At 48.0% G+C, this 144,179-nt stretch overlaps 1 protein-coding gene across 1 annotated transcript; it reads right to left on the bottom strand.

The window, feature by feature from the left end:
- Window positions 1–33,444: 33,444 nt before the first annotated feature.
- Window positions 33,445–93,040, bottom strand: LOC129842514 (calpain-3-like). Its single transcript, XM_055911093.1, has 21 exons — window positions 92,789–93,040; window positions 90,401–90,470; window positions 84,982–85,100; window positions 84,486–84,619; window positions 81,167–81,335; window positions 76,736–76,819; window positions 73,566–73,660; window positions 71,801–71,878; window positions 65,613–65,773; window positions 64,066–64,235; window positions 63,655–63,666; window positions 63,243–63,451; window positions 58,021–58,057; window positions 56,074–56,151; window positions 54,578–54,635; window positions 52,230–52,294; window positions 45,085–45,153; window positions 44,870–44,948; window positions 44,326–44,442; window positions 43,757–43,815; window positions 33,445–34,761 (listed from the first exon to the last, which is right to left on the bottom strand). Exons 1-21 carry the CDS (start codon window positions 93,038–93,040, stop codon window positions 34,735–34,737), a joined length of 2,142 nt encoding a protein of 713 aa, XP_055767068.1. The 3' UTR covers window positions 33,445–34,734.
- Window positions 93,041–144,179: the final 51,139 nt, after the last annotated feature.

Below are 144,179 nucleotides of genomic sequence, written 5' to 3'. Positions count from 1 at the left end.
TGGGTGTTCCAGTCTGAGGAGAGACAGACAAACCTCCACCTCCTCTGGGTGCTCCAGTCTGAGGAGAGACAGACAAACCTCCACCTCTTCTGGGTGTTCCAGTCTGAGGAGAGACGGACAAACCTCCACCTCCTCTGGGTGTTCCAGTCTGAGGATAGACGGACAAACCTCCACCTCCTCTGGGTGTTCCAGTCTGAGGAGAGACGGACAAACCTCCACCTCCTCTGGGTGTTCCAGTCTGAGGAGAGACGGACAAACCTCCACCTCCTCTGGGTGTTCCAGTCTGAGGAGAGACGGACAAACCTCCACCTCCTCTGGGTGTTCCAGTCTGAGGAGAGACGGACAAACCTCCACCTCCTCTGGGTGTTCCAGTCTGAGGAGAGACAGACAAACCTCCACCTCCTCTGGGTGTTCCAGTCTGAGGAGAGACGGACAAACCTCCACCTCCTCTGGGTGTTCCAGTCTGAGGAGAGACGGACAAACCTCCACCTCCTCTGGGTGTTCCAGTCTGAGGAGAGACAGACAAACCTCCACCTCCTCTGGGTGTTCCAGTCTGAGGAGAGACAGACAAACCTCAATCTCCTCTGGGTGTTCCAGTCTGAGGAGAGACGGACAAACCTCCACCTCCTCTGGGTGTTCAAGTCTGAGGAGAGACGGACAAACCTCCACCTCCTCTGGGTGTTCCAGTCTGAGGAGAGACAGACAAACCTCCACCTCCTCTGGGTGTTCCACGAGAGACGGACAAACCTCCACCTCCTCTGGGTGTTCCAGTCTGAGGAGAGACGGACAAACCTCCACCTCCTCTGGGTGTTCCAGTCTGAGGAGAGACAGACAAACCTCCACCTCCTCTGGGTGTTCCACGAGAGACGGACAAACCTCCACCTCCTCTGGGTGTTCCAGTCTGAGGAGAGACGGGCAAACCTCCACCTCCTCTGGGTGTTCCAGTCTGAGGAGAGACGGACAAACCTCCACCTCCTCTGGGTGTTCCAGCTTGAGGAGAGACGGACAAACCTCCACCTCCTCTGGGTGCTCCAGTCTGAGGAGAGACAGACAAACCTCCACCTCCTCTGGGTGCTCCAGTCTGAGGAGAGACGGACAAACCTCCACCTCCTCTGGGTGTTCCAGTCTGAGGAGAGACAGACAAACCTCCACCTCCTCTGGGTGTTCCAGTCTGAGGAGAGACAGACAAACCTCCACCTCCTCTGGGTGTTCCAGTATGAGGATAGACGGACAAACCTCCACCTCCTCTGGGTGTTCCAGTCTGAGGAGAGACGGACAAACCTCCACCTCCTCTGGGTGTTCCAGTCTGAGGAGAGACGGACAAACCTCCACCTCCTCTGGGTGTTCCAGTCTGAGGAGAGACAGACAAACCTCCACCTCCTCTGGGTGTTCCAGTCTGAGGAGAGACGGACAAACCTCCACCTCCTCTGGGTGTTCCAGTCTGAGGAGAGACGGACAAACCTCCACCTCCTCTGGGTGTTCCAGTCTGAGGAGAGACAGACAAACCTCCACCTCCTCTGGGTGTTCCAGTCTGAGGAGAGACAGACAAACCTCCATCTCCTCTGGGTGTTCCAGTCTGAGGATAGACGGACAAACCTCCACCTCCTCTGGGTGTTCCAGTCTGAGGAGAGACGGACAAACCTCCACCTCCTCTGGGTGTTCCAGTCTGAGGAGAGACGGACAAACCTCCACCTCCTCTGGGTGTTCCAGTCTGAGGAGAGACGGACAAACCTCCACCTCCTCTGGGTGTTCCAGTCTGAGGAGAGACGGACAAACCTCCACCTCCTCTGGGTGTTCCAGTCTGAGGAGAGACGGACAAACCTCCACCTCCTCTGGGTGTTCCAGTCTGAGGAGAGACGGACAAACCTCCACCTCCTCTGGGTGTTCCAGTCTGAGGAGAGACGGACAAACCTCCACCTCCTCTGGGTGTTCCAGTCTGAGGAGAGACAGACAAACCTCCACCTCCTCTGGGTGTTCCAGTCTGAGGAGAGACAGACAAACCTCAATCTCCTCTGGGTGTTCCAGTCTGAGGAGAGACGGACAAACCTCCACCTCCTCTGGGTGTTCAAGTCTGAGGAGAGACGGACAAACCTCCACCTCCTCTGGGTGTTCCAGTCTGAGGAGAGACAGACAAACCTCCACCTCCTCTGGGTGTTCCACGAGAGACGGACAAACCTCCACCTCCTCTGGGTGTTCCAGTCTGAGGAGAGACGGACAAACCTCCACCTCCTCTGGGTGTTCCAGTCTGAGGAGAGACAGACAAACCTCCACCTCCTCTGGGTGTTCCACGAGAGACGGACAAACCTCCACCTCCTCTGGGTGTTCCAGTCTGAGGAGAGACGGGCAAACCTCCACCTCCTCTGGGTGTTCCAGTCTGAGGAGAGACGGACAAACCTCCACCTCCTCTGGGTGTTCCAGCTTGAGGAGAGACGGACAAACCTCCACCTCCTCTGGGTGCTCCAGTCTGAGGAGAGACAGACAAACCTCCACCTCCTCTGGGTGCTCCAGTCTGAGGAGAGACGGACAAACCTCCACCTCCTCTGGGTGTTCCAGTCTGAGGAGAGACAGACAAACCTCCACCTCCTCTGGGTGTTCCAGTCTGAGGAGAGACAGACAAACCTCCACCTCCTCTGGGTGTTCCAGTATGAGGATAGACGGACAAACCTCCACCTCCTCTGGGTGTTCCAGTCTGAGGAGAGACGGACAAACCTCCACCTCCTCTGGGTGTTCCAGTCTGAGGAGAGACGGACAAACCTCCACCTCCTCTGGGTGTTCCAGTCTGAGGAGAGACAGACAAACCTCCACCTCCTCTGGGTGTTCCAGTCTGAGGAGAGACGGACAAACCTCCACCTCCTCTGGGTGTTCCAGTCTGAGGAGAGACGGACAAACCTCCACCTCCTCTGGGTGTTCCAGTCTGAGGAGAGACAGACAAACCTCCACCTCCTCTGGGTGTTCCAGTCTGAGGAGAGACGGACAAACCTCCACCTCCTCTGGGTGTTCCAGTCTGAGGAGAGACGGACAAACCTCCACCTCCTCTGGGTGTTCCAGTCTGAGGAGAGACAGACAAACCTCCACCTCCTCTGGGTGTTCCACGAGAGACGGACAAACCTCCACCTCCTCTGGGTGTTCCAGTCTGAGGAGAGACGGACAAACCTCCACCTCCTCTGGGTGTTCCAGTCTGAGGAGAGACAGACAAACCTCCACCTCCTCTGGGTGTTCCACGAGAGACGGACAAACCTCCACCTCCTCTGGGTGTTCCAGTCTGAGGAGAGACGGGCAAACCTCCACCTCCTCTGGGTGTTCCAGTCTGAGGAGAGACGGACAAACCTCCACCTCCTCTGGGTGTTCCAGTCTGAGGAGAGACAGACAAACCTCCACCTCCTCTGGGTGTTCCAGTATGAGGATAGACGGACAAACCTCCACCTCCTCTGGGTGTTCCAGTCTGAGGAGAGACGGACAAACCTCCACCTCCTCTGGGTGTTCCAGTCTGAGGAGAGACGGACAAACCTCCACCTCCTCTGGGTGTTCCAGTCTGAGGAGAGACAGACAAACCTCCACCTCCTCTGGGTGTTCCAGTCTGAGGAGAGACGGACAAACCTCCACCTCCTCTGGGTGTTCCAGTCTGAGGAGAGACGGACAAACCTCCACCTCCTCTGGGTGTTCCAGTCTGAGGAGAGACAGACAAACCTCCACCTCCTCTGGGTGTTCCAGTCTGAGGAGAGACAGACAAACCTCCATCTCCTCTGGGTGTTCCAGTCTGAGGATAGACGGACAAACCTCCACCTCCTCTGGGTGTTCCAGTCTGAGGAGAGACGGACAAACCTCCACCTCCTCTGGGTGTTCCAGTCTGAGGAGAGACGGACAAACCTCCACCTCCTCTGGGTGTTCCAGTCTGAGGAGAGACGGACAAACCTCCACCTCCTCTGGGTGTTCCAGTCTGAGGAGAGACGGACAAACCTCCACCTCCTCTGGGTGTTCCAGTCTGAGGAGAGACGGACAAACCTCCACCTCCTCTGGGTGTTCCAGTCTGAGGAGAGACGGACAAACCTCCACCTCCTCTGGGTGTTCCAGTCTGAGGAGAGACGGACAAACCTCCACCTCCTCTGGGTGTTCCAGTCTGAGGAGAGACAGACAAACCTCCACCTCCTCTGGGTGTTCCAGTCTGAGGAGAGACAGACAAACCTCAATCTCCTCTGGGTGTTCCAGTCTGAGGAGAGACGGACAAACCTCCACCTCCTCTGGGTGTTCAAGTCTGAGGAGAGACGGACAAACCTCCACCTCCTCTGGGTGTTCCAGTCTGAGGAGAGACAGACAAACCTCCACCTCCTCTGGGTGTTCCACGAGAGACGGACAAACCTCCACCTCCTCTGGGTGTTCCAGTCTGAGGAGAGACGGACAAACCTCCACCTCCTCTGGGTGTTCCAGTCTGAGGAGAGACAGACAAACCTCCACCTCCTCTGGGTGTTCCACGAGAGACGGACAAACCTCCACCTCCTCTGGGTGTTCCAGTCTGAGGAGAGACGGGCAAACCTCCACCTCCTCTGGGTGTTCCAGTCTGAGGAGAGACGGACAAACCTCCACCTCCTCTGGGTGTTCCAGCTTGAGGAGAGACGGACAAACCTCCACCTCCTCTGGGTGCTCCAGTCTGAGGAGAGACAGACAAACCTCCACCTCCTCTGGGTGCTCCAGTCTGAGGAGAGACGGACAAACCTCCACCTCCTCTGGGTGTTCCAGTCTGAGGAGAGACAGACAAACCTCCACCTCCTCTGGGTGTTCCAGTCTGAGGAGAGACAGACAAACCTCCACCTCCTCTGGGTGTTCCAGTATGAGGATAGACGGACAAACCTCCACCTCCTCTGGGTGTTCCAGTCTGAGGAGAGACGGACAAACCTCCACCTCCTCTGGGTGTTCCAGTCTGAGGAGAGACGGACAAACCTCCACCTCCTCTGGGTGTTCCAGTCTGAGGAGAGACAGACAAACCTCCACCTCCTCTGGGTGTTCCAGTCTGAGGAGAGACGGACAAACCTCCACCTCCTCTGGGTGTTCCAGTCTGAGGAGAGACGGACAAACCTCCACCTCCTCTGGGTGTTCCAGTCTGAGGAGAGACAGACAAACCTCCACCTCCTCTGGGTGTTCCAGTCTGAGGAGAGACGGACAAACCTCCACCTCCTCTGGGTGTTCCAGTCTGAGGAGAGACGGACAAACCTCCACCTCCTCTGGGTGTTCCAGTCTGAGGAGAGACAGACAAACCTCCACCTCCTCTGGGTGTTCCACGAGAGACGGACAAACCTCCACCTCCTCTGGGTGTTCCAGTCTGAGGAGAGACGGACAAACCTCCACCTCCTCTGGGTGTTCCAGTCTGAGGAGAGACAGACAAACCTCCACCTCCTCTGGGTGTTCCACGAGAGACGGACAAACCTCCACCTCCTCTGGGTGTTCCAGTCTGAGGAGAGACGGGCAAACCTCCACCTCCTCTGGGTGTTCCAGTCTGAGGAGAGACGGACAAACCTCCACCTCCTCTGGGTGTTCCAGCTTGAGGAGAGACGGACAAACCTCCACCTCCTCTGGGTGCTCCAGTCTGAGGAGAGACAGACAAATCTCCACCTCCTCTGGGTGCTCCAGTCTGAGGAGAGACGGACAAACCTCCACCTCCTCTGGGTGTTCCAGTCTGAGGAGAGACAGACAAACCTCCACCTCCTCTGGGTGTTCCACGAGAGACGGACAAACCTCCACCTCCTCTGGGTGTTCCAGTCTGAGGAGAGACAGACAAACCTCCACCTCCTCTGGGTGCTCCAGTCTGAGGAGAGACAGACAAACCTCCACCTCCTCTGGGTGTTCCATTCTGAGGAGAGACGGACAAACCTCCACCTCCTCTGGGTGTTCCAGTCTGAGGAGAGACGGACAAACCTCCACCTCCTCTGGGTGTTCCAGTCTGAGGAGAGACGGACAAACCTCCACCTCCTCTGGGTGTTCCAGTCTGAGGATAGACGGACAAACCTCCACCTCCTCTGGGTGTTCCAGTCTGAGGAGAGACGGACAAACCTCCACCTCCTCTGGGTGTTCCAGTCTGAGGAGAGACGGACAAACCTCCACCTCCTCTGGGTGTTCCAGTCTGAGGAGAGAGAGACAAACCTCCACCTCCTCTGGGTGTTCCAGTCTGAGGAGAGACGGACAAACCTCCACCTCCTCTGGGTGTTCCAGTCTGAGGAGAGACGGACAAACCTCCACCTCCTCTGGGTGTTCCAGTCTGAGGAGAGACAGACAAACCTCCACCTCCTCTGGGTGTTCCAGTCTGAGGAGAGACGGACAAACCTCGATCTCCTCTGGGTGTTCCAGTCTGAGGAGAGACGGACAAACCTCCACCTCCTCTGGGTGTTCCAGTCTGAGGAGAGACGGACAAACCTCCACCTCCTCTGGGTGTTCCAGTCTGAGGAGAGACAGACAAACCTCCACCTCCTCTGGGTGTTCCACGAGAGACGGACAAACCTCCACCTCCTCTGGGTGTTCCAGTCTGAGGAGAGACGGACAAACCTCCACCTCCTCTGGGTGTTCCAGTCTGAGGAGAGACAGACAAACCTCCACCTCCTCTGGGTGTTCCACGAGAGACGGACAAACCTCCACCTCCTCTGGGTGTTCCAGTCTGAGGAGAGACGGGCAAACCTCCACCTCCTCTGGGTGTTCCAGTCTGAGGAGAGACGGACAAACCTCCACCTCCTCTGGGTGTTCCAGCTTGAGGAGAGACGGACAAACCTCCACCTCCTCTGGGTGCTCCAGTCTGAGGAGAGACAGACAAATCTCCACCTCCTCTGGGTGCTCCAGTCTGAGGAGAGACGGACAAACCTCCACCTCCTCTGGGTGTTCCAGTCTGAGGAGAGACAGACAAACCTCCACCTCCTCTGGGTGTTCCAGTCTGAGGAGAGACAGACAAACCTCCACCTCCTCTGGGTGTTCCAGTCTGAGGAGAGACAGACAAACCTCCACCTCCTCTGGGTGTTCCAGTCTGAGGAGATACAGACAAACCTCCACCTCCTCTGGGTGTTCCAGTCTGAGGAGAGACGGACAAACCTCCACCTCCTCTGGGTGTTCCAGTCTGAGGAGAGACGGACAAACCTCCACCTCCTCTGGGTGTTCCAGTATGAGGAGAGACGGACAAACCTCCACCTCCTCTGGGTGTTCCAGTCTGGGGAGAGACGGACAAACCTCCACCTCCTCTGGGTGTTCCAGTCTGAGGAGAGACGGACAAACCTCCACCTCCCCTGGGTGTTCCAGACTGAGGAGAGACGGACAAACCTCCACCTCCTCTGGGTGTTCCAGTCTGAGGAGAGACGGACAAACCTCCACCTCCTCTGGGTGTTCCAGTCTGAGGATAGACGGACAAACCTCCACCTCCTCTGGGTGTTCCAGTCTGAGGAGAGACGGACAAACCTCCACCTCCTCTGGGTGTTCCAGTCTGAGGAGAGACGGACAAACCTCCACCTCCTCTGGGTGTTCCAGTCTGAGGATAGACGGACAAACCTCCACCTCCTCTGGGTGTTCCAGTCTGAGGAGAGACGGACAAACCTCCACCTCCTCTGGGTGTTCCAGTCTGAGGAGAGACGGACAAACCTCCACCTCCTTTGGGTGTTCCAGTCTGAGGAGAGACGGACAAACCTCCACCTCCTCTGGGTGTTCCAGTCTGAGGAGAGACAGACAAACCTCCACCTCCTCTGGGTTTTCCAGTCTGAAGAGAGACCGACAAACCTCCACCTCCTCTGGGTGTTCCAGTCTGAGGAGAGACGGACAAACCTCTACCTCTTCTGGGTCTTCCAGTCTGAGGAGAGACAGACAAACCTCCACCTCCTCTGGGTGTTCCAGTCTGAGGAGAGACGGACAAACCTCCACCTCCTCTGGGTGTTCCAGTCTGAGGAGAGACGGACAAACCTCCACCTCCTCTGGGTGTTCCAGTCTGAGGAGAGACGGACAAACCTCCACCTCCTCTGGGTGTTCCAGTCTGAGGAGATACGGACAAACCTCCACCTCCTCTGGGTGTTCCAGTCTGAGGAGAGACAGACAAACCTCCACCTCCTCTGGGTGTTCCAGTCTGAGGAGAGACATACTAACCTCCACCTCCTCTGGGTGTTCCAGTCTGAGGAGAGACGGACAAACCTCCATCACCTCTGGGTGTTCCAGTCTGAGGAGAGACGGACAAACCTCCAACTCCTCTGGGTGTTCCAGTCTGAGGAGAGACGGACAAACCTCCACCTCCTCTGGGTGTTCCAGTCTGAGGAGAGACAGACAAACCTCCACCTCCTCTGGGTGTTCCACGAGAGACGGACAAACCTCCACCTCCTCTGGTTGTTCCAGTCTGAGGAGAGACGGACAAACCTCCACCTCCTCTGGTTGTTCCAGTCTGAGGAGAGACAGACAAACCTCCACCTCCTCTGGGTGTTCCACGAGAGACGGACAAACCTCCACCTCCTCTGGGTGTTCCAGTCTGAGGAGAGACAGACAAACCTCCACCTCCTCTGGGTGCTCCAGTCTGAGGAGAGACAGACAAACCTCCACCTCCTCTGGGTGTTCCATTCTGAGGAGAGACGGACAAACCTCCACCTCCTCTGGGTGTTCCAGTCTGAGGAGAGACGGACAAACCTCCACCTCCTCTGGGTGTTCCAGTCTGAGGAGAGACGGACAAACCTCCACCTCCTCTGGGTGTTCCAGTCTGAGGATAGACGGACAAACCTCCACCTCCTCTGGGTGTTCCAGTCTGAGGAGAGACGGACAAACCTCCACCTCCTCTGGGTGTTCCAGTCTGAGGAGAGACGGACAAACCTCCACCTCCTCTGGGTGTTCCAGTCTGAGGAGAGAGAGACAAACCTCCACCTCCTCTGGGTGTTCCAGTCTGAGGAGAGACGGACAAACCTCCACCTCCTCTGGGTGTTCCAGTCTGAGGAGAGACGGACAAACCTCCACCTCCTCTGGGTGTTCCAGTCTGAGGAGAGACAGACAAACCTCCACCTCCTCTGGGTGTTCCAGTCTGAGGAGAGACGGACAAACCTCGATCTCCTCTGGGTGTTCCAGTCTGAGGAGAGACGGACAAACCTCCACCTCCTCTGGGTGTTCCAGTCTGAGGAGAGACGGACAAACCTCCACCTCCTCTGGGTGTTCCAGTCTGAGGAGAGACAGACAAACCTCCACCTCCTCTGGGTGTTCCACGAGAGACGGACAAACCTCCACCTCCTCTGGGTGTTCCAGTCTGAGGAGAGACGGACAAACCTCCACCTCCTCTGGGTGTTCCAGTCTGAGGAGAGACAGACAAACCTCCACCTCCTCTGGGTGTTCCACGAGAGACGGACAAACCTCCACCTCCTCTGGGTGTTCCAGTCTGAGGAGAGACGGGCAAACCTCCACCTCCTCTGGGTGTTCCAGTCTGAGGAGAGACGGACAAACCTCCACCTCCTCTGGGTGTTCCAGCTTGACGAGAGACGGACAAACCTCCACCTCCTCTGGGTGCTCCAGTCTGAGGAGAGACGGACAAACCTCCACCTCCTCTGGGTGTTCCAGTCTGAGGAGAGACAGACAAACCTCCACCTCCTCTGGGTGTTCCACGAGAGACGGACAAACCTCCACCTCCTCTGGGTGTTCCAGTCTGAGGAGAGACAGACAAACCTCCACCTCCTCTGGGTGCTCCAGTCTGAGGAGAGACAGACAAACCTCCACCTCCTCTGGGTGTTCCATTCTGAGGAGAGACGGACAAACCTCCACCTCCTCTGGGTGTTCCAGTCTGAGGAGAGACGGACAAACCTCCACCTCCTCTGGGTGTTCCAGTCTGAGGAGAGACAGACAAACCTCCACCTTCTCTGGGTGTTCCAGTCTGAGGAGAGACAGACAAACCTCCACCTCCTCTGGGTGTTCCAGTCTGAGGAGATACAGACAAACCTCCACCTCCTCTGGGTGTTCCAGTCTGAGGAGAGACGGACAAACCTCCACCTCCTCTGGGTGTTCCAGTCTGAGGAGAGACAGACAAACCTCCACCTCCTCTGGGTGTTCCAGTCTGAGGAGAGACGGACAAACCTCGATCTCCTCTGGGTGTTCCAGTCTGAGGAGAGACGGACAAACCTCCACCTCCTCTGGGTGTTCCAGTCTGAGGAGAGACGGACAAACCTCCACCTCCTCTGGGTGTTCCAGTCTGAGGAGAGACAGACAAACCTCCACCTCCTCTGGGTGTTCCACGAGAGACGGACAAACCTCCACCTCCTCTGGGTGTTCCAGTCTGAGGAGAGACGGACAAACCTCCACCTCCTCTGGGTGTTCCAGTCTGAGGAGAGACAGACAAACCTCCACCTCCTCTGGGTGTTCCACGAGAGACGGACAAACCTCCACCTCCTCTGGGTGTTCCAGTCTGAGGAGAGACGGGCAAACCTCCACCTCCTCTGGGTGTTCCAGTCTGAGGAGAGACGGACAAACCTCCACCTCCTCTGGGTGTTCCAGCTTGAGGAGAGACGGACAAACCTCCACCTCCTCTGGGTGCTCCAGTCTGAGGAGAGACAGACAAATCTCCACCTCCTCTGGGTGCTCCAGTCTGAGGAGAGACGGACAAACCTCCACCTCCTCTGGGTGTTCCAGTCTGAGGAGAGACAGACAAACCTCCACCTCCTCTGGGTGTTCCAGTCTGAGGAGAGACAGACAAACCTCCACCTCCTCTGGGTGTTCCAGTCTGAGGAGAGACAGACAAACCTCCACCTCCTCTGGGTGTTCCAGTCTGAGGAGATACAGACAAACCTCCACCTCCTCTGGGTGTTCCAGTCTGAGGAGAGACGGACAAACCTCCACCTCCTCTGGGTGTTCCAGTCTGAGGAGAGACGGACAAACCTCCACCTCCTCTGGGTGTTCCAGTATGAGGAGAGACGGACAAACCTCCACCTCCTCTGGGTGTTCCAGTCTGGGGAGAGACGGACAAACCTCCACCTCCTCTGGGTGTTCCAGTCTGAGGAGAGACGGACAAACCTCCACCTCCCCTGGGTGTTCCAGACTGAGGAGAGACGGACAAACCTCCACCTCCTCTGGGTGTTCCAGTCTGAGGAGAGACGGACAAACCTCCACCTCCTCTGGGTGTTCCAGTCTGAGGATAGACGGACAAACCTCCACCTCCTCTGGGTGTTCCAGTCTGAGGAGAGACGGACAAACCTCCACCTCCTCTGGGTGTTCCAGTCTGAGGAGAGACGGACAAACCTCCACCTCCTCTGGGTGTTCCAGTCTGAGGATAGACGGACAAACCTCCACCTCCTCTGGGTGTTCCAGTCTGAGGAGAGACGGACAAACCTCCACCTCCTCTGGGTGTTCCAGTCTGAGGAGAGACGGACAAACCTCCACCTCCTTTGGGTGTTCCAGTCTGAGGAGAGACGGACAAACCTCCACCTCCTCTGGGTGTTCCAGTCTGAGGAGAGACAGACAAACCTCCACCTCCTCTGGGTTTTCCAGTCTGAAGAGAGACCGACAAACCTCCACCTCCTCTGGGTGTTCCAGTCTGAGGAGAGACGGACAAACCTCTACCTCTTCTGGGTCTTCCAGTCTGAGGAGAGACAGACAAACCTCCACCTCCTCTGGGTGTTCCAGTCTGAGGAGAGACGGACAAACCTCCACCTCCTCTGGGTGTTCCAGTCTGAGGAGAGACGGACAAACCTCCACCTCCTCTGGGTGTTCCAGTCTGAGGAGAGACGGACAAACCTCCAACTCCTCTGGGTGTTCCAGTCTGAGGAGAGACGGACAAACCTCCACCTCCTCTGGGTGTTCCAGTCTGAGGAGAGACGGACAAACCTCCATCACCTCTGGGTGTTCCAGTCTGAGGAGAGACGGACAAACCTCCAACTCCTCTGGGTGTTCCAGTCTGAGGAGAGACGGACAAACCTCCACCTCCTCTGGGTGTTCCAGTCTGAGGAGAGACAGACAAACCTCCACCTCCTCTGGGTGTTCCACGAGAGACGGACAAACCTCCACCTCCTCTGGTTGTTCCAGTCTGAGGAGAGACGGACAAACCTCCACCTCCTCTGGTTGTTCCAGTCTGAGGAGAGACAGACAAACCTCCACCTCCTCTGGGTGTTCCACGAGAGACGGACAAACCTCCACCTCCTCTGGGTGTTCCAGTCTGAGGAGAGACAGACAAACCTCCACCTCCTCTGGGTGCTCCAGTCTGAGGAGAGACAGACAAACCTCCACCTCCTCTGGGTGTTCCATTCTGAGGAGAGACGGACAAACCTCCACCTCCTCTGGGTGTTCCAGTCTGAGGAGAGACGGACAAACCTCCACCTCCTCTGGGTGTTCCAGTCTGAGGAGAGACGGACAAACCTCCACCTCCTCTGGGTGTTCCAGTCTGAGGATAGACGGACAAACCTCCACCTCCTCTGGGTGTTCCAGTCTGAGGAGAGACGGACAAACCTCCACCTCCTCTGGGTGTTCCAGTCTGAGGAGAGACGGACAAACCTCCACCTCCTCTGGGTGTTCCAGTCTGAGGAGAGAGAGACAAACCTCCACCTCCTCTGGGTGTTCCAGTCTGAGGAGAGACGGACAAACCTCCACCTCCTCTGGGTGTTCCAGTCTGAGGAGAGACGGACAAACCTCCACCTCCTCTGGGTGTTCCAGTCTGAGGAGAGACAGACAAACCTCCACCTCCTCTGGGTGTTCCAGTCTGAGGAGAGACGGACAAACCTCGATCTCCTCTGGGTGTTCCAGTCTGAGGAGAGACGGACAAACCTCCACCTCCTCTGGGTGTTCCAGTCTGAGGAGAGACGGACAAACCTCCACCTCCTCTGGGTGTTCCAGTCTGAGGAGAGACAGACAAACCTCCACCTCCTCTGGGTGTTCCACGAGAGACGGACAAACCTCCACCTCCTCTGGGTGTTCCAGTCTGAGGAGAGACGGACAAACCTCCACCTCCTCTGGGTGTTCCAGTCTGAGGAGAGACAGACAAACCTCCACCTCCTCTGGGTGTTCCACGAGAGACGGACAAACCTCCACCTCCTCTGGGTGTTCCAGTCTGAGGAGAGACGGGCAAACCTCCACCTCCTCTGGGTGTTCCAGTCTGAGGAGAGACGGACAAACCTCCACCTCCTCTGGGTGTTCCAGCTTGAGGAGAGACGGACAAACCTCCACCTCCTCTGGGTGCTCCAGTCTGAGGAGAGACAGACAAATCTCCACCTCCTCTGGGTGCTCCAGTCTGAGGAGAGACGGACAAACCTCCACCTCCTCTGGGTGTTCCAGTCTGAGGAGAGACAGACAAACCTCCACCTCCTCTGGGTGTTCCACGAGAGACGGACAAACCTCCACCTCCTCTGGGTGTTCCAGTCTGAGGAGAAACAGACAAACCTCCACCTCCTCTGGGTGCTCCAGTCTGAGGAGAGACAGACAAACCTCCACCTCCTCTGGGTGTTCCATTCTGAGGAGAGACGGACAAACCTCCACCTCCTCTGGGTGTTCCAGTCTGAGGAGAGACGGACAAACCTCCACCTCCTCTGGGTGTTCCAGTCTGAGGAGAGACGGACAAACCTCCACCTCCTCTGGGTGTTCCAGTCTGAGGATAGACGGACAAACCTCCACCTCCTCTGGGTGTTCCAGTCTGAGGAGAGACGGACAAACCTCCACCTCCTCTGGGTGTTCCAGTCTGAGGAGAGACGGACAAACCTCCACCTCCTCTGGGTGTTCCAGTCTGAGGAGAGAGAGACAAACCTCCACCTCCTCTGGGTGTTCCAGTCTGAGGAGAGACGGACAAACCTCCACCTCCTCTGGGTGTTCCAGTCTGAGGAGAGACGGACAAACCTCCACCTCCTCTGGGTGTTCCAGTCTGAGGAGAGACAGACAAACCTCCACCTCCTCTGGGTGTTCCAGTCTGAGGAGAGACGGACAAACCTCGATCTCCTCTGGGTGTTCCAGTCTGAGGAGAGACGGACAAACCTCCACCTCCTCTGGGTGTTCCAGTCTGAGGAGAGACGGACAAACCTCCACCTCCTCTGGGTGTTCCAGTCTGAGGAGAGACAGACAAACCTCCACCTCCTCTGGGTGTTCCACGAGAGACGGACAAACCTCCACCTCCTCTGGGTGTTCCAGTCTGAGGAGAGACGGACAAACCTCCACCTCCTCTGGGTGTTCCAGTCTGAGGAGAGACAGACAAACCTCCACCTCCTCTGGGTGTTCCACGAGAGACGGACAAACCTCCACCTCCTCTGGGTGTTCCAGTCTGAGGAGAGACGGGCAAACCTCCACCTCCTCTGGGTGTTCCAGTCTGAGGAGAGACGGACAAACCTCCACCTCCTCTGGGTGTTCCAGCTTGAGGAGAGACGGACAAACCTCCACCTCCTCTGGGTGCTCCAGTCTGAGGAGAGACAGACAAATCTCCACCTCCTCTGGGTGCTCCAGTCTGAGGAGAGACGGACAAACCTCCACCTCCTCTGGGTGTTCCAGTCTGAGGAGAGACAGACAAACCTCCACCTCCTCTGGGTGTTCCAGTCTGAGGAGAGACAGACAAACCTCCACCTCCTCTGGGTGTTCCAGTCTGAGGAGAGACAGACAAACCTCCACCTCCTCTGGGTGTTCCAGTCTGAGGAGATACAGACAAACCTCCACCTCCTCTGGGTGTTCCAGTCTGAGGAGAGACGGACAAACCTCCACCTCCTCTGGGTGTTCCAGTCTGAGGAGAGACGGACAAACCTCCACCTCCTCTGGGTGTTCCAGTATGAGGAGAGACGGACAAACCTCCACCTCCTCTGGGTGTTCCAGTCTGGGGAGAGACGGACAAACCTCCACCTCCTCTGGGTGTTCCAGTCTGAGGAGAGACGGACAAACCTCCACCTCCCCTGGGTGTTCCAGACTGAGGAGAGACGGACAAACCTCCACCTCCTCTGGGTGTTCCAGTCTGAGGAGAGACAGACAAACCTCCACCTCCTCTGGGTGTTCCAGACTGAGGAGAGACGGACAAACCTCCACCTCCTCTGGGTGTTCCAGTCTGAGGAGAGACAGACAAACCTCCACCTCCTCTGGGTGTTCCAGTCTGAGGAGAGACGGACAAACCTCCACCTCCTCTGGGTGTTCCAGTCTGAGGAGAGACGGACAAACCTCCACCTCCTCTGGGTGTTCCAGTCTGAGGAGAGACAGACAAACCTCCACCTCCTCTGGGTGTTCCAGTCTGAGGAGAGACGGACAAACCTCCACCTCCTCTGGGTGTTCCAGTCTGAGGAGAGACAGACAAACCTCCACCTCCTCTGGGTGTTCCAGTCTGAGGAGAGACATGCTAACCTCCACCTCCTCTGGGTGTTCCAGTCTGAGGAGAGACGGACAAACCTAAATCTCCTCTGGGTGTTCCAGTCTGAGGAGAGACGGACAAACCTCCACCTCCTCTGGGTGTTCCAGTCTGAGGAGAGACAGACAAACCTCCACCTCCTCTGGGTGTTCCAGTCTGAGGAGAGACGGACAAACCTCCACCTCCTCTGGGTGTTCCAGTCTGAGGAGAGACGGACAAACCTCCACCTCCCCTGGGTGTTCCAGTCTGAGGAGAGACGGACAAACCCTCCACCTCCTCTGGGTGTTCCAGTCTGAGGAGAGACGAACAAACCTCCACCTCCTCTGGGTGTTCCAGTCTGAGGAGAGACAGACAAACCTCCACCTCCTCTGGGTGTTCCAGTCTGAGGAGAGACATACTAACCTCCACCTCCTCTGGGTGTTCCAGTCTGAGGAGAGACGGACAAACCTCCATCTCCTCTGGGTGTTCCAGTCTGAGGAGAGACGGACAAACCTCCAACTCCTCTGGGTGTTCCAGTCTGAGGAGAGACGGACAAACCTCCACCTCCTCTGGGTGTTCCAGTCTGAGGAGAGACGGACAAACCTCCACCTCCTCTGGGTGTTCCAGTCTGAGGATAGACGGACAAACCTCCACCTCCTCTGGGTGTTCCAGTCTGAGGAGAGACGGACAAACCTCCACCTCCTCTGGGTGTTCCAGTCTGAGGAGAGACGGACAAACCTCCACCTCCTCTGGGTGTTCCAGTCTGAGGAGAGACAGACAAACCTCCACCTCCTCTGGGTGTTCCAGTCTGAGGAGAGACGGACAAACCTCCACCTCGTCTGGGTGTTCCAGTCTGAGGAGAGACGGACAAACCTCCACCTCCTCTGGGTGTTCCAGTCTGAGGAGAGACAGACAAACCTCCACCTCCTCTGGGTGTTCCAGTTTGAGGAGAGACAGACAAACCTCGATCTCCTCTGGGTGTTCCAGTCTGAGGAGAGACGGACAAACCTCCACCTCCTCTGGTTGTTCCAGTCTGAGGAGAGACGGACAAACCTCCACCTCCTCTGGGTGTTCCAGTCTGAGGAGAGACAGACAAACCTCCACCTCCTCTGGGTGTTCCACGAGAGACGGACAAACCTCCACCTCCTCTGGGTGTTCCAGTCTGAGGAGAGACGGACAAACCTCCACCTCCTCTGGGTGTTCCAGTCTGAGGAGAGACAGACAAACCTCCACCTCCTCTGGGTGTTCCACGAGAGACGGACAAACCTCCACCTCCTCTGGGTGTTCCAGTCTGAGGAGAGACGGGCAAACCTCCACCTCCTCTGGGTGTTCCAGTCTGAGGAGAGACGGACAAACCTCCACCTCCTCTGGGTGTTCCAGCTTGAGGAGAGACGGACAAACCTCCACCTCCTCTGGGTGCTCCAGTCTGAGGAGAGACAGACAAACCTCCACCTCCTCTGGGTGCTCCAGTCTGAGGAGAGACGGACAAACCTCCACCTCCTCTGGGTGTTCCAGTCTGAGGAGAGACAGACAAACCTCCACCTCCTCTGGGTGTTCCAGTCTGAGGAGAGACAGACAAACCTCCACCTTCTCTGGGTGTTCCAGTCTGAGGAGAGACAGACAAACCTCCACCTCCTCTGGGTGTTCCAGTCTGAGGAGATACAGACAAACCTCCACCTCCTCTGGGTGTTCCAGTCTGAGGAGAGACGGACAAACCTCCACCTCCTCTGGGTGTTCCAGTCTGAGGAGAGACGGACAAACCTCCACCTCCTCTGGGTGTTCCAGTCTGAGGAGAGACGGACAAACCTCCACCTCCTCTGGGTGTTCCAGTCTGGGGAGAGACGTACAAACCTCCACCTCCTCTGGGTGTTCCAGTCTGAGGAGAGACGGACAAACCTCCACCTCCTCTGGGTGTTCCAGACTGAGGAGAGACGGACAAACCTCCACCTCCTCTGGGTGTTCCAGTCTGAGGAGAGACAGACAAACCTCCACCTCCTCTGGGTGTTCCAGACTGAGGAGAGACGGACAAACCTCCACCTCCTCTGGGTGTTCCAGTCTGAGGAGAGACAGACAAACCTCCACCTCCTCTGGGTGTTCCAGTCTGAGGAGAGACGGACAAACCTCCACCTCCTCTGGGTGTTCCAGTCTGAGGAGAGACGGACAAACCTCCACCTCCTCTGGGTGTTCCAGTCTGAGGAGAGACAGACAAACCTCCACCTCCTCTGGGTGTTCCAGTCTGAGGAGAGACGGACAAACCTCCACCTCCTCTGGGTGTTCCAGTCTGAGGAGAGACAGACAAACCTCCACCTCCTCTGGGTGTTCCAGTCTGAGGAGAGACATACTAACCTCCACCTCCTCTGGGTGTTCCAGTCTGAGGAGAGACGGACAAACCTCCATCTCCTCTGGGTGTTCCAGTCTGAGGAGAGACGGACAAACCTCCACCTCCTCTGGGTGTTCCAGTCTGAGGAGAGACAGACAAACCTCCACCTCCTCTGGGTGTTCCAGTCTGAGGAGAGACGGACAAACCTCCACCTCCTCTGGGTGTTCCAGTCTGAGGAGAGACGGACAAACCTCCACCTCCTCTGGGTGTTCCAGTCTGAGGAGAGACGGACAAACCTCCACCTCCTCTGGGTGTTCCAGTCTGAGGAGAGACGGACAAACCTCCACCTCCTCTGGGTGTTCCAGTCTGAGGAGAGACGAACAAACCTCCACCTCCTCTGGGTGTTCCAGTCTGAGGAGAGACAGACAAACCTCCACCTCCTCTGGGTGTTCCAGTCTGAGGAGAGACAGACAAACCTCCACCTCCTCTGGGTGTTCCAGTCTGAGGAGAGACGGACAAACCTCCACCTCCTCTGGGTGTTCCAGTCTGAGGAGAGACAGACAAACCTCCACCTCCTCTGGGTGTTCCAGTCTGAGGAGAGACATGCTAACCTCCACCTCCTCTGGGTGTTCCAGTCTGAGGAGAGACGGACAAACCTAAATCTCCTCTGGGTGTTCCAGTCTGAGGAGAGACAGACAAACCTCCACCTCCTCTGGGTGTTCCAGTCTGAGGAGAGACAGACAAACCTCCACCTCCTCTGGGTGTTCCAGTCTGAGGAGAGACGGACAAACCTCCACCTCCTCTGGGTGTTCCAGTCTGAGGAGAGACGGACAAACCTCCACCTCCCCTGGGTGTTCCAGTCTGAGGAGAGACGGACAAACCTCCACCTCCTCTGGGTGTTCCAGTCTGAGGAGAGACGAACAAACCTCCACCTCCTCTGGGTGTTCCAGTCTGAGGAGAGACATACAAACCTCCACCTCCTCTGGGTGTTCCAGTCTGAGGAGAGACATACTAACCTCCACCTCCTCTGGGTGTTCCAGTCTGAGGAGAGACGGACAAACCTCCATCTCCTCTGGGTGTTCCAGTCTGAGGAGAGACGGACAAACCTCCAACTCCTCTGGGTGTTCCAGTCTGAGGAGAGACGGACAAACCTCCACCTCCTCTGGGTGTTCCAGTCTGAGGAGAGACGGACAAACCTCCACCTCCTCTGGGTGTTCCAGTCTGAGGATAGACGGACAAACCTCCACCTCCTCTGGGTGTTCCAGTCTGAGGAGAGACGGACAAACCTCCACCTCCTCTGGGTGTTCCAGTCTGAGGAGAGACGGACAAACCTGCAACTCCTCTGGGTGTTCCAGTCTGAGGAGAGACAGACAAACCTCCACCTCCTCTGGGTGTTCCAGTCTGAGGAGAGACGGACAAACCTCCACCTCCTCTGGGTGTTCCAGTCTGAGGAGAGACGGACAAACCTCCACCTCCTCTGGGTGTTCCAGTCTGAGGAGAGACAGACAAACCTCCACCTCCTCTGGGTGTTCCAGTTTGAGGAGAGACAGACAAACCTCGATCTCCTCTGGGTGTTCCAGTCTGAGGAGAGACGGACAAACCTCCACCTCCTCTGGTTGTTCCAGTCTGAGGAGAGACGGACAAACCTCCACCTCCTCTGGGTGTTCCAGTCTGAGGAGAGACAGACAAACCTCCACCTCCTCTGGGTGTTCCACGAGAGACGGACAAACCTCCACCTCCTCTGGGTGTTCCAGTCTGAGGAGAGACGGACAAACCTCCACCTCCTCTGGGTGTTCCAGTCTGAGGAGAGACAGACAAACCTCCACCTCCTCTGGGTGTTCCACGAGAGACGGACAAACCTCCACCTCCTCTGGGTGTTCCAGTCTGAGGAGAGACGGGCAAACCTCCACCTCCTCTGGGTGTTCCAGTCTGAGGAGAGACGGACAAACCTCCACCTCCTCTGGGTGTTCCAGCTTGAGGAGAGACGGACAAACCTCCACCTCCTCTGGGTGCTCCAGTCTGAGGAGAGACAGACAAACCTCCACCTCCTCTGGGTGCTCCAGTCTGAGGAGAGACGGACAAACCTCCACCTCCTCTGGGTGTTCCAGTCTGAGGAGAGACAGACAAACCTCCACCTCCTCTGGGTGTTCCAGTCTGAGGAGAGACAGACAAACCTCCACCTCCTCTGGGTGTTCCAGTCTGAGGAGAGACAGACAAACCTCCACCTCCTCTGGGTGTTCCAGTCTGAGGAGATACAGACAAACCTCCACCTCCTCTGGGTGTTCCAGTCTGAGGAGAGACGGACAAACCTCCACCTCCTCTGGGTGTTCCAGTCTGAGGAGAGACGGACAAACCTCCACCTCCTCTGGGTGTTCCAGTCTGAGGAGAGACGGACAAACCTCCACCTCCTCTGGGTGTTCCAGTCTGGGGAGAGACGGACAAACCTCCACCTCCTCTGGGTGTTCCAGTCTGAGGAGAGACGGACAAACCTCCACCTCCTCTGGGTGTTCCAGACTGAGGAGAGACGGACAAACCTCCACCTCCTCTGGGTGTTCCAGTCTGAGGAGAGACAGACAAACCTCCACCTCCTCTGGGTGTTCCAGACTGAGGAGAGACGGACAAACCTCCACCTCCTCTGGGTGTTCCAGTCTGAGGAGAGACAGACAAACCTCCACCTCCTCTGGGTGTTCCAGTCTGAGGAGAGACGGACAAACCTCCACCTCCTCTGGGTGTTCCAGTCTGAGGAGAGACGGACAAACCTCCACCTCCTCTGGGTGTTCCAGTCTGAGGAGAGACAGACAAACCTCCACCTCCTCTGGGTGTTCCAGTCTGAGGAGAGACGGACAAACCTCCACCTCCTCTGGGTGTTCCAGTCTGAGGAGAGACAGACAAACCTCCACCTCCTCTGGGTGTTCCAGTCTGAGGAGAGACATACTAACCTCCACCTCCTCTGGGTGTTCCAGTCTGAGGAGAGACGGACAAACCTCCATCTCCTCTGGGTGTTCCAGTCTGAGGAGAGACGGACAAACCTCCACCTCCTCTGGGTGTTCCAGTCTGAGGAGAGACAGACAAACCTCCACCTCCTCTGGGTGTTCCAGTCTGAGGAGAGACGGACAAACCTCCACCTCCTCTGGGTGTTCCAGTCTGAGGAGAGACGGACAAACCTCCACCTCCTCTGGGTGTTCCAGTCTGAGGAGAGACGGACAAACCTCCACCTCCTCTGGGTGTTCCAGTCTGAGGAGAGACGGACAAACCTCCACCTCCTCTGGGTGTTCCAGTCTGAGGAGAGACGAACAAACCTCCACCTCCTCTGGGTGTTCCAGTCTGAGGAGAGACAGACAAACCTCCACCTCCTCTGGGTGTTCCAGTCTGAGGAGAGACATACTAACCTCCACCTCCTCTGGGTGTTCCAGTCTGAGGAGAGACGGACAAACCTCCATCTCCTCTGGGTGTTCCAGTCTGAGGAGAGACGGACAAACCTCCAACTCCTCTGGGTGTTCCAGTCTGAGGAGAGACGGACAAACCTCCACCTCCTCTGGGTGTTCCAGTCTGAGGAGAGACAGACAAACCTCCACCTCCTCTGGGTGTTCCACGAGAGACGGACAAACCTCCACCTCCTCTGGGTGTTCCAGTCTGAGGAGAGACGGACAAACCTCCACCTCCTCTGGGTGTTCCAGTCTGAGGAGAGACAGACAAACCTCCACCTCCTCTGGGTGTTCCACGAGAGACGGACAAACCTCCACCTCCTCTGGGTGTTCCACGAGAGACGGACAAACCTCCACCTCCTCTGGGTGTTCCAGTCTGAGGAGAGACGGACATACCTCCACCTCCTCTGGGTGTTCCAGTCTGAGGAGAGACGGACAAACCTCCACCTCCTCTGGGTGTTCCAGTCTGAGGATAGACGGACAAACCTCCACCTCCTCTGGGTGTTCCAGTCTGAGGAGAGACGGACAAACCTCCACCTCCTCTGGGTGTTCCAGTCTGAGGAGAGACGGACAAACCTCCACCTCCTCTGGGTGTTCCAGTCTGAGGAGAGACAGACAAACCTCCACCTCCTCTGGGTGTTCCAGTCTGAGGAGAGACGGACAAACCTCCACCTCCTCTGGGTGTTCCAGTCTGAGGAGAGACGGACAAACCTCCACCTCCTCTGGGTGTTCCAGTCTGAGGAGAGACAGACAAACCTCCACCTCCTCTGGGTGTTCCAGTCTGAGGAGAGACAGACAAACCTCCACCTCCTCTGGGTGTTCCAGTCTGAGGAGAGACGGACAAACCTCCACCTCCTCTGGGTGTTCCAGTCTGAGGAGAGACGGACAAACCTCCACCTCCTCTGGGTGTTCCAGTCTGAGGAGAGACGGACAAACCTCCACCTCCTCTGGGTGTTCCAGTCTGAGGAGAGACGAACAAACCTCCACCTCCTCTGGGTGTTCCAGTCTGAGGAGAGACAGACAAACCTCCACCTCCTCTGGGTGTTCCACGAGAGACGGACAAACCACCTCCTCTGGGTGTTCCAGTCTGAGGAGAGACGGACAAACCTCCACCTCCTCTGGGTGTTCCAGTCTGAGGAGAGACAGACAAACCTCCACCTCCTCTGGGTGTTCCACGAGAGACGGACAAACCTCCACCTCCTCTGGGTGTTCCAGACTGAGGAGAGACGGACAAACCTCCACCTCCTCTGGGTGTTCCAGTCTGAGGAGAGACGGACAAACCTCCACCTCCTCTGGGTGTTCCAGTCTGAGGAGAGACGGACAAACCTCCACCTCCTCTGGGTGTTCCAGTCTGAGGAGAGACGGACAAACCTCCACCTCCTCTGGGTGTTCCAGTCTGAGGAGAGACAGACAAACCTCCACCTCCTCTGGTTGTTCCAGTCTGAGGAGAGACGGACAAACCTCCACCTCCTCTGGGTGTTCCAGTCTGAGGAGAGACAGACAAACTTCCACCTCCTCTGGGTGTTCCAGTCTGAGGAGAGACATACTAACCTCCACCTCCTCTGGGTGTTCCAGTCTGAGGAGAGACGGACAAACCTCCATCTCCTCTGGGTGTTCCAGTCTGAGGAGAGACGGACAAACCTCCACCTCCTCTGGGTGTTCCAGTCTGAGGAGAGACAGACAAACCTCCACCTCCTCTGGGTGTTCCAGTCTGAGGAGAGACGGACAAACCTCCACCTCCTCTGGGTGTTCCAGTCTGAGGAGAGACGGACAAACCTCCACCTCCTCTGGGTGTTCCAGTCTGAGGAGAGACGGACAAACCTCCACCTCCTCTGGGTGTTCCAGTCTGAGGAGAGACGAACAAACCTCCACCTCCTCTGGGTGTTCCAGTCTGAGGAGAGACAGACAAACCTCCACCTCCTCTGGGTGTTCCAGTCTGAGGAGAGACATACTAACCTCCACCTCCTCTGGGTGTTCCTGTCTGAGGAGAGACGGACAAACCTCCATCTCCTCTGGGTGTTCCAGTCTGAGGAGAGACGGACAAACCTCCAACTCCTCTGGGTGTTCCAGTCTGAGGAGAGACGGACAAACCTCCACCTCCTCTGGGTGTTCCAGTCTGAGGAGAGACAGACAAACCTCCACCTCCTCTGGGTGTTCCACGAGAGACGGACAAACCTCCACCTCCTCTGGGTGTTCCAGTCTGAGGAGAGACGGACAAACCTCCACCTCCTCTGGGTGTTCCAGTCTGAGGAGAGACAGACAAACCTCCACCTCCTCTGGGTGTTCCACGAGAGACGGACAAACCTCCACCTCCTCTGGGTGTTCCAGTCTGAGGAGAGACGGACAAACCTCCACCTCCTCTGAGTGCTCCAGTCTGAGGAGAGACAGACAAACCTCCACCTCCTCTGGGTGCTCCAGTCTGAGGAGAGACGGACAAACCTCCACCTCCTCTGGGTGTTCCAGTCTGAGGAGAGACAGACAAACCTCCACCTCCTCTGGGTGTTCCAGTCTGAGGAGAGACAGACAAACCTCCACCTCCTCTGGGTGTTCCAGTCTGATGAGAGACGGACAAACCTCCACCTCCTCTGGGTGTTCCAGTCTGAGGAGAGACGGACAAACCTCCACCTCCTCTGGGTGTTCCACGAGAGACGGACAAACCTCCACCTCCTCTGGGTGTTCCACGAGAGACGGACAAACCTCCACCTCCTCTGGGTGTTCCAGTCTGAGGAGAGACGGACAAACCTCCACCTCCTCTGGGTGTTCCAGTCTGAGGAGAGACGGACAAACCTCCACCTCCTCTGGATGTTCCAGTCTGAGGAGAGACGGACGAACCTCCACCTCCTCTGGGTGTTCCAGTCTGAGGAGAGAACACAACCCTGCTTTCCCATTATAAGTCTGGAACACCCTGGAACACCCAGTCTGGTTCAGCCTGACCTGAGGCTTAACGTGTTACTGGGCAGCCTGACCTGATGTATAACATGTTACTGGACAGCCTGACCTGATGTATAACATGTTACTGGACAGCCCGACCTGATGTATAACATGTTACTGGACAGCCTGACCTGATGTATAACATGTTACTGGACAGCCTGACCTGATGTATAACATGTTACTGGACAGCCTGACCTGATGTATAACATGTTACTGGACAGCCTGACCTGATGTATAGCATGTTACTGGACAGCCTGACCTGATGTATAACATGTTACTGGACAGCCTGACCTGATGTATAGCATGTTACTGGCCAGCCTGACCTGAGGTATAACATGTTACTGTACAGCCACAATGTTCCAATTCAGGCTCATATTAAATGGCATTTTTTTATCAGTGAAAAAGCATTTGTAGGACGATCGGAAACATCAGGTTTTGACAACATTTGTGTAATTCAACTTTTTTAAGTGATTATATATATTTTTTAAGTATAAGTAGAACAAATGAAAATGTAAGCAACTTAAGTTAACCGTCTGTTATAAAGTTAAAATGTTTCATCGGAGGTAATAATAATCATTAAAGCTGCAAGCAGCAATGCCGGGGTTCAAGCTCTGGGCCAACTGTGCCACCATCAGGACAAATTGGACAGATTGCTTGTACTTCTGTACTGTTTACCACGCTTGCCAAATATCAGAACTCAACATCAAAAAGATACATCAGAACTCAAAATCAAACTGATCGTGCAATATAATATGCTTTTGATGTGTTTTGGATCCTTTTTAATGATGTTGACTACTGTTACGGCTATCCTGTGTGTGTATCATGAGCTGTTCCGGGTCTCGTTTCCATCCCCCCTAGACTGCAGGGCCAAAGAGATTCGTAACAACTACTTTAAACATATTTTGTCACATGCTTACTGACAGGCCCTTCACCAACGATGCAGTTAAGAAAAATGAGATAAGAATAACAAATAATTAAAGAGCAGCAGTAAATAAAAATAGCGGGGCTATATACAGGGTGTTACGGTACAGAGTCAATGTGGAGACTATATACAGGGGGTACCGGTACAGAGTCGATGTGGAGGCTATATACAGGGTGTTACGGTACAGAGTCAATGTGGAGGCTATATACAGGGTGTTACGGTACAGAGTCAATGTGGAGGCTATATACAGGGTGTTACGGTACAGAGTCAATGTGGAGGCTATATACAGGGTGTTACGGTACAGAGTCAATGTGGAGGCTATATACAGGTGGTACCGGTACAGAGTCAGTGTGGAGGCTATATACAGGGGGTACCGGTACAGAGTCAATGTGGAGGCTATATACAGGGGGTACCGGTACAGAGTCAATGTGGAGGCTATATACAGGGGGTACCTTTACAGAGTCAATGTGGAGGCTATATACAGGGGGTACCGGTACAGAGTCAATGTGGAGGCTATATACAGGGGGTACCGGTACAGAGTCAATGTGGAGGCTATATACAGGGTGTTACGGTACAGAGTCAATGTGGAGGCTATATACAGGTGGTACCGGTACAGAGTCAGTGTGGAGGCTATATACAGGGGGTACCGGTACAGAGTCAATGTGGAGGCTATATACAGGGTATTACGGTACAGAGTCAATGTGGAGGCTATATACTGGGGGTACCAGTACAGAGCCAATGTGGAGGCTATATACTGGGGGTACCAGTATAGAGTCAATGTGGAGGCTATATACAGGGGGTACCAGTACAGAGTCAATGTGGAGGCTATATACAGGGTGTTACGGTACAGAGTCAATGTGGAGGCTATATACAGGGGGTACCAGTACAGAGTCAATGTGGAGGCTATATACAGGGGGTACCGGTACAGAGTCAATGTGGAGGCTATATACAGGGGGTACCTTTACAGAGTCAATGTGGAGGCTATATACAGGGGGTACCGGTACAGAGTCAATGTGGAGGCTATATACAGGGGGTACCGGTACAGAGTCAATGTGGAGGCTATATACAGGGTGTTACGGTACTGAGTCAATGTGGAGGCTATATACAGGGTGTTACGGTACAGAGTCAATGTGGAGGCTATATACAGGGTGTTACGGTACAGAGTCAATGTGGAGGCTATATACAGGGGGTACCAGTACAGAGTCAATGTGGAGGCTATATACAGGGGGTACCGGTACAGAGTCAATGTGGAGGCTATATACAGGGGGTACCTTTACAGAGTCAATGTGGAGGCTATATACAGGGGGTACCGGTACAGAGTCAATGTGGAGGCTATATACAGGGGGTACCTTTACAGAGTCAATGTGGAGGCTATATACAGGGGGTACCGGTACAGAGTCAATGTGGAGGCTATATACAGGGGGTACCGGTACAGAGTCAATGTGGAGGCTATATACAGGGTGTTACGGTACTGAGTCAATGTGGAGGCTATATACAGGTGGTACCGGTACAGAGTCAGTGTGGAGGCTATATACAGGGTGTTACGGTACAGAGTCAATGTGGAGGCTATATACAGGGGGTACCAGTACAGAGTCAATGTGGAGGCTATATACAGGGGGTACCGGTACAGAGTCAATGTGGAGGCTATATACAGGGGGTACCTTTACAGAGTCAATGTGGAGGCTATATACAGGGGGTACCGGTACAGAGTCAATGTGGAGGCTATATACAGGGGGTACCGGTACAGGGTCAATGTGGAGGCTATATACAGTGGGTACCGGTACAGAGTCAATGTGGAGGCTATATACAGGGGGTACCGGTACAGAGTCAGTGTGGAGGCTATATACAGGGGGTACCGGTACAGAGTCAATGTGGAGGCTATATACAGGGGGTACCGGTACAGAGTCAATGTGGAGGCTATATGAAGCTTCTGAAGCTAAGCAGGGTTGGTCCTGGTCAGTCCCTGGATGGGAGACCAGATGCTGCTGGAAGTGGTGTTGGAGGGCCAGTAGGAGGCACTCTTTCCTCTGGTCTAAAAAATATCCCAATGCCCCAGGGCAGTGATTGGGGACACTGCCCTGTGTAGGGTGCCGTCTTTCGGATGGGACGTTAAACGGGTGTCCTGACTCTCTGAGGTCATTAAAGATCCCATGGCACTTATCGTAAGAGTAGGGGTGTTAACCCCGGTGTCCTGGCTAAATTCCCAATCTGGCCCTCAAACCATCATGGTCACCTAATAATCCCCAGTTTACAATTGGCTCATTCATCCCCCTCCTCTCCCCTGTAACTACTCCCCAGGTCGTTGCTGCAAATGAGAATGTGTTCTCAGTCAACTTACCTGGTAAAATAACGGAAAAATAAAATAAATAAAAAATATACAGGGGGTACTGGTACAGAGTCAATGTGGAGGCTATATACAGGGGGTACCGGTACAGTCAATGTATGGCTATCCCCGGTTTTAATGAACACGATGGGAGACAGAGAGCTGGTTTCAAGCACAGGGCACAGCAGGTGTTTATTGTAAAGGACCACAGGAGGAGGCAGGTAGCTGGGTCCAGGGACAGGAAGAAGGTCATATACAGGAGGAGGCAGGTAGCTGGGTCCAGGGACAGGAAGACGGTCATATACAGGAGGAGGCAGGTAGCTGGGTCCAGGGACAGGAAGAAGGTCATATACAGGAGGAGGCAGGTAGCTGGGTCCAGTTTTTGTCATGTAACCTCTTGGTTTCTTCTAGTCATGTAACCTCTTGGTTTCGTCTTGTCATGTAACCTCTTGGTTTCTTCTTGTCATGTAACCTCTTGGTTTCTTCTTGTCATGTAACCTCTTGGTTTCAACCGTGATTCGCTCATTCACCAGACTAGGCTAGACAGTCAGAGTAGCTAAATTAAGATTTGAAACCTCTCAAAGGTGTCAAGGCATGGTCCATTTTTCTGGGACATATTTCAGTACAATGGAGTGTAATTACTTGTGTTTTAAGGAGTTTTTAATTTTAAGAGTATTTCCACGTCAGTTTTTGTGATAAGAGACCTAACGGTGTGTGTTCTAGAATATGTTCTAGTGACGGTTCTAGAATGTGTTCTACTGGCGGTTCTAGAATGTGTTCCACTGACCATTCTAAAATCTGTTCTCGGTACGGTTCTAGAATGTGTTCTACTGACGGTTCTAGAATGTGTTCCACTGACCATTCTAAAATCTGTTCTCGGTACGGTTCTAGAATGTGTTCTACTGACGGTTCTAGAATGTGTTCTAGTGACGGTTCTAGAATGTGTTCTTCTGACGGTTCTAGAATGTGTTCTACTGACGGTTCTAGAATGTGTTCTACTGACGGTTCTAGAATGTGTTCTAGTGATGGTTCTAGAATGTGTTCTACTGACGATTCTAGAATGTGTTCTAGTGACGGTTCTAGAATGTGTTCTACTGACGGTTCTAGAATGTGTTCTACTGACAGTTCTAGAATGTGTTCCACTGACCATTCTAAAATCTGTTCTCGGTACGGTTCTAGAATGTGTTCTACTGACGATTCTAGAATGTGTTCTAGTGACGGTTCTAGAATGTGTTCTACTGACGGTTCTAGAATGTGTTCTACTGACAGTTCTAGAATGTGTTCCACTGACAGTTCTAGAATGTGTTCCACTGACCATTCTAAAATCTGTTCTCGGTACGGTTCTAGAATGTGTTCTAGTGATGGTTCTAGAATGTGTTCTACTGACGATTCTAGAATGTGTTCTAGTGATGGTTCTAGTGACGGTTCTATAATATGTTCTAGTATCGGTTCACTGTGTACCTATACGTGAACAGGTGTGTATGATGAGGGTAGTTAATTTGTCCTCATTGTTGAGACAGACGTGAGAAATTCAAAGTAATCACTGTTTGTTAGTTTGTTTTATTTCACATTTATTTAACTCATATGTGAGTTTGTACTTACTAGTAATTATTAGGTATTGCTGTCACGTTCTGACCTTAGTTCCTTGTTTATGTCTTTATTTTAGTTTGGTCAGGGCGTGAGTTGGGGTGGAAATTCTATGTTGTTTTTTCTATGTTTTGTTCTATGGTTATATTTCTATGTGTTTGGCCTAGTATGGTTCCCAATCAGAGGCAGGTGTCAGTCGTTGTCTCTGATTGGGAGCCATATTTAGGTAGCCTGTTTTTCATTGGTTTTTGTGGGTGGTTGTATCCTGTGTTAGTGTTTTCACCATATGGGACTGTTTCGGGTTGTTTGTTTGTACTTTTGTTCTTTCGTTCAGTGTTCTGTTTGATTTATTAAATATTTCATTATGGACACTTACCACGCTGCGTATTGGTCCGATCCTTGCTACCCCTCAGACGAAGAGGACGAGAACCGTTACAATTGCTGTGAATCTTTGGTGGAAGGCAAACAGAATGTGGGAGGTGTTTAAATAGAGCAGGGATGTGATCCCACAGTGTTTTGAAATGGTGTTGCTAGGCAGATCTGAAAGCTTATAAATGGGCTGGGAACGTGAGGACCGGCCTTTGTTCTCCTGGCCAGGACGCAGAAAAGAGCTCTGGCTGTCGTTCTAGAAAGCTCCCGTTATAGCCCTTAGATATATCCGGCTCTGTTTTTATTCGATATAGGTGTTAAAGACATCATAATGTTGTTATTTTAAACCGAGTTATATCAGTTTATATCAGTACATTGCGATTTTCGGATATTTATTTGTGCTGCCTTCTAGGGACTTGGGCACGTCTCGCCCACATGGCTAATGTTTACTGCTAATTCGAATGTTGAAGAGGACAATCTACAACCGAGCAACGATTCTTTTGGACAAAGGACACCTTGCCCAAGATTCTGATGGGAGCTCATCAAATAGCAAGAACTATATATGATGTTAATTCGTTGTTCTGTTGAAAAATGTAAAACTCATATTCCGCCATTAATCTCGGTGCGGTCTCGCTTTAACGCACGCTGTATGTTGTAGTAACGTTAATTTAAAAAAATCTAACACAGCGATTGCATTAAGAACTAATGTATCTTTCATTTGCTGTCCAACCTGTATTTTTTAGTCAAGTTTAGGATTAGTTACTGATTAGAATAGGTGCCTCTCCCAAGATTTCTCCCGACATATTGTTGGCAGCTTGGCTACTTTTCTCATTGTATAACCACGAATTGTGCCGCTAAATATGCAAATTTTCGAACAAACTCTATATGTATTGTGTAATATGATGTTATAGGACTGTCATCTGATGAAGTTTTGAGAAGGTTAGTGAAAAATTTAATATCTTTTGCTGGTTTATTCGCTATCGCTAACGTGCATGAATCAATGCTGCTGTGTGGTTGGCTATTGTAGTAAGCTAATATAATGCTATATTGTGTTTTCGCTGTAAACACTTAAACAATCTGAAATATTGGCTGGATTCACAAGATCTTTGTCTTTCATTTGCTGTACGCTGTGTATTTTTAAGAAATGTTTTATGATGAGTATTTAGGTAATACACTATGGTCTCTGTAGTTATTCTAGTTGCTTTGGTGAGAGTTGTGATGGTGGCTGCAATGGTAAACTATGATTTATACCTGAAATATGCACATTTTTCTAACAAAACATATGCTATACAATAAATATGTTATCAGACTGTCATCTGATTAAGTTGTTTCTTGGTTAGTGGCTATTTCTATCTTTATTTGGTCGAAATTGTGATAGCTACCTATGCAGGAAAAAAATGGTGTGAAAAAACAGTTGTGTCTTTTGCTATCGTGGTTAGCTAATAGATTTACATATTGTGTCTTCCCTGTAAAACATTTTAAAAATCAGAAATGATGGCTGGATTCACAAGATGTATATCTTTCATCTGGTGTCTTGGACTTGTGATTTAATGGTATTTAGATGCTAATATTTATTTGTGACGCTATGCTAGGCTATGCTAGTCAGCTTTTTTACTGATGGGGGTGCTCCCGGATCCGGGATTGTGACCAAGTAGAAGTTTTTAAAACACATGTAATTATATTTTAATCAATGTGAAAGAAAGTTCAACCACTGTCCTCGTCGTAGTGACTCCTTATCGGTGTAGTGGGCAGTTCAGGGTTGTACACGGAGGGGGGGGGGGGGGGCTGTTGTAGGTGTGTGTTGTGCTGTGGTCTCTCTGTTCAACATGTAATCTCTAACAGAGGTCTTCATCTTCAGGAAGAGATACCTACAGACGTGTAACCCTTCCTCTTCCTCTGTTATCTGAGGCAAAACATACACTGGTCCTTTTATCTGATCATTCCTGAGTTTCTACGATAAGTTTGTTAAGTTGTTGCCGCCGGTTGTGCTACAGATATTTTACTAGAGTATGTTATCAAATAAAACAAACCTTGAAATAAAAATAAATAAATATATTTTGCAACATAATACAAGCTTCTTTGTTTTATTTTGTCTTTCGTTTGTAGTTGTGTGTGTGCTTGATAAGAATGTCTTGACGTAAAAGCACTCTGACGGAGCAGCGGTTTAGCTAGCTTTAACAGAGTTGACTGTTCTCGAGAAATTATCTCTGATTCACTTGAGAACTACGGGTACAAGAAGACCAACCAATAACTACACAATTATTTATTGGGTTAAAATGTTTAAAAATGCATTACACTCATTTGACCGAAGCTTTAGTATGAAACCACAAAAAAAAAAAACAGTTCAACCCATAGTCATATTCACGTCTTCATACGTTGAACCCTGTAGGAAGACTTCTGCCTGGTCCTGGTCGTACAGCGGAGGAGGAGGAGGAGACTTCTGCCTGGTCCTGGTCGTACAGCGGAGGAGGAGGAGGAGGCGCTAGGGAGACTTCTGCCTGGTCCTGGTCGTACAGCGGAGGAGGAGGAGGAGCTAGGGAGGCTTCTACATGGTCCTGGTCGTACAGCGGAGGAGGAGGAGGAGACTTCTGCCTGGTCCTGGTCGTACAGCGGAGGAGGAGGAGGAGACTTCTGCTTGGTCCTGGTCGTACAGCGGAGGAGGAGGAGGAGACTTCTGCCTGGTCCTGGTCGTACAGCGGAGGAGGAGGAGGAGACTTCTGCCTGGTCCTGGTCGTACAGCGGAGGAGGAGGAGGAGGAGGAGGAGCTAGGGAGGCTTCTACATGGTCCTGGTCGTACAGCGGAGGAGCTAGGGAGACTTCTGCCTGGTCCTGGTCGTACAGCAGAGGAGGAGGAGGAGGAGCTAGGAAGACTTCTGCCTGGTCCTGGTCGTACAGCGGAGGAGGAGGAGGAGCTAGGGAGGCTTCTACATGGTTCTGGTCGTAAAGCGGAGGAGGAGGAGGAGCTAGGGATGCTTCTGCCTGGTCCTGGTCGTACAGCGGAGGAGGAGGAGGAGCTAGGGAGGCTTCTGCCTGGTCCTGGTCGTACAGCAGAGGAGGAGGAGGGGCTAGGGAGGCTTCTGCCTGGTCCTGGTCGTACAGCGGAGGAGGAGGAGGAGCTAGGAAGGCTTCTACATGGTCCTGGTCGTACAGCGGAGGAGGAGTAGGAGGAGGAGCTAGGGAGGCTTCTACATGGTCCTGGTCGTACAGCGGAGGAGGAGGAGGAGGAGGAGCTAGGGAGGCTTCTACATGGTCCTGGTCGTACAGCGGAGGAGGAGTAGGAGGAGGGGCTAGGGAGGCTTCTACATGGTCCTGGTCGTACAGCGGAGGAGGAGGAGGAGCTAGGGAGGCTTCTACATGGTCCTGGTCGTACAGCGGAGGAGGAGGAGGAGCTAGGGAGGCTTCTACATGGTCCTGGTCGTACAGCGGAGGAGGAGGAGGAGCTAGGGAGGCTTCTACATGGTCCTGGTCGTACAGCGGAGGAGGAGGAGGAGCTAGGGAGGCTTCTGCCTGGTCCTGGTCGTACAGCGGAGGAGGAGGAGGAGCTAAGGAGGCTTCTACATGGTCCTGGTCGTACAGCGGCGGGTAAGGAGGAGGAGGAGTGTTCTTAGCCGGTTCTGTCTGTTCTGTGTCAGTCTCATTGGTCCATTGTTAGGACTGACAGATTCTACAGACACTTTTCTGTAGAATCTGTGTATCAGTTTTTCAGAACCTGATAGGGGGATTAATTCCGGTTCACACGGACAGACTGGCTGGTTCTGGGTCAGGAAGCCTGAAACTGACTGGCTGGTTCTGGGTCAGGAAGCCTGAAACTGACTGGCTGGTTCTGGGTCAGGAAGCCTGAAACTGACTGGCTGGTTCTGGGTCAGGAAGCCTGAAACTGACTGGCTGGTTCTGGGTCAGGAAGCCTGAAACTGACTGGCTGGTTCTGGGTCAGGAAGCCTGAAACTGAAGGAAAGACACACTGGTCCTTTTCCAACACGTCTCTGGTTCATCCGTTAGAGAACTGTGGTCTTCACTGGAACGATGTGGAGAACGAGGCTTGGCAGAGCATCACATTGGGTTGATATCGGGTGGGAAACATATTACATTAGGTATTATAGGAGAGGGTTGGATTAGACAGCAGGCAAAAGGCTTAGAACGCCAGGTGCAGATTTTCCCAGAGAAATGAAACAGTGAATATTTGAAAAGATGGATATTTGATGGATTATGAAGAAGCGGCTCTGTGCGGTATCATGACAGAAAGAGAGAGGTTGTGTGTGTTGGATGCCTGAGAGAAATAATTGTACATGTGGTGAGGAGGGGGGGGGGGGGGGGGGTCTGTAAATTAAAAAACAACAACTGCCGATTCAGAAGAGACTGACGTCTCAGCAATACTGGGAAATGAACATGGTTAGGAGAGGAAATGAGAGAAACCTGAGACCTAGAGAGAGAGATGGAGAAGGTTGGAGGGAGAGAGAGATGGAGAAGGTTAGAGGGAGAGAGAGATGGAGAAGGTTAGAGGGAGAGATGGGGAAGGAGTAGGTTAGAGGGAGAGAGAGATGGAGAAGGTTAGAGGGAGAGAGAGATGGAGAAGGTTAGAGGGAGAGAGAGATGGAGTAGGTTAGAGGGAGAGAGAGATGGAGTAGGTTAGAGGGAGAGAGAGATGGAGAAGGTTAGAGGGAGAGATGGGGAAGGAGTAGGTTAGAGGGAGAGAGAGATGGAGAAGGAGAGAGAGATGGAGAAGGTTAGAGGGAGAGATGGGGAAAGAGTAGGTTAGAGGGAGAGAGAGATGGAGAAGGAGTAGGTTAGAGGGAGAGAGAGACGGAGAAGGTTAGAGGGAGAGAGAGAGATGGAGAAGGAGAGAGAGATGGAGAAGGTTAGAAGGAGAGAGAGATGAGAAGGTTAGAGGGAGAGAGAGATGGAGATGGAGAAGGTTAGAGGGAGAAAGAGATGGAGAAAGAGTAGATTAGAGGGAGAGAGAGATGGAGAAGGTTAGAGGGAGAGAGAGATGGATAAGGTTAGAGGGAGAGAGAGATGGAGAAGGAGTAGGTTAGAGGGAGAGAGAGATGGAGAAGGTTAGAGGGAGAGAGATGGAGAAGGTTAGAGGGAGAGAGAGATGGAGAAGGTTAGAGGGAGAGAGAGATGGAGAAGGTTAGAGGGAGAGAGAGATGGAGAAGGTTAGAGGGAGAGAGAGATGGAGAAGGTTAGAGGGAGAGGGAGAGAGAGAGAGAGGTTAGAGGGAGAGAGAGAGAGAGAAGGTTAGAGGAAGAGAGAGAGAGAGAGATGGAGAAGGTTAGAGTGAGAGATGGAGAAGGATGTGATGGACTGGTAAGAGTAGCAGTCTATTGTGAGAACTGAGGGTTGACGTGAGGTGAACAGGAAGAAGGTGGTGGATGTGGTACTGGCACTGTGGTACTGGGTTAGCGCTACGGTCTGGCACTGTGGTACTGGGTTAGCGCTACGGTCTGGCACTGTGGTACTGGGTTAGCGCTACGGTCTGGCACGGTGGTACTGGGTTAGCGCTACGGTCTGGCACTGTGGTACTGAGGTAAATGCTGGTAGTTCGCCTCTGTTCTTCACGGTGGGTGGGTGTCACCTGAGAGGCCGACCGGCTGAGAAGACATTTCTGGAAATCTAGGCATACATGGTCAGCTGGAGCCACTGGACAATGAGGAGAGACAAAGAGGGGTATTATCAGTTGGGACATAGAGGAGAGACATAGAGGAGAGACATAGAGTAGAGACATAGAGGAGAGACATAGAGGAGAGACATAGAGGGGAGACATAGAGGGGAGACATAGAGGAGAGACATAGAGGAGAGACATAGAGGAGAGACAGAGAGGAGAGACAGAGAGGAGAGACATAGAGGAGAGACATAGAGGAGAGACATAGAGGAGAGACAGAGAGGAGAGACATAGAGGAGAGACATAGAGGAGAGACATAGAGGAGAGACATAGAGGAGAGACATAGAGGAGAGACAGAGGGGAGAGACATAGAGGAGAGACATAGAGGAGAGACAGAGGGTATTATCAGTTAGGACATAGAGAAGAGACATAGAGGAGAGACATAGAGGAGAGACATAGAGGAGAGACAGAGAGGAGAGACATAGAGGAGAGACATAGAGGAGAGACATAGAGGAGAGACATAGAGGAGAGACATAGAGGAGAGACAGAGGGGTATTATCAGTTAGGACATAGAGGAGAGACATAGAGGAGAGACATAGAGGGGTATTATCAGTTTGGACATAGAGGAGAGACATAGAGGATAGACATAGAGGAGAGACATAGAGGAGAGACATAGAGGAGAGACATAGAGGAGAGACATAGAGGAGAGACATAGAGGGGTATTATCAGTTTGGACATAGAGGAGAGACATAGAGGAGAGACATAGAGGAGAGACATAGAGGAGAGACATAGAGGAGAGACATAGAGGGGTATTATCAGTTTGGACATAGAGGAGAGACAGAGAGGAGAGACATAGAGGAGAGACATAGAGGAGAGACATAGAGGAGAGACATAGAGGAGAGACATAGAGGGGTATTATCAGTTAGGACATAGAGGAGAGACATAGAGGAGAGACATAGAGGGATATTATCAGTTTGGACATAGAGGAGAGACATAGAGGAGAGACATAAAGGAGAGACATAGAGGAAAGACAGAGAGGAGAGACATAGAGGAGAGACAGAGAGGAGAGACATAGAGGGATATTATCAGTTAGGACATAGAGGAGAGACATAGAAGAGAGACATAGAGGAGAGACATAGAGGAGAGACATAGAGGAGAGACATAGAGGAGAGACATAGAGGGGTATTATCAGTTTGGACATAGAGGAGAGACATAGAGGAGAGACATAGAGGAGAGACATAGAGGAGAGACATAGAGGAGAGACATAGAGGAGAGACATAGAGGGGTATTATCAGTTAGGACATAGAGGAGAGACATAGAGGAGAGACAGAGAGGAGAGACAGAGAGGAGAGACATAGAGGAGAGACATAGAGGGGTATTATCAGTTAGGACATAGAGGAGAGACATAGAGGAGAGACATAGAGGAGAGACATAGAGGAGAGACAAAGAGGAGAGACATAGAGGAGAGACATAGAGGAGAGACATAGAGGAGAGACATAGAGGAGAGACAGAGAGGAGAGACATAGAGGGGTATTATCAGTTAGGACATAGAGGAGAGACATAGAGGAGAGACATAGAGGAGAGACATAGAGGAGAGACATAGAGGAGAGACATAGAGGAGAGACATAGAGGAGGGACAGAGAGGAGAGACATAGAGGAGAGACATAGAGGAGAGACATAGAGGAGAGACATAGAGGAGAGACATAGAGGAGAGACATAGAGGGGTATTATCAGTTAGGACATAGAGGAGAGACATAGAGGAGAGACATAGAGGAGAGACATAGAGGAGAGACATAGAGGGGTATTATCAGTTAGGACATAGAGGAGAGACATAGAGGAGAGACATAGAGGAGAGACATAGAGGGGTATTATCAGTTAGGACATAGAGGAGAGACATAGAGGAGAGACATAGAGGGGTATTATCAGTTAGGACATAGAGGAGAGACATAGAGGAGAGACATAGAGGGGAGACATAGAGGGGTATTATCAGTTAGGACATAGAGGAGAGACATAGAGGAGAGACATAGAGGGGTATTATCAGTTAGGACATAGAGGAGAGACATAGAGGAGAGACATAGAGGAGAGACATAGAGGAGAGACATAGAGGAGAGACATAGAGGAGAGACATAGAGGAGAGACATAGAGGAGAGACATAGAGGAGAGACATAGAGGGGTATTATCAGTTAGGACATAGAGGAGAGACATAGAGGAGAGACATAGAGGAGAGACATAGAGGAGAGACATAGAGGAGAGACATAGAGTAGAGACATAGAGGAGAGACATAGAGTAGAGACATAGAGGAGAGACATAGAGTAGAGACATAGAGGAGAGACATAGAGGGGTATTATCAGTTAGGACATAGAGGAGAGACATAGAGGAGAGACATAGAGGAGAGACATAGAGTAGAGACATAGAGGAGAGACATAGAGTAGAGACATAGAGGAGAGACATAGAGTAGAGACAGAGAGGAGAGACATAGAGGGGAGACAGAGAGGAGAGACATAGAGTAGAGACATAGAGGAGAGACATAGAGTAGAGACATAGAGGAGAGACATAGAGTAGAGACATAGATGAGAGACATAGAGGAGAGACAGAGAGGAGAGACATAGAGGGGTATTATCAGTTAGGACATAGAGGAGAGACATAGAGGAGAGACATAGAGGAGAGACATAGAGGGGAGACATAGAGGAGAGACAGAGAGGAGAGACATAGAGGAGAGACATAGAGGAGAGACATAGAGGAGAGACATAGAGGAGAGACATAGAGGAGAGACATAGAGGGGTATTATCAGTTAGGACATAGAGGAGAGACATAGAGGGGTATTATCAGTTAGGACATAGAGGAGAGACAGAGAGGGGTATTATCAGTTAGGACATAGAGGAGAGACATAGAGGAGAGACATAGAGGAGAGACATAGAGGAGAGACATAGAGGAGAGACATAGAGGGGTATTATCAGTTAGGACATAGAGGAGAGACAGAGAGGAGAGACATAGAGGAGAGACAGAGAGGAGAGACAGAGAGGAGAGACATAGAGTAGAGACATAGAGGAGAGACATAGAGGAGAGACATAGAGGAGAGACAGAGAGGAGAGAGAGAGGAGAGAGAGAGTAGAGACATAGAGGAGAGACATAGAGGAGAGACATAGAGGAGAGACATAGAGGAGAGACATAGAGGAGAGACATAGAGGAGAGACAGAGAGGAGAGACATAGAGGAGAGACAGAGGGGTATTATCAGTTAGGACATAGAGGAGAGACAGAGGGGTATTATCAGTTAGGACATAGAGGAGAGACATAGAGGAGAGACAGAGAGGAGAGACAGAGAGGAGAGACATAGAGGAGAGACAGAGGGGTATTATCAGTTAGGACATAGAGGAGAGACAGAGGGGTATTATCAGTTAGGACATAGAGGAGAGACATAGAGGAGAGACAGAGAGGAGAGACATAGAGGAGAGACATAGAGGAGAGACATAGAGGAGAGACATAGAGGAGAGACATAGAGGAGAGACATAGAGGAGAGACATAGAGAAGAGACATAGAGGAGAGACATAGAGGAGAGACATAGAGGGGTATTATCAGTTAGGACATAGAGGAGAGACATAGAGGAGAGACAGAGAGGAGAGACATAGAGGAGAGACATAGAGGAGAGACATAGAGGAGAGACATAGAGGAGAGACATAGAGGAGAGACATAGAGGGGTATTATCAGTTAGGACATAGAGGAGAGACATAGAGGAGAGACAGAGAGGAGAGACATAGAGGAGAGACATAGAGGAGAGACATAGAGGAGAGACATAGAGGAGAGACATAGAGGAGAGACATAGAGGGGTATTATCAGTTAGGACATAGAGGAGAGACATAGAGGAGAGATAGAGGGGTATTATCAGTTAGGACATAGAGGAGAGACATAGAGGAGAGACATAGAGGAGAGACATAGAGGAGAGACATAGAGGAGAGACATAGAGGAGAGACATAGAGGGGTATTATCAGTTAGGACATAGAGGAGAGACATAGAGGAGAGACATAGAGGAGAGACATAGAGGGGTATTATCAGTTAGGACATAGAGGAGAGACATAGAGGAGAGACATAGAGGAGAGACATAGAGGGGTATTATCAGTTAGGACATAGAGGAGAGACATAGAGGAGAGACATAGAGGGGTATTATCAGTTAGGACATAGAGGAGAGACATAGAGGAGAGACATAGAGGGGAGACATAGAGGGGTATTATCAGTTAGGACATAGAGGAGAGACATAGAGGAGAGACATAGAGGGGTATTATCAGTTAGGACATAGAGGAGAGACATAGAGGAGAGACATAGAGGAGAGACATAGAGGAGAGACATAGAGGAGAGACATAGAGGAGAGACATAGAGGATAGACATAGAGGAGAGACATAGAGAGACATAGAGGGGTATTATCAGTTAGGACATAGAGGAGAGACATAGAGGAGAGACATAGAGGAGAGACATAGAGGAGAGACATAGAGGAGAGACATAGAGTAGAGACATAGAGGAGAGACATAGAGTAGAGACATAGAGGAGAGACATAGAGTAGAGACATAGAGGAGAGACATAGAGGGGTATTATCAGTTAGGACATAGAGGAGAGACATAGAGGAGAGACATAGAGGAGAGACATAGAGTAGAGACATAGAGGAGAGACATAGAGTAGAGACATAGAGGAGAGACATAGAGTAGAGACAGAGAGGAGAGACATAGAGGGGAGACAGAGAGGAGAGACATAGAGTAGAGACATAGAGGAGAGACATAGAGTAGAGACATAGAGGAGAGACATAGAGTAGAGACATAGAGGAGAGACATAGAGGAGAGACAGAGAGGAGAGACATAGAGGGGTATTATCAGTTAGGACATAGAGGAGAGACATAGAGGAGAGACATAGAGGAGAGACATAGAGGGGAGACATAGAGGAGAGACAGAGAGGAGAGACATAGAGGAGAGACATAGAGGAGAGACATAGAGGAGAGACATAGAGGAGAGACATAGAGGAGAGACATAGAGGGGTATTATCAGTTAGGACATAGAGGAGAGACATAGAGGGGTATTATCAGTTAGGACATAGAGGAGAGACAGAGAGGGGTATTATCAGTTAGGACATAGAGGAGAGACATAGAGGAGAGACATAGAGGGGAGACATAGAGGGGTATTATCAGTTAGGACATAGAGGAGAGACATAGAGGAGAGACATAGAGGGGTATTATCAGTTAGGACATAGAGGAGAGACATAGAGGAGAGACATAGAGGAGAGACATAGAGGAGAGACATAGAGGAGAGACATAGAGGAGAGACATAGAGGATAGACATAGAGGAGAGACATAGAGAGACATAGAGGGGTATTATCAGTTAGGACATAGAGGAGAGACATAGAGGAGAGACATAGAGGAGAGACATAGAGGAGAGACATAGAGGAGAGACATAGAGTAGAGACATAGAGGAGAGACATAGAGTAGAGACATAGAGGAGAGACATAGAGTAGAGACATAGAGGAGAGACATAGAGGGGTATTATCAGTTAGGACATAGAGGAGAGACATAGAGGAGAGACATAGAGGAGAGACATAGAGTAGAGACATAGAGGAGAGACATAGAGTAGAGACATAGAGGAGAGACATAGAGTAGAGACAGAGAGGAGAGACATAGAGGGGAGACAGAGAGGAGAGACATAGAGTAGAGACATAGAGGAGAGACATAGAGTAGAGACATAGAGGAGAGACATAGAGTAGAGACATAGAGGAGAGACATAGAGGAGAGACAGAGAGGAGAGACATAGAGGGGTATTATCAGTTAGGACATAGAGGAGAGACATAGAGGAGAGACATAGAGGAGAGACATAGAGGGGAGACATAGAGGAGAGACAGAGAGGAGAGACATAGAGGAGAGACATAGAGGAGAGACATAGAGGAGAGACATAGAGGAGAGACATAGAGGAGAGACATAGAGGAGAGACATAGAGGAGAGACATAGAGGGGTATTATCAGTTAGGACATAGAGGAGAGACAGAGAGGAGAGACATAGAGGAGAGACAGAGAGGAGAGACAGAGAGGAGAGACATAGAGTAGAGACATAGAGGAGAGACATAGAGGAGAGACATAGAGGAGAGACAGAGAGGAGAGAGAGAGGAGAGAGAGAGTAGAGACATAGAGGAGAGACATAGAGGAGAGACATAGAGGAGAGACATAGAGGAGAGACATAGAGGAGAGACATAGAGGAGAGACAGAGAGGAGAGACATAGAGGAGAGACAGAGGGGTATTATCAGTTAGGACATAGAGGAGAGACAGAGGGGTATTATCAGTTAGGACATAGAGGAGAGACATAGAGGAGAGACAGAGAGGAGAGACAGAGAGGAGAGACATAGAGGAGAGACAGAGGGGTATTATCAGTTAGGACATAGAGGAGAGACAGAGGGGTATTATCAGTTAGGACATAGAGGAGAGACATAGAGGAGAGACAGAGAGGAGAGACATAGAGGAGAGACATAGAGGAGAGACATAGAGGAGAGACATAGAGGAGAGACATAGAGGAGAGACATAGAGGAGAGACATAGAGGAGAGACATAGAGGAGAGACATAGAGGAGAGACATAGAGGGGTATTATCAGTTAGGACATAGAGGAGAGACATAGAGGAGAGACAGAGAGGAGAGACATAGAGGAGAGACATAGAGGAGAGACATAGAGGAGAGACATAGAGGAGAGACATAGAGGAGAGACATAGAGGGGTATTATCAGTTAGGACATAGAGGAGAGACATAGAGGAGAGACAGAGAGGAGAGACATAGAGGAGAGACATAGAGGAGAGACATAGAGGAGAGACATAGAGGAGAGACATAGAGGAGAGACATAGAGGGGTATTATCAGTTAGGACATAGAGGAGAGACATAGAGGAGAGATAGAGGGGTATTATCAGTTAGGACATAGAGGAGAGACATAGAGGAGAGACATAGAGGAGAGACATAGAGGAGAGACATAGAGGAGAGACATAGAGGAGAGACATAGAGGGGTATTATCAGTTAGGACATAGAGGAGAGACATAGAGGAGAGACATAGAGGAGAGACATAGAGGGGTATTATCAGTTAGGACATAGAGGAGAGACATAGAGGAGAGACATAGAGGAGAGACAGAGGGGTATTATCAGTTAGGACATAGAGGGGTATTATCAGTTAGGACATAGAGGGGTATTATCAGTTAGGACATAGAGGGGTATTATCAGTTAGGACATAGAGGTATTATCAGTTAGGACATAGAGGGGTATTATCAGTTAGGACATAGAGGGGTATTATCAGTTAGGACATAGAGGGGTATCATCAGTTAGGACATAGAGGGGTATCATCAGTTAGGACATAGAGGGGTATCATCAGTTAGGACATAGAGGGGTATTATCAGTTAGGACATAGAGGGGTATTATCAGTTAGGACATAGAGGGGTATTATCAGTTAGGACATAGAGGGGTATTATCAGTTAGGACATAGAGGGGTATTATCAGTTAGGACATAGAGGGGTATTATCAGTTAGGACATAGAGGGGTATTATCAGTTAGGACATAGAGGGGTATTATCAGTTAGGACATAGAGGGGTATTATCAGTTAGGACATAGAGGGGTATTATCAGTTAGGACATAGAGGGGTATTATCAGTTAGGACATAGAGGGGTATTATCAGTTAGGACATTGAGGGGTATTATCAGTTAGGACATAGAGGGGTATTATCAGTTAGGACATAGAGGGGTATTATCAGTTAGGACATAGAGGGGTATTATCAGTTAGGACATAGAGGGGTATTATCAGTTAGGACATAGAGGGGTATTATCAGTTAGGACATAGAGGGGTATTATCAGTTAGGACATAGAGGGGTATTATCAGTTAGGACATAGAGGGGTATTATCAGTTAGGACATAGAGGGGTATTATCAGTTAGGACATAGAGGGGTATTATCAGTTAGGACATAGAGGGGTATTATCAGTTAGGACATAGAGGGGTATTATCAGTTAGGACATAGAGGGGTATTATCAGTTAGGACATAGAGGGGTATTATCAGTTAGGACATAGAGGGGTATTATCAGTTAGGACATAGAGGGGTATCATCAGTTAGGACATAGAGGGGTATTATCAGTTAGGACATAGAGGGGTATTATCAGTTAGGACATAGAGGGGTATCATCAGTTAGGACATAGAGGGGTATTATCAGTTAGGACATAGAGGGGTATTATCAGTTAGGACATAGAGGGGTATCATCAGTTAGGACATAGAGGGGTATTATCAGTTAGGACATAGAGGGGTATTATCAGTTAGGACATAGAGGGGTATTATCAGTTAGGACATAGAGGGGTATTATCAGTTAGGACATAGAGGGGTATTATCAGTTAGGACATAGAGGGGTATTATCAGTTAGGACATAGAGGGGTATTATCAGTTAGGACATAGAGGGGTATTATCAGTTAGGACATAGAGGGGTATTATCAGTTAGGACATAGAGGGGTATTATCAGTTAGGACATAGAGGGGTATTATCAGTTAGGACATAGAGGGGTATTATCAGTTAGGACATAGAGGGGTATCATCAGTTAGGACATAGAGGGGTATTATCAGTTAGGACATAGAGGGGTATTATCAGTTAGGACATAGAGGGGTATTATCAGTTAGGACATAGAGGGGTATTATCAGTTAGGACATAGAGGGGTATTATCAGTTAGGACATAGAGGGGTATTATCAGTTAGGACATAAAGGGGGAAGTGATGACATGTTTTGTTGACACCGGCCCAAAGGGGGAAGTGATGACATGTTTTGTTGACACCAGCCCAAAGGGGGAAGTGATGACATGTTTCGTTGACACCAGCCCAAAGGGGGAAGTGATGACATGTTTCGTTGACACCGGCCCAAAGGGGGAAGTGATGACATGTTTCGTTGACACCGGCCCAAAGGGGGAAGTGATGACATGTTTTGTTGACACCGGCCCAAAGGGGGAAGTGATGACATGTTTTTACTCCTTCTGCTGAGTAATGTTTTGTAGAATGAATATCCTTACCTCCAAGACACTAAGTCTGATCGTACCGTCTCCATCCTGGTCGAAGGCTTGGAACGCCCCTGCAAACAAACCCCAGGTAATGAATCAATCAATAAATCAAATATTTATTTATTAAGAGGACCAAAATGGAAATATATATTTTTACTTTGGTTGTGTTATCCGCATTTACTTTGAATTAGTTGTGTACATGTGTGGTTGAGTTGTGTTTTAAATGTGTTTATTTTTTTATTTTTAAAATCAAATGTAACCTTTATTTAACTATGCAAGTCAGTTTTAAGAAAAAATTCTTATTTACAATGACGGTGTACCCCGGCCAAACCCGGACGACACTGGGATGGATCATTTTGTGTCGCCCTACGGGACTCCCAATCACGGCCGGATGTGACGCAGCCTGGTTTTATACACACGTGTGGATGAGTTGTGTTTTTAAATGTCAAATAAATCGAACCAACTCAAATATAAAGCCCTTTTTACATCACCATGTACAGTAACCAGACCTGCATGCCCACAGCACAAACAGATCTGGGACCAGTGTGATACGGCGATGAGGTGAGGTGGGTGTGACTTACTGAACATGGCTTCCAGCCGGACCAGACAGCTGATGAAACTGTCAAAGTCGATATTCATTCCCTCGTTGGCGTAGCGCATGGTGATGATGTCATAGAGCTGGTTGTTGAGACGGAAGCCTGAACGGGAGACAAGACACATAACTGAACAGTGACAAGACCGTTAGATGGGATATATTGGAGAGACACATAACTGAACAGTGACAAGACCGTTAGATGGGATATATTGGAGAGACACATAACTGAACAGTCACAAGACCGTTAGATGGGATATATTGGAGAGACACATAACTGAGTCACAAGACCGTTAGAAGGGATATATTGGAGAGACACATAACTGAACAGTGACCAGACCGTTAGAGATGGGAGATGTTGGAGAGACACATTAGGCTGTGTTGGGCGTGTTCAGTGTTCAGTTACCATGGCTGCAGCACATTTAAAACAAAACAGAATGTCTTTCCACCTCCTTGTCGTTGCCAGGGATCCAATCTACCTGACGGTTTTTATTCTATTTAAACCCGGTAAACACAACTTAAGATGCTCTTACCTGCATCGTTGACAGCATTTCTCATCTCGTAGCTGTTGATGCTACCAGCCTGGTCCGAGTTATAGTGTTGGAAAATTCCCTAAAGAAACAGAGCAGTTGTAAATCTATACATCGGACTGTGTCTACAGTGCCCATTTGGGAGTTTAAATGAAAGGAGTGGGAGATGAGGGAAAACCAAGCATTCTTAAGAGGAAGATGATGAAGAGCATTCTCACCTGCCACTGTTTGATCTTGTTCCAGAGATGTCTGAACTCCTGCAGGTTGAGTCTGCCAGTCCCGTCCATCTAGAAAACTGCAGTTAAGACAACAATGACGGGCGACACATGGGAACTCACAGTCAACCATTTCAACAGTCACTACGTGCTACAGTCACACCCATGGCCTTGGGTACGTACTACAGTCACACCCATGGCCTTGGGTACGTACTACAGTCACACCCATGGCCTCGGGTACGTACTACAGTCACACCCATGGCCTTGGGTACGTACTACAGTCACACCCATGGCCTTGGGTACGTACTACAGTCACACCCATGGCCTTGGCTACGTACTACAGTCACACCCATGGCCTTGGGTACGTACTACAGTCACACCCATGGCCTTGAGTACGTACTACAGTCACACCCATGGCCTTGGGTACGTACTACAGTCACACCCATGGCCTTGAGTACGTACTACAGTCACACCCATGGCCTTGGCTACGTACTACAGTCACACCCATGGCCTTGGCTACGTACTACAGTCACACCCATGGCCTTGGCTACGTACTACAGTCACACCCATGGCCTTGGGTACGTACTACAGTCACACTCATGGCTTTGGTACGTACTACAGTCACACCCATGGCTTTGGTACGTACTACAGTCACACCCATGGCTTTGGGTACGTACTACAGTCACACCCATGGCCTTGGGTACGTACTACAGTCACACCCATGGCCTCGGGTACGTACTACAGTCACACCCATGGCCTTGGGTACGTACTACAGTCACACCCATGGCCTTGGGTACGTACTACAGTCACACCCATGGCCTCGGGTACGTACTACAGTCACACCCATGGCCTCGGGTACGTACTACAGTCACACCCATGGCCTTGGGTACGTACTACAGTCACACCCATGGCCTTGGGTACGTACTACAGTCACACCCATGGCCTTGGGTACGTACTACAGTCACACCCATGGCCTTGGGTACGTACTACTGAGAACTACTGCAGCAAATGGTGATTTTGCCCTCATAGACCACTGTAGGCCCTGTCACAGGTCACAACAGACTGTGATTTCTCTGTAGACTAGTGGTTCTCAAACCTTTCCTTGGGACCCCCAGTCGTTCTCTAACCTCTCCTCTGGGACCCCCAGCCTTTCTCTAACCTCTCCTCTGGGACCCCCAGCCGTTCTCTAACCTCTCCTCTGGGACCCCCAGTCGTTCTCTAACCTCTCCCCTGGGACCCCCAGCCGTTTTCTAACCTCTCCTCTGGGACCCCCAGCCGTTCTCTAACCTCTCCTCTGGGACACCCAGTCGTTCTCTAACCTCTCCTCTGGGACCCCCAGCCGTTCTCCAACCTCTCCTCTGGGACCCCCAGTCGTTCTCTAACCTCTCCTCTGGGACCCCCAGCCGTTCTCTAACCTCTCCTCTGGGACCCCCAGTCGTTCTCTAACCTCTCCTCTGGGACCCCCAGCCGTTCTCTAACCTCTCCTCGGGGACCCCCAGCCGTTCTCCAACCTCTCCTCGGGGATCCCCAGCCGTTCCATGTATTTGATCTATTCCAGAGCTTTCACATCTCCGTTGTAGCTCAGTTGGTAGATTGTGGTGCTTGTAATGCCAGGGTTGTCGGTTCAATTCCCCGAGCCACCCATAGAGAAAATGTTTGAACACAGGACTGTTGCTTCGGATAAAAGAGTCTGCAAAATAGCGTATTTTATATTGCCAGTTAATCATCAAGTGATAAGCGAATTAGTCAGTTGTGGAAAAAATTACCCAACTGTCATACTTGAGTAGAAGTAAAGATTCATTATTAGAAAATTAATCAAGTGAAAGTGAAAGTCACCCGGTAAAATATTATTTGAGTAGAAGTATTTGTTTTAAAATATACTTAAGTATCAAAAATAAATGTAATTGTTAAAATATTAAAAAAGTTCAATGTGTGTGAATTGGACCATTTCCCTGTCCTGATGAGCATTTCAAATGTAATGAGGTCTCTGGGAAAATGTATTGAGTAATAAGTACATCATTTTCTTTGGGAATGCGGGGAAATAAACGTAAAAGTTGTCAACCTGACCTGGGAGGGTCTCTATCTACACACAACCTGACCTGGGAGGGTCTCTATCTACAGACAACACAACCTGACCTGGGAGGGTCTCTATCTACAGACAACCTGACCTGGGAGGGTCTCTATCTACACACAACCTGACCTGGGAGGGTCTCTATCTACAGACAACACAACCTGACCTGGGAGGGTCTCTATCTACAGACAACCTGACCTGGGAGGGTCTCTATCTACAGACAACACAACCTGACCTGGGAGGGTCTCTATCTACAGACAACACAACCTGACCTGGGAGGGTCTCTATCTACAGACAACACAACCTGACCTGGGAGGGTCTCTATCTACAGACAACACAACCTGACCTGGGAGGGTCTCTATCTACAGACAACCTGACCTGGGAGGGTCTCTATCTACAGACAACACAACCTGGGAGGGTCTCTATCTACAGACAACCTGACCTGGGAGGGTCTCTATCTACAGACAACCTGACCTGGGAGGGTCTCTATCTACAGACAACCTGACCTGGGAGGGTCTCTATCTACAGACAACACAACCTGACCTGGGAGGGTCTCTATCTACAGACAACCTGACCTGGGAGGGTCTCTATCTACAGACAACACAACCTGACCTGGGAGGGTCTCTATCTACAGACAACCTGACCTGGGAGGGTCTCTATCTACAGACAACCTGACCTGGGAGGGTCTCTATCTACAGACAACCTGACCTGGGAGGGTCTCTATCTACAGACAACCTGACCTGGGAGGGTCTCTATCTACAGACAACCTGACCTGGGAGGGTCTCTATCTACAGACAACCGGACCTGGGAGGGTCTCTATCTACAGACAACCTGACCTGGGAGGGTCTCTATCTACAGACAACCTGACCTGGGAGGGTCTCTATCTACAGACAACCTGACCTGGGAGGGTCTCTATCTACAGACAACCTGACCTGGGAGGGTCTCTATATACAGACAACACAACCTGACCTGGGAGGGTCTCTATCTACAGACAACCTGACCTGGGAGGGTCTCTATCTACAGACAACCTGACCTGGGAGGGTCTCTGTCTACAGACAACCTGACCTGGGAGGGTCTCTATCTACAGACAACACAACCTGAACTGGGAGGGTCTCTATCTACAGACAACCTGACCTGGGAGGGTCTCTATCTACAGACAACCTGACCTGGGAGGGTCTCTATCTACAGACAACCTGACCTGGGAGGGTCTCTATCTACAGACAACCTGACCTGGGAGGGTCTCTATCTACAGACAACACAACCTGACCTGGGAGGGTCTCTATCCACAGACAACACAACCTGACCTGGGAGGGTCTCTATCTACAGACAACCTGACCTGGGAGGGTCTCTATCTACAGACAACCTGACCCGGGAGGGTCTCTATCTACAGACAACACAACCTGACCTGGGAGGGTCTCTATCTACAGACAACCTGACCTGGGAGGGTCTCTATCTACAGACAACACAACCTGACCTGGGAGGGTCTCTATCTACAGACAACCTGAACTGGGAGGGTCTCTATCTACAGACAACCTGACCTGGGAGGGTCTCTATCTACAGACAACACAACCTGACCTGGGAGGGTCTCTATCTACAGACAACCTGACCTGGGAGGGTCTCTATCTACAGACAACCTGACCTGGGAGGGTCTCTATCTACAGACAACACAACCTGACCTGGGAGGGTCTCTATCTACAGACAACCTGACCTGGGAGGGTCTCTATCTACAGACAACCTGACCTGGGAGGGTCTCTATCTACAGACAACCTGACCTGGGAGGGTCTCTATCTACAGACAACCTGACCTGGGAGGGTCTCTATCTACAGACAACCTGACCTGGGAGGGTCTCTATCTACAGACAACCTGACCTGGGAGGGTCTCTATCTACAGACAACCTGACCTGGGAGGGTCTCTATCTACAGACAACCTGACCTGGGAGGGTCTCTATCTACAGACAACCTGACCCGGGAGGGTCTCTATCTACAGACAACACAACCTGACCTGGGAAGGTCTCTATCTACAGACAACCTGACCTGGGAGGGTCTCTATCTACAGACAACCTGACCTGGGAGGGTCTCTATCTACAGACAACCTGACCTGGGAGGGTCTTTGTCTACAGACAGCACAGCCTGGGAGGGTCTCTATCTACAGACAACCTGACCTGGGAGGGTCTCTATCTACAGACAACACAACCTGACCTGGGAGGGTCTCTATCTACAGACAACCTGACCTGGGAGGGTCTCTATCTACAGACAACCTGACCAGGGAGGGTCTCTATCTACAGACTACCTGATCTGGGAGGGTCTCTATCTACAGACAACACAACCTGACCTGGGAGGGTCTCTATCTACAGACAACCTGACCTGGGAGGGTTTCTATCTACAGACAACCTGACCTGGGAGGGTCTCTATCTACAGACAACACAACCTGACCTGGGAGGGTCTCTATCTACAGACAACCTGACCTGGGAGGGTCTCTATCTACAGACAACCTGACCTGGGAGGGTCTCCATCTACAGACAACCTGACCTGGGAGGGTCTCTATCTACAGACAACCTGACCTGGGAGGGTCTCTATCTACAGACAACCTGACCTGGGAGGGTCTCTATCTACAGACAACCTGACCTGGGAGGGTCTCTATCTACAGACAACCTGACCTGGGAGGGTCTCTATCTACAGACAACCTGACCTGGGAGGGTCTCTATCTACAGACAACACAACCTGACCTGGGAGAGTCTCTATCTACAGACAACCTGACCTGGGAGGGTCTCTATCTACAGACAACCTGACCTGGGAGGGTCTCTATCTACAGACAACCTGACCTGGGAGGGTCTCTGTCTACAGACAACACAACCTGACCTGGGAGGGTCTCTACCTACAGACAACACAACCTGACCTGGGAGGGTCTCTATCTACAGACAACACAACCTGACCTTGGAGGGTCTCTATCTACAGACAACCTGACCTGGGAGGGTCTCTATCTACAGACAACACAACCTGACCTGGGAGGGTCTCTATCTACAGACAACCTGACCTGGGAGGATCTCTATCTACAGACAAACTGACCTGGGAGGGTCTCTATCTACAGACAACACAACCTGACCTGGGAGGGTCTCTATCTACAGACAACCTGACCTGGGAGGGTCTCTATCTACAGACAACCTGACCCGGGAGGGTCTCTATCTACAGACAACACAACCTGACCTGGGAGAGTCTCTATCTACAGACAACCTGACCTGGGAGGGTCTCTATCTACACACAACCTGACCTGGGAGGGTCTCTATCTACAGACAACACAACCTGACCTGGGAGGGTCTCTATCTACAGACAACCTGACCTGGGAGGGTCTCTATCTACAGACGACACAACCTGACCTGGGAGGGTCTCTATCCACAGACAACACAACCTGACCTGGGAGGGTCTCTATCTACAGACAAACTTACCTGGGAGGGTCTCTATCTACAGACAACCTGACCTGGGAGGGTCTCTATCTACAGACAACCTGACCTGGGAGGGTCTCTATCTACAGACAACACAACCTGACCTGGGAGGGTCTCTATCTACAGACAACCTGACCTGGGAGGGTCTCTATCTACAGACAACCTGACCCGGGAGGGTCTCTATCTACAGACAACACAACCTGACCTGGGAGAGTCTCTATCTACAGACAACCTGACCTGGGAGGGTCTCTATCTACACACAACCTGACCTGGGAGGGTCTCTATCTATAGACAACACAACCTGACCTGGGAGGGTCTCTATCTACAGACAACCTGACCTGGGAGGGTCTCTATCTACAGACGACACAACCTGACCTGGGAGGGTCTCTATCCACAGACAACACAACCTGACCTGGGAGGGTCTCTATCTACAGACAAACTTACCTGGGAGGGTCTCTATCTACAGACAACCTGACCTGGGAGGGTCTCTATCTACAGACAACCTGACCTGGGAGGGTCTCTATCTACAGACAACACAACCTGACCTGGGAGGGTCTCTATCTACAGACAACCTGACCTGGGAGGGTCTCTATCTACAGACAACCTGACCCGGGAGGGTCTCTATCTACAGACAACACAACCTGACCTGGGAGAGTCTCTATCTACAGACAACCTGACCTGGGAGGGTCTCTATCTACACACAACCTGACCTGGGAGGGTCTCTATCTACAGACAACACAACCTGACCTGGGAGGGTCTCTGTCTACAGACAACCTGACCTGGGAGGGTCTCTATCTACAGACAACCTGACCTGGGAGGGTCTCTATCTACAGACAACCTGACCTGGGAGGGTCTCTATCTACAGACAACCTGACCTGGGAGGGTCTCTATCTACAGACAACCTGACCTGGGAGGGTCTCTATCTACAGACAACCTGACCAGGGAGGGTCTCTATCTACAGACAACCTGACCTGGGAGGGTCTCTATCTACAGACAACCTGACCTGGGAGGGTCTCTATCTACAGACAACCTGACCTGGGAGGGTCTCTATCTTCAGACAACCTGACCTGGGAGGGTCTCTATCTACAGACAACCTGACCTGGGAGGGTCTCTATCTACAGACTACCTGACCTGGGAGGGTCTCTATCTACAGACAACACAACCTGACCTGGGAGGGTCTCTATCTACAGACAACCTGACCTGGGAGGGTCTCTATCTACAGACAACCTGACCTGGGAGGGTCTCTATCTACAGACAACCTGACCTGGGAGGGTCTCTATCTACAGACAACCTGACCTGGGAGGGTCTCTATCTACAGACAACCTGAACCGGGAGGGTCTCTATCTACAGACAACCTGACCTGGGAGGGTCTCTATCTACAGACAACCTGACCTGGGAGGGTCTCTATCTACAGACAACCTGACCTGGGAGGGTCTCTATCTACAGACAACCTGACCTGGGAGGTTCTCTATCTACAGACAACACAACCTGACCTGGGAGAGTCTCTATCTACAGACAACCTGACCTGGGAGGGTCTCTATCTACAGACAACCTGACCTGGGAGGGTCTCTATCTACAGACAACACAACCTGACCTGGGAGGGTCTCTATCTACAGACAACACAGATACAGAGGATACGTCCATGAGAGAGATCATGCTCCTGCAGCTCTCCAGGCTAAAACCCTCTGTGTTCAGGTCCTTATCTGTGTGAGTGAGAGAGAGAGAGAGAGAGAGAGAGAGAGAGAGAGAGAGAGAGAGAGAGAGAGAGAGAGAGAGAGAGAGAGAGAGAGAGAGACAGAGAGAGAGGATTAACAAATCGACAAATGACCAACAAACCTTTACCTCTTTTTATCTGGTGTACAGGGCTAGAACAGGACCCAGTTGAGGGCTGGGAAACAATGCTGTACGTGATTAATGGGAGAATAACAACATAGAAGAAGACTTCTATATGTATCTGTGTGTGAGAGAGAGAGAGAGAGAGAGAGCGAGCGAGGGAGGGAGATTTAAACTTCTATATGTGTCTGTGTGTGAGAGAGAGAACGAGGGAGATTTAGACTTCTATATGTCTCTGTGTGTGAGAGAGAACGAGGGAGATTTAGACTTCTATATGTATCTGTGTGTGAGAGAGAACGAGGGAGATTTAGACTTCTATATGTATCTGTGTGAGATAGAGAGCGAGGGAGATTTAAACTTCTATATGTATCTGTGTGTGAGAGAGAGAACGAGGGAGATTTAGACTTCTATATGTATCTGTGTGAGATAGAGAGCGAGGGAGATTTAGTTTTCTATATGTATCTGTGTGAGAGAGAGAGCGAGGGAGATTTAAACTTCTATATGTATCTGTGAGAGAGAGAGAACGAGGGAGATGTAAACTTCTATATGTATCTGTGTGAGAGAGAGAACAAGGGAGATTTAGACTTCTATATGTATTTGTGTGTGAGAGAGAACGAGGGAGATTTAGACTTCTATATGTATCTGTGAGAGAGAGAGAACGAGGGAGATTTAGACTTCTATATGTATCTGTGTGAGAGAGAGAGAGATTTAAACTTCTATATGTATCTGTGTGAGAGAGAGAGAACGAGGGAGATTTAGACTTCTATATGTATCTGTGAGAGAGAGAGATTTAAACTTCTATATGTATCTGTGAGAGAGAGAGAGAGAGAGATTTAAACTTCTATATGTATCTGTGTGAGAGAGAGAGAACGAGGGAGATTTAGACTTCTATATGTATCTGTGAGAGAGAGAGAACGAGGGAGATTTAGACTTCTATATGTATCTGTGTGAGAGAGAGAGAGATTTAAACTTCTATATGTATCTGTGTGAGAGAGAGAGAACGAGGGAGATTTAGACTTCTATATGTATCTGTGAGAGAGAGAGAACAAGGGAGATTTAGACTTCTATGTGTATCTGTGAGAGAGAGAGAACGAGGGAGATTTAGACTTCTATATGTATCTGTGTGTGAGAGAGAGAACGAGGGAGATTTAGACTTCTATATGTATCTGTGAGAGAGAGAGAACGAGGGAGATTTAGACTTCTATATGTATCTGTGAGAGAGAGAGAGAGCGAGGGAGATTTAAACTTCTATATGTATCTGTGAGAGAGAGAGAACAAGGGAGATTTAGACTTCTATGTGTATCTGTGAGAGAGAGAGAGCGAGGGAGATTCAGGACAGTGTTTCCAAACTCTTCTGGGGACCAGTCCATATTTGTGAATATGATTTATATACAGTGGGGTTTGAAATTATTGAGACCCGTCATAAAGATGAGCAAAAGTCAATGAACATTACCCAGTACAACGTCATTCTAGCTAAAAACGTTGTTGCCTCTGCCAAGAGGGTGAAACCGGGCCACAAGGGGATCTTTCAGCAAGACATTAACCCCCAAACATCAAAATCCATCAAGAAATGGCTAATTTGCCACATTTTGCAATGGCCCTCTCAGTCGCCGGACTTGAAACTCATTGAAAACCCTGGGGTTTTAATTGAAGATGCCAGTCCATAAGATCAGACGACGGATATCAAGGATCTGTAAAGATTCTGCATGGAGGAATGGTCTAAGATCCCTCCCAATGTGTTCTCCAATCTCATAAAACATTTTAGATAAAAGGCTCAGTGACGTTATCCTCGCAGGGGGAGGTATTGAAAACAAGTGTGCCAATCATTTTGACCCCTACCTTTTTTGAGAGGTATTTGTTTAACCTGTTAAATAAAATCTCTTTCTCTGAGCAATTAGTATTAGTTGTATTAGTTGTATTGTATTAGTATAAAATAATAGAATTTACCCCCCAAAAATATGCATACATGTTAGCTCACTATTTGAATTATATATTGTACAGAGTAATTTTTTCACATCTTTATCAATGTCAATAATTTTGGCTGTAATTTTCACTGTAAACGGTGAAGAAAACATGTCCTAGAATGGATCCTCCGGAAGCCCTTCTGTAACGATAATGTACAGAAGGACTGTAAGCTGTAGTTTTAGTCTTACGTTTGGCGACGATACTGTTGAGGACATTCTTCAGCTCGTTGGCGGTTATTTCCATTTCCTGGGAGAGAGGAGACAGTGGGAGAAGGACACATGGAGATCATCTGACGGGAATTTTACATTTTAATGTTAAACTGGCATTTGTTTTTTTTGTGCTAATCTACGGAAGCCCTGAAGCCCAAGAGGGAAAAACTAATCTAATTTGAACAACTCAGTATCTCGTTTGAACAAATTTATAGTATATATATATATACATATATATACAGTACCAGTCAGAAGTTTGGACACACCTACTCATTCAATAGGTTTTCTTTATTTGTACTATTTCCTACATTGTAGAATAATAGTGAAATAACATATGGGATCATGTCGTAACCCAAAAAAAGTGTTACATAAATCAAAATATATTTTAGATTTGTCACGACTTCCGCCGAAGTTGGTCCCTCTCCTTGTTCGGGCGGCGTTCGGCGGTCGACGTCATCGGCTTTCTAGCCGCCACCGATCCATGTTTCATTTTTCCTTTGGTTTTGTCTGTATACACACCTGGTTCCCATCTCATACTTATGTTCCTTATTTAACCCTCTGGTTTCCCTTTCTGTTTTGTGCGTGATTGTCTTTTGTGTATTCCGGTATGTTGTAATTTTGAGTCCTGTTTTGTCCTTGTTTACAACAGGATTTTGTTACATTTTTGGATTGAGTAAATCAGTTATGGTTACTCTTATCTGTGTCCTGCGCCTGACTCCTTAGCTATCTTTTAGATAGACTCTGACAATATTTGAGATTCTTCAAAATAGCCACCCTTTGCCTTGATGACAGCTTTGCACACTCTTGGCATTCTCTCAACCAGCTTCATGAGGTAGTCACCTGGAATGTATTTCAGTTAACAGGTGTGCCTTTTTAAATATATTCTAATGATTTTGGGGTGTTTTTACTAACTATTACGAAAGAGATACTAAGTCATTCAAACAAGATAATTCAAGGCTACCGTAGTTAATCTATTGATGTCTGAAAGCATCCTTACACGATAAAATAACCGAATCAAATACATTTTTTCTAACCAGACCTGAGTTCCAATAGTATTTTGTTTTCCTCTGTATAATACTTACTTTAAATCAGTTGATTGAGCCTACCTGGAGTGCCAGTTTCCACTTTTGGGATTTTTTTTATTGGTTTCATTGCACCAGGCAAGCTAAATGAAGTGTAGATACAGTATTTGATCCCAGGTCTGGTAACAACAGTAATAGGCCAGAAATACAGTAGGCATGACATAGGAAATACAGGCCCGGGATTCAATCAGACCGCTTTTAAAGGCAATGTTGCCGTGTTCGCGGAGAATGCTGCATATGTCAGCTCAATGGGAAATGACCTTAGATACGTAACGCGGATCTAATGCAGATCGGATTGAATCCCGGCCTTAGATTGGGAGCACATTGGTTGACCACCCACCCCAGCACTATACTCACACTCCCCCAAGCGCTCACTGGCCTCCCCGTACTCACATCCCCGGCTATCTGCTGAAAGATGCTCAGGAACTGCTGGTCCTCCTCACTCTCCTCCCCCGCGTTGGATGGGGCCGGCTGAGAAGGAGAAGACGACACAGAGGAGAGAGAGAGGGGAGAGAGAGAGGGAGGGAGGGGAGAGAGAGAGGGAGGGAGGGGAGAGAGGGGGAGGGGAGAGAGAGAGGGATGGAGGGGAGAGAGAGAGGGAGGGGAGAGAGAGAGGGAGGGAGGGGAGAGAGGGAGGGAGGGGAGAGAGAGAGGGAGGGAGGGGAGAGAGAGAGGGAGGGGAGAGAGAGAGGGAGGGAGGGAGGGAGGGAGGGAGAGGGAGGGAGGGAGGGGAGAGAGAGAGAGAGAGAGAGAGAGAGAGAGAGAGAGAGAGAGAGAGAGAGAGAGAGAGAGAGAGAGAGAGAGAGAGAGAGAGAGAGAGAGAGAGAGGCAAAGTGTCTGAGGCAGATACATTTCTGAAAGATGAAAACCGAAAAAACGAATACTGTTGTTTTCATGTCATTTCTCATTGAGATAATAATAATAATAATATCGGGCCAATTTCCCTTTCGAAAGGCGTCGTAAAAATCTAAACACAAAAGTATAAGAAATTCGGTTGTTTATTTATTAACCACAGTCACAATAATCCAAGACATGGTGAAAAAATAGAGACTGGAGAAGACTGACTGACAGAGACAGGAAGTTGGGCTGTGGACTACGAGACAGATAGATACATGATGCTGACAGAATGACAGACAGAGGCAGGAAGCTGGGCTGTGGACTGTGAGACAGATGTTGACAGAATGACCGACAGACACAGGAAGTTGGGCTGTGGACTGCGAGACAGATGTTGACAGAATGACCGACAGACACAGGAAGTTGGGCTGTGGACTACGAGACAGATAGATACACGACGCTGGACAGAATGACCGACAGACACAGGAAGTTGGGCTGTGGACTACGAGACAGATAGATACACGACGCTGGACAGAATGACCGACAGACACAGGAAGTTGGGCTGGGGACTACGAGACAGATAGATACACGACGCTGGACAGAATGACCGACAGACACAGGAAGTTGGGCTGTGGACTACGAGACAGATAGATACACGACGCTGGACAGAATGACAGACAGAGACAGGAAGTTGGGCTGTGGACTACGAGACAGATAGATACACGACGCTGGACAGAATGACAGACAGAGACAGGAAGTTGGGCTGTGGACTACGAGACAGATAGATACACAACGCTGGACAGAATGACAGACAGAGACAGGAAGTTGGGCAATGGACTACGAGACAGATAGATACACGACGCTGGACAGAATGACAGACAGAGACAGGAAGTTGGGCTGTGGACTACGAGACAGATAGATACACGACGCTGGACAGAATGACAGACAGAGACAGGAAGTTGGGCTGTGGACTACGAGACAGATAGATACACAACGCTGGACAGAATGACAGACAGAGACAGGAAGTTGGGCAATGGACTACGAGACAGATAGATATACGACGCTGGACAGAATGACCGACAGAGACAGGAAGTTGGGCTGTGGACTACGAGACAGATAGATACACGACGCTGGACAGAATGACAGACAGACACAGGAAGTTGGGCTGTGGACTACGAGACAGATAGATACACGACGCTGGACAGAATGACAGACAGACACAGGAAGTTGGGCTGGGGACTACGAGACAGATAGATACACGACGCTGGACAGAATGTCAGACAGAGGCAGGAAGTTGGGCTATGGACTACGAGACAGATAGATACACGACGCTGGACAGAATGACCGACAGAGACAGGAAGTTGGGCTGGGGACTACGAGACAGATAGATACACGACGCTGGACAGAATGACAGACAGAGGCAGGAAGTTGGGCTGTGGACTGTGAGACAGATGTTGACAGAATGACCGACAGAGACAGGAAGTTGGGCTGTGGACTGTGACTCACCACTGGATGATCGGCCTCGATCCTGTTCTCTATCTCCCTGATTAGAAACCAACACAAACAGCAGTCACCATGGTGACGCCAGCAGAGATGACATCATCGTCTAGATCACATTTTCTTACAGAGAACCAAACGCTTCAACATCCTAACGACTCATTATTTCATCGCATTTCTCATCTCCAGCTATTCCTAAATGTCTATAAAGTATATCTCTGGGTTAGGAACTGTAATGTTGCATCATCAATTATATGGAATTATACTCTTTTCTTAAAACTGGTTCTAAAGTTCTAAAGCCTTATTATGGTCCATTATCCAATAGCATTGAACTGAAGGACAATAGTTATTGTACCACACGCCTTACCACCTCACAACGAGCTGTAAGAAAACATGTTAATTTACGTACCACACGCCTTACCACCTCACAACAGGCTGTAAGAAAACATGTTAATTTACGTACCACACGCCTTACCACCTCACAACAGGCTGTAAGAAAACATGTTAATTTACGTACCACACGCCTTACCACCTCACAACGAGCTGTAAGAAAACATGTTAATTTACGTACCACACGCCTTACCACCTCACAACGAGCTGTAAGAAAACATGTTAATTTACGTACCACACGCCTTACCACCTCACAACAGGCTGTAAGAAAACATGTTAATTTACGTACCACACGCCTTACCACCTCACAACAGGCTGTAAGAAAACATGTTAATTTACGTACCACACGCCTTACCACCTCACAACAGGCTGTAAGAAAACATGTTAATTTACGTACCACACGCCTTACCACCTCACAACGAGCTGTAAGAAAACATGTTAATTTACGTACCACACGCCTTACCACCTCACAACGAGCTGTAAGAAAACATGTTAATTTACGTACCACACGCCTTACCACCTCACAACGAGCTGTAAGAAAACATGTTAATTTACTAGCTGTTACGTGTTTTTCATGAGAGATCTTCGACAACTTCTTTTCTTTTTGCCAAATGTCTAATTGAGGAGCCGTTCCCCTTCTCTCTGGCCTCTTAGTTTCAGTACATTTGTATTTGTAGTTATTATGGATTCCCATGAGCTGCTGCCAAGGCATCGGCTACTCTTCCTGGGGTTTATTATGGATCCCCATTAGTTCCTGCCAAGGCAGCAGCTACTCTTCCTGGGGTTTATTATGGATCCCCATTAGTTCCTGCCAAGGTATCAGCTAGTCTTCCTGGGGTTTATTATGGATCCCCATTAGTTCCTGCCAAGGTATCAGCTAGTCTTCCTGGGGTTTATTATGGATCCCCATTAGTTCCTGCCAAGGCAGCAGCTACTCTTCCTGGGGTTTATTATGGATCCCCATTAGTTCCTGCCAAGGCAGCATCTACTCTTCCTGGGGTTTATTATGGATCCCCATTAGTTCCTGCCAAGGCATCAGCTACTCTTTCTGGGGTTTATTATGGATCCCCATTAGTTCCTGCCAAGGCATCAGCTACTCTTCCTGGGGTTTATTATGGATCTCCATTAGTTCCTGCCAAGGCATCAGTTAGTCTTCCTGGGGTTTATTATGGATCCCCATTAGTTCCTGCCAAGGCATCAGCTAGTCTTCCTGGGGTTTATTATGGATCCCCATTAGTTCCTGCCAAGGCAGCAGCTACTATTCCTGGGGTTTATTATGGATCCCCATTAGTTCCTGCCAAGGCATCAGCTACTCTTCCTGGGGTTTATTATGGATCCCCATTAGTTCCTGCCAAGGTATCAGCTAGTCTTCCTGGGGTTTATTATGGATCCCCATTAGTTCCTGTCAAGGCAGCAGCTACTCTTCCTGGGGTTTATTATGGATCCCCATTAGTTCCTGCCAAGGCAGCAGCTACTCTTCCTGGGGTTTATTATGGATCCCCATTAGTTCCTGCCAAGGCAGCAGCTACTCTTCCTGGGGTTTATTATGGATCTCCATTAGTTCCTGTCAAGACGGCAGCTAGTCTTCCTGGGGTCCGGAGAAAATTAAGGCAGTTATACAATTTACATTCATTACAGAATTCACAACACACTGAGTGTGTGCCCTCAGGCCCCACTACCACATATCTACAATATCCTTGTGTACATGTGTGTATGGTGCGTATGTTATCATGTGTGTGTTTACATGTGTCTGTGCCTATGTTTGCGTCTCTTCACAGTCTCCGCTGTTAATCTTTTTTTTTAAATCTAATTTTACTGCTGCATCAGTTACCTGATGTGGAATAGAGTTCCATGTAGTCATGGCTCTATGTAGTACTGTGCGCCTCCCATAGTCTGTTCTGGACTTGGGGACTGTGAAGAGACCTCTGGTGGCATGTCTTGTGGGGTATGCATTGGTGTCTGAGCTGTGTGTTAGTAGTTTAAACAGACCTCTGGTGACATGTCTTGTGGGGTATGCATTGGTGTCTGAGCTGTGTGCTAGTCGTTTAAACAGACAGCTCGGTGCATTCAACATGTCAATACCTCTCACAAAACCAATTAGTGATGAAGTCAATCTCTCCTCCACTTTGAGCCAGGAGAGATTGACATGCATATTATTAATGTTAGCTCTCTGTGTACATCCAAGGGCCAGCCGTGCTGTCCTGTTCTGAACCAATTGTAATTTTCTTAAGTCCCTCTTTGTGGCACCTGACCACACGACTGAACAGTAGTCCAGGTGCGACAAAACTAGAGCCTGTAGGACCTGCTTTGTTGATAGTGTTGTTAAGAAGGTAGAAACTAGGGCCTGTAGGACCTGCCTTGTTGATAGTGTTGTTAAGAAGGTAGAAACTAGGGCCTGTAGGACCTGCCTTGTTGATAGTGTTGTTAAGAAGGTAGACACTAGGGCCTGCAGGACCTGCCTTGTTGATAGTGTTGTTAAGAAGGCACAGCAGCCGTTTACTATGGACAGACTTCTCCCCATCTTAGCTACTGTTGTATCAATATGTTTTGACCATGACAGTTTACAATCCAGGGTTACTCCAAGCAGTTTAGTCACCTCAACTTGCTCAATTTCCACATTATTCATTACAAGATATAGTTGAGGTTTAGGGTTTAGTGAATGATTTGTCCCAAATACAATGCTATTAGTTTTTTTTAAATATTTAGGACTGATTTGTTCCTTGCCACCCATTCTGAAACTAACTGCATCTCTTTGTAAAGTGTTACAGTCTGTTCAGTCACTGTAGTAGCTGACGTGTATAGTGTTGAGTCATCTGCATACATAGACACACAATCAAAGTCAGAGACATGTCATTAGTAAAGATTTTTAAAAGTAAGGGGCCTAGACAGCTGCCTTGGGGAATTCCTGATTCTACCTGGATTATGTTGGAGAGGCTTCCATTAAAGAACACCCTCTGTGTTCTGGTAGACAGGTAACTCTTTATCCACATTATAGCAGGGGGTGTAAAGCCATAACACATTATAGCAGGGGGTGTAAAGCCATAACATATACGTTTTTCCATCAGCAGACTGATCGATAATGTAAAAAGCCGCACTGAAGCCTAACAAAACAGCCCCCAGAATCTTTTTTATTAAATTAACAATTTCTCTCAGGAAATCATCAGTCATTTGTGTAAGTGCTGTGCTTGTTGAATGTCTGTCGTCAATTTGTTTACTGTAAAATAGCATTGTATCGGGTCAAACACAATTTCTTCCAAAACTTTACTATGGGTTGGTAACAGTCTGACTGGTCGGCTATTTGAGCCAGTAAAGGGGGCTTTACTATTCTTAGGAAGCGGAATGACTTTTGCTTCCCTCCAGGCCTGAAGGCACACACTTTCTAGTAGGCTTAAATTGAAGATATTGAAGATAGGTTAGTACATGTTCAGGTCATATCTGCTCTGGAGGAGCATTAGGCCCAACAGGTTTCTCACCACAGGCTAGATATGGCAGACAATACCTATACAACTTGATTATATAACCTACGACCTGACGTTTCCTTAAAAACAAATGGACGAAAACAGTGACTCCCACTGAGATTAAATAAAAAGCCTGACTTTGTTATCTTAAAACTCATAGGGCTAGTTTTCTGGACACAGATGAAGCCTAATCCTGGATTTAAAAAAAAAAAAATCTAAGTGGATTCTCTATTGATTTTTGCTTTTTAGGAATAGACTTAATCTTTGTCCGGGAAACCGATCCATAATCAAGTTGGTCATATCTCTTTATAGCTTTTTTCAGATTTCAACTTCTTCCAGCTTCTTCCAGCTTCTTCCAGATATTTCAGCTTCTTCAGATTGAAGCTTCTTTCAGGTTTTGCCAGCTTCTTCCAGCTTCTTCTAGCTTATTCAGATTGAAGCTTCTTTCGGGTTTTGCCAGCTTCTTCCAGCTTCTTCTAGCTTCTTCAGATTGAAGCTTCTTCCAGCTTCTTCCAGTTGTTGCAGACATTCAGATCCTCCTCTTCCACCAGAGCTAGGAGCTCTTGTTTTCTAGGGTGACGGTTGTTTCGGGAGGTTTGGAGGCAGAGCAGGAGGTTTATTTTAATACTGAAATAAAATGTTTACCGGAGCATCCCTGAATTTGAAGTTGCTTGTCCTAAAAAAGATTCCATAACAGCTTCGAACTGGGGCCGATTCCTTCCAGCTCTACAAATCAAATTGCCGTTAAAATAGTTTGTCTAGGGTGGTCTGACCCCAACACCCCCCAACCCCATAACCCCAACCAGCACCCCCTCCCCAAAAGGGGCACTCTAAGCTGACAACAACACAAACCCACCCACATTGCTTAACCCATCATAGACATTGGGCCAGATAACGTAAAACACCTGAGAAGCTGGCAAATAACAAAGACTCATTTCCTATCCCATACTATTACTAAGATCATAATTAAGTTACTCATTAAGTTATGGAATATATTAATCACTTATTTGCAAATCTATATATAGTTAACCAGTGTCCAAGGAAGTGTGAGACATCATTGGCCGGGATTTAAACAAATGCAGATAAGCGACCTGTGCACTGCGATTGACTTTTGAAAGGTGATATACTCTTTAAAACAACGGGATCCGCTGTTTTTACGACGACACAACAGGATCCCAGAAAAAACGTCTGAGAAATTGCTTTTTAAAAAGGCTATAGCAATGCACAGGCCGTTAATCTGCGTTTGTTTAAATCCCGGCCCTACTGTTAATATAAACCTTTTAGACACTTCACTATGGCCTTGCATTGCTTTTCCCCAGGGGGTCTAGGCATATTCCCATATTCCCTCTGCGCTCCACCACCACCCCGCTCTCCCTCACTCACTCTGAGGTGTTCCTCTTTTCGGAGAAGACTCTGAGGATGAACTCTCCTTCCTGGTGAGGCTCGTAGGTAGACGGGATGATCACGTACTCCCCGGGGCTCAGACGGAAGCGCTGGGTCACCTCCCTCAGGTTGATGTAGGACTTGCAGCGAGCCTTGGATGAGTTGAACAGGAAGAAGTCCTTCTGCATGTGTTGCTTGTTTCCGTGCATCTGGTTAGAAACACACAGACAGAGGAGGGAGGAGAAGAAAGATCGGGAATGAAAAGTGTGAAAGCAAAGCGTTGAATTAGTCATTGTTGTCATACTATTAACCATAGAAACTTTCATTGTTTAAAAATATGGCGGTAAAAAATGTATTAAAATAGTAAAACCACAATGTGTAAACAAACACATTCCACATCTCCTGTCCTTACCTCCTTCGGTACCTGCAGACAGACAGAGAGAAGAGTGAGTTGTGTTTGCAGCAGAAACAGAATCGGCAAACACCACTAACAACTCAGCTATGTTTACAACTGAATGCTGCATGTTGCTAGGTTAGATTACTTGCACGGTCGGAACTAGAAGCACAAGTATTTCGCTACACTCACATTAACATCTGCTAACCATGTGTATGTGACCAATAACATTTGATTTGAAGTGATTTGATACAATGTGTGTCGCCAACATATGTTAAAGGGGAAATCTGCAACTGGCACATCCATTTTTGAAATTTTCAACTAACAGTGTGATTTGTTGTTGTTTGAACAGCAGATTGTCCCTTTAAAGAATAACAAAAGTTGTTTAAGATCTTTTTTTTTTTTTGTGTGACGTCTGACAGGGGACACCTCGTAGATGGCAAAACCGATGGTGAAGAGATTGGCTCCCATCTTCCTCTCTTTCCGTCTGTTCTTCTGCATCAGAGCGATCACGAAGGAACACGCCACCTCGTTGTCCTCTGGGTCATCATCCTCTTCCAAGAGACGCAGGCGGTACTGAGGGTTGGTCCAGAATGTATCTGCAGGTAGGGAACGGGTTCAGAACCAAACAGAACACATTACTATGTGTAGACTAGGTCCAGAACTTGCAGAACTTAATCCTTGTGGATAGACTATGTAACATAAATAGAGGTAGGATTCAGAACCAAACACACCACATCACTCATTGTCTGCTACGTGTGGGATTGTGGGATCTTGTTCTTGTATTGTTGCTGTTGAGCCCTACAAGGCTGGACGTTTCGTGGGTTCTCTCTTTCTTGGTTTTGCTGGTTATCATTACAGAATATGATTAACTTACCCCACGCTGCATCTTGGTTCACTTCTTCAGACGAGCGTCACAACAACATTTTCCCAGGAAACCCAATTCCCCCTTCTAGCCACTGGTGAAATCCCCTCCCAATGATCTCAAACTGTTTTTAATACAAAATTAAATGAAATACTGACTACATCTTGCTAGTCAGGAAACTCTCAAGTATGTTGTCATTACACAGGCTTCACGGGAACCTGGTATATTATGTTTGTAGTGTGTTTAGCCACTGAATGGCTCTGAATTCACTGTCAGCATGCAGTCAACACTACAACCACTTTTTCGAGAAAACTAGTGGTGTCAAATTGTATCTTGTATGTCGACAGCAGATGGGAAGTTTTATTAATAACATGGCTAAACAATTAATATTAAGTGGCTAGCTAGCTAGCGTTAGCAACGCTTGGTGGTCAATGAGACTGAGAGCTAGCTAACCAGCTGAACTAGACAACAATATAACAAAAGTATCATTTCAGATTCAAGAAATACTCCAACATTTCTGCATTTCAGGAATTCCAGTAGCAAGTAGCTGCACTGTTCAATTATTTAGCCATTTAAACATTTTTTTTTTTTAAAGAAAACTCAAACATGAGCTTGTTCGAGGTGTCAGACTCGACAACAGTTGCTATCCATTGGAGCGCTGCGATTGGTTGTCTAAAATTCGTTCCATTGCATCAGACAACCTCTATCAACCTTTTTATTAATAGTTTTATTGAACCTTTGTTTAACCTTTATTTAACCTTTGTTTAACCTTTATTTAACCTTTATTTAACCTTTATTTAACCTTTGTTTAACCTTTGTTTAACCTTTATTTAACCTTTATTTAACTTGGCAAGTCAGTTAAGAACAAATTCTTATTTACAATGACGGCCAACCCCGGGCCAAACCCGGACGACGCTGGGCCAATTGTGCGCCGCCCTATGGGATTCCCGATTCGATGCCGGATGTGACGCAGCCTGGTTGTATACACGTGTGGAGGAGTTGTGATTTAAATGTGGAATGACAAACCAGGGACTGCAGTGAGAGCCGTTAGACCGCTGCGCCACTCAGGAGCCCTACAGTAGAAGGTTAGAGGTCAGGGATCATCTCCTACCTGGGTAGTTTCTACAGCCTCCGGCGGAGCAGCCTCTGACCCAACGACCCTCGTTCACAGACACCGTCCACTTGTGGATCTTATCGTCCTCCAGGGCATCAGGGGTCAGGTTGCAGATCTCTATCTTGGTGTAGTTCTTCTTGAAGTCCTCAAAGGCCATCCTGGGGTGACAGAGGAGAGGGGATGGAGACAGAGGAGAGGGGGAGGGAGACAGAGGAGAGGAGAGGGGGAGGGAGACAGAGGAGAGGGAGAGGGGGAGGGAGACAGAGGAGAGGGGGAGGGGGAGGGAGACAGAGGAGAGGGGGAGGGAGACAGAGGAGAGGGAGAGGGGGAGGGAGACAGAGGAGAGGGGATGGAGACAGAGGAGAGGGGAGGGAGACAGAGGAGAGGGGGATGGAGACAGAAGAGAGGGGGAGGGAGACAGAGGAGAGGGGGAGGGAGACAGAGGAGAGGGGATGGAGACAGAGGAGAGGGGATGAGACAGAGGAGAGGGGGAGGGAGACAGAGGAGAGGGGATGGAGACAGAGGAGAGGGGGAGGGAGACAGAGGAGAGGGGAGGGAGACAGAGGAGAGGGGGAGGGAGACAGAGGAGAGGGGATGGAGACAGAGGAGAGGGGAGGGAGACAGAGGAGAGGGGGATGGAGACAGAGGAGAGGGGATGGAGACAGAGGAGAGGGGATGGAGACAGAGGAGAGGGGGAGGGAGACAGAGGAGAGGGGGAGGGGGTAGGGAGTGGAAGAGGGAGACAGAGGAGGGAGAGGGAGACAGAGGAGAGGGAGAGGGAGAGGGAGACAGAGGAAGAGGGGGAGGGAGACAGAGGAGAGGGGATGGAGACAGAGGAGAGAGGGAGGGAGACAGAGGAGAGGGGATGGAGACAGAGGAGAGGGGAGGGAGACAGAGGAGAGGGGAGGGAGACAGAGGAGAGGGGGAGGGAGACAGAGGAGAGGGGGTGGAGACAGAGGAGAGGGGGAGGGAGACAGAGGAGAGGGGATGGAGACAGAGGAGAGGGGGATGGAGACAGAGGAGAGGGGGAGGGAGACAGAGGAGAGGGGATGGAGACAGAGGAGAGGGGGAGGGAGACAGAGGAGAGGGGATGGAGACAGAGGAGAGGGGAGGGAGACAGAGGAGAGGGGATGGAGACAGAGGAGAGGGGATGGAGACAGAGGAGAGGGGGATGGAGACAGAGGAGAGGGGATGGAGACAGAGGAGAGGGGATGGAGACAGAGGAGAGGGGGATGGAGACAGAGGAGAGGGGGAGGGGGTGGGAGACAGAGGAGAGGGGATGGAGACAGAGGAGAGGGGATGGAGACAGAGGAGAGGGGATGGAGACAGAGGAGAGGGGGAGGGAGACAGAGGAGAGGGGGATGGAGACAGAGGAGAGGGGAGGGAGACAGAGGAGAGGGGAGGGAGACAGAGGAGAGGGGATGGAGACAGAGGAGAGGGGGATGGAGACAGAGGAGAGGGGGAGGGAGACAGAGGAGAGGGGATGGAGACAGAGGAGAGGGGAGGGAGACAGAGGAGAGGGGGATGGAGACAGAGGAGAGGGGGAGGGAGACAGAGGAGAGGGGGAGGGAGACAGAGGAGAGGGGATGGAGACAGAGGAGAGGGGATGGAGACAGAGGAGAGGGGATGGAGACAGAGGAGAGGGGGAGGGAGACAGAGGAGAGGGGATGGAGACAGAGCAGAGGGGATGGAGACAGAGTAGAGGGGATGGAGACAGAGGAGAGGGGGATGGAGACAGAGGAGAGGGGGAGGGAGACAGAGGAGAGGGGATGGAGACAGAGGAGAGGGGAGGGAGACAGAGGAGAGGGGGATGGAGACAGAGGAGAGGGGGAGGGAGACAGAGGAGAGGGGGAGGGAGACAGAGGAGAGGGGATGGAGACAGAGGAGAGGGGATGGAGACAGAGGAGAGGGGGAGGGAGACAGAGGAGAGGGGATGGAGACAGAGGAGAGGGGGAGGGAGACAGAGGAGAGGGGAGGGAGGCAGAGGAGAGGGGGAGGGAGACAGAGGAGAGGGGATGGAGACAGAGGAGAGGGGAGGGAGACAGAGGAGAGGGGGATGGAGACAGAGGAGAGGGGGAGGGAGACAGAGGAGAGGGGGGGGAGACAGAGGAGAGGGGGAGGGAGACAGAGGAGAGGGGATGGAGACAGAGGAGAGGGGATGGAGACAGAGGAGAGGGGATGGAGACAGAGGAGAGGGGGAGGGAGACAGAGGAGAGGGGGAGGGAGACAGAGGAGAGGGGGATGGAGACAGAGGAGAGGGGATGGAGACAGAGGAGAGGGGGAGGGAGACAGAGGAGAGGGGATGGAGACAGAGGAGAGGGGGAGGGAGACAGAGGAGAGGGGATGGAGACAGAGGAGAGGGGATGGAGACAGAGGAGAGGGGATGGAGACAGAGGAGAGGGGGATGGAGACAGAGGAGAGGGGGAGGGAGACAGAGGAGAGGGGAGGGAGACAGAGGAGAGGGGATGGAGACAGAGGAGAGGGGGAGGGAGACAGAGGAGAGGGGGATGGAGACAGAGGAGAGGGGGATGGAGACAGAGGAGAGGGGGAGGGAGACAGAGGAGAGGGGGAGGGGGTAGGGAGTGGAAGAGGGAGACAGAGGAGGGAGAGGGAGACAGAGGAGAGGGAGAGGGAGAGGGAGACAGAGGAAGAGGGGGAGGGAGACAGAGGAGAGGGGATGGAGACAGAGGAGAGAGGGAGGGAGACAGAGGAGAGGGGATGGAGACAGAGGAGAGGGGATGGAGACAGAGGAGAGGGGAGGGAGACAGAGGAGAGGGGGAGGGAGACAGAGGAGAGGGGATGGAGACAGAGGAGAGGGGGAGGGAGACAGAGGAGAGGGGATGGAGACAGAGGAGAGGGGGATGGAGACAGAGGAGAGGGGGAGGGAGACAGAGGAGAGGGGATGGAGACAGAGGAGAGGGGGAGGGAGACAGAGGAGAGGGGATGGAGACAGAGGAGAGGGGAGGGAGACAGAGGAGAGGGGGATGGAGACAGAGGAGAGGGGATGGAGACAGAGGAGAGGGGGAGGGGGTGGGAGACAGAGGAGAGGGGATGGAGACAGAGGAGAGGGGATGGAGACAGAGGAGAGAGGGATGGAGACAGAGGAGAGGGGATGGAGACAGAGGAGAGGGGGAGGGGGTGGGAGACAGAGGAGAGGGGATGAGACAGAGGAGAGGGGATGGAGACAGAGGAGAGGGGATGGAGACAGAGGAGAGGGGATGGAGACAGAGGAGAGGGGATGGAGACAGAGGAGAGGGGGAGGGAGACAGAGGAGAGGGGGATGGAGACAGAGGAGAGGGGGGGAGACAGAGGAGAGGGGAGGGAGACAGAGGAGAGGGGATGGAGACAGAGGAGAGGGGGATGGAGACAGAGGAGAGGGGATGGAGACAGAGGAGAGGGGAGGGAGACAGAGGAGAGGGGGAGGGAGACAGAGGAGAGGGGATGGAGACAGAGGAGAGGGGGAGGGAGACAGAGGAGAGGGGATGGAGACAGAGGAGAGGGGGATGGAGACAGAGGAGAGGGGGAGGGAGACAGAGGAGAGGGGATGGAGACAGAGGAGAGGGGGAGGGAGACAGAGGAGAGGGGATGGAGACAGAGGAGAGGGGAGGGAGACAGAGGAGAGGGGATGGAGACAGAGGAGAGGGGATGGAGACAGAGGAGAGGGGATGGAGACAGAGGAGAGGGGGAGGGAGACAGAGGAGAGGGGATGGAGACAGAGGAGAGGGGATGGAGACAGAGGAGAGGGGGAGGGAGACAGAGGAGAGGGGGAGGGAGACAGAGGAGAGGGGATGGAGACAGAGGAGAGGGGATGGAGACAGAGGAGAGGGGGAGGGAGACAGAGGAGAGGGGATGGAGACAGAGGAGAGGGGGATGGAGACAGAGGAGAGGGGGAGGGAGACAGAGGAGAGGGGATGGAGACAGAGGAGAGGGGGATGGAGACAGAGGAGAGGGGGAGGGAGACAGAGGAGAGGGGGAGGGAGACAGAGGAGAGGGGATGGAGACAGAGGAGAGGGGATGGAGACAGAGGAGAGGGGGAGGGAGACAGAGGAGAGGGGATGGAGACAGAGGAGAGGGGGATGGAGACAGAGGAGAGGGGGAGGGAGACAGAGGAGAGGGGATGGAGACAGAGGAGAGGGGGAGGGAGACAGAGGAGAGGGGGAGGGAGACAGAGGAGAGGGGGAGGGAGACAGAGGAGAGGGGGAGGGAGACAGAGGAGAGGGGATGGAGACAGAGGAGAGGGGGATGGAGACAGAGGAGAGGGGGATGGAGACAGAGGAGAGGGGATGGAGACAGAGGAGAGGGGGAGGGAGACAGAGGAGAGGGGATGGAGACAGAGGAGAGGGGGAGGGGGACAGAGGAGAGGGGATGGAGACAGAGGAGAGGGGATGGAGACAGAGGAGAGGGGATGGAGACAGAGGAGAGGGGGAGGGAGACAGAGGAGAGGGGGATGGAGACAGAGGAGAGGGGATGGAGACAGAGGAGAGGGGGAGGGAGACAGAGGAGAGGGGATGGAGACAGAGGAGAGGGGGAGGGGGACAGAGGAGAGGGGATGGAGACAGAGGAGAGGGGGATGGAGACAGAGGAGAGGGGGATGGAGACAGAGGAGAGGGGATGGAGACAGAGGAGAGGGGGATGGAGACAGAGGAGAGGGGATGGAGACAGAGGAGAGGGGATGGAGACAGAGGAGAGGGGGAGGGAGACAGAGGAGATGGGATGGAGACAGAGGAGAGGGGATGGAGACAGAGGAGAGGGGAGGGAGACAGAGGAGAGGGGATGGAGACAGAGGAGAGGGGGATGGAGACAGAGGAGAGGGGATGGAGACAGAGGAGAGGGGGATGGAGACAGAGGAGAGGGGATGGAGACAGAGGAGAGGGGATGGAGACAGAGGAGAGGGGGATGGAGACAGAGGAGAGGGGGAGGGAGACAGAGGAGAGGGGATGGAGACAGAGGAGAGGGGGTGGAGACAGAGGAGAGGGGGAGGGAGACAGAGGAGAGGGGGAGGGAGACAGAGGAGAGGGGGATGGAGACAGAGGAGAGGGGATGGAGACAGAGGAGAGGGGGATGGAGACAGAGGAGAGGGGGATGGAGACAGAGGAGAGGGGATGGAGACAGAGGAGAGGGGGTGGAGACAGAGGAGAGGGGGAGGGAGACAGAGGAGAGGGGGAGGGAGACAGAGGAGAGGGGGATGGAGACAGAGGAGAGGGGAGGGAGACAGAGGAGAGGGGATGATGACAGAGGAGAGGGGAGGGAGACAGAGGAGAGGGGGAGGGGGAGGGAGACAGAGGAGAGGGGAGGGAGACAGAGGAGAGGGGAGGGAGACAGAGGAGAGGGGATGGAGACAGAGGAGAGGGGGATGGAGACAGAGGAGAGGGGGAGGGAGACAGAGGAGAGGGGGAGGGAGACAGAGGAGAGGGGGATGGAGACAGAGGAGAGGGGATGGAGACAGAGGAGAGGGGGATGGAGACAGAGGAGAGGGGGAGGGAGACAGAGGAGAGGGGATGGAGACAGAAGAGAGGGGAAGTAGACCGATGTGAGGGGGAGGAAGTGGAAGAGGGAGACAAGGGAGAGGGAGACAGAGAGTGAGAGGGAGACAAAGGAACCAAGGGAGAGGGAGACAAAAGAGGGGAGAGGGAGGAGGAGTGAGGGAGAGGGAAACAGAGGAGAGGGGAATTGAGAGCGAGAGCGAGACAAGGGAGAGGGAGACATAGGGAGAGGGAGACAGAGGAGAGGGGGGGAGTGGAAGAGGAGGATAGAGGGAGAGAGGAGAGGGAGAGCGAGAGGGAGGAGAGTGAGGAGAGGGAGAGGGGGAGATGAGAGAAAATGGAGAGGGGAAGGGAGTGGAGAGGGGAAGGGAGTGGGGGAGATGAGAGGAGAGGGAGAGAAAGGGCAAGGGAGAGGAAGAGGGGGAGAGAGAAGGGGGAGATGAGAGGAAGACAATTGACACGCTCCACTTAATAGTTTGTAGTCAACGGTATTTTGGTGCAGGGTTCTTAAAGGTCTTTAAACTGGAAAAGAAAACTCACCGTCTCTGAAATAGTCTGTACACCTTAATGTTCTTTAGCAGCACAATACACTTTTTTTTTATAGACTATTTCAGTGAGGACATGTATTATGGGTAGAGAAAATAAACAGCAAGTATCAAGAGCACCTAGAATGACATTGTTGAAGAGAGACACAGTACTCACCAGAACTCACCGTCCTCAGCACTCTGATGCTGGAGCTTGTCCTTCTCTCCTTTAGACAGAGACACCCACTCCTTAGAGCTGTGGGCAGTGGGGGACATCATCAACTGACAAACTGAACAATACATGGACCTTCTCTGACATGGGAATATAATGTAATATAATATAACATAATGTAATGTAATATAATATAATGTAACATAATATAATGTAATATAATATAATGTAGTATAATATAATATAATATAATGTAATATAATATAATATAATATAATGAAATATAATGTAATATAATGTAATATAATTTAATATAATATAACATAATGTAATGTAATATAATATAATATAATGTAATATATTATAATATAATATAATGTAATATAATATAATGTAGTATAATAGAACATAATATAATGTAATATAATATAATGTAGTATAATATAATATAATATAATGTAATATAATATAATGTAATATAATATAACATTATGTAATGTAATATAATATAATATAATGTAATATATTATAATGTAGTATAATATAACATAATATAGTGTAATATGATATAATGTAATATAATATAACACTATGTAATGTAATATAATATAATATAATGTAATATATTAAAATATCATATAATGTCATATATTATAATATAATATAATGTAATATAATATAATGTAGTATAATATAATATAATATAATGTAATATAATATAATGTAATATAATGTAACATAATATAATGTAATATAATATAATGTAATATAATATAATATAATATAATGTAATATAATGTAACATAATATAATGTAATATAATATAATGTAGTATAATATTTTATTATTTTTTTATTTTTATTTTACCCCCCTTTTTTCTCCCCAATTTCGTGGTATCCAATTAGTAGTAGTTACTGTCTTGTCTCTTCGCTGAAACTCCCGTACGGACACCGGAGAGGAGAAGGTCGAGAGTCATGCGTCTTCCGAAACACAACTCAACCAAGCCGCACTGCTTCTTTAACACAGCGCGTATCCAACCCGGAAGCCAGCCGCACCAATGTGTAGGAGGAAACACCGTACACCTGGCGACCGTGTCAGCTTGCATTGCACCCGGCCCGCCACAGGAGTCGCTAGTGCGCGATGAGACAAGGATATCCCTACCGGCCAAACCCTCCCTAACCCGGACGACGCTGGGCCAATTGTGCGTCGCCCCACGGACCTCCCGGTCGCGACAGAGCCTGGGCGCAAACCCAGAATAATGTAGTATAATATAATATAATATAATGTTCTAGAGTATAACATATAATGTAATATGATATAATATAATGTCATGTAATATAATATAATGTAATGTGATATAAAATAATGTAATATAATATAATATAATGTAATGTGATATAATATAATATAATGTTCTAGAGTATAACATATAATGTAATATGATATAATATAATGTCATGTAATATGTCATAAATGTGATAAATGTCATAATGGTTATAAATGTGATAAATGGACTTTTGACCAATCAGACCAGTTCTGAAAAAGATCTGATATGAAAAGATTTGATGTGATTGGTCAAAAGACAAATGAGTTGAAAAAAGATCCGAATTGGGATACCTGTCTAAACGTAGCCTTAGAAGAACAAGGCAATGTGTTAGGTGTTGTATGCTAGCATTGACATTGGAAACCAACCTGTGGTCTATCACTGGTGCCAGTTCAATCAATCAATCAATCAATCAATCAATCAATCAATCAATCAGGTGTATCTTACTTGTCACTCCAGGGCCCGTTCCACTCCACCTGTCCCCAGGGGTTCCTGAGGCGCACCAGACGCACCTTAGGCTCCTTGTGCTGGGACTGCTTACACTGAGGAGAAACACACACACACCTGTTGGGACTGCTTACACTGAGGAGAAACACACACACACCTGTTGGGACTGCTTACACTGAGGAGAAACACACACACACCTATTGGGACTGCTTACACTGAGGAGAAACACACACACACCTGTTGGGACTGCTTACACTGAGGAGAAACACACACACACCTATTGGGACTGCTTACACTGAGGAGAAACACACACACACCTGTTGGGACTGCTTACACTGAGGAGAAACACACACACACCTGTTGGGACTGCTTACACTGAGGAGAAACACACACACACCTGTTGGGACTGCTTACACTGAGGAGAAACACACACACACCTGTTGGGACTGCTTACACTGAGGAGAAACACACACACACCTGTTGGGACTGCTTACACTGAGGAGAAACACACACACACCTTTTGGGACTGCTAACACTGAGGAGAAACACACACACACCTGTTGGGACTGCTTACACTGAGGAGAAACACACACACACCTGTTGGGACTGCTTACACTGAGGAGAAACACACACACACCTGTTGGGACTGCTTACACTGAGGAGAAACACACACACACCTGTTGGGACTGCTTACACTGAGGAGAAACACACACACACCTGTTGGGACTGCTTACACTGAGGAGAAACACACACACACCTGTTGGGACTGCTTACACTGAGGAGAAACACACACACACCTGTTGGGACTGCTTACACTGAGGAGAAACACACACACACCTATTGGGACTGCTTACACTGAGGAGAAACACACACACACCTGTTGGGACTGCTTACACTGAGGAGAAACACACACACACCTTTTGGGACTGCTAACACTGAGGAGAAACACACACACACCTGTTGGGACTGCTTACACTGAGGAGAAACACACACACACCTGTTGGGACTGCTTACACTGAGGAGAAACACACACACACCTGTTGGGACTGCTTACACTGAGGAGAAACACACACACGCCTGTTGGGACTGCTTACACTGAGGAGAAACACACACACACCTGTTGGGACTGCTTACACTGAGGAGAAACACACACACACCTGTTGGGACTGCTTACACTGAGGAGAAACACACACACCTGTTGGGACTGCTAACACTGAGGAGAAACACACACACACCTGTCCATGTAACGATCACAACCACTGGCCGTGTGAGTCAGCTTTGGCAGCAATAAAAAACATTAAAATGGCCGACAGTCACATCAAATCACAACTCTAAATGGTCTATCTGATAATGTAGTGTGTCTCATGGTCTATCTGATAATGTAGTGTATCTCATGGTCTATCTATCTGATAATGTAGTGTCTCATGGTCTATCTAATAATGTAGTGTATCTCATGGTCTATCTATCTAATAATGTAGTGTGTCTCATGGTCTATCTAATAATGTAGTGTGTCTCATGGTCTATCTGATAATGTAGTGTATCTCATGGTCTATCTGATAATGTAGTGTCTCATGGTCTATCTAATAATGTAGTGTATCTCATGGTCTATCTGATAATGTAGTGTGTCTCATGGTCTATCTATCTGATAATGTAGTGTATCTCATGGTCTATCTATCTGATAATGTAGTGTATCTCATGGTCTATCTATCTGATAATGTAGTGTATCTCATGGTCTATCTATCTGATAATGTAGTGTGTCTCATGGTCTATCTATCTGATAATGTAGTGTATCTCATGGTCTATCTATCTGATAATGTAGTGTATCTCATGGTCTATCTAATAATGTAGTGTATCTCATGGTCTATCTGATAATGTAGTGTATCTCATGGTCTATCTGATAATGTAGTGTATCTCATGGTCTATCTGATAATGTAGTGTATCTCATGGTCTATCTATCTAATAATGTAGTGTATCTCATGGTCTATCTAATAATGTAGTGTATCTCATGGTCTATCTGATAATGTAGTGTATCTCATGGTCTATCTGATAATGTAGTGTATCTCATGGTCTATCTATCTAATAATGTAGTGTATCTCATGGTCTATCTATCTAATAATGTAGTGTATCTCATGGTCTATCTAATAATGTAGTGTATCTCATGGTCTATCTGATAATGTAGTGTGTCTCATGGTCTATCTAATAATGTAGTGTATCTCATGGTCTATCTGATAATGTAGTGTGTCTCATGGTCTATCTATCTGATAATGTAGTGTATCTCATGGTCTATCTAATAATGTAGTGTATCTCATGGTCTATCTGATAATGTAGTGTGTCTCATGGTCTATCTATCTGATAATGTAGTGTATCTCATGGTCTATCTAATAATGTAGTGTATCTCATGGTCTATCTAATAATGTAGTGTATCTCATGGTCTATCTAATAATGTAATGTCTCATGGTCTATCTGATAATGTAGTGTATCTCATGGTCTATCTAATAATGTAGTGTATCTCATGGTCTATCTAATAATGTAGTGTCTCATGGTCTATCTGATAATGTAGTGTATCTCATGGTCTATCGAATAATGTAGTGTATCTCATGGTCTATCTGATAATGTAGTGTATCTCATGGTCTATCTATCTAATAATGTAGTGTCTCATGGTGTATCTGATAATGTAGTGTATCTCATGGTCTATCTAATAATGTAGTGTATCTCATGGTCTATCTAATAATGTAGTGTCTCATGGTCTATCTGATAATGTAGTGTGTCTCATGGTCTATCTATCTAATAATGTAGTGTGTCTCATGGTCTATCTATCTAATAATGTAGTGTGTCTCATGGTCTATCTAATAATGTAGTGTATCTCATGGTCTATCTGATAATGTAGTGTCTCTCATGGTCTATCTGATAATGTAGTGTCTCTCATGGTCTATCTGATAATGTAGTGTGTCTCATGGTCTATCTATCTAATAATGTAGTGTCTCATGGTCTATCTGATAATGTAGTGTCTCTCATGGTCTATCTAATAATGTAGATAATACGTAAATGCCATTTTTTAGACGCTTTTATCGTGCGTGCATACATTTCACGTATGGACGACCTCTGGCGGGAATCCAACCCACAAGCATTGGCGTAAAGTTAATCTATATGTCGCTATAGGTCTATCTCACCTCTTCAACGGCAGTCACAGAGTAGGCGTGACCCTTCACAAGGCCAGTCACAGTACGGGTCTCAAAGCGAGCGGGAACCAGGGACTGGAGAATAAAATAGACAACACATGAATCACAGAGCTGGTCTTCACTATACCAGGTACAACAGCGTCCGTTGAGAGGTCATTTACGTCATTTTCTGCATTGAAACGGATAAAGACATACAATCGAAACTGGACTTTGTTTATATGTAAACATAAGAGCTAGTGTTTATGGACTGTTCTCCATTGAGACTGAGAGACATTTGAAAACGTTGGGCCAACAGGCCAATAGGGACGAGTTTTACAATTCTGTCACTTATGTCTTTACCCAGAAGGACTTCATTTACAATTAAACATAAGAACTAGTGTTTATTTACAGTGGTGTCGTCTACTAGTATTACATGACGTGTCTATTGTGGAAGTATACACTTACCGGACAGTTTATTAGGTACACTACCACATTCACAAAAATCTAGTTTAGAAGACCACCTCTTTTTAAAAATGTTCACCTAAAATGACAAACCCAAATCTAACTGCCTGTAGCTCAGGCCCTGAAGCAAGGATATGCATATTCTTGATAACATTTGAAAGGAAACACTTTGAAGTTTGTGGAAATGGGAAATTAATGTAGGAGAATATAACACATTAGATCTGGTAGAAGATAATACAAAGAAAAAAAACATGCTTTTTTGCAAGAGAATGGTTGTGATAGGAGAAAACTGAGGATGGATCAACAACATTGTAGTTCCTCCACAATACTAACCTAAATGACAGTGTTAAGAAGGAAGCCTGAACAGAATAAAAATATTCCAAAACATGCATCCTGTTTGTAATAAGGCAACAAAGTAATACTGCAAAAAATGTGGCAAAAAAATACACTTTTTGTCCTGAATACAAAGCATTATGTTTGGGACAAATCCAACACATCACTGAGTAACACTCCTCATATTTTCAAGCATTGTGGTGGACTGCATCATGTTATGTGTATGCTTGTCACTGGCAAGGACTATGGAGTTTTTTAGGATAGAAAGAAACGGAATAGAGCTAAGCACAAGCAAAATCCTAGAGGAAAACTCATTCACGTTTCAGCAGGACAAGAACCTAAAATGCCAATTACACATTGGAGTTGCTTACCAAGATGACATTGAATGTTCCTGAGTGGCCTAGTTACATATTTTTTTTTACATAAATTGGCTTAAAAATATATGGCAAGATTTGAGAATTGCTGTCTAGCAATGTTCAAAAACCAACATGACAGACATTGAAGAATTTTGAAAAGAATAATGGGCAAATATTGTACAATCACGGTTTGCAAAGCTTACCCAGAAAGACTCACTACTGTAATCGCCGCCAAAGGTGATTCTAACATGTATTGACTTAGGGGATTGAATACTTATCTAATCAATATATAATTATTAGTGTTTTACAATTTTTCTTTCACTTTGACATCACAGAGTATTTTGTGAAGTTCGTTAATAATAAAAAAGTACAATTAAATCCTGGTCAGGGTTTAGTCCCTGATAAATGCAGATACAGGTCAGGGTTTAGTCCCTGATAAATGCAGATACAGGTCAGGGTTTAGTCCCTGATAAATGCAGATACAGGTCAGGGTTTAGTCCCTGATAAATGCAGATACAGGTCAGGGTTTAGTCCCTGATAAATGCAGATACAGGTCAGGGTTTAGTCCGTGACTTGATGGGAAAAGAAAGCACTATGATACATTTTCATGAACGTTTAGTTTACTTAGTGGTGGCCATAATTGTTTTGTTTTCTTAGTGGTGGCCATAAACATTCTGTTTACTTAGTGGTGGCCATAAACATTCTGTTTTACTTAGTGGTGGCCATAAACATTCTGTTTACTTAGTGGTGGCCATAAACATTCTGTTTACTTAGTGGTGGCCATAAACATTCTGTTTTACTTAGTGGTGGCCATAAACATTCTGTTTACTTAGTGGTGGCCATAAACATTCTGTTTTACTTAGTGGTGGCCATAAACATTCTGTTTACTTAGTGGTGGCCATAAACATTCTGTTTACTTAGTGGTGGGCATAAACATTCTGTTTACTTAGTGGTGGCCATAAACATTCTGTTTACTTAGTGGTGGCCATAATTTTTTTGTTTTCTTAGTGGTGACCATCGAGGATATTTGATCACCGATGACTTCCAGCACTGGATACAGTATGTGAATCTTATTAAATAGCTGAAGTTATTTTTGTGGGCGGGGTGGGCAGTTCCCACTATTCTTGTATTTTGTACATATTTTTATTGACAAGGAACGAGAGGAAAAAGCATTGGCCGTGTCCAAAATCTGGCTTGCCTACCACTTACTAAAACTGCATACAGTGTACTGCTCATACTTTATTTATTTATTTATTTATTTTTACCGTTATTTTACCAGGTAAGTTGACTGAGAACACGTTCTCATTTGCAGCAACGACCTGGGGAATAGTTACAGGGGAGAGGAGGGGGATGAATGAGCCAATTGTAAACTGGGGATTATTAGGTGACCATGATGGTTTTGAGGGCCAGATTGGGAATTTAGCCAGGACACCGGGGTTAACACCCCTACTCTACACATTTAGAACGTACTATTGAGTACTATTGAGTACTAATGAGTACTATTGAGTACTATTGAGTACTATTGAGTACTATTGAGTACTAATGAGTACTATTGAGTACTAATGAGTACTATTGAGTACTATTGAGTACTATTGAGTACTATTGAGTACTAATGAGTACTATTGAGTACTAATGAGTACTATTGAGTACTAATGAGTACTATTGAGTACTATTGAGTACTATTGAGTACTATTGAGTACTATTGAGTAAAAACGAATGCAGTAAGCAACAAATATCAGCATACTAGGCTCCTCCTACTGAGAAGACCTCATCTAACGCATAATTGCTTTGATTCCTGCCATTGGTTCATTTTGGTACGACGTGTCCCTTCAGCTGCTTATCAAATATACCTGGGTCTCAAAACACGATTCTCTTCCTCAATAGTATGCGATTTGACTCGATGAAAAGCCAAAATGAGTACGACATCTTGGCATTTACAGCATACTACATTTGAGACTTAGTTCTTATTTCGCATTCTCAAAACTACTACTATTTAGAGCGTAAGTACGAATATTTGGACACGGCCATTGTGTCAATTAGACAGTGGGACAGATTTGGACACGGCCATTGTGTCAATTAGACAGTGGGACAGATTTGGACACGGCCATTGTGTCAATTAGGCAGTGGGACAGATTTGGACACGGCCATTGTGTCAATTAGACAGTGGGACAGATTTGGACACGGCCATTGTGTCAATTAGACAGTGGGACAGATTTGGACACAGCCATTGTGTCAATTAGGCAGTGGGACAGATTTGGACACAGCCATTGTGTCAATTAGACAGTGGGACAGATTTGGACACAGCCATTGTGTCAATTAGACAGTGGGACAGATTTGTACCCACACCGACACATGTGCACAGGGTGCGGGGACGGTAGCACTAACCCCCGGCCACCACAGACAGGATACATAGTAATACCTTTTGCATTGACTGAAATGGCTCTTAGGTCTGGTGACATGTCAGATGACAGGTCTGGTGACAGGTCTGGTGACAGGTCTGGTGACAGGTCAGGTGACAGGTCAGGTGACAGGTCAGATGACAGGTCAGGTGGCAGGTCTGGTGGTAGGTCTGGTGACAGGTCAGGTGACAGGTCTGGTGACAGGTCTGGTGACAGGTCAGGTTTTTAGGTCTGGTGACAGGTCAGGTGACAGGTCTGGTGAAAGGTCAGGTGACAGGTCAGGTTTCAGGTCTGGTGACAGGTCAGGTGACAGGTCTGGTGACAGGTCTGGTGACAGGTCTGGTGACAGGTCAGGTGACAGGTCAGGTGACAGGTCAGGTGACAGGTCTGGTGACAGGTCAGGTTTTTAGGTCTGGTGACAGGTCAGGTGACAGGTCTGGTGAAAGGTCAGGTGACAGGTCAGGTGACAGGTCTGGTGACAGGTCAGGTGACAGGTCTGGTGACAGGTCAGGTGACAGGTCTGGTGACAGGTCTGGTGACAGGTCAGGTGACAGGTCTGGTGACAGGTCAGGTGACAGGTCAGGTGACAGGTCAGGTGACAGGTCAAGTGTTAGGTCTGGTGACAGGTCTGGTGACAGGTCAGGTGACAGGTCAGGTGACAGGTCAGGTGACAGGTCTGGTGACAGGTCTGGTGACAGGTCAGGTGTTAGTTCTGGTGACAGGTCTGGTGGCAGGTCTGGTGACAGGTCAGGTGACAGGTCAGGTGATGGGTCAGAATCATAAATGAAGAGAGGGGCTCCCTGATGGGCTGCTCTATCGACGTGAGTCTCTTCAACTACGGTTCGTGAGATCCGTTGGAGGTCGGGGTCACGCTCCTAAGGTCAGAGACTCACGTCGATAGAGCAGCCCATCATAGAGCCTCTCTCCAGGGCCTTCTTCATGATCTTGTACAGCTCCTTGGGCGCCTCCTTCATCTCATAGAACTCTGTCACACCCCCGGTGAAGTCTTCCATGGCCTCCGTGGTGTTACCGCCCTTCAGGGCCTCATAGGAACCGTGCAGCCTGGGGAGGGGGGATGGGAGAGTGAGGGTTAGGGTCATGGTGTTACCGCCCTTCAGGGCCTCATAGGAACCGTGCAGCCTGGGGAGGGGGGCGGGGGGGGGGGAGTGAGGGTTAGGGTCATGGTGTTACCGCCCTTCAGGGCCTCATAGGAACCGTGCAGCCTGGGGAGGGGGGCGGGGGGGGGGGGGAGAGTGAGGGTTAGGGTCATGGTGTTACCGCCCTTCAGGGCCTCATAGGAACCGTGCAGCCTGGGGAGGGGGGCGGGGGGGGGGGATGGGAGAGTGAGGGTTAGGGTCATGGTGTTACTGCCCTTCAGGGCCTCATAGGAACCGTGCAGCCTGGGGAGGGGGAGGGGGGGGGGAGAGTGAGGGTTAGGGTCATGGTGTTACCGCCCTTCAGGGCCTCATAGGAACCGTGCAGCCTGGGGAGGGGGGATGGGAGAGTGAGGGTTAGGGTCATGGTGTTACCGCCCTTCAGGGCCTCATAGGAACCGTGCTGCCTGGGGAGGGGGGGGGGGGGGGGGGGGGAGTGAGGGTTAGGGTCATGGTGTTACCGCCCTTCAGGGCCTCATAGGAACCGTGCTGCCTGGGGAGGGGGGGGGGGGGGGGGGAGTGAGGGTTAGGGTCGTGGTGTTACCGCCCTTCAGGGCCTCATAGGAACCGTGCAGCCTGGGGAGGGGGGAGGGGAGAGTGAGGGTTAGGGTCGTGGTGTTACCGCCCTTCAGGGCCTCATAGGAACCGTGCAGCCTGGGGAGGGGGGGGGAGAGTGAGGGTTAGGGTCATGGTGTTACCGCCCTTCAGGGCCTCATAGGAACCGTGCAGCCTGGGGAGGGGGGAGGGAGGGTGAGGGTTAGGGTCGTGATGTTGGGAAACCCTGATATAGACTATAGTATTATCTATCTAGGTTTGTATAGTGTTAGGGTAAAGTTACCTACTTGGTGTAGGGTTGGGGTTAAGGTTACCTACTTGGTGTAGGGTTGGGGTTAGGGTTACCTACTTGGTGTAGGGTTAGGGTTACCTACTTGGTGTAGGGTTGGGGTTGTCTACATGGTGTAGGATTGGGGTTGGGGTTACCTACTTGGTGTAGTGTTGGGGTTAGGGTTACCTACTTGGTGTAGGGTTGGGGTTGTCTACATGGTGTAGGATTGGGGTTAGGGTTACCTACTTGGTGTAGGGTTAGGGTTACCTACTTGGTGTAGGATTGGGGTTGGGGTTACCTACTTGGTGTAGGGTTGGGGTTAGGGTTACCTACTTGGTGTAGGGTTGGGGTTACCTACATGGTGTAGGATTGGGGTTGGGGTTATCTACATGGTGTAGGATTGGGGTTAGGGTTACCTACTTGGTGTAGGGTTGGGGTTAGGGTTACCTACTTGGTGTAGGGTTAGGGTTACCTACTTGGTGTAGGGTTGGGGTTAAGGTTACCTACTTGGTGTAGGGTTGGGGTTGTCTACATGGTGTAGGATTGGGGTTAGGGTTACCTACTTGGTGTAGGGTTGGGGTTACCTACTTGGTGTAGGGTTGGGGTTGTCTACATGGTGTAGGATTGGGGTTAGGGTTACCTACTTGGTGTAGGGTTAGGGTTACCTACTTGGTGCAGGGTTGGGGTTGTCTACATGGTGTAGGATTGGGGTTAGGGTTACCTACTTGGTGTAGGGTTAAGGTTACCTACTTGGTGTAGGGTTGGGGTTAGGGTTACCTACTTGGTGTAGGGTTAGGGTTACCTACTTGGTGTAGGGTTGGGGTTACCTACTTGGTGTAGGGTTGGGGTTGTCTACATGGTGTAGGATTAGGGTTAGGGTTACCTACTTGGTGTAGGGTTAGGGTTACCTACTTGGTGTAGGGTTGGGGTTGGGGTTACCTACTTGGTGTAGGATTGGGGTTGGGGTTACCTACTTGGTGTAGGATTGGGGTTGGGGTTACCTACTTGGTGTAGGATTCGGGTTGGGGTTACCTACTTGGTGTAGGGTTAGGGTTACCTACTTGGTGTAGGGTTGGGGTTGTCAACATGGTGTAGGATTGGGGTTAGGGTTACCTACTTGGTGTAGGGTTGGGGTTACCTACTTGGTGTAGGGTTGGGGTTAAGGTTACCTACTTGGTGTAGGGTTGGGGTTGTCTACATGGTGTAGGATTGGGGTTAGGGTTACCTACTTGGTGTAGGGTTGGGGTTACCTACTTGGTGTAGGGTTGGGGTTAGGGTTACCTACTTGGTGTAGGGTTGGGGTTAGGGTTACCTACTTGGTGTAGGGTTGGGGTTAGGGTTACCTACTTGGTGTAGGGTTGGGGTTAAGGTTACCTACTTGGTGTAGGGTTGGGGTTACCTACTTGGTGTAGGGTTGGGGTTACCTACTTGGTGTAGGGTTGGGGTTAGGGTTACCTACTTGGTGTAGGGTTGGGGTTACCTACTTGGTGTAGGGTTGGGGTTACCTACTTGGTGTAGGGTTGGGGTTAAGGTTACCTACTTGGTGTAGGGTTGGGGTTAAGGTTACCTACTTGGTGTAGGGTTAGGGTTACCTACTTGGTGTAGGGTTGGGGTCACCTACTTGGTGTAGGGTTGGGGTTACCTACTTGGTGTAGGGTTGGGGTTACCTACTTGGTGTAGGGTTAGGGTTATTTACTTGGCGTAGGGTTAGAGTTAGGGGTACGTACTTGGTGTAGGGTTAGGGGTACATACTTGGTGTAGGATTGGGGTTAGGGTTACCTACTTGGTGTAGGGTTAGGGTTAGGGGTACGTACTTGGCGTAGATTTTGGGTTAGTGGTTCGTACTTGGCGTAGCGTTAGGGTTAGGGGTACATACTTGGTGTAGACTTAGGGTCAGTGGAACGTATTTGGCGTAGGGTTAGGGGTACATACTTGGTGTAGATTTAGGGTCAGTGGTACATACTTGGCGTAGCGTTAGGGTTAGGGGTACATACTTGGCGTAGGGTTAGAGTTAGGGGTACGTACTTGGTGTAGGGTTAGGGTTACCTACTTGGCGTAGTGTTAGGGGTTAGTGGTTCGTACTTGGCGTAGCGTTAGGGTTAGGGGTACATACTTGGCGTAGGGTTAGAGTTAGGGGTACGTACTTGGTGTAGGGTTAGGGTTACCTACTTGGCGTAGTGTTAGGGGTTAGTGGTTCGTACTTGGCGTAGCGTTAGGGTTAGGGGTACATACTTGGCGTAGGCCTTCTCGAGCAGGGCGCTCCAGAATTCGTTTCTCTCGGCAGACTTGGTGAACACCAGCTGGCTGTTGAAGGTGGGGATACGGTCGTCAATGACGACGTCAACCCAGTCGCCATAGCGCCAGAACTGGAGGAGAAAGAGTTGTCCCATGCAGGACACGGTTGAGGATTTGACGAGAGTTGATCATGTGTTGCAATCAGGGTTGATTCCACTTAAATGCACACAATTCAGGAAGTAAACGGAAATTCCTTTCCCACTTTTTAAGGAAATTAAATGAGTAAAATGTGAATTTTGAATAAGTGTACTTCCTGAACTGACTGAATTGAAATGGAACAGACCCTTTACCGTGATTACAGTGTAACATAGTGTAGTATTTAGAGTTGTTTTGACCGTAGGAACAAATCTCTAAAAGAGTCTTAGAGCCTCTAACCCTGGCATTAACTAGTAAACTCATTCTAGTTCTGTGCTTCTGATTGGTGGGTTCTGACCTGGAAGTGGAAGATGCCTCCGTACCCCTCGCAGAAGCTCTGTTCCTGAGGAACGACCCGGTAGAGAAGCTTCTCGTTCAGAGTCAGACAGGCGATAGCAGCCAGCAGCCAGCAGTCACCTAGGAAACACACAGTCAGACAGGCGATAGCAGCCAGCAGTCACCTAGGAAACACACAGTCAGACAGGCGATAGCAGCTAGCAGTCACCTAGGAAACACACAGTCAGACAGGCGATAGCAGCCAGCAGTCACCTAGGAAACACACAGTCAGACAGGCGATAGCAGCCAGCAGTCACCTAGGAAACACACAGTCAGACAGGCTATAGCAGCCAGCAGTCACCTAGGAAACACACAGTCAGACAGGCGATAGCAGCCAGCAGTCACCTAGGAAACACACAGTCAGACAGGCGATAGCAGCCAGCAGTCACCTAGGAAACACACAGTCAGACAGGCGATAGCAGCCAGCAGTCACCTAGGAAACACACAGTCAGACAGGCGATAGCAGCCAGCAGTCACCTAGGAAACACACAGTCAGACAGGCGATAGCAGCCAGCAGTCACCTAGGAAACACACAGTCAGACAGGCGATAGCAGCCAGCAGTCACCTAGGAAACACACAGTCAGACAGGCGATAGCAGCCAGCAGTCACCTAGGAAACACACAGTCAGACAGGCTATAGCAGCCAGCAGTCACCTAGGAAACACACAGTCAGACAGGCGATAGCAGCCAGCAGTCACCTAGGAAACACACAGTCAGACAGGCTATAGCAGCCAGCAGTCACCTAGGAAACACACAGTCAGACAGGCGATAGCAGCCGGCAGTCACCTAGGAAACACACAGTCAGACAGGCTATAGCAGCCAGCAGTCACCTAGGAAACACACAGTCAGACAGGCGATAGCAGCCAGCAGTCACCTAGGAAACACACAGTCAGACAGGCGATAGCAGCAAGCAGCCAGCAGTCACCTAGGAACACACAGTTAGTTACCGACAGACATACACCTAGGAACACACAGTTAGTAACCTACAGACACACACCTAGGAAGCACACAGTCAAACAGACACACACACCTAGGAACGCACAGTCAGTAACCTACAGACACACACCTATGAACGCACAGTCAGTAACCTACAGACACACACCTAGGAACACACAGTCAGTAACCTACAGACACACACCTAGGAACACACAGTCAGTAACCTACAGACACACACACCTAGGAACACACAGTCAGACAGACAGACAGACACCTAGGAACACACAGTCAGTAACCTACAGACACACACACCTAGGAACACACAGTCAGTAACCTACAGACACACACCTAGGAACGCACAGTCAGTAACCTACAGACACACACACCTAGGAACACACAGTCAGACAGACACACACCTAGGAACACACAGTCAGTAACCTACAGACACACACACCTAGGAACACACAGTCAGTAACCTACAGACACACACCTAGGAACACACAGTCAGTAACCTACAGACACACACCTAGGAACACACAGTCAGACAGACAGACAGACACCTAGGAATACACAGTCAGTAACCTACAGACACACACCTAGGAACGCACAGTCAGACAGACAGACAGACACCTAGGAATACACAGTCAGTAACCTACAGACACACACCTAGGAACGCACAGTCAGTAACCTACAGACACACACACCTAGGAACACACAGTCAGACAGACACACACCTAGGAACACACAGTCAGTAACCTACAGACACACACCTAGGAACACACAGTCAGTAACCTACAGACACACACCTAGGAACACACAGTCAGTAACCTACAGACACACACCTAGGAACACACAGTCAGTAACCTACAGACACACACCTAGGAACACACAGTCAGACACACACACCTAGGAACACACAGTCAGTAACCTACAGACACACACCTAGGAACACACAGTCAGACACACACACCTAGGAACACACAGTCAGTAACCTACAGACACACACCTAGGAACACACAGTCAGTAACCTACAGACACACACCTAGGAACACACAGTCAGACACACACACCTAGGAACACACAGTCAGTAACCTACAGACACACACACCTAGGAACGCACAGTCAGTAACCTACAGACACACACCTAGGAACGCACAGTCAGTAACCTACAGACACACACACCTAGGAACGAGTGTACAAATCATTAGGAACACCTGTTCTTTCCATGGCAGACTGACCAGGTGAATCCAGGTGAAAGATATGATTCCTTATTGATGTCCCTTGTTAAATCCACTTCAATCAGTGTAGATGAAGGGGAGGAGACGGGTTGAAGAAGGATTTTTATGTCTTGAGACAATTGCGTACGTGTTCCATTCAGTTGGTGAATGGGAAAGACAAAATATGTAAGTGCCTTTGAACGGGGTATAGTAGTAGGTGCCAGGAACATCGGTTTGAGTCAAGAACTGCAACGCTGCTGGGTTTTTCACGCTCAACAGTTTCCCGTGTGTATCAAGAATGGTCCACGGGGCCTCCCGGGTGGCGCAGTGGTCTAGGGCACTGCATCGCAGTGCTAACTGCGGCACCAGAGTCTCTGGGTTCGCCCCCAGGCTCTGTCGCAGCCGGCCGCGACCAAGAGGTCCGTGGGGCGACGCACAATTGGGCTAGCGTCGTCCGGGTTAGGGAGGGTTTGGCCGGTAGGGATTTCCTTGTCTCATCGCGCTCCAGGCGGGCCGGGCACAGTGCGCGCTAACCAAGGGGGGCCAGGTGCACGGTGTTTCCTCCGACACATTGGTGCGGCTAGCTTCCGGGTTGGATGCGCGCTGTGTTAAGAAGCAGTGCGGCTTGTTTGGGTTGTGCTTCGGAGGACGCGTGGCTTTCGACCTTCGTCTCTCCCGAGCCCGTACGGGAGTTGTAGCGATGAGACAAGATAGTAATTACTAGCGATTGGATACCACGAAAATTGGGGAGAAAAGGGGGTAAAAAAAAAGAAAAAAAAGAAAAGAAAAAGAAAAAGAATGGTCCACGACCAAAAGGACATCCAGACAACTGGACACAACAGTGGGAAGCATTGGAGTCAACATGGACCAGCATCCCTGTGGAACACTTTAGACACCTTGTAGAGTCCATGCCCCTCAATATTAGGAAGGTGTTTATAATGTTTTGTACAATTACTGTACACACACACACACACACACACACACACACACACACACACACACACACACACACACACACACACACACACACACACACACACACACACACACACACACACACACACACACAGTCATTCAACAGGCTCAATGGGAGGTTGGTTTCATTCACTAGTGTTACTGGTAAAGGTCCACAACATGTAAAACCATTGTTATCTTAACCCCTGGCCGTGATTGGTTGGAGTTGATGGACGGGAGTCCCGCTGTTATGTTTTCTTTATTGTTCAACTATTGAGTGGAGGCCATCTTTGTTGTCTCCATGTGGGACTTGATAGGGAGAGGCTATACTGTCACATCTGCTGCACGTATGGTACGTATGGTATTTCACGCAGCTGAGAGTCGAGTGGAGATGAATGGATTGGGTTCTGTCAGTCGTCCTGATGAGACCTCTCCAGCTAGCTAGTTCAGTCAGTCGTCCTGATGAGACCTCTCCAGCTAGCTAGTTCAGTCAGTCGTCCTGATGAGCCCTTCCCAGCTAGCTAGTTCAGTTAGTCATCTTGATGAGACCTTCCCAGCTAGCTAGTTCAGTCAGTCATCCTGATGAGACCTTCCCAGCTAGCTAGTTCAGTCAGTCATCCTGATGAGACCTCTCCAGCTAGCTAGTTCAGTCAGTCATCCTGATGAGCCCTTCCCAGCTAGCTAGTTCAGTCAGTCATCCTGATGAGACCTCTTCAGCTAGCTAGTTCAGTCAGTCATCTTGATGAGCCCTCCCCAGCTAGCTAGTTCAGTCAGTCATCCTGATGAGCCCTCCCCAGCTAGCTAGTTCAGTCAGTCATCCTGATGAGCCCTTCCCAGCTAGCTAGTTCAGTCAGTCATCCTGATGAGACCTTCCCAGCTAGCTAGTTCAGTCAGTCATCTTGATGAGCCCTCCCCAGCTAGCTAGTTCAGTCAGTCATCCTGATGAGCCCTTCCCAGCTAGCTAGTTCAGTCAGCCGTCCTGATTTTGGGCAACAGGCGAGTCCGTATTTGCCTCTGCCGACTTGCTATCTAAAAATACTGATGCAATATGTCCTCCAATATCTTTGTGTTGTTGAGGAACAGTACCCAGTCTCTCACCTCAGTGTTGTCTGGTTGTCGCTCCAAACCTGCATGTTGTCTATGCCCAGTCAATGAGTTAACCACTGAACAATGGCAGTTCATATTTTTAGTCCCAGCCTGCATGGACCTTTGTCCCTCATGGGGACTTTATACAGAGCCTAGACACTGGATGGATGGACAGCTCAACAATGACAAGCGCTGCTAGCTGGAATCCCCTTCCATAGAGACAGTACAATATAGAGAGGCCACTGGTGGAGAGGCCCCTGGTGGAGAGGCCCCTGGTGGAGAGGTGGAGAGGCCAGCCATGAGGCTCACAAGGGAGAGCTAGGATGTTTTCTCTCCTGAAGAGACAGGTTACCAGAAGGGTATACTATAGAGTATGATCGATATGTTAGCCATCTTTTTTTTAGAAAGATAAGCTTGAAATGGGTTTTGGTCTAATTGATTAAACGACCAAAAACACACATAAGCTCAGCCTTCTTAATGACTAACTCATTGATCCTACTTTGTACTGTTCCCCTCGGGGTTATCGTGATACATAAACATCCTGCCCTTACTAACACATGAGTCAATACATCACACACCTGCCCTCTCCTCAGTATCAGTCAATACATGACACCTGACCTCTCCTCAGTATCACACCTGACCTCTCCTCAGTATCACACCTGACCTCTCCTCAGTATCAGTCAATACATCACACCTGACCTCTCCTCAGTATCACACCTGACCTCTCCTCAGTATCAGACAATACATCACACCTGACCTCTCCTCAGTATCACACCTGACCTCTCCTCAGTATCACACCTGACCTCTCCTCAGTATCCCACCTGACCTCTCCTCAGTATCACACCTGACCTCTCCTCAGTATCACACCTGACCTCTCCTCAGTATCACACCTGACCTCTCCTCAGTATCACACCTGACCTCTCCTCAGTATCACACCTGACCTCTCCTCAGTATCACACCTGACCTCTCCTCAGTATCACACCTGACCTCTCCTCAGTATCACACCTGACCTCTCCTCAGTATCACACCTGACCTCTCCTCAGTATCACACCTGACCTCTCCTCAGTATCACACCTGACCTCTCCTCAGTATCACACCTGACCTCTCCTCAGTATCAGACAATACATGTGGTATAGTGTGGTGTGGTATAGTGTGGTGTGGTGTGGTGTGGGGTAACATTTTTATTTACCAAGATCTCCTTGGCAAATGTCTGTCCTGCTGGCGCCGCCCACAATGAACTGTGGGTTCTCACAGATCTCCTGGTGACACACAGAAACACACAGACACGTGGATCAGCTGACTGGGGGATGTAAACTACCTCAGTGCTGTAAGGGACCTATTCAAATCCATACAGTTACATATTACTACGTCATTATTGGATGATATTATATCGATATCTGACTGCAAGTATCGATTTGTAAAGAAATATATTATAATAATCGTATGTATCACAGGAGGTTGGTGGCACCTTAATTTGGGAGGACGGGCTCGTGGTAACGGCTGGAGCGGAATTGGTGAAATTGTATCAAATACATCAAACATATGGTTTCCATGGTGTTTGATGCCGTTCCATTTCGGTTACGTTCCAGACATTATTTAGAGCCGTCCTCCCCTCAGCAGCGTCCACTTAATCAATGATGAAATAAGGCTGTAACGTAACAAAATGTGGGAAAGGTCAAGGGGTCTGAATACTTTCCGAAGGCTCTTTCTATATATATATATAAAAACACACTTTGAGTGTACCAAACATTAGGAACACCTTCCTAATATTGAGTTGCTCCCTCTTTTGCCCTCAGAACAGCCTCAATTCGTCAGGGCATGGACTCTACAAGGTGTCTAAAGCGTTCCACAGGGATGCTGGCCCATGTTGACTCCAATGCTTCCCTCAGTTGGCTGGATGTCCTTTGGGTGGTGGACCATTCTTGATACACACTGGAAACTGTTGATCGTGAAAAACCCAGCAGCGTTGCAGTTCTTGACACAACCAGTGTGTCCGTTCAAAGGCACTTACATTTTTTCGTCTTGCCCATTCACCCCTCTGAATGGCACACATACAATCTATGTCTCTATTGTGGCGTAAAAATCCTTCTTCAACCCGTCTCCTCCCCTTCATCTACACTGATTGAAGTGGATTTAACAAGTGACATCAATAAGGAATCATATCTTTCACCTGGATTCACCTGGTCAGTCTGTGTCATGGAAAGAGTTCTTAATGTTTTGTATATTCAGTGTATATTATTATTATTATTGTTATTAGTATTATTATTTTGCTACTGTAGGTAGCGTTAGCGTTTGCTACTGTAGGTAGCGTTAGCGTTTGCTACTGTAGGTAGCGTTAGCGTTTGCTACTGTAGGTAGCGTTAGCGTTTGCTACTGTAGGTAGCGTTAGCATGCGCTAGTTGGCTGTACCTGTGCCAAAACGCCGCTATTTTTCATTCTATAGCTTCTTTTTAAATAGTGAGTCGACATGTTTTCAGCACTTTTATTTCTCTGACTGATCAAAACTCATTGTTTTATTGTGAGGAGCAATATGTTTGGAACATCAAATCGCAATATAATTGCAGTATATATATATATATATATACAGTAGAATCGTGAGAATCGCATTACATATTGTATTGACACCTAAGTATGGTGGTAATATCGTACGGTGGGGTCCCCGGTATCTCCCTACAAACAAATAGATTGAATATAATTCACCAAGTCATAGCTTCACGTCAACCTTGCCAGGGATTGAAATAATCACCCTGCATACCACTACTGGCTTGCTTCTGAAGCTAAGCAGGGTTGGTCCTGGTCAGGCCCTGGATGGGAGACCAGATGCTGCTGGAAGTGGTGTTGGAGGGCCAGTAGGAGGCACTCTTTCCTCTGGTCTAAAAAATATCCCAATGCCCCAGGGCAGTGATTGGGGACGCTGCCCTGTGTAGGGTGCCGTCTTTCGGATGGGACGTTAAACGGGTGTCCTGACTCTCTGAGGTCATTAAAGATCCCATGGCACTTATCGTAAGAGTAGGGGTGTTAACCCCGGTGTCCTGGCTAAATTCCCAATCTGGCCCTCAAACCATCATGGTCACCTAATTAATCCCCAGTTTACAATTGGCTCATTCATCCCCCTCCTCTCCCCTGTAACTATTCCCCAGGTCGTTGCTGCAAATGAGAACGTGTTCTCAGTCAACTTACCTGGTAAAATAACAGTAAAATAAATCAAATAAAATAAAATCAACTACCCCCCCCCCGCCCGTTCTTTAACCATATGATTCATTACCATTCTGACAGTCCCATGTTTCAAACAGCCATAACAACCATGATTCCATCCCATAATGAATGGTGACAAGTACCGTCAGAGGTCCTTAGATTTCTCTGTTCAGAACACGTAGATCCCAGAAAAGATTCCACTAAATGTTTTGCCGTTATGGAACCCTTTTCAAAGCATCCTGAAACCTCCTTGTCGTTGACTCGGTATTGTAGATATCACCCCACCTCCCACATGCACATTCCTTCACCCTCTTTATTCAATCATCCTCCTCTCCTGTATGTCCACCCTGCTCCCCACCTCTCCTCCCACCCCTCCTCCTACCTTGGGTCTCTTCCAGACGATGTTCTTGACCTTGTTGGATTTGTGTCCCAGCTCCTTGTATCCCAGAGACTCCACGGAGGCTGGAAAGGTGTCATCCTCAAACAGGCACTTCTTGGTGAGGCATTCTTGTTTCAGTGCGGCAAAGTCCTGTCCGCTGAAGCGCAGGGGCTTGCTGAGGGATCCTTCCCCGTCTCTTCTCTCTCTCTCCCGGATCAGCCGGTCACAGAAGAACCCAGACGGTGTATAGGGCATTTTGGATTATTTTTTTTAAACTTCTGGTTTTTGCCACTTCCACTAAAGTCTAACAAGCCTAAAAAACCTTGGCATAAATCCAACAGGGTTATCTCTGATTGGCTGTGTCGTTGTATGACGTCCCCCTCCCTCTTGGTCATAGAGTAGACTCTAAAGGGATGCCGGGGCGAAAAAGACTCAACATGCGTTCCCATTGGTTCCCTGAACAATGCCCAAATATTCACTGTCAGTGGTCATTCTCGTGCCATTCCATTATTTGTGTGGCCACACAAAAGGGGGTGGTGTTACCGGGGCCTCTCCACAGCCCGTGTAAAGAGTGGTCAGTAGATGTCCTGCCTCAGCAGAAGGTATTCAATCCGTTTAGCCCCTATTCCATTCTCTCCGTGGTCGCTCGGTATACAGCGGTATCAGCACATCTCCACGGCAGCAGCAGGCCGCGCTCTCTCTCTCTCTCTCTCTCTCTGAGGTAAAACTAGCGCTTCGCCTCTGTGTTTGATCAGGTATGTATTTTTATTTTTAAAACAAGGGGACAATATCCTCTACTGATACAGTACACAGCCAAAACAAAACACAACAGCCGTTCTATTCTCTGTCTCATCGTCAACCACGCTGGATATCCAGTGTGGCTATGATAGTATTAATTCAATGGTGGATGACGTCGCTATGAGGTCAGCCATTTCATGATACGGTATCACCCCCCCCCTGACCCGTGGTTAAAGGTCACGTTGACGAAAACACCTGATTAAAACACCATCTCGTGGTCCCACAATGACCCCTGACCCTTGACCTCTAGGGGAAGAGTCAGCACTCTTAAAGTGTTGATGTAACCTTTAGTTGTCATGTTAAACAACAACGTATTTTCTGTCATCTAGTCACTTCAGTGTCATTACTCTTGCGTTCACTATTGTCACCGTAGAGTAGAATAGTTCACAGCAACACAATAATGCCAGACAATACAGGACAGCCAGACAATACAGAACAGCCAGACAATACAGAACAGCCAGACAATACAGAACAGCCAGACAATACAGAACAGCCAGACAATACAGAACAGCCAGACAATACAGGACAGCCAGACAATACAGGACAGCCAGACAATACAGAACAGCCAGACAATACAGGACAGCCAGACAATACAGGACAGCCAGACAATACAGAACAGCCAGACAATACAGGACAGCCAGACAATACAGAACAGCCAGACAATACTGAACAGCCAGACAATACAGAACAGCCAGACAATACAGGACAGCCAGACAATACAGAACAGCCAGACAATACAGAACAGCCAGACAATACAGAACAGCCAGACAATACAGGACAGCCAGACAATACAGAACAGCCAGACAATACAGGACAGCCAGACAATACAGAACAGCCAGACAATACAGAACAGCCAGACAATACAGAACAGCCAGACAATACAGGACAGCCAGACAATACAGAACAGCCAGACAATACAGGACAGCCAGACAATACAGAACAGCCAGACAATACTGAACAGCCAGACAATACAGAACAGCCAGACAATACAGGACAGCCAGACAATACAGAACAGCCAGACAATACAGAACAGCCAGACAATACAGAACAGCCAGACAATACAGAACAGCCAGACAATACAGGACAGCCAGACAATACAGAACAGCCAGACAATACAGAACAGCCAGACAATACAGAACAGCCAGACAATACTGAACAGCCAGACAATACAGAACAGCCAGACAATACAGAACGCCAGACAATACAGGACAGCCAGACAATACAGAACAGCCAGACAATACAGGACAGCCAGACAATACAGGACAGCCAGACAATACAGGACAGCCAGACAATACAGAACAGCCAGACAATACAGGACAGCCAGACAATACAGGACAGCCAGACAATACAGAACAGCCAGGCAATACAGAACAGCCAGACAATACAGAACAGCCAAACAATACAGAACAGCCAGACAATACAGGACAGCCAGACAATACAGAACAGCCAGACAATACAGGACAGCCAGACAATACAGAACAGCCAGACAATACTGAACAGCCAGACAATACAGAACAGCCAGACAATACAGGACAGCCAGACAATACAGAACAGCCAGACAATACAGAACAGCCAGACAATACAGAACAGCCAGACAATACAGAACAGCCAGACAATACTGAACAGCCAGACAATATAGAACAGCCAGACAATACAGAACAGCCAGACAATACAGGACAGCCAGACAATACTGAACAGCCAGACAATACAGGACAGCCAGACAATACAGAACAGCCAGACAATACAGAACAGCCAGACAATACAGGACAGCCAGACAATACAGAACAGCCAGACAATACAGGACAGCCAGACAATACAGAACAGCCAGACAATACAGAACAGCCAGACAATACAGGACAGCCAGACAATACAGAACAGCCAGACAATACAGAACAGCCAGACAATAGAGAACAGCCAGACAATACAGGACAGCCAGACAATACAGAAAAGCCAGACAATACAGAACAGCCAGACAATACAGAACAGCCAGACAATACAGAACAGCCAGACAATATAGGACAGCCAGACAATACAGAACAGCCAGACAATACAGAACAGCCAGACAATACAGAACAGCCAGACAATACAGGACAGCCAGACAATACAGAACAGCCAGACAATACAGAACAGCCAGACAATACAGAACAGCCAGACAATACAGAACAGCCAGACAATACAGGACAGCCAGACAATACAGGACAGCCAGACAATACAGGACAGCCAGACAATACAGGACAGCCAGACAATACAGAACAGCCAGACAATACAGGACAGCCAGACAATACAGAACAGCCAGACAATACAGAACAGCCAGACAATACAGAACAGCCAGACAATACAGGACAGCCAGACAATACAGAACAGCCAGACAATACAGGACAGCCAGACAATACAGAACAGCCAGACAATACAGGACAGCCAGACAATACAGGACAGCCAGACAATACAGGACAGCCAGACAATACAGGACAGCCAGACAATACAGAACAGCCAGACAATACAGAACAGCCAGACAATACAGGACAGCCAGACAATACAGAACAGCCAGACAATACAGAACAGCCAGACAATACAGAACAGCCAGACAATACAGGACAGCCAGACAATACAGGACAGCCAGACAATACAGGACAGCCAGACAATACAGAACAGCCAGACAATACAGAACAGCCAGACAATACAGGACAGCCAGACAATACAGAACAGCCAGACAATACAGAACAGCCAGACAATACAGAACAGCCAGACAATACAGGACAGCCAGACAATACAGGACAGCCAGACAATACAGAACAGCCAGACAATACAGGACAGCCAGACAATACAGGACAGCCAGACAATACAGAACAGCCAGACAATACAGGACAGCCAGACAATACAGAACAGTCAGACAATACAGAACAGTCAGACAATACAGGACAGTCAGACAATACAGGACAGCCAGACAATACAGGACAGCCAGACAATACAGAACAGCCAGACAATACAGGACAGCCAGACAATACAGAACAGCCAGACAATACAGGACAGCCAGACAATACAGGACAGCCAGACAATACAGAACAGCCAGACAATACAGAACAGCCAGACAATACAGAACAGCCAGACAATACAGAACAGCCAGACAATACAGAACAGCCAGACAATACAGGACAGCCAGACAATACAGGACAGCCAGACAATAAAGGACAGCCAGACAATACAGGACAGCCAGACAATACAGGACAGCCAGACAATACAGAACAGCCAGACAATACAGGACAGCCAGACAATACAGGACAGCCAGACAATACAGAACAGCCAGACAATACAGGGCAGCCAGACAATACAGAACAGCCAGACAATACTGAACAGCCAGACAATACAGAACAGCCAGACAATACAGGACAGCCAGACAATACAGAACAGCCAGACAATACAGAACAGCCAGACAATACAGAACAGCCAGACAATACAGGACAGCCAGACAATACAGAACAGCCAGACAATACAGGACAGCCAGACAATACAGAACAGCCAGACAATACAGAACAGCCAGACAATACAGAACAGCCAGACAATACAGGACAGCCAGACAATACAGAACAGCCAGACAATACAGGACAGCCAGACAATACAGAACAGCCAGACAATACTGAACAGCCAGACAATACAGAACTGCCAGACAATACAGGACAGCCAGACAATACAGAACAGCCAGACAATACAGAACAGCCAGACAATACAGAACAGCCAGACAATACAGAACAGCCAGACAATACAGGACAGCCAGACAATACAGAACAGCCAGACAATACAGGGCAGCCAGACAATACAGAACAGCCAGACAATACTGAACAGCCAGACAATACAGAACAGCCAGACAATACAGGACAGCCAGACAATACAGAACAGCCAGACAATACAGAACAGCCAGACAATACAGAACAGCCAGACAATACAGGACAGCCAGACAATACAGAACAGCCAGACAATACAGGACAGCCAGACAATACAGAACAGCCAGACAATACAGAACAGCCAGACAATACAGAACAGCCAGACAATACAGGACAGCCAGACAATACAGAACAGCCAGACAATACAGGACAGCCAGACAATACAGAACAGCCAGACAATACTGAACAGCCAGACAATACAGAACTGCCAGACAATACAGGACAGCCAGACAATACAGAACAGCCAGACAATACAGAACAGCCAGACAATACAGAACAGCCAGACAATACAGAACAGCCAGACAATACAGGACAGCCAGACAATACAGAACAGCCAGACAATACAGAACAGCCAGACAATACAGAACAGCCAGACAATACAGAACAGCCAGACAATACTGAACAGCCAGACAATACAGAACAGCCAGACAATACAGAACACCAGACAATACAGGACAGCCAGACAATACAGAACAGCCAGACAATACAGGACAGCCAGACAATACAGGACAGCCAGACAATACAGGACAGCCAGACAATACAGAACAGCCAGACAATACTGAACAGCCAGACAATACAGAACAGCCAGACAATACAGGACAGCCAGACAATACAGAACAGCCAGACAATACAGAACAGCCAGACAATACAGAACAGCCAGACAATACAGAACAGCCAGACAATACAGGACAGCCAGACAATACAGAACAGCCAGACAATACAGAACAGCCAGACAATACAGAACAGCCAGACAATACAGAACAGCCAGACAATACTGAACAGCCAGACAATACAGAACAGCCAGACAATACAGAACAGCCAGACAATACAGGACAGCCAGACAATACTGAACAGCCAGACAATACAGGACAGCCAGACAATACAGAACAGCCAGACAATACAGAACAGCCAGACAATACAGGACAGCCAGACAATACAGGACAGCCAGACAATACAGAACAGCCAGACAATACAGAACAGCCAGACAATACAGGACAGCCAGACAATACAGAACAGCCAGACAATACAGAACAGCCAGACAATACAGAACAGCCAGACAATACAGGACAGCCAGACAATACAGGACAGCCAGACAATACAGAACAGCCAGACAATACAGAACAGCCAGACAATACAGAACAGCCAGACAATACAGAACAGCCAGACAATACAGAACAGCCAGACAATACAGGACAGCCAGACAATACAGAACAGCCAGACAATACAGAACAGCCAGACAATACAGGACAGCCAGACAATACAGAACAGCCAGACAATACAGAACAGCCAGACAATAGAGAACAGCCAGACAATACAGGACAGCCAGACAATACAGAAAAGCCAGACAATACAGAACAGCCAGACAATACAGAACAGCCAGACAATACAGAACAGCCAGACAATATAGGACAGCCAGACAATACAGAACAGCCAGACAATACAGAACAGCCAGACAATACAGAACAGCCAGACAATACAGGACAGCCAGACAATACAGAACAGCCAGACAATACAGAACAGCCAGACAATACAGAACAGCCAGACAATACAGAACAGCCAGACAATACAGGACAGCCAGACAATACAGGACAGCCAGACAATACAGGACAGCCAGACAATACAGGACAGCCAGACAATACAGAACAGCCAGACAATACAGGACAGCCAGACAATACAGAACAGCCAGACAATACAGAACAGCCAGACAATACAGAACAGCCAGACAATACAGGACAGCCAGACAATACAGAACAGCCAGACAATACAGGACAGCCAGACAATACAGAACAGCCAGACAATACAGGACAGCCAGACAATACAGGACAGCCAGACAATACAGGACAGCCAGACAATACAGGACAGCCAGACAATACAGAACAGCCAGACAATACAGAACAGCCAGACAATACAGGACAGCCAGACAATACAGAACAGCCAGACAATACAGAACAGCCAGACAATACAGAACAGCCAGACAATACAGGACAGCCAGACAATACAGGACAGCCAGACAATACAGGACAGCCAGACAATACAGAACAGCCAGACAATACAGAACAGCCAGACAATACAGGACAGCCAGACAATACAGAACAGCCAGACAATACAGAACAGCCAGACAATACAGGACAGCCAGACAATACAGGACAGCCAGACGATACAGAACAGCCAGACAATACAGGACAGCCAGACAATACAGGACAGCCAGACAATACAGAACAGCCAGACAATACAGGACAGCCAGACAATACAGAACAGTCAGACAATACAGAACAGTCAGACAATACAGGACAGTCAGACAATACAGGACAGCCAGACAATACAGGACAGCCAGACAATACAGAACAGCCAGACAATACAGGACAGCCAGACAATACAGAACAGCCAGACAATACAGGACAGCCAGACAATACAGGACAGCCAGACAATACAGAACAGCCAGACAATACAGAACAGCCAGACAATACAGAACAGCCAGACAATACAGAACAGCCAGACAATACAGGACAGCCAGACAATACAGGACAGCCAGACAATAAAGGACAGCCAGACAATACAGGACAGCCAGACAATACAGGACAGCCAGACAATACAGGACAGCCAGACAATACAGGACAGCCAGACAATACAGGACAGCCAGACAATACAGAACAGCCAGACAATACAGAACAGCCAGACAATACAGAACAGCCAGACAATACAGAACAGCCAGACAATACAGGACAGCCAGACAATACAGAACAGCCAGACAATACAGGACAGCCAGACAATACAGAACAGCCAGACAATACAGAACAGCCAGACAATACAGAACAGCCAGACAATACAGAACAGCCAGACAATACAGGACAGCCAGACAATACAGGACAGCCAGACAATACAGAACAGCCAGACAATACAGAACAGCCAGACAATACAGAACAGCCAGACAATACAGAACAGCCAGACAATACAGAACAGCCAGACAATACAGAACAGCCAGACAATACAGAACAGCCAGACAATACAGAACAGCCAGACAATACAGGACAGCCAGACAATACAGGACAGCCAGACAATACAGAACAGCCAGACAATACAGGACAGCCAGACAATACAGGACAGCCAGACAATACAGAACAGCCAGACAATACAGAACAGCCAGACAATACAGGACAGCCAGACAATACAGAACAGCCAGACAATACAGAACAGCCAGACAATACAGAACAGCCAGACAATACAGGACAGCCAGACAATACAGAACAGCCAGACAATACAGGACAGCCAGACAATACAGGACAGCCAGACAATACAGAACAGCCAGACAATACAGAACAGCCAGACAATACAGGACAGCCAGACAATACAGAACAGCCAGACAATACAGGACAGCCAGACAATACAGGACAGCCAGACAATACAGGACAGCCAGACAATACAGAACAGCCAGACAATACAGGACAGCCAGACAATACAGAACAGCCAGACAATACAGGACAGCCAGACAATACAGGACAGCCAGACAATACAGAACAGCCAGACAATACAGAACAGCCAGACAATACAGAACAGCCAGACAATACAGAACAGCCAGACAATACAGGACAGCCAGACAATACAGGACAGCCAGACAATACAGGACAGCCAGACAATACAGGACAGCCAGACAATACAGGACAGCCAGACAATACAGGACAGCCAGACAATACAGAACAGCCAGACAATACAGAACAGCCAGACAATACAGAACAGCCAGACAATACAGAACAGCCAGACAATACAGGACAGCCAGACAATACAGAACAGCCAGACAATACAGGACAGCCAGACAATACAGGACAGCCAGACAATACAGGACAGCCAGACAATACAGAACAGCCAGACAATACAGAACAGCCAGACAATACAGAACAGCCAGACAATACAGAACAGCCAGACAATACAGGACAGCCAGACAATACAGGACAGCCAGACAATACAGAACAGCCAGACAATACAGAACAGCCAGACAATACAGAACAGCCAGACAATACAGAACAGACAGACAATACAGAACAGCCAGACAATACAGAACTGCCAGACAATACAGAACAGCCAGACAATACAGAACAGCCAGACAATACAGAACAGCCAGACAATACAGAACAGCCAGACAATACAGGACAGCCAGACAATACAGGACAGCCAGACAATACAGGACAGCCAGACAATACAGAACAGCCAGACAATACAGAGCAGCCAGACAATACAGGACAGCCAGACAATACAGAACAGCCAGACAATACAGAACAGCCAGACAATACAGAACAGCCAGACAATACAGAACAGCCAGACAATACAGAACAGCCAGACAATACAGAACAGCCAGACAATACAGAACAGCCAGACAATACAGAACAGCCAGACAATACAGGACAGCCAGACAATACAGAACAGCCAGACAATACAGAACAGCCAGACAATACAGAACAGCCAGACAATACAGAACAGCCAGACAATACAGAACAGCCAGACAATACAGAACAGCCAGACAATACAGAACAGCCAGACAATACAGGACAAAGGATTAGTTTTAACCTCTAACTGATCCTGGTGACAAGAGGTCGGGTCTGTCAGTTATTGGTCTCGATCAGCTCGTGTCCACCCAGTATTGATCCCAACGAAACATTTCATCAAATCAAATCAAATGTATTTATATAGCCCTTCGTACATCAGCTGATATCTCAAAGTGCTGTACAGAAACCCAGCCTAAAACCCCCAAACAGCAAGCAATGCAGGTGTAGAAGCACGGTGGCTAGGAAAAACTCCCTAGAAAGGCCAGAACCTAGGAAGAAACCTAGAGAGGAACCAGGCTATGAGGGGTGGCCAGTCCTCTTCTGGCTGAACATGGCCAAGATGTACATCACAGTATTGATCCCAATGAAACATTACATCACAGTATTGATCCGAACAGCAGACATTACATCACAGTATTGATCCCAACAGCAGACATTACATCACAGTATTGATCCGAACAGCAGACATTACATCACAGTATTGATCCGAACAGCAGACATTACATCACAGTATTGATCCCAACAGCAGACATTACATCACAGTATTGATCCCAACAGCAGACATTACATCACAGTATTGATCCCAACAACAGACATTACATCACAGTATTGATCCTAACGAAACATTACATCACAGTATTGATGCCAATGAAACATTACATCACAGTATTGATCCGAACTGCAGACATTACATCACAGTATTGATCCCAACAACAGACATTACATCACAGTGTTGATCCGAACAGCAGACATTACATCACAGTATTGATCCGAACAGCAGACATTACATCACAGTATTGATCCGAACAGCAGACATTACATCACAGTATTGATCCGAACAGCAGACATTTCATCACAGTATTGATCCGAACAGCAGACATTTCATCACAGTATTGATCCGAACAGCAGACATTACATCACAGTATTGATCCCAATGAAACATTACATCACAGTATTGATCCGAACAGCAGACATTACATCACAGTATTGATCCCAATGAAACATTACATCACAGTATTGATCCGAACAGCAGACATTACATCACAGTATTGATCCCAATGAAACATTACATCACAGTATTGATCCGAACAGCAGACATTACATCACAGTATTGATCCGAACAGCAGACATTACATCACAGTATTGATCCCAATGAAACATTACATCACAGTATTGATCCGAACAGCAGACATTACATCACAGTATTGATCCCAATGAAACATTGCATCACAGTATTGATCCCAATGAAACATTACATCACAGTATTGATCCCAACAGCAGACATTACATCACAGTATTGATCCGAACAGCAGACATTACATCACAGTATTGATCCCAATGAAACATTACATCACAGTATTGATCCGAACAGCAGACATTACATCACAGTATTGATCCCAATGAAACATTACATCACAGTATTGATCCGAACAGCAGACATTACATCACAGTATTGATCCGAACAGCAGACATTACATCACATTACGGCTAACAGCTGCACAACTAAAACACCATGACAACTCATTCTGAAGCCTTCATTTAATTTAGGATAAAAAACTATTTGTAGAACTAGACTAAAATAAATGTATGTTTTAAGAATGAAGGACAACGGGACTCATTATCTATGGCAACTGTATCTGATATAATGGGAAGGCCCTGTATTTTCACATTGAATATTACATTGCCCTAGATTCATCTGTCTTCGTATGATTTCATATTTCAAACTGAACGTACGACAATCCCAAACGTTTAAAAACAACAGTGGACAGTTATCAGCTTGCAATCGCAAAAATCTGCCATGTCGAAGTTCCTTCAATGACCCGGACAATGCAAAGTGCCATTGAGGTAGATTATAACCAACCTGTCATCCATGTAACCTCCTCTAGAGCAACCACAACCTAGAGGAGTATGACCCCTGACCCCTGCATAGGGTTGCACATTTTGTTTTTGAAAACTTCCCCTGTTTTTGAGAAATCCTGGTTGTAAGATTCCTGGAATTACGAGGGAATTAGCAAGAAATCTGGGAATCCGCCAAACAGAACTTCTGGGAAACCAGGGGTATTTTGCAAATAGTGGTAGTGGTAGAACAAGTTCAAACCTTGGGAGGAAGCAGAGATAATTGGGATATAGCTAGTAGGGTAGAGTTGGCTGGCTGACAGTACTGTACGGTAGACTGGGCTGACAGTACTGTATAGTAGAGTGGGCTGAAGGTACTGTATAGTAGAGTGGGCTGACAGTACTGTATAGTAGAGTGGGCTGACAGTACTGTATAGTAGAGGGATGAGTGGGCTGACAGTACTGTATAGTAGAGTGGGCTGACAGTACTGTATAGTAGAGTGGGCTGAAGGTACTGTATAGTAGAGTGGGCTGACAGTACTGTATAGTAGAGTGGGCTGACAGTACTCTATAGTAGAGTGGGCTGACAGTACTGTATAGTAGAGTGGGCTGACAGTAATGTATAGTAGAGTGGGCTGACAGTACTGTATAGTAGAGTGGGCTGACAGTACTGTATAGTAGAGTGGGCTGACAGTACTGTATAGTAGAGTGGGCTGACAGTACTGTATAGTAGAGTGATGAGTGGGCTGACAGTACTGTATATTAGAGAGGGCTGACAGTACTGTATAGTAGAGTGATGAGTGGGCTGACAGTACTATATAGTAGAGTGGGCTGACAGTACTGTATAGTAGAGTGGGCTGACAGTACTGTATAGTAGAGTGGGCTGACAGTACTGTATAGTAGAGTGGGCTGACAGTACTGTATAGTAGAGTGGGCTGACAGTACTGTATAGTAGAGTGATGAGTGGGCTGACAGTACTATATAGTAGAGTGGGCTGACAGTACTGTATAGTAGAGTGGGCTGACAGTACTGTATAGTAGAGTGGGCTGACAGTACTGTATAGTAGAGTGGGCTGACAGTACTGTATAGTAGAGTGGGCTGACAGTACTGTACAGTAGAGTGGGCTGACAGTACTGTATAGTAGAGGGATGAGTGGGCTGACAGTACTGTATAGTAGAGTGGGCTGACAGTACTGTATAGTAGAGTGGGCTGACAGTACTGTATAGTAGAGGGATGAGTGGGCTGACAGTACTGTATAGTAGAGTGGGCTGACAGTACTGTATAGTAGAGTGGGCTGACAGTACTGTATAGTAGAGTGGGCTGACAGTACTGTACAGTAGAGGGATGAGTGAGCTGACAGTACTGTATAGTAGAGGGATGAGTGGGCTGACAGTACTGTATAGTAGAGGGATGCGTGGGCTGACAGTACTGTATAGTAGAGTGGGCTGACAGTACTGTATAATAGAGTGGGCTGACAGTACTGTATAGTAGAGTGGGCTGACAGTACTGTATAGTAGAGGGATGAGTGGGCTGACAGTACTGTATAGTAGAGTGATGAGTGGGCTGACAGTACTGTATAGTAGAGTGGGCTGACAGTACTGTATAGTAGAGTGGGCTGACAGTACTGTATAGTAGAGTGGGCTGACAGTACTGTATAGTAGAGGGATGAGTGGGCTGACAGTACTGTATAGTAGATTGGGCTGACAGTACTGTACAGTAGAGTGGGCTGACAGTACTGTATAGTAGAGTGGGCTGACAGTACTGTATAGTAGAGTGGGCTGACAGTACTGTATAGTAGAGTGGGCTGACAGTACTGTATAGTAGAGTGGGCTGACAGTACTGTATAGTAGAGGGATGAGTGGGCTGACAGTACTGTATAGTAGAGGGATGAGTGGGCTGACAGTACTGTATAGTAGAGTGGGCTGACAGTACTGTATAGTAGAGTGGGCTGACAGTACTGTATAGTAGAGTGGGATGACAGTACTGTATAGTAGAGTGGGCTGACAGTACTATATAGTAGAGTGGGCTGACAGTACTGTATAGTAGAGTGGGCTGACAGTACTGTATAGTAGAGTGGGCTGACAGTACTGTATAGTAGAGGGATGAGTGGGCTGACAGTACTGTATAGTAGAGTGGGCTGACAGTACTGTATAGTAAAGTGGGCTGACAGTACTGTATAGTAGAATGGGCTGACAGTACTGTATAGTAGAGTGGGCTGACAGTACTGTATAGTAGAGGGATGAGTGGGCTGACAGTACTGTATAGGAGAGTGGGCTGACAGTACTTTATAGTAGAGTGGGCTGACAGTACTGTGTAGTAGAGTGGGCTGACAGGACTGTATATTAGAGTGGGCTGACAGTACTGTATAGTAGAGTGGAATGACAGTACTGTATGTTAAAGGGATGAGTGGGCTGACAGTACTGTATAGTAGAGTGGACTGACAGTACTGTATAGTAGAGGGATGAGTGGGCTGACAGTACTGTATAGAAGAGTGGGCTGACAGTACTGTATAGTAGAGTGGGCTGACAGTACTGTATAGTAGAGTGGGCTGACAGTACTGTATAGTAGAGTGGGCTGACAGTACTGTATAGTAGAGTGGGCTGACAGTACTGTATATTAGAGGGATGAGTGGGCTGACAGTACTGTATAGTAGAGTGGGCTGACAGTACTGTATAGTAGAGTGGGCTGACAGTACTGTATAGTAGAGTGGGCTGACAGTACTGTATAGTAGAGGGATGAGTGGGCTGACAGTACTGTATAGTAGAGTGGGCTGACAGTACTTTATAGTAGAGTGGGCTGACAGTACTGTATAGTAGAGTGGGCTGACAGGACTGTATATTAGAGTGGGCTGACAGTACTGTATAGTAGAGTGGACTGACAGTACTGTATATTAGAGGGATGAGTGGGCTGACAGTACTGTATAGTAGAGTGGACTGACAGTACTGTATAGTAGAGGGATGAGTGGGCTGACAGTACTGTATAGAAGAGTGGGCTGACAGTACTGTATAGTAGAGTGGGCTGACAGTACTGTATAGTAGAGTGGGCTGACAGTACTGTATAGTAGAGTGATGAGTGGGCTGACAGTACTGTATAGTAGAGGGATGAGTGGGCTGACAGTACTGTATAGTAGAGGGATGAGTGGGCTGACAGTACTGTATAATAGAGGGATGAGTGGGCTGACAGTACTGTATAGTAGAGTGGGCTGACAGTACTGTATAATAGAGTGATGAGTGGGTTGACAGTACTGTATAGTAGAGGGATGAGTGGGCTGACAGTACTGTATAGTAGAGGGATGAGTGGGCTGACAGTACTGTATAATAGAGGGATGAGTGGGCTGACAGTACTGTATAGTAGAGTGGGCTGACAGTACTGTATAGTAGAGGGATGAGTGGGCTGACAGTACTGTATAGTAGAGTGGGCTGACAGTACTATATAGTAGAGTGGGCTGACAGTACTGTATAATAGAGGGATGAGTGGGCTGACAGTACTGTATAGTAGAGTGGGCTGACAGTACTGTATAGTAGAGTGGGCTGACAGTACTGTATAGTAGAGTGGGCTGACAGTACTGTATAGTAGAGTGGGCTGACAGTAATGTATAGTAGAGTGATGAGTGGGCTGACAGTACTGTATAGTAGAGTGATGAGTGGGCTGACAGTACTGTATAGTAGAGTGGGCTGACAGTACTGTATAGTAGAGTGGGCTGACAGTACTGTATAGTAGAGGGATGAGTGGGCTGACAGTACTGTATAGTAGAGTGGGCTGACAGTACTGTATAGTAGAGTGGGCTGACAGTACTGTATAGTAGAGGGATGAGTGGGCTGACAGTACTGTATAGTAGAGGGATGAGTGGGCTGACAGCACTGTATAGTAGAGTGATGAGTGGGCTGACAGTTCTGTATAGTAGAGTGGGCTGACAGTACTGTATAGTAGAGGGATGAGTGGGCTGACAGTACTGTATAGTAGAGTGGGCTGACAGTACTGTATAGTAGAGTGGGCTGACAGTACTGTATAGTAGAGGGATGAGTGGGCTGACAGTACTGTATAGTAGAGTGGGCTGACAGTACTGTATAGTAGAGGGATGAGTGGGCTGACAGTACTGTATAGTAGATTGGGCTGACAGTACTGTATAGTAGAGTGATGAGTGGGCTGACAGTACTGTATAGTAGAGTGATGAGTGGGCTGACAGTACTGTATAGTAGAGTGGGCTGACAGTACTGTATAGTAGAGTGGGCTGACAGTACTGTATAGTAGAGTGGGCTGACAGTACTGTATAGTAGAGGGATGAGTGGGCTGACAGTACTGTATAGTAGAGTGGGCTGACAGTACTGTATAGTAGAGGGATGAGTGGGCTGACAGTACTGTATAGTAGAGTGGGCTGACAGTACTGTATAGTAGAGTGGGCTGACAGTACTGTATAGTAGAGTGATGAGTGGGCTGACAGTACTGTATAGTAGAGTGGGCTGACAGTACTGTATAGTAGAGTGGGCTGACAGTACTGTATAGTAGAGTGGGCTGACAGTACTGTATAGTAGAGTGGGCTGACAGTACTGTATAGTAGAGTGGGCTGACAGTACTGTATAGTAGAGTGGGCTGACAGTACTGTATAGTAGAGTGATGAGTGGGCTGACAATACTGTATAGTAGAGTGATGAGTGGGCTGACAGTACTGTATAGTAGAGTGGGCTGACAGTACTGTATAGTAGAGTGGGCTGACAGTACTGTATAGTAGAGTGGGCTGACAGTACTGTATAGTAGAGGGATGAGTGGGCTGACAGTACTGTATAGAGAGGGATGAGTGGGCTGACAGTACTGTATAGTAGAGGGATGAGTGGGCTGACAGTACTGTATAGTAGAGGGATGAGTGGGCTGACAGTACTGTATAGTAGAGGGATGAGTGGGCTTACAGTACTGTATAGTAGAGGGATGAGTGGGCTGACAGTACTGTATAGTAGAGGGATGAGTGGGCTGACAGTACTGTATAGTAGAGTGATGAGTGGGCTGACAGTACTGTATAGTAGAGTGGGCTGACAGTACTGTATAGTAGAGTGGGCTGACAGTACTGTATAATAGAGGGATGAGTGGGCTGACAGTACTGTATAGTAGAGGGATGAGTGGGCTGACAGTACTGTATAGTAGAGTGGGCTGACAGTACTGTATAGTAGAGTGGGCTGACAGGACTGTATAGTAGAGGGATGAGTGGGCTGACAGTACTGTATAGTAGACTGATGAGTGGGCTGACAGTACTGTATAGTAGAGGGATGAGTGGGCTGACAGTACTGTATAGTAGAGGGATGAGTGGGCTGACAGTACTGTATAGTAGAGTGGGCTGACAGTACTGTATAGTAGAGGGATGAGTGGGCTGACAGTACTGTATAGTAGAGTGGGCTGACAGTACTGTATAGTAGAGTGGGCTGACAGTACTGTATAGTAGAGGGATGAGTGGGCTGACAGTATTGTATAGTAGAGGGATGAGTGGGCTGACAGTACTGTATAGTAGAGGGATGAGTGGGCTGACAGTACTGTATAGTAGAGTGGGCTGACAGTACTGTATAGTAGAGGGATGAGTGGGCTGACAGTACTGTATAGTAGAGTGGGCTGACAGTACTGTTTAGTAGAGTGGGCTGACAGTACTGTATAATAGAGGGATGAGTGGGCTGACAGTACTGTATAGTAGAGTGGGCTGACAGTACTGTATAGTAGAGTGGGCTGACAGTACTGTATAGTAGAGTGGGCTGACAGTACTGTATAGTAGAGGGATGAGTGGGCTGACTGTACTGTATAGTAGAGGGATGAGTGGGCTGACAGTACTGTATAATAGAGGGATGAGTGGGCTGACAGTACTGTATAGTAGAGTGGGCTGACAGTACTGTATAGTAGAGGGATGAGTGGGCTGACAGTACTGTATAATAGAGGGATGAGTGGGCTGACAGTACTGTATAGTAGAGTGGGCTGACAGTACTGTTTAGTAGAGTGGGCTGACAGTACTGTATAGTAGAGGGATGAGTGGGCTGACAGTACTGTATAATAGAGGGATGAGTGGGCTGACAGTACTGTATAGTAGAGTGGGCTGACAGTACTGTATAGTAGAGTGGGCTGACAGTACTGTATAGTAGAGTGGGCTGACAGTACTGTATAGTAGAGTGGGCTGACAGTACTGTATAGTAGAGTGATGAGTGGGCTGACAGTACTGTATAGTAGAGTGTGCTGACAGTACTGTATAGTAGAGTGGGCTGACAGTACTGTATAGTAGAGTGGGCTGACAGTACTGTATAGTAGAGTGGGCTGACAGTACTGTATAGTAGAGTGGGCTGACAGTACTGTATAGTAGAGTGGGCTGACAGTACTGTATAGTAGAGTGGGCTGACAGTACTGTATAGTAGAGTGGGCTGACAGTACTGTATAGTAGAGTGGGCTGACAGTACTGTATAGTAGAGTGGGCTGACAGTACTGTATAGTAGAGTGGGCTGACAGTACTGTATAGTAGAGTGGGCTGACAGTACTGTATAGTAGAGTGGGCTGACAGTACTGTATAGTAGAGGGATGAGTGGGCTGACAGTACTGTATAGTAGAGTGATGAGTGGGCTGACAGTACTGTATAGTAGAGTGGGCTGACAGTACTGTATAGTAGAGTGGGCTGACAGTACTGTATAGTAGAGTGGGCTGACAGTACTGTATAGTAGAGTGGGCTGACAGTACTGTATAGTAGAGTGGGCTGACAGTACTGTATAGTAGAGTGGGCTGACAGTACTGTATAGTAGAGTGGGCTGACAGTACTGTATAGTAGAGTGGGCTGACAGTACTGTATAGTAGAGTGGGCTGACAGTACTGTATAGTAGAGTGGGCTGACAGTACTGTATAGTAGAGTGGGCTGACAGTACTGTATAGTAGAGTGATGAGTGGGCTGACAGTACTGTATAGTAGAGTGTGCTGACAGTACTGTATAGTAGAGTGGGCTGACAGTACTGTATAGTAGAGTGGGCTGACAGTACTGTATAGTAGAGTGGGCTGACAGTACTGTATAGTAGAGTGGGCTGACAGTACTGTATAGTAGAGTGGGCTGACAGTACTGTATAGTAGAGTGGGCTGACAGTACTGTATAGTAGAGTGGGCTGACAGTACTGTATAGTAGAGTGGGCTGACAGTACTGTATAGTAGAGTGGGCTGACAGTACTGTATAGTAGAGTGGGCTGACAGTACTGTATAGTAGAGTGGGCTGACAGTACTGTATAGTAGAGTGGGCTGACAGTACTGTATAGTAGAGTGGGCTGACAGTACTGTATAGTAGAGTGGGCTGACAGTACTGTATAGTAGAGTGGGCTGAGAGTACTGTATAGTAGAGTGGGCTGACAGTACTGTATAGTAGAGGGATGAGTGGGCTGACAGTACTGTATAGTAGAGTGATGAGTGGGCTGACAGTACTGTATAGTAGAGTGGGCTGACAGTACTGTATAGTAGAATGGGCTGACAGTACTGTATAGTAGAGTGGGCTGACAGTACTGTATAGTAGAGTGGGCTGACAGTACTGTATAGTAGAGTGGGCTGACAGTACTGTATAGTAGAGTGGGGTGACAGTACTGTATAGTAGAGTGGGCTGACAGTACTGTATAGTAGAGGGATGAGTGGGCTGACAGTACTGTATAGTAGAGTGGGCTGACAGTACTGTATAGTAGAGTGGGCTGACAGTACTGTATAATAGAGGGATGAGTGGGCTGACAGTACTGTATAGTAGAGTGGGCTGACAGTACTGTATAATAGAGTGGGCTGACAGTACTGTATAGTAGAGGGATGATTGGGCTGACAGTACTGTATAGTAGAGTGGGCTGACAGTACTGTATAGTAGAGGGATGAGTGGGCTGACAGTACTGTATAGTAGAGTGGGCTGACAGTACTGTATAGTAGAGTGGGCTGACAGTACTGTATAGTAGAGTGGGCTGACAGTACTGTATAGTAGAGTGGGCTGACAGTACTGTATAGTAGAGTGGGCTGACAGTACTGTATAGTAGAGTGGGCTGACAGTACTGTATAATAGAGGGATGAGTGGGCTGACAGTACTGTATAGTAGAGGGATGAGTGGGCTGACAGTACTGTATAGTAGAGTGGGCTGACAGTACTGTATAGTAGAGTGGGCTGACAGGACTGTATAGTAGAGTGGGCTGACAGTACTGTATAGTAGAGTGGGCTGACAGTACTGTATAGTAGAGTGGGCTGACAGTACTGTATAGTAGAGTGGGCTGACAGTACTGTATAGTAGAGTGGGCTGACAGTACTGTATAGTAGAGTGGGCTGACAGTACTGTATAGTAGAGTGGGCTGAGAGTACTGTATAGTAGAGTGGGCTGACAGTACTGTATAGTAGAGGGATGAGTGGGCTGACAGTACTGTATAGTAGAGTGATGAGTGGGCTGACAGTACTGTATAGTAGAGTGGGCTGACAGTACTGTATAGTAGAATGGGCTGACAGTACTGTATAGTAGAGTGGGCTGACAGTACTGTATAGTAGAGTGGGCTGACAGTACTGTATAGTAGATTGGGCTGACAGTACTGTATAGTAGAGTGGGGTGACAGTACTGTATAGTAGAGTGGGCTGACAGTACTGTATAGTAGAGGGATGAGTGGGCTGACAGTACTGTATAGTAGAGTGGGCTGACAGTACTGTATAGTAGAGTGGGCTGACAGTACTGTATAATAGAGGGATGAGTGGGCTGACAGTACTGTATAGTAGAGTGGGCTGACAGTACTGTATAATAGAGTGGGCTGACAGTACTGTATAGTAGAGGGATGATTGGGCTGACAGTACTGTATAGTAGAGTGGGCTGACAGTACTGTATAGTAGAGGGATGAGTGGGCTGACAGTACTGTATAGTAGAGTGGGCTGACAGTACTGTATAGTAGAGTGGGCTGACAGTACTGTATAGTAGAGTGGGCTGACAGTACTGTATAGTAGAGTGGGCTGACAGTACTGTATAGTAGAGTGGGCTGACAGTACTGTATAGTAGAGTGGGCTGACAGTACTGTATAATAGAGGGATGAGTGGGCTGACAGTACTGTATAGTAGAGGGATGAGTGGGCTGACAGTACTGTATAGTAGAGTGGGCTGACAGTACTGTATAGTAGAGTGGGCTGACAGGACTGTATAGTAGAGGGATGAGTGGGCTGACAGTACTGTATAGTAGACTGATGAGTGGGCTGACAGTACTGTATAGTAGAGGGATGAGTGGGCTGACAGTACTGTATAGTAGAGGGATGAGTGGGCTGACAGTACTGTATAGTAGAGTGGGCTGACAGTACTGTATAGTAGAGGGATGAGTGGGCTGACAGTACTGTATAGTAGAGTGGGCTGACAGTACTGTATAGTAGAGTGGGCTGACAGTACTGTATAGTAGAGGGATGAGTGGGCTGACAGTATTGTATAGTAGAGGGATGAGTGGGCTGACAGTACTGTATAGTAGAGGGATGAGTGGGCTGACAGTACTGTATAGTAGAGTGGGCTGACAGTACTGTATAGTAGAGGGATGAGTGGGCTGACAGTACTGTATAGTAGAGTGGGCTGACAGTACTGTTTAGTAGAGTGGGCTGACAGTACTGTATAATAGAGGGATGAGTGGGCTGACAGTACTGTATAGTAGAGTGGGCTGACAGTACTGTATAGTAGAGTGGGCTGACAGTACTGTATAGTAGAGTGGGCTGACAGTACTGTATAGTAGAGGGATGAGTGGGCTGACAGTACTGTATAGTAGAGGGATGAGTGGGCTGACAGTACTGTATAATAGAGGGATGAGTGGGCTGACAGTACTGTATAGTAGAGTGGGCTGACAGTACTGTATAGGAGAGGGATGAGTGGGCTGACAGTACTGTATAATAGAGGGATGAGTGGGCTGACAGTACTGTATAGTAGAGTGGGCTGACAGTACTGTTTAGTAGAGTGGGCTGACAGTACTGTATAGTAGAGGGATGAGTGGGCTGACAGTACTGTATAATAGAGGGATGAGTGGGCTGACAGTACTGTATAGTAGAGTGGGCTGACAGTACTGTATAGTAGAGTGGGCTGACAGTACTGTATAGTAGAGTGGGCTGACAGTACTGTATAGTAGAGTGGGCTGACAGTACTGTATAGTAGAGTGGGCTGACAGTACTGTATAGTAGAGTGGGCTGACAGTACTGTATAGTACAGTGATGAGTGGGCTGACAGTACTGTATAGTAGAGTGTGCTGACAGTACTGTATAGTAGAGTGGGCTGACAGTACTGTATAGTAGAGTGGGCTGACAGTACTGTATAGTAGAGTGGGCTGACAGTACTGTATAGTAGAGTGGGCTGACAGTACTGTATAGTAGAGTGGGCTGACAGTACTGTATAGTAGAGTGGGCTGACAGTACTGTATAGTAGAGTGGGCTGACAGTACTGTATAGTAGAGTGGGCTGACAGTACTGTATAGTAGAGTGGGCTGACAGTACTGTATAGTAGAGTGGGCTGACAGTACTGTATAGTAGAGGGATGAGTGGGCTGACAGTACTGTATAGTAGAGTGATGAGTGGGCTGACAGTACTGTATAGTAGAGTGGGCTGACAGTACTGTATAGTAGAGTGGGCTGACAGTACTGTATAGTAGAGTGGGCTGACAGTACTGTATAGTAGAGTGGGCTGACAGTACTGTATAGTAGAGTGGGCTGACAGTACTGTATAGTAGAGTGGGCTGACAGTACTGTATAGTAGAGTGGGCTGACAGTACTGTATAGTAGAGTGGGCTGACAGTACTGTATAGTAGAGTGATGAGTGGGCTGACAGTACTGTATAGTAGAGTGTGCTGACAGTACTGTATAGTAGAGTGGGCTGACAGTACTGTATAGTAGAGTGGGCTGACAGTACTGTATAGTAGAGTGGGCTGACAGTACTGTATAGTAGAGTGGGCTGACAGTACTGTATAGTAGAGTGATGAGTGGGCTGACAGTACTGTATAGTAGAGTGGGCTGACAGTACTGTATAGTAGAGTGGGCTGACAGTACTGTATAGTAGAGTGGGCTGACAGTACTGTATAGTAGAGTGGGCTGACAGTACTGTATAGTAGAGTGGGCTGACAGTACTGTATAGTAGAGTGGGCTCACAGTACTGTATAGTAGAGTGGGCTGACAGTACTGTATAGTAGAGTGGGCTGACAGTACTGTATAGTAGAGGGATGAGTGGGCTGACAGTACTGTATAGTAGAGTGATGAGTGGGCTGACAGTACTGTATAGTAGAGTGGGCTGACAGTACTGTATAGTAGAGTGGGCTGACAGTACTGTATAGTAGAGTGGGCTGACAGTACTGTATAGTAGAGTGGGCTGACAGTACTGTATAGTAGAGTGGGCTGACAGTACTGTATAGTAGAGTGGGCTGACAGTACTGTATAGTAGAGTGGGCTGAGAGTACTGTATAGTAGAGTGGGCTGACAGTACTGTATAGTAGAGGGATGAGTGGGCTGACAGTACTGTATAGTAGAGTGATGAGTGGGCTGACAGTACTGTATAGTAGAGTGGGCTGACAGTACTGTATAGTAGAGTGGGCTGACAGTACTGTATAGTAGAGTGGGCTGACAGTACTGTATAGTAGAGTGGGCTGACAGTACTGTATAGTAGAGTGGGCTGACAGTACTGTATAGTAGAGGGATGAGTGGGCTGACAGTACTGTATAGTAGAGTGGGCTGACAGTACTGTATAGTAGAGTGGGCTGACAGTACTGTATAATAGAGGGATGAGTGGGCTGACAGTACTGTATAGTAGAGTGGGCTGACAGTACTGTATAGTAGAGTGGGCTGACAGTACTGTATACTAGAGGGATGAGTGGGCTGACAGTACTGTATAGTAGAGTGGGCTGACAGTACTGTATAGTAGAGGGATGAGTGGGCTGACAGTACTGTATAGTAGAGTGGGCTGACAGTACTGTATAGTAGAGTGGGCTGACAGTACTGTTGAATCTGCAGACGTGTTGCTGTGCGTTTTGTTGCTGTGCGATTTGCTGCGAACTTTACTTTACTTTGCTAGCTGACAACTTTACGTTTTTTGTTTTGTTTCTGTTTTTAATTACCGTTTATATTTTTAGTTTTTCCATCGCAACTTTTTTCCCTCATTCAACCTTTTCACTCCGGACGCTTTATCTGGACATGGTTCGTCAACACCTTCAACAGCCGAAGCTAAGTAGTAACATTAACATGATGTCTTCTAATTGCAGTCGCTGTACTCATAATATACAGGAGAACGATCGCCTTACGGCGAAAATAGCTGTGCTGCAAGCCCAGCTTCAGACGCAATCGTTAGGCAAGGGTATTTTCAGTGTAGGAAAGGAAGAAACAGCGTCTGTGCCACCAGTAAGTACAGATAGTAACGTTAGTATAAATCCCCCCGCACAGTCCCCGCAGCCGGACAACTTTCTCATGGCTTCTGGAGGGAAATGCTGTTGGAATGCTCAACCGGTGTCGCTCATTCAGCCGACAGAAACTTTCCACCCGGTTTTCCCCATTATGTAGCGAGTCGGAGTCTGAGTCTGAGTCTTCTCTTGTCTCTACTCCTCCCGTTACGGGGTCTGAGACGCCGAAGGCTCCCACCGTTAGCTCTGACAAATTGAAAACCCTAGTCATTGGCGACTCCATTACCCGCAGTATTAGACTTAAAACGAATCACCCAGCGATCATACACTGTTTACCAGGGGGCAGGGCTACCGACGTTAAGGCTAATCTTAAGATGGTGCTGGCTAAAGCTAAATCTGGCGAGTGTAGAGAGTATAGAGATATTGTTATCCACGTCGGCACCAACGATGTTAGGATGAAACAGTCAGAGGTCACCAAGTGCAACATAGCTTCAGCGTGTAAATCAGCTAGAAAGATGTGTCGGCATCGAGTAATTGTCTCTGGCCCCCTCCCAGTTAGGGGGAGTGACGAGCTCTACAGCAGAGTCTCAGCACTCAATCGCTGGTTGAAAACTGTTTTCTGCCCCTCCCAAAAGATAGAATTTGTAGATAATTGGCCCTCTTTCTGGGACTCACCCACAAACAGGACCAAGCCTGACCTGCTAAGGAGTGACGGACTCCATCCTACCTGGAGGGGTGCTCTCATCTTATCTACCAACATAGATAGGGCTCTAACTCCTTTAGCCCCACAATGAAATAGGGTGCAGGCCAGGCAGCAGGCTGTTAGCCAACCTGCCAGCTTAGTGGAGTCTGCCAATAGCACAGTCAGTGTAGTCAGCTCAGCCATACCCATTGAGACTGTGTCTGTGCCTCGACCTAGGTTGGGCAAAACTAAACATGGCGGTGTTCGCCTTAGCAATCTTATTAGGATAAAGACCTCCTCCATTCCTGCCATTATTGAAAGAGATCGTGATACCTCACATCTCAAAATAGGGTTACTTAATGTTAGATCCCTCACTTCAAAGGCAGTCATAGTCAATGAACTAATCACTGATCATAATCTTGATGTGATTGGCCTGACTGAAACATGGCTTAAGCCTGATGAATTTACTGTGTTAAATGAGGCCTCACCTCCTGGTTACACTAGTGACAATATCCCCCGTGCATCCCGCAAAGGCGGAGGTGTTGCTAACATCTACAATAGCAAATTTCAATTTACAAAAAAAAAAATGGCGTTTTCGTCTTTTGAGCTTCTAGTCATGAAATCTATGCAGCCTACTCAATCACTTTTTATAGCTACTGTTTACAGGCCTCCTGGGCCATATACAGCGTTCCTCTCTGAGTTTCCTGAATTCCTATCAGACCTTGTAGTCATAGCAGATCATATTCTAATTTTTGGTGATTTTAATATTCACATGGAGAAGTCCACAGACCCACTCCAAAAGTCTTTTGGAGCCATCATCGACTCAGTGGGTTTTGTTCAACATGTCTCTGGACCTACTCACTGCCACAGTCATACTCTGGACCTAGTTTTGTCCCATGGAATAAATGTTGTAGATCTTAATGTTTTTCCACATAATCCTGGACTATCGGACCACCATTTTATTACGTTTGCAATCGCAACAAATAATCTGCTCAGACCCCAACCAAGGAGCATCAAAAGTCGTGCTATAAATTCTCAGACAACACAAAAATTCCTTGATGCCCTTCCAGACTCCTTCTGCCTACCCAAGGACGTCAGAGGACAAAAATCAGTTAACCACTTAACTGAGGAACTCAATTTAACCTTGCGCAATACCCTAGATGCAGTTGCACCCCTAAAAACATTTGTCATAAGAAACTAGCTCCCTGGTATACAGAAAATACCCGAGCTTTGAAGCAAGCTTCCAGGAAATTGGAACGGAAATGGCGCCACACAAAACTGGAAGTCTTCCGACTAGCTTGGAAAGACAGTACCGTGCAGTACCGAAGAGCCCTCACTGCTGCTCGATCATCCTACTTTTCCAACTTAATCGAGGAAAATAAGAACAATCCAAAATTTATTTTTGATACTGTTGCAAAGCTAACTAAAAAGCAGCATTCCCCAAGAGAGGATGGCTTTCACTTCAGCAGTAATAAATTCATGAACTTCTTTGAGGAAAAGATCATGACCATTAGAAAGCAAATTACGGACTCCTCTTTGAATCTGCGTATTCCTCCAGGGCTTAGCTGTCCTGGATCTGCACAGCTCTGCGAGGGCCTGGGATCGGGAGAGACACTTAAGTGTTTTAGTACTATATCTCTTGACACAATGATGAAAATAATCATGGCCTCTAAACCTTCAAGCTGCATACTGGATCCTATTCCTACTAAACTGCTGAAGGAGCTGCTTCCTGTGCTTGGCCCTCCTATGTTGAACATAATAAACAGCTCTCTATCCACCGGATGTGTACCAAACTCACTAAAAGTGGCAGTGATAAAGCCTCTCTTGAAAAAGCCAAACCTTGACCCGGAAAATATAAAAAACTATCGGCCTATATCGAATCTCCCATTCCTCTCAAAAATTTTAGAAAAAGCTGTTGCGCAGCAACTCACTGCCTTTCTGAAGACAAACAATGTATACGAAATGCTTCGGTCTGGTTTTAGACCCCATCATAGCACTGAGACTGCACTTGTGAAGGTGGTAAATGACCTTTTAATGGTGTCAGACCGAGGCTCTGCATCTGTCCTCGTGCTACTAGACCTTAGTGCTGCCTTTGACACCATCGATCACCACATTCTTTTGGAGAGACTGGAAACCCAAATTGGTCTACACGGACAAGTTCTGGCCTGGTTTAGATCTTACCTGTCGGAAAGATATCAGTTTGTCTCTGTGAATGGTCTGTCCTCTGACAAATCAACTGTACATTTCGGTGTTCCTCAAGGTTCCGTTTTAGGACCACTATTGTTTTCACTATATATTTTACCTCTTGGGGATGTTATTCGAAAACATAATGTTAACTTTCACTGCTATGCGGATGACACACAGCTGTACATTTCAATGAAACATGGTGAAGCCCCAAAATTGCCCTCGCTAGAAGCCTGTGTTTCAGACATAAGGAAGTGGATGGCTGAAAACTTTCTACTTTTAAACTCGGACAAAACAGAGATGCTTGTTCTAGGTCCCAAGAAACAAAGAGATCTTCTGTTAAATCTGACAATTCATCTTGATGGTTGTAAAGTCGTCTCAAATAAAACTGTGAAGGACCTCGGTGTTACTCTTGACCCTGATCTCTCTTTTGACGAACATATCAAGACTGTTTCAAGGACAGCTTTTTTCCATCTACGTAACATTGCAAAAATCAGAAATTTTCTGTCCAAAAATGATGCAGAAAAATTAATCCATGCATTTGTTACTTCTAGGTTAGACTACTGCAATGCTCTACTTTCCGGCTACCCGGATAAAGCACTAAATAAACTTCAGTTAGTGCTAAATACGGCTGCTAGAATCCTGACTAGAACCAAGAAATTTGATCATATTACTCCAGTGCTAGCTTCCCTACACTGGCTTCCCGTTAAGGCAAGGGCTGATTTCAAGGTTTTACTGTTAACCTTTAAAGCGTTACATGGGCTTGCTCCTACCTATCTTTCCGAGTTGGTCCTGCCGTACATACCTACACGTACGCTACGGTCACAAGACGCAGGCCTCCTAATTGTCCCTAAAATTTCTAAGCAAACAGCTGGAGGCAGGGCTTTCTCCTATAGATCTCCATTTTTATGGAACAGTCTGCCTACCCATGTGAGAGACGCAGACTCAGTCTCAACCTTTAAGTCTTTACTGAAGACTTATCTCTTCAGTAGGTCATATGATTGAGTGTAGTCTGGCCCAGGAGTGTGAAGGTGAACGGAAAGGCTCTGGAGCAACGAACCGCCCTTGCTGTCTCTCCAGGGCCGGTTCCCCTCTCTCCACTGGGATTCTCTGCCTCTAACCCTGTTACTGGGGCTGAGTCACTGGCTTGCTGGTGCTCTTTCATGCCGTCCCTAGGAGGGGTGCGTCACTTGAGTGGGTTGAGTTACTGACGTGAACTTCCTGTCTGGGTTGGCGCCCCCCCTTGGTTGTGCTGTGGTGGAGACCTTTGTGGGCTATACTCGGCCTTGTCTCAGGATTGTAAGTTGGTGGTTGAGGATATCCCTCTAGTGGTGTGGGGGCTGTGCTTTGGCAGAGTGGGTGGGGTTATATCCTTCCTGTTTGGCCCTGTCCGGGGGTTTCTTCGGATGGGGCCACAGTGTCTCCTGACCGCTCCTGTCTCAGCCTCCAGTATTTATGCTGCAGTAGTTTATGTGTCGGGGGGCTAGGGTCAGTTGGTTATACCTGGAATACTTCTCCTGTCTTATCCAGTGTCCTGTGTGAATTTAAGTATGCTCTCTCTAATTCTCTCGTTCTCTCTTTCTCTCTGAGAACCTGAGCCCTAGGACCATACGTCAGGACTACCGGGCATGCTGACACCTTGCTGTCCCCAGTCCGCCCGGCCTTGCTGCTATTCCAGTTTCAACTGTTTCTGCCTGCGGTTACGAAACCCCTACCTGTCCCAGACCTGCTGTTTTCAACTCTTAATGATCGGCTATGAAAAGCCAACTGAGATTTATTCCTGATTATTATTTGACCATGCTTGTCATTTATGAACATTTTGAAAATCTTGGCTCTCTCTAATTTTCTCCTTCTCTCTTTCTCTCGGAGGACCTGAGCCCTAGGACCATACGTCGGGACTACCGGCCGTGGTGACTCCTTGCTGCCCCCAGTCCGCCTGGCCTTGCTGCTATTCCAGTTTCAACTCTTCTGCCTGCGGTTATGGAACCCCTACCTGTCCCAGACCTGCTGTTTTCAACTCTTAATGATCGGCTATGAAAAGCCAACTGAGATTTATTCCTGATTATTATTTGACCATGCTTGTCATTTATGAACATTTTGAAAATCTTGGCTCTCTCTAATTTTCTCCTTCTCTCTTTCTTTCTCTCGGAGGACCTGGGCCCTAGGACCATGCGTCGGGACTGCCGCCCGTGGTGACTCCTTGCTGTCCCCAGTCCGCCTGGCCTTGCTGCTATTCCAGTTTCAGCTGTTCTGCCTGCGGTTATGGAACACCCACCTGTCCCAGACCTGTTGTTTTTCAACTCTTAATGATCAGCTATGAAAAGCCAACTGAAAATTATTCATGATTATTATTTGACCATGCTTGTCACTTATGAACATTTTTGAACATCTTGGCATAGTTCTGTTATAATCTCCACCCGGCACAGCCAGAAGAGGACTGGCCACCCCTCATAGCCTGGTTCCTCTCTAGGTTTCTTCCTAGGTTTTGGCCTTTCTAGGGAGTTTTTCCTAGCCACCGTGCTTCTACACCTGCATTCTAGCTGTTTGGGGTTTTAGGCTGGGTTTCTGTACAGCACTTCGAGATATTATCTGATGTACGAAGGGCTATATAAAATAAAATTGATTGATTGATTGATACTGTATAGTAGAGTGGGCTGACAGTACTGTATAGTAGAGTGGGCTGACAGTACTGTATAGTAGAGTGGGCTGACAGTACTGTATAGTAGAGGCATGAGTGGGCTGACAGTACTGTATAGTAGAGGGATGAGTGGGCTGACAGTACTGTATAGTAGAGTGGGCTGAGAGTACTGTATAGTAGAGGGATGAGTTGGCTGACAGTACTGTATAGTAGAGGGATGAGTGGGCTGACAGTACTTTATAGTAGAGTGGGCTGACAGTACTGTATAGTAGAGTGGGCTGACAGTACTGTATAGTAGAGTGGGCTGACAGTACTGTATAGTAGAGTGGGCTGACAGTACTGTATAGTAGAGGGATGAGTGGGCTGACAGTACTGTATAGTAGAGTGGGCTGACAGTACTGTATAGTAGAGGGATGAGTGGGCTGACAGTACTGTATAGTAGAGTGGGCTGACAGTACTGTATAGTAGAGTGGGCTGACAGTACTGTATAGTAGAGTGATGAGTGGGCTGACAGTACTGTATAGTAGAGTGGGCTGACAGTACTGTATAGTAGAGTGGGCTGACAGTACTGTATAGTAGAGTGGGCTGACAGTACTGTATAGTAGAGTGGGCTGACAGTACTGTATAGTAGAGTGGGCTGACAGTACTGTATAGTAGAGTGGGCTGACAGTACTGTATAGTAGAGTGATGAGTGGGCTGACAATACTGTATAGTAGAGTGATGAGTGGGCTGACAGTACTGTATAGTAGAGTGGGCTGACAGTACTGTATAGTAGAGTGGGCTGACAGTACTGTATAGTAGAGTGGGCTGACAGTACTGTATAGTAGAGGGATGAGTGGGCTGACAGTACTGTATAGAGAGGGATGAGTGGGCTGACAGTACTGTATAGTAGAGGGATGAGTGGGCTGACAGTACTGTATAGTAGAGGGATGAGTGGGCTGACAGTACTGTATAGTAGAGGGATGAGTGGGCTGACAGTACTGTATAGTAGAGGGATGAGTGGGCTGACAGTACTGTATAGTAGAGTGATGAGTGGGCTGACAGTACTGTATAGTAGAGTGGGCTGACAGTACTGTATAGTAGAGTGGGCTGACAGTACTGTATAATAGAGGGATGAGTGGGCTGACAGTACTGTATAGTAGAGGGATGAGTGGGCTGACAGTACTGTATAGTAGAGTGGGCTGACAGTACTGTATAGTAGAGTGGGCTGACAGGACTGTATAGTAGAGGGATGAGTGGGCTGACAGTACTGTATAGTAGACTGATGAGTGGGCTGACAGTACTGTATAGTAGAGTGGGCTGACAGTACTGTATAGTAGAGGGATGAGTGGGCTGACAGTACTGTATAGTAGAGTGGGCTGACAGTACTGTATAGTAGAGTGGGCTGACAGTACTGTATAGTAGAGGGATGAGTGGGCTGACAGTACTGTATAGTAGAGGGATGAGTGGGCTGACAGTACTGTATAGTAGAGGGATGAGTGGGCTGACAGTACTGTATAGTAGAGTGGGCTGACAGTACTGTATAGTAGAGGGATGAGTGGGCTGACAGTACTGTATAGTAGAGGGATGAGTGGGCTGACAGTACTGTATAGTAGAGGGATGAGTGGGCTGACAGTACTGTATAGTAGAGTGGGCTGACAGTACTGTATAGTAGAGGGATGAGTGGGCTGACAGTACTGTATAGTAGAGTGGGCTGACAGTACTGTTTAGTAGAGTGGGCTGACAGTACTGTATAATAGAGGGATGAGTGGGCTGACAGTACTGTATAGTAGAGTGGGCTGACAGTACTGTATAGTAGAGTGGGCTGACAGTACTGTATAGTAGAGTGGGCTGACAGTACTGTATAGTAGAGTGATGAGTGGGCTGACAGTACTGTATAGTAGAGTGGGCTGACAGTACTGTATAGTAGAGTGGGCTGACAGTACTGTATAGTAGAGTGGGCTGACAGTACTGTATAGTAGAGTGGGCTGACAGTACTGTATAGTAGAGTGATGAGTGGGCTGACAGTACTGTATAGTAGAGTGGGCTGACAGTACTGTATAGTAGAGTGGGCTGACAGTACTGTATAGTAGAGGGATGAGTGGGCTGACAGTACTGTATAGTAGAGTGGGCTGACAGTACTGTATAGTAGAGTGGGCTGACAGTACTGTATAGTAGAGGGATGAGTGGGCTGACAGTACTGTATAGTAGAGGGATGAGTGGGCTGACAGTACTGTATAGTAGAGTGATGAGTGGGCTGACAGTACTGTATAGTAGAGTGGGCTGACAGTACTGTATAATAGAGAGATGAGTGGGCTGACAGTACTGTATAGTAGAGTGGGCTGACAGTACTGTATAGTAGAGTGATGAGTGGGCTGACAGTACTGTATAGTAGAGGGATGAGTGGGCTGACAGTACTGTATAGTAGAGTGGGCTGACAGTACTGTATAGTAGATTGGGCTGACAGTACTGTATAATAGAGGGATGAGTGGGCTGACAGTACTGTATAGTAGAGTAAGTTGACAGTACTGTATAATAGAGTGGGCTGACAGTACTGTATAGTAGAGTGGGCTGACAGTACTGTATAGTAGAGGGATGAGTGGGCTGACAGTACTGTATAGTAGAGTGGGCTGACAGTACTGTATAGTAGAGTGGGCTGACAGTACTGTATAGTAGAGGGATGAATGGGCTGACAGTACTGTATAGTAGAGGGATGAGTGGGCTGACAGTACTGTATAGTAGAGTGGGCTGACAGTACTGTATAGTAGAGTGGGCTGACAGTACTGTATAATAGAGTGGGCTGACAGTACTGTATAGTAGAGGGATGAGTGGGCTGACAGTACTGTATAGTAGAGGGATGAGTGGGCTGACAGTACTGTATAGTAGAGTGGGCTGACAGTACTGTATAGTAGAGTGGGCTGACAGTACTGTATAGTAGAGTGGGCTGACAGTACTGTATAGTAGAGTGATGAGTGGGCTGACAGTACTGTATAGTAGAGGGATGAGTGGGCTGACAGTACAGTATAGTAGAGTGATGAGTGGGCTGACAGTACTGTATAGTAGAGCGGGCTGACAGTACTGTATAGTAGAGTTGGCTGACAGTACTGTATAGTAGAGGGATGAGTGGGCTGACAGTACTGTATAGTAGAGTGGGGTGACAGTACTGTATAGTAGAGTGGGTTGACAGTACTGTATAGTAGAGGGATGAGTGGGCTGACAGTACTGTATAGTAGAGGGATGAGTGGGCTGACAGTAATGTACAGTAGAGTGGGCTGACAGTACTGTATAGTAGAGTGGGCTGACAGTACTGTATAGTAGAGTGGGCTGACAGTACTGTATAGTAGAGTGGGCTGACAGTACTGTATAGTAGAGTGGGCTGACAGTACTGTATAGTAGAGTGGGCTGACAGTACTGTATAGTAGAGTGGGCTGACAGTACTGTATAGTAGAGTGATGAGTGGGCTGACATTACTGTATAGTAGAGGGATGAGTGGGCTGACAGTACTGTATAGTAGAGGGATGAGTGGGCTGACAGTACTGTATAGTAGAGGGATGAGTGGGCTGACAGTACTGTATAGTAGAGTGGGCTGACAGTACTGTATAGTAGAGGGATGAGTTGGCTGACAGTACTGTATAGTAGAGGGATGAGTGGGCTGACAGTACTGTATAGTAGAGTGGGCTGACAGTACTGTATAGTAGAGTGGGCTGACAGTACTGTATAGTAGAGGGATGAGTGGGCTGACAGTACTGTATAGTAGAGTGGGCTGACAGTACTGTATAGTAGAGTGGGCTGACAGTACTGTATAGTAGAGGGATGAGTGGGCTGACAGTACTGTATAGTAGAGTGGGCTGACAGTACTGTATAGTAGATTGGGCTGACAGTACTGTATAGTAGAGTGATGAGTGGGCTGACAGTACTGTATAGTAGAGTGATGAGTGGGCTGACAGTACTGTATAGTAGACTGGGCTGACAGTACTGTATAGTAGAGTGGGCTGACAGTACTGTATAGTAGAGTGGGCTGACAGTACTGTATAGTAGAGGGATGAGTGGGCTGACAGTACTGTATAGTAGAGTGGGCTGACAGTACTGTATAGTAGAGGGATGAGTGGGCTGACAGTACTGTATAGTAGAGTGGGCTGACAGTACTGTAGAGTGATGAGTGGGCTGACAGTACTGTATAGTAGAGTGGGCTGACAATACTGTATAGTAGAGTGGGCTGACAGTACTGTATAGTAGAGGGATGAGTGGGCTGACAGTACTGTATAGTAGAGGGATGAGTGGGCTGACAGTAATGTATAGTAGAGTGGGCTGACAGTACTGTATAGTAGAGTGGGCTGACAGTACTGTATAGTAGAGTGATGAGTGGGCTGACAGTACTGTATAGTAGAGTGGGCTGACAGTACTGTATAGTAGAGTGGGCTGACAGTACTGTATAGTAGAGGGATGAGTGGGCTGACAGTACTGTATAGTAGAGTGGGCTGACAGTACTGTATAGTAGAGTAGGCTGACAGTACTGTATAGTAGAGGGATGAGTGGGCTGACAGTACTGTATAGTAGAGTGGGCTGACAGTACTGTATAGTAGAGGGATGAGTGGGCTGACAGTACTGTATAGTAGAGTGGGCTGACAGTACTGTATAGTAGAGTGATGAGTGGGCTGACAGTACTGTATAGTAGAGTGGGCTGACAATACTGTATAGTAGAGTGGGCTGACAGTACTGCATAGTAGAGGGATGAGTGGACTGACAGTACTGTATAGTAGAGGGATGAGTGGGCTGACAGTACTGTATAGTAGAATGGGCTGACAGTACTGTATACTAGAGGGATGAGTGGGCTGACAGTACTGTATAATAGAGTGATGAGTGGGCTGACAGTACTGTATAGTAGAGTGGGCTGACAGTACTGTAAAGTAGAGTGATGAGTGGGCTGACAGTACTGTATAGTAGAGTGGGCTGACAGTACTGTATAATAGAGGGATGAGTGTGCTGACAGTACTGTATAGTAGAGTGATGAGTGGGCTGACAGTACTGTATAGTAGAGGGATGAGTGGGCTGACAGTACTGTATAGTAGAGTGGGCTGACAGTACTGTATAGTAGAGTGGGCTGATAGTACTGTATAGTAGAGGGATGAGTGGGCTGACAGTACTGTATAGTAGAGGGATGAGTGGGCTGACAGTACTGTATAGTAGAGTGGGCTGACAGTACTGTATAGTAGAGTGGGCTGACAGTACTGTATAGTAGAGTGGGCTGACAGTACTGTATAGTAGAGTGGGCTGACAGTACTGTATAGTAGAGTGGGCTGACAGTACTGTATAGTAGAGTGGGCTGACAGTACTGTATAGTAGAGTGATGAGTGGGCTGACAATACTGTATAGTAGAGTGATGAGTGGGCTGACAGTACTGTATAGTAGAGTGGGCTGACAGTACTGTATAGTAGAGTGGGCTGACAGTACTGTATGGTAGAGTGGGCTGACAGTACTGTATAGTAGAGGGATGAGTGGGCTGACAGTACTGTATAGAGAGGGATGAGTGGGCTGACAGTACTGTATAGTAGAGGGATGAGTGGGCTGACAGTACTGTATAGTAGAGGGATGAGTGGGCTGACAGTACTGTATAGTAGAGGGATGAGTGGGCTGACAGTACTGTATAGTAGAGGGATGAGTGGGCTGACAGTACTGTATAGTAGAGTGATGAGTGGGCTGACAGTACTGTATAGTAGAGTGGGCTGACAGTACTGTATAGTAGAGTGGGCTGACAGTACTGTATAATAGAGGGATGAGTGGGCTGACAGTACTGTATAGTAGAGGGATTAGTGGGCTGACAGTACTGTATAGTAGAGTGGGCTGACAGTACTGTATAGTAGAGTGGGCTGACAGGACTGTATAGTAGAGGGATGAGTGGGCTGACAGTACTGTATAGTAGAGGGATGAGTGGGCTGACAGTACTGTATAGTAGAGGGATGAGTGGGCTGACAGTACTGTATAGTAGAGGGATGAGTGGGCTGACAGTACTGTATAGTAGAGTGGGCGGACAGTACTGTATAGTAGAGGGATGAGTGGGCTGACAGTACTGTATAGTAGAGTGGGCTGACAGTACTGTATAGTAGAGGGATGAGTGGGCTGACAGTACTGTATAGTAGAGGGATGAGTGGGCTGACAGTACTGTATAGTAGAGGGATGAGTGGGCTGACAATACTGTATAGTAGAGGGATGAGTGGGCTGACAGTACTCTATAGTAGAGGGATGAGTGGGCTGACAGTACTGTATAATAGAGGGATGAGTGGGCTGACAGTACTGTATAGTAGAGTGGGCTGATAGTACTGTATAGTAGAGTGGGCTGACAGTACTGTATAGTAGAGTGGGCTGACAGTACTGTATAGTAGAGTGATGAGTGGGCTGACAGTACTGTATAGTAGAGTGGGCTGACAGTACTGTATAGTAGAGTGGGCTGACAGTACTGTATAGTAGAGTGGGCTGACAGTACTGTATAGTAGAGTGATGAGTGGGCTGACAGTACTGTATAGTAGAGTGATGAGTGGGCTGACAGTACTGTATAGTAGAGTGGGCTGACAGTACTGTATAGTAGAGTGGGCTGACAGTACTGTATAGTAGAGGGATGAGTGGGCTGACAGTACTGTATAGTAGAGTGGGCTGACAGTACTGTATAGTAGAATGGGCTGACAGTACTGTATAGTAGAGGGATGAGTGGGCTGACAGTACTGTATAGTAGAGGGATGAGTGGGCTGACAGTACTGTATAGTAGAGGGATGAGTGGGCTGACAGTACTGTATAGTAGAGTGGGCTGACAGTACTGTATAATAGAGTGGGCTGACAGTACTGTATAGTAGAGTGGGCTGACAGTACTGTATAGTAGAGGGATGAGTGAGCTGACAGTACTGTATAGTAGAGTGGGCTGACAGTACTGTATAGTAGAGTGGGCTGACAGTACTGTATAGTAGAGGGATGAGTGGGCTGACAGTACTGTATAGTAGAGGGATGAGTGGGCTGACAGTACTGTATAGTAGAGTGGGCTGACAGTACTGTATAGTAGAGTGGGCTGACAGTACTGTATAATAGAGTGGGCTGACAGTACTGTATAGTAGAGGGATGAGTGGGCTGACAGTACTGTATAGTAGAGGGATGAGTGGGCTGACAGTACTGTATAGTAGAGTGGGCTGACAGTACTGTATAGTAGAGTGGGCTGACAGGACTGTATAGTAGAGTGGGCTGACAGTACTGTATAGTAGAGTGATGAGTGTGCTGACAGTACTGTATAGTAGAGGGATGAGTGGGCTGACAGTACTGTATAGTAGAGTGGGCTGACAGTACTGTATAGTAGAGTGATGAGTGGGCTGACAGTACTGTATAGTAGAGTGGGCTGACAGTACTGTATAGTAGAGTGGGCTGACAGTACTGTATAGTAGAGGGATGAGTGGGCTGACAGTACTGTATAGTAGAGTGGGCTGACAGTACTGTATAGTAGAGTGTGCTGACAGTACTGTATAGTAGAGGGATGAGTGGGCTGACAGCACTGTATAGTAGAGTGGGCTGACAGTACTGTATAGTAGAGGGATGAGTGGGCTGACAGTACTGTATAGTAGAGGGATGAGTGGGCTGACAGTACTGTATAGTAGAGGGATGAGTGGGCTGACGGTACTGTATAGTAGAGTGGGCTGACAGTACTGTATAGTAGAGTGGGTTGACAGTACTGTATAGTAGAGGGATGAGTGGGCTGACAGTACTGTATAGTAGAGGGAAGAGTGGGCTGACAGTAATGTATAGTAGAGTGGGCTGACAGTACTGTATAGTAGAGTGGGCTGACAGTACTGTATAGTAGAGTGGGCTGACAGTACTGTATAGTAGAGTGGGCTGACAGTACTGTATAGTAGAGTGGGCTGACAGTACTGTATAGTAGAGGGATGAGTGGGCTGACAGTACTGTATAGTAGAGGGATGAGTGGGCTGACAGTACTGTATAATAGAGGGATGAGTGGGCTGACAGTACTGTATAGTAGAGTGGGCTGACAGTACTGTATAGTAGAGTGGGCTGACAGTACTGTATAGTAGAGTGGGCTGACAGTACTGTATAGTAGAGTGGGCTGACAGTACTGTATAGTAGAGTGGGCTGACAGTACTGTATAGTAGAGTGGGCTGACAGTACTGTATAGTAGAGGCATGAGTGGGCTGACAGTACTGTATAGTAGAGGGATGAGTGGGCTGACAGTACTGTATAGTAGAGTGGGCTGACAGTACTGTATAGTAGAGGGATGAGTTGGCTGACAGTACTGTATAGTAGAGGGATGAGTGGGCTGACAGTACTGTATAGTAGAGTGGGCTGACAGTACTGTATAGTAGAGTGGGCTGACAGTACTGTATAGTAGAGTGGGCTGACAGTACTGTATAGTAGAGTGGGCTGACAGTACTGTATAGTAGAGTGGGCTGACAGTACTGTATAGTAGAGTGGGCTGACAGTACTGTATAGTAGAGGGATGAGTGGGCTGACAGTACTGTATAGTAGAGTGGGCTGACAGTACTGTATAGTAGAGTGGGCTGACAGTACTGTATAGTAGAGGGATGAGTGGGCTGACAGTACTGTATATTAGAGTGGGCTGACAGTACTGTATATTAGAGTGGGCTGACAGTACTGTATAGTAGAGTGATGAGTGGGCTGACAGTACTGTATAGTAGAGTGATGAGTGGGCTGACAGTACTGTATAGTAGAGTGGGCTGACAGTACTGTATAGTAGAGTGGGCTGACAGTACTGTATAGTAGAGTGGGCTGACAGTACTGTATAGTAGAGTGGGCTGACAGTACTGTATAGTAGAGGGATGAGTGGGCTGACAGTACTGTATAGTAGAGTGGGCTGACAGTACTGTATAGTAGAGGGATGAGTGGGCTGACAGTACTGTATAGTAGAGGGATGAGTGGGCTGACAGTACTATATAGTAGAGTGGGCTGACAGTACTGTATAGTAGAGTGGGCTGACAGTACTGTATAGTAGAGGGATGAGTGGGCTGACAGTACTGTATAGAGAGGGATGAGTGGGCTGACAGTACTGTATAGTAGAGGGATGAGTGGGCTGACAGTACTGTATAGTAGAGTGGGCTGACAGTACTGTATAGTAGAGTGGGCTGACAGGACTGTATAGTAGAGGGATGAGTGGGCTGACAGTACTGTATAGCAGAGGGATGAGTGGGCTGACAGTAATGTATAGTAGAGTGGGCTGACAGTACTGTATAGTAGAGTGGGCTGACAGTACTGTATAATAGAGTGGGCTGACAGTACTGTATAGTAGAGTGGGCTGACAGTACTGTATAGTAGAGGGATGAGTGAGCTGACAGTACTGTATAGTAGAGTGGGCTGACAGTACTGTATAGTAGAGTGGGCTGACAGTACTGTATAGTAGAGGGATGAGTGGGCTGACAGTACTGTATAGTAGAGGGATGAGTGGGCTGACAGTACTGTATAGTAGAGTGGGCTGACAGTACTGTATAGTAGAGTGGGCTGACAGTACTGTATAATAGAGTGGGCTGACAGTACTGTATAGTAGAGGGATGAGTGGGCTGACAGTACTGTATAGTAGAGGGATGAGTGGGCTGACAGTACTGTATAGTAGAGTGGGCTGACAGTACTGTATAGTAGAGTGGGCTGACAGTACTGTATAGTAGAGTGGGCTGACAGTACTGTATAGTAGAGTGATGAGTGTGCTGACAGTACTGTATAGTAGAGTGTGCTGACAGTACTGTATAGTAGAGTGGGTTGACAGTACTGTATAGTAGAGGGATGAGTGGGCTGACAGCACTGTATAGTAGAGTGGGCTGACAGTACTGTATAGTAGAGGGATGAGTGGGCTGACAGTACTGTATAGTAGAGGGATGAGTGGGCTGACAGTACTGTATAGTAGAGGGATGAGTGGGCTGACAGTACTGTATAGTAGAGGGATGAGTGGACTGACGGTACTGTATAGTAGAGTGGGCTGACAGTACTGTATAGTAGAGTGGGTTGACAGTACTGTATAGTAGAGGGATGAGTGGGCTGACAGTACTGTATAGTAGAGGGATGAGTGGGCTGACAGTAATGTATAGTAGAGTGGGCTGACAGTACTGTATAGTAGAGTGGGCTGACAGTACTGTATAGTAGAGTGGGCTGACAGTACTGTATAGTAGAGTGGGCTGACAGTACTGTATAGTAGAGGGATGAGTTGGCTGACAGTACTGTATAGTAGAGGGATGAGTGGGCTGACAGTACTGTATAGTAGAGTGGGCTGACAGTACTGTATAGTAGAGTGGGCTGACAGTACTGTATAGTAGAGTGGGCTGACAGTACTGTATAGTAGAGTGGGCTGACAGTACTGTATAGTAGAGTGGGCTGACAGTACTGTATAGTAGAGTGGGCTGACAGTACTGTATAGTAGAGGGATGAGTGGGCTGACAGTACTGTATAGTAGAGTGGGCTGACAGTACTGTATAGTAGAGTGGGCTGACAGTACTGTATAGTAGAGGGATGAGTGGGCTGACAGTACTGTATATTAGAGTGGGCTGACAGTACTGTATATTAGAGTGGGCTGACAGTACTGTATAGTAGAGTGATGAGTGGGCTGACAGTACTGTATAGTAGAGTGATGAGTGGGCTGACAGTACTGTATAGTAGAGTGGGCTGACAGTACTGTATAGTAGAGTGGGCTGACAGTACTGTATAGTAGAGTGGGCTGACAGTACTGCATAGTAGAGTGGGCTGACAGTACTGTATAGTAGAGGGATGAGTGGGCTGACAGTACTGTATAGTAGAGTGGGCTGACAGTACTGTATAGTAGAGGGATGAGTGGGCTGACAGTACTGTATAGTAGAGGGATGAGTGGGCTGACAGTACTATATAGTAGAGTGGGCTGACAGTACTGTATAGTAGAGTGGGCTGACAGTACTGTATAGTAGAGGGATGAGTGGGCTGACAGTACTGTATAGAGAGGGATGAGTGGGCTGACAGTACTGTATAGTAGAGGGATGAGTGGGCTGACAGTACTGTATAGTAGAGTGGGCTGACAGTACTGTATAGTAGAGTGGGCTGACAGGACTGTATAGTAGAGGGATGAGTGGGCTGACAGTACTGTATAGCAGAGGGATGAGTTGGCTGACAGTAATGTATAGTAGAGTGGGCTGACAGTACTGTATAGTAGAGTGGGCTGACAGTACTGTATAATAGAGTGGGCTGACAGTACTGTATAGTAGAGTGGGCTGACAGTACTGTATAGTAGAGGGATGAGTGAGCTGACAGTACTGTATAGTAGAGTGGGCTGACAGTACTGTATAGTAGAGTGGGCTGACAGTACTGTATAGTAGAGGGATGAGTGGGCTGACAGTACTGTATAGTAGAGGGATGAGTGGGCTGACAGTACTGTATAGTAGAGTGGGCTGACAGTACTGTATAGTAGAGTGGGCTGACAGTACTGTATAATAGAGTGGGCTGACAGTACTGTATAGTAGAGGGATGAGTGGGCTGACAGTACTGTATAGTAGAGGGATGAGTGGGCTGACAGTACTGTATAGTAGAGTGGGCTGACAGTACTGTATAGTAGAGTGGGCTGACAGTACTGTATAGTAGAGTGGGCTGACAGTACTGTATAGTAGAGTGATGAGTGTGCTGACAGTACTGTATAGTAGAGTGTGCTGACAGTACTGTATAGTAGAGTGGGTTGACAGTACTGTATAGTAGAGGGATGAGTGGGCTGACAGCACTGTATAGTAGAGTGGGCTGACAGTACTGTATAGTAGAGGGATGAGTGGGCTGACAGTACTGTATAGTAGAGGGATGAGTGGGCTGACAGTACTGTATAGTAGAGGGATGAGTGGGCTGACAGTACTGTATAGTAGAGGGATGAGTGGGCTGACGGTACTGTATAGTAGAGTGGGCTGACAGTACTGTATAGTAGAGTGGGTTGACAGTACTGTATAGTAGAGGGATGAGTGGGCTGACAGTACTGTATAGTAGAGGGATGAGTGGGCTGACAGTAATGTATAGTAGAGTGGGCTGACAGTACTGTATAGTAGAGTGGGCTGACAGTACTGTATAGTAGAGTGGGCTGACAGTACTGTATAGTAGAGTGGGCTGACAGTACTGTATAGTAGAGTGGGCTGACAGTACTGTATAGTAGAGGGATGAGTGGGCTGACAGTACTGTATAGTAGAGTGGGCTGACAGTACTGTATAGTAGAGTGGGCTGACAGGACTGTATAGTAGAGGGATGAGTGGGCTGACAGTACTGTATAGCAGAGGGATGAGTGGGCTGACAGTAATGTCTAGTAGAGTGGGCTGACAGTACTGTATAGTAGAGTGGGCTGACAGTACTGTATAATAGAGTGGGCTGACAGTACTGTATAGTAGAGTGGGCTGACAGTACTGTATAGTAGAGGGATGAGTGAGCTGACAGTACTGTATAGTAGAGTGGGCTGACAGTACTGTATAGTAGAGTGGGCTGACAGTACTGTATAGTAGAGGGATGAGTGGGCTGACAGTACTGTATAGTAGAGGGATGAGTGGGCTGACAGTACTGTATAGTAGAGTGGGCTGACAGTACTGTATAGTAGAGTGGGCTGACAGTACTGTATAATAGAGTGGGCTGACAGTACTGTATAGTAGAGGGATGAGTGGGCTGACAGTACAGTATAGTAGAGTGATGAGTGTGCTGACAGTACTGTATAGTAGAGGGATGAGTGGGCTGACAGTACAGTATAGTAGAGTGATGAGTGTGCTGACAGTACTGTATAGTAGAGGGATGAGTGGGCTGACAGTACTGTATAGTAGAGGGATGAGTGGGCTGACAGTACAGTATAGTAGAGTGATGAGTGTGCTGACAGTACTGTATAGTAGAGGGATGAGTGGGCTGACAGTACTGTATAGTAGAGTGGGCTGACAGTACTGTATAGTAGAGTGGGCTGACAGTACTGTATAGTAGAGTGGGCTGACAGTACTGTATAGTAGAGTGGGCTGACAGTACTGTATAGTAGAGTGTGCTGACAGTACTGTATAGTAGAGGGATGAGTGGGCTGACAGCACTGTATAGTAGAGTGGGCTGACAGTACTGTATAGTAGAGGGATGAGTGGGCTGACAGTACTGTATAGTAGAGGGATGAGTGGGCTGACAGTACTGTATAGTAGAGGGATGAGTGGGCTGACGGTACTGTATAGTAGAGTGGGCTGACAGTACTGTATAGTAGAGTGGGTTGACAGTACTGTATAGTAGAGGGATGAGTGGGCTGACAGTACTGTATAGTAGAGGGATGAGTGGGCTGACAGTAATGTATAGTAGAGTGGGCTGACAGTACTGTATAGTAGAGTGGGCTGACAGTACTGTATAGTAGAGTGGGCTGACAGTACTGTATAGTAGAGTGGGCTGACAGTACTGTATAGTAGAGTGGGCTGACAGTACTGTATAGTAGAGGGATGAGTGGGCTGACAGTACTGTATAGTAGAGGGATGAGTGGGCTGACAGTACTGTATAATAGAGGGATGAGTGGGCTGACAGTACTGTATAGTAGAGTGGGCTGACAGTACTGTATAGTAGAGTGGGCTGACAGTACTGTATAGTAGAGTGGGCTGACAGTACTGTATAGTAGAGTGGGCTGACAGTACTGTATAGTAGAGTGGGCTGACAGTACTGTATAGTAGAGTGGGCTGACAGTACTGTATAGTAGAGGCATGAGTGGGCTGACAGTACTGTATAGTAGAGGGATGAGTGGGCTGACAGTACTGTATAGTAGAGTGGGCTGACAGTACTGTATAGTAGAGGGATGAGTTGGCTGACAGTACTGTATAGTAGAGGGATGAGTGGGCTGACAGTACTGTATAGTAGAGTGGGCTGACAGTACTGTATAGTAGAGTGGGCTGACAGTACTGTATAGTAGAGTGGGCTGACAGTACTGTATAGTAGAGTGGGCTGACAGTACTGTATAGTAGAGTGTGCTGACAGTACTGTATAGTAGAGTGGGCTGACAGTACTGTATAGTAGAGGGATGAGTGGGCTGACAGTACTGTATAGTAGAGTGGGCTGACAGTACTGTATAGTAGAGTGGGCTGACAGTACTGTATAGTAGAGGGATGAGTGGGCTGACAGTACTGTATATTAGAGTGGGCTGACAGTACTGTATATTAGAGTGGGCTGACAGTACTGTATAGTAGAGTGATGAGTGGGCTGACAGTACTGTATAGTAGAGTGATGAGTGGGCTGACAGTACTGTATAGTAGAGTGGGCTGACAGTACTGTATAGTAGAGTGGGCTGACAGTACTGTATAGTAGAGTGGGCTGACAGTACTGTATAGTAGAGTGGGCTGACAGTACTGTATAGTAGAGGGATGAGTGGGCTGACAGTACTGTATATTAGAGTGGGCTGACAGTACTGTATATTAGAGTGGGCTGACAGTACTGTATAGTAGAGTGATGAGTGGGCTGACAGTACTGTATAGTAGAGTGATGAGTGGGCTGACAGTACTGTATAGTAGAGTGGGCTGACAGTACTGTATAGTAGAGTGGGCTGACAGTACTGTATAGTAGAGTGGGCTGACAGTACTGTATAGTAGAGTGGGCTGACAGTACTGTATAGTAGAGGGATGAGTGGGCTGACAGTACTGTATAGTAGAGTGGGCTGACAGTACTGTATAGTAGAGGGATGAGTGGGCTGACAGTACTGTATAGTAGAGGGATGAGTGGGCTGACAGTACTATATAGTAGAGTGGGCTGACAGTACTGTATAGTAGAGTGGGCTGACAGTACTGTATAGTAGAGTGATGAGTGGGCTGACAGTACTGTATAGTAGAGTGGGCTGACAGTACTGTATAGTAGAGTGGGCTGACAGTACTGTATAGTAGAGTGGGCTGACAGTACTGTATAGTAGAGGGATGAGTGGGCTGACAGTACTGTATAGAGAGGGATGAGTGGGCTGACAGTACTGTATAGTAGAGGGATGAGTGGGCTGACAGTACTGTATAGTAGAGTGGGCTGACAGTACTGTATAGTAGAGTGAGCTGACAGGACTGTATAGTAGAGGGATGAGTGGGCTGACAGTACTGTATAGCAGAGGGATGAGTGGGCTGACAGTAATGTATAGTAGAGTGGGCTGACAGTACTGTATAGTAGAGTGGGCTGACAGTACTGTATAATAGAGTGGGCTGACAGTACTGTATAGTAGAGTGGGCTGACAGTACTGTATAGTAGAGGGATGAGTGAGCTGACAGTACTGTATAGTAGAGTGGGCTGACAGTACTGTATAGTAGAGTGGGCTGACAGTACTGTATAGTAGAGGGATGAGTGGGCTGACAGTACTGTATAGTAGAGGGATGAGTGGGCTGACAGTACTGTATAGTAGAGTGGGCTGACAGTACTGTATAATAGAGTGGGCTGACAGTACTCTATAGTAGAGTGGGCTGACAGTACTGTATAGTAGAGGGATGAGTGGGCTGACAGTACTGTATAGTAGAGGGATGAGTGGGCTGACAGTACTGTATAGTAGAGTGGGCTGACAGTACTGTATAGTAGAGTGGGCTGACAGTACTGTATAGTAGAGTGGGCTGACAGTACTGTATAGTAGAGTGATGAGTGTGCTGACAGTACTGTATAGTAGAGGGATGAGTGGGCTGACAGTACTGTATAGTAGAGTGTGCTGACAGTACTGTATAGTAGAGGGATGAGTGGGCTGACAGCACTGTATAGTAGAGTGGGCTGACAGTACTGTATAGTAGAGGGATGAGTGGGCTGACAGTACTGTATAGTAGAGGGATGAGTGGGCTGACAGTACTGTATAGTAGAGGGATGAGTGGGCTGACGGTACTGTATAGTAGAGTGGGCTGACAGTACTGTATAGTAGAGTGGGTTGACAGTACTGTATAGTAGAGGGATGAGTGGGCTGACAGTACTGTATAGTAGAGGGATGAGTGGGCTGACAGTAATGTATAGTAGAGTGGGCTGACAGTACTGTATAGTAGAGTGGGCTGACAGTACTGTATAGTAGAGTGGGCTGACAGTACTGTATAGTAGAGTGGGCTGACAGTACTGTATAGTAGAGTGGGCTGACAGTACTGTATAGTAGAGGGATGAGTGGGCTGACAGTACTGTATAGTAGAGGGATGAGTGGGCTGACAGTACTGTATAATAGAGGGATGAGTGGGCTGACAGTACTGTATAGTAGAGTGGGCTGACAGTACTGTATAGTAGAGTGGGCTGACAGTACTGTATAGTAGAGTGGGCTGACAGTACTGTATAGTAGAGTGGGCTGACAGTACTGTATAGTAGAGTGGGCTGACAGTACTGTATAGTAGAGGCATGAGTGGGCTGACAGTACTGTATAGTAGAGGGATGAGTGGGCTGACAGTACTGTATAGTAGAGTGGGCTGACAGTACTGTATAGTAGAGGGATGAGTTGGCTGACAGTACTGTATAGTAGAGGGATGAGTGGGCTGACAGTACTGTATAGTAGAGTGGGCTGACAGTACTGTATAGTAGAGTGGGCTGACAGTACTGTATAGTAGAGTGGGCTGACAGTACTGTATAGTAGAGTGGGCTGACAGTACTGTATAGTAGAGTGTGCTGACAGTACTGTATAGTAGAGTGGGCTGACAGTACTGTATAGTAGAGGGATGAGTGGGCTGACAGTACTGTATAGTAGAGTGGGCTGACAGTACTGTATAGTAGAGTGGGCTGACAGTACTGTATAGTAGAGGGATGAGTGGGCTGACAGTACTGTATATTAGAGTGGGCTGACAGTACTGTATATTAGAGTGGGCTGACAGTACTGTATAGTAGAGTGATGAGTGGGCTGACAGTACTGTATAGTAGAGTGATGAGTGGGCTGACAGTACTGTATAGTAGAGTGGGCTGACAGTACTGTATAGTAGAGTGGGCTGACAGTACTGTATAGTAGAGTGGGCTGACAGTACTGTATAGTAGAGTGGGCTGACAGTACTGTATAGTAGAGGGATGAGTGGGCTGACAGTACTGTATATTAGAGTGGGCTGACAGTACTGTATATTAGAGTGGGCTGACAGTACTGTATAGTAGAGTGATGAGTGGGCTGACAGTACTGTATAGTAGAGTGATGAGTGGGCTGACAGTACTGTATAGTAGAGTGGGCTGACAGTACTGTATAGTAGAGTGGGCTGACAGTACTGTATAGTAGAGTGGGCTGACAGTACTGTATAGTAGAGTGGGCTGACAGTACTGTATAGTAGAGGGATGAGTGGGCTGACAGTACTGTATAGTAGAGTGGGCTGACAGTACTGTATAGTAGAGGGATGAGTGGGCTGACAGTACTGTATAGTAGAGGGATGAGTGGGCTGACAGTACTATATAGTAGAGTGGGCTGACAGTACTGTATAGTAGAGTGGGCTGACAGTACTGTATAGTAGAGTGATGAGTGGGCTGACAGTACTGTATAGTAGAGTGGGCTGACAGTACTGTATAGTAGAGTGGGCTGACAGTACTGTATAGTAGAGTGGGCTGACAGTACTGTATAGTAGAGGGATGAGTGGGCTGACAGTACTGTATAGAGAGGGATGAGTGGGCTGACAGTACTGTATAGTAGAGGGATGAGTGGGCTGACAGTACTGTATAGTAGAGTGGGCTGACAGTACTGTATAGTAGAGTGAGCTGACAGGACTGTATAGTAGAGGGATGAGTGGGCTGACAGTACTGTATAGCAGAGGGATGAGTGGGCTGACAGTAATGTATAGTAGAGTGGGCTGACAGTACTGTATAGTAGAGTGGGCTGACAGTACTGTATAATAGAGTGGGCTGACAGTACTGTATAGTAGAGTGGGCTGACAGTACTGTATAGTAGAGGGATGAGTGAGCTGACAGTACTGTATAGTAGAGTGGGCTGACAGTACTGTATAGTAGAGTGGGCTGACAGTACTGTATAGTAGAGGGATGAGTGGGCTGACAGTACTGTATAGTAGAGGGATGAGTGGGCTGACAGTACTGTATAGTAGAGTGGGCTGACAGTACTGTATAATAGAGTGGGCTGACAGTACTCTATAGTAGAGTGGGCTGACAGTACTGTATAGTAGAGGGATGAGTGGGCTGACAGTACTGTATAGTAGAGGGATGAGTGGGCTGACAGTACTGTATAGTAGAGTGGGCTGACAGTACTGTATAGTAGAGTGGGCTGACACTACTGTATAGTAGAGTGGGCTGACAGTACTGTATAGTAGAGTGATGAGTGTGCTGACAGTACTGTATAGTAGAGGGATGAGTGGGCTGACAGTACTGTATAGTAGAGTGTGCTGACAGTACTGTATAGTAGAGGGATGAGTGGGCTGACAGCACTGTATAGTAGAGTGGGCTGTGTCGTGGAAAATCACTTCAAATATAACTCTTACAAGAACTTTTGTAAAACTCAAATAAATGTTTTTATTACAATTGTATTGCAATTTGGAATGTCCGCGGAACACCCCCTCCTCCGAAGTCCAGTCCTTTATATTTATACCCATATAATATTATGCTCATCCCCGATGAAGTCATTCACCACCATCTGCTTTCAATCAGTTTATCATGGTGGCCAGACCCTCTATCCCAGTGTCTCAACTTTCTTTAAGCCTATGTGTCTAACATGTATGTACATAATGGACTGGTCAGACTATATGTCTAGTGGGTCTAAGTGCCCTAAACACATATTTCTCTGACATGTGTATCTCTTTAAAGAATCAGCAGACTATGTGTCTAGTGTCCAACTTCTTTAAGCGCCTATCTTTCTGACATGTGTGTACATAATGGACTGGTCAGACTATATGTCTAGTGGGTCTAAGTGCCCAGGAACTGACATGTCTAGTCAGTCTGTCAGCACAATGGAGAAAATACAAGAGCCAGAACGTCCCTTAGGAAATTTCCATTACCACAGTCTCATAATCAATGTAAACATGTAGTCCATTACTTTAATGTTCAGCTGTCCTATGTCTCCATATTTTTATCCATGTGTCTTATTTTATTACTACACTACCACAATCCCCACTCTGGGGCTATTTAGCCACATAAATGATACAAATAAGACTTTGGGATAGTAAATGAGAATACCTATAATAATCAAGAAAATACAAAAAATAAAAACAAAGTGAAGCATATAAACCAACTAGACCAAACATCTCCAATGTGAAATAGGAGTAAAAGATCCAATCAGAAACATTAAAGAAAACCTAACTAGACCAAACATCTCTAATTTTCATAAGAGTAAAAGATCTAATTAGAAACATTAAAATTAGAAAGATAAAATATGACATATTTGATGAAGCATGAGCGTGTAGGTACTTAGCCTTGCCTGAGTTTATCTCAGTTATGTGAAAATTAAAAATTTAAACAATCCAATGAGTATAATAATAAATGAATAATCAAAAAAAAATCAAAGACCTACATGCAGTTACAAAAGAAAATTGACACAACATCATTCTAAATTTAAGCATTTCAACATGATCCTCCCTCGCAGACACCTCTCTAATAAAGTGATATCAAATGATATCAACCTTTGTTTAGAAGATTAAGGACATGGTCCATAGACACTTGTAACCGGAATACCCTCTGTTACCTAACATGTTTTTGAAATTAACCTAGTTTTTAGAAGGCATAACTAGCTTTAATTAAAGAAAACCATATATATATTCATTGATATATATATCTAAAAATTCAACCGAACATACAAAAACACAAGGCCTTAAACAAACATAGATATACTAAAATCCCTACATAGGAGCACAATCCTCATCCTGACAGATTCTACAATCACCTCTTTGACATTTTGCGCAAAACACGGGGTCTCCGTGATGGTCATGGCCTTCCACATTAAATTTTGTGCACCACTTGCACTTACGGCGCAAATGACACTCTTTGTGGACATGTACCAGTAGACATTCGTCTGAATTTGGGAATACAGCATATACAGGTAGACCATCCTTACTGAAATCATGGCAAGCATAACCACCTCCCGGCATCACTCCATAGAGACAGTTTGGATTGCCAAAGGGGCAGTCCAGAGGTCCACCAACCGCATTACATGGCTTTCCATATCTATTAGTATAATGACCTGGGCTTCCAGGTACAGGATTAATTACCACAGGAGGGTCAGCACTCCTTACAGACATCTGTTTGACTGTTGTCTGGACCACAAGTGATTTTACCAAGGGTAAAACACAACAAAATACAATACCCAGAGCCAATAACCCTCCTCCCAGCATAATAGCCATTTTAGCAAACATAGCTCCCCACTTTCCTAATGCTAGATCCAACCAATCCCAAACATGAGAGTCAAACCCAGCATTTGCCTTAACCTCTGCTCGTAAACCTTTAAGTTTAGCCATAGCAATTGCGAAGGATCCATTAGGCGCAGTGTTATTGGGAATAAAAGTGCAACAATCATCTCCAAACATAACACAAACTCCACCTTTCTCTGCTAATAGCCAATTAAGAGCCTGTCTGTTTTGCCAAGTCATTTTACTGGTAGCCTGTACCTGTTCCCCCAACGCTGTTAGAGCCGAGTCGGTATAGTTAATGAATCTCTGTTGGTTATAGTAAATATAATTAATCCACTCTAAATTCTTATTAGGTGTTATCCACAAAAAGATTGATTCAAATCCTGATTTAATCTCATCTCTTGCTTTGTACTCATTAGGAACACCTCTAGGTTGACCTATTGCATCCAAATAGACCTTGGGGTCAGACTTATATTCTCTTTTTACTCTATTTTTAGTATTTAGTTGCCTAGCATCACTAGGATCCCATTCAGTGATAGTTATCTGTTGAATCAACCTAACTCTTGCACAGAGGCCTGTCCATCCCTTTGGCAATGTTGCCCTTAATCTATTCCCCCCACATATCCAGAAGAAATCTGCAACTACCTTGGTCTGTTCTTCATACGGTGCAATTAAGGGTAGTGCTAGAGTTTGATTTTGACAACTATCATGAATGACTACTTTTCCCACCCAACTTCCAGCTGCTTGATAAGTAGCCCTTCTTGGAGTGTCTGCATTCCATGTGGTATCCGTAGTTAAGTGCCATGTGATCTCACACTCACCTTTAAACTTCCCTATCCCATTCTGTCCTTTTGTGCTGTTAAAACATTCATATGTTTGTTGATAATCTATCCGATATTTATGTGGGACCTCTAGCTTCTGTACTTCCATTCTTATATCCAATTCTTTACACCACTTACCCCAACCAGTTTGATTGTAATACTGATGATAATATGGATTACCCAAATATGACAAACATTCAGCTGGGCAATAAGGCCTTTCTGGTCTACTCAAATGACAAAAGTTCTTATTAAAATCAGCACAATCCTTGTAATCATAAGGATTTGGTACCACCACTAATTCTGTCAGCGGAGAGGGTGCACATAGTAAGCAATTTGTCAATTTTAATTTCATTGCTGTATATTGAGCCCATTCATACCATTCATTTCCTACTAATTTCTTCAATGATTTGTCCTTGTATAGTTCTGAAGTTAAAGCATCAGTTGAATTCACATTGTCCTTTTCTAGAGGCCGATTGTTAGTGTTTTTTAGAAAGTTCCAAATGTCAGTAAAAAACCCTTCTGGTTCTGATGCCTCAGGTTTCTTTGTGGGTACATTGGACTGTTTGTTAATGGCAATGGATGATACCTTGGTAGTAACTGCTGTAATCCTTGCAGCAGTTTCCACTGTTGTTGTCGTTTTAGTTATCACCGGCTCTTCCTGTTTAGGTATTGGCGTAGGACCAATTCTAATGACTGTGGTGCTACTCCCTTCGGTCCATCTGGTTCTTGTTATTTCAACTATTAATTCTTCACCTTCAACTGGTTCAATCTGATTCATGGTGAGCACCCACTCGTCTGCTTCTTTGGTTACTGTCAGGTCACATCCTTTTGGGTCCCAAATGACTTCTCCCTTTGTTTGGTGATGTGTCCATCCACAGAATGCAATCTCAGGTAGAGGCTTGATCCTTTTGATTGAGATTGTCTTCTGCTCTCCTATTTCAGTTATGAGTTGAGGTGGAACAGAGATTCTAACCTGGTCAGTCCTTTTTAATTGTTCGGCTGATTCCTCTCTTCTTTTCCTGCTTCCACCATACTTCTTGATCATGTGTGAGTCTGTTATTTCTGTACTAGTATTCATTATCACTTTTGCTATGTCAATGTCTTTTTTCTGCCATTCTAACTTCAATTGTTTGTTAGGGGGACCCTTCAAGAGTTGAAAAGTCAATTGTGGGGAAATCCCCTTCCCTTTCTCGTGAGGCTTCTCTTCCTCTTTCTTCCCCTGAGGCTCCCTCCTCAGGCCGGACTGGGCTTTCATCTGGAAGGGTATCAATTTCAGGGAAGAGATGTTCCCATTCTGCAGGTGGTACTTCGGGATCCCACTGTGGAGGGCTTCTGTCAAAGAGGTCTGCCACAGCAGGTATGTCATCAGGAGCAACAGGCATGTTACTCCCCCCCATTTCTGGGCTTTCTGACCATACCTGAGGAAGCT

Source organism: Salvelinus fontinalis, unplaced genomic scaffold (genome assembly GCF_029448725.1).
Source record: "Salvelinus fontinalis isolate EN_2023a unplaced genomic scaffold, ASM2944872v1 scaffold_0045, whole genome shotgun sequence".
Lineage (NCBI taxonomy): Eukaryota > Metazoa > Chordata > Actinopteri > Salmoniformes > Salmonidae > Salvelinus > Salvelinus fontinalis.
This window is presented reverse-complemented; position numbering and strand designations above follow the sequence as displayed.

What these genes read in the sequence shown, in the direction of transcription:
- LOC129842514 (XM_055911093.1), bottom strand. Translation starts at nt 93,040, where the DNA reads ATGCCCTATACACCGTCTGGGTTCTTCTGTGACCGGCTGATCCGGGAG. An exon ending in AGGCTGTAGAAACTACCCAG is followed by an intron (nt 64,236 to 65,612) that starts GTAGGAGATGAT and finishes CCCTACCTGCAG; the next exon opens with ATACATTCTGGACCAACCCT. An exon ending in CCGGCTGGAAGCCATGTTCA is followed by an intron (nt 43,816 to 44,325) that starts GTAAGTCACACC and finishes GTTTGTTTGCAG; the next exon opens with GGGCGTTCCAAGCCTTCGAC.